The sequence below is a fragment of the Gymnogyps californianus genome, chromosome 7, assembly GCF_018139145.2.
Source record: "Gymnogyps californianus isolate 813 chromosome 7, ASM1813914v2, whole genome shotgun sequence".
Classification (NCBI taxonomy): Eukaryota; Metazoa; Chordata; class Aves; order Accipitriformes; family Cathartidae; genus Gymnogyps; species Gymnogyps californianus.
Window position 1 is genome coordinate 29386361 of NC_059477.1, and position 144179 is coordinate 29530539.

Consider the following 144179-nt stretch of genomic DNA (forward strand, 5'->3'; position numbering starts at 1 on the left):
AGTTTACCGTGTCATTCACTAGAAAGCCTAGGTTTTGGCATTTTGGTTTATTAGTTGTGTGTGTCATTGGTTAGATTTTATCTGCTGCCTGGGAATTTTTTAAGGAACCAATAGAGAATTGGAAAAAAAAAGACAAAGATTTCTTTTAAAAGCACAAATAATTGATAGTTAATATCCACTGAGTGTCAAAAGTAGATTCAGAATCCAGATTCTTAACAAGACATGGGCTCTGAACTCCTGAATTCCTTTGGAAAATTCAACTGCAAGTGTCAGAATAAAAACAGAAAAGCTCTTTTTGTGTTTTGAGTTCTGTCTGATTCCATTACTGATAAAATACACGTGGTTACTCTTGATAACATGGAAGAGATAAAGCATTGCTGAAAAGAGTGGATTAACTTCTGGTACACACATGAGCAGCAAAATGTTCTGAAACTATATTGGGAACTGAAGAATACGCCACACAGTCTGATGATAAGATACAAGTCTTGACTGCAGGTTTATCAGGTGGCTAAAGGAAAGGAGGAATTCTTGAAGGAAATGAGTAGTTACAAACTGCAAACCATTGATTTCTCTTAATATAAAACAGTAACAGCAACCATTGCAGGTTGGACATGGACAGAAATCGTTAACAATAAGCAGAATTTTGTCACAGGAGTTTCAGCATAATTTTAGTATTAATGGCAAGGTATTAAATATGTTTATAAAGAGTTAATAGGTAATTAGTAGATTTTAATTATCATAACCCATATTCCCAATAGCTTTCATACAATGACATTATCTTTGAAGAAAATGCATTTAATTGTCCATATTTTCAGTACAAACAGATTCTTGAACTGTATGAAGTCTAACAACTGATGAAACATATGCCAAAGCTGGGCTGCTAATATTTTTAAAACCACAACTTTTGGATAGAAAATGCAATTTTAGCTTTAAAAAAATTCTCACAAACACATTTCAGACAGTTGAATTTTTCCCGTTGGTAAAAGAGGAAAAAAAGACATGACAAAGGAAGTTAGAACCACTTTTTATACCACATCTTTTTATTTGTTCCTAGTGGTGAAAAGTATGATAAGTTCTGTTCTTGTATAAACTACAGTGATATTCATGCAGTTTCACACAGAAGGAAATTTTACTGGGATGTTCAAAGACATTAAAAAATCTTCCAAAATTATTGAAATCTCCTTGATTTTTTTCTCACAACTCCCTTTTTTCTCCCAGCCAATCAACTAACCTTCTAATAAAACATGGAGAAACACACCCTAACTACAAAAAAGTGAGACCACGTGGTGTTTCAAGTGAAACCGGAGATCAGTTTGCAAATGCCTTTAATTGCACATTAGTGCTTATCAAACTTCACAGCAGGGAACTAAGTACAAACCTCACAGAAAAACTGTTTTTTTCCCCTCAGAAAACCCTACTGTGCTATGCCCTGTGGGGGACACAATGACCCTATTTAATTCAGTTTCTTGTCATGTTCCATGTAAGAAAAACTTCCAGAAGTCTGCTCTTGTTTTAAGGTAAGACTAACTGGGCTTAAATATACTTAAGTAACTCCTAGGAGGTTGTGTTTTCCTTGAACTACATCTTCAACTCTTCCTAGAAATTAACCCAAAAAGCCTCAGACCTATGCCTGACTTTTCAGGGCGTAGTCCCAACCATAACATGTTTGGAGGTATTCATCTAGAGGAAGTCAAAACAAATAAAAGCCCCACTGTACACCAGTGACCAGGGAAGCCTCAAGGAGACATTTGTCATGAATAGGGTTTCAAATAAGGTCATGTTTGAATGGGTATGGCTGGAAGCACAGCCTATTTAGAGTCTCAGTGTAAATAAGGTGTTGCTGGAAAGCCAGCTCATGGATATATCTGACTGATTGAATTTTTCCCTCATAGCCTGGGGGGTGGTCATTTAGAGATTAAGAGTCTTTTCTGACTGAAATGAAAAAAATTTAAAATGTGTTTGAAGCTGACAGATAAGAAGCAGCAAGGTCTACAAACATTCCATGGACATAACTTTCTCTAAATATAAAGGATAAATAAAAGAACCTTAGAAGAACACACAAGCCATCCAGCAGCTGTGGGAGAAAGAACAATACTTCTCAAGGTTAGTCAGAGCAACAGTTTGACAAAGAAAACCTCTGTCACCAAAATGAGGGGAAAGCCTGCTTGTTGCCAGCCTGTGGCTGGTATTTTAAAGGGTAAAGTAATAAACTGCACACAAAGTGGCAAGGCCGGAGGACCATGAAGTCACATTTATGTATTTGGGTTTATTAGCCTTGAAGACTCACCAGCAAGGTAATTTCGCTTCAGCTTTCTTGTAATGAGGAACACCAATCTGGCTCGCTTCTCAAAATTTCCCCAGAGAAAATGTATGTACATACACTGTTCAGTGAGTGTACACCAATTGCAAAATTTGGGATAAAACTATGGGCAAGAATATGTCATGCAGACAGTCACCTCTACTTCCCAGAAATATCAGCCTTCATTTGATAGACATAATTTTTCTGCTTTGTCCTCAAACAAGACACTTTTACATCTTTCCTTCTGTCATGACTGGCCCAGCTGTGCTGGCTGGTGTAGGAGAGACTGAAGCCAAAACTCCAGCTGCACTGTCAACCTCATCATTGAATGAATACCAGTCATACAAGGGTCATATACTCCTGTATGCGCAATAAAAAAAAATCTGAAAAGCCACACAAAATCATTAGGAAAGGCAGGTCTTAGTGATCTTTTGTGCCCAAGAACAGCTACAAAGTCCACAAGATCTCCAAACCTCATTGTATAAGGACTCACAAAAACTTTAAATAGTTGCCTAAAAGCTGTAAGCCACACTTGGGAAACAAGTTTTGCTGCTACTCCACATGAATTATTTTGCCTTGGAAGTACACAAAGTCACATATGTTGGTGTGAATGCATGTTGTAAGCATCAGATGAAAAACACTAATAGTAATAACTTGCACAGTAAAAGCGACCAATAATGCAGATATTTCCTTTTCTTTTACCAATCTTTCCTGGCAAAAATATACAGAACTGGCTAAGTGCCTTTTCTTTGTCAGGTAGCAGTCTGGGTGTCCTAAGCCATTTTTACGTTGTACACTGTGACACCTTGCCTTTCATTCCATTTGTAGTAGGGTGACCCTGATCTTAAATGGCTACTCAACCATTAATGTTGTTTAAGAAATAGAGGCTCATACGCATCTAATTAGTTTTATAACCCAGAAAATGACCATTTGAGTAGGAAAGACAAAATAATTTTATTGTCCTTTGAACATGATAACCGCCCTGAGGAGTACTTCACGGTGTACAGCTGTAGGCTTAGGAAAGTACAGTGGCCACCTTTTCCATTAAAAGGATTTCGTACCTTATGCCCTTAATATACCTTTCAAAATTTCTGCAAAACTTCAACCTTCTGGCTGTCAGCCACTAACACCCACATATTGCTTTGCCTCTGTCCATTGTATTCTGCTAATTGTAACTAACAGCTTTGACATGACAGCAGTCCTCTTCTTCAAGCCTGATAAATATGAAACATACCTTGGACCAGACATTTCCCTTCTTGCCCCACCAAAAGGTAGGTGAGGAACACAGAAGAGCTGTTTGCCAGCCAAAGAGGACTCCTTCCCAATCATCATCCATACTGAACATTTTGCCAGTGGCCTAATTTTCCTGAATGCATGCCAGTGCCAAGCAGCACCACTGCAAGCTTAAAATGGTTTAAATCTATAAATGGTTTACATCAAAAGCACAAAAAGCAAACAAGTGATAGGACACAGCCAGGTGTATTACAGCCTCCCCTTTCTCCACTGTTTCCCACAGGATGACATGCCATGCTGCAGAGAAGGTAACAGCAGGTCCTCCCCAGAGACTACCTCTAAGACAGCCCTTGACATCTAAAAATTCTGTATTCATTAGAGGCATATTGCATATCATTTCTCCAGTCCTTCTGGTGCATATCAGTATCCCTGTCTTAACATATCTTCACCACTGGTACTCTGGTCATGTCAATGGCTGAGACACCTTCTCAGGTCATAGATGTAAACTAAACAGTTGTTATCCCTGGAAGCAGTTTTATCAACGTCCACAGAATACTTTGAACAAGTTCGTCACCCTGTCTGATACAATGCTTCCTATGGAAGGTGGCTTGCCTGGACCCACTGCAGAAAAATAGGGAGGCCTACAGACAGGACAAAGGCTGCCCAGAATGAACATGAGCAGAAACCGAAGTAGTGCAGCAGATTTGTACAGTTCAATGCAAGCAGCATGTAGTCTCAGGAAGCTCTAGGAGGCTGCATGCTTGCCTCAGACACGATTGCCCTTTCTGCAAAGTTTTCTATCATGGTGAGGTATTTTGGGCAGGTGGAATAGTTTTGAGTATGGGAATTGCTTTTTTAGGAGATGGGAGGAGGAAGAGAAGAAAATTGTTCTGATGATGTAAATTGGTCTTTATGATGCAGGCCTACACTCCAGTTGGCTCCAAGAGGCCAGTAATCAGCTCCCAGAAGGAATTAATTTAATAATGTAGATATACCCCTAATTAAGTTCATGAGGCTATCTCAGAGCCAGTAGCAGTTCTCTGGAACTCACAGAGAAGGAGTGAGGTCCAGAAGACTAAAAAACATGATACATATCTATGAGAGTGGATAAAGGCTGAGAGAGAGAATTAGCTCGGTAGTCCTAGAAAAATGAGCAAGAGCTGATATGGACCTGCTGAGAACAAGAACACAAAAAACCCAAAGAAAACATAGACCCCGACTTGGCAAATAATAGGGTTTATGCATAAGTGAGCAGCAAGAGAGGTTTCCTTCAGTAAAATGTTTGACAGTTTCATGATTCTTCCATCAGCAATCTAGAAAAAGGATGTGAAGGTATTAGATGAAGGTATAGCCACAACATATATTGTGGCTATTCTGGAAATAAATCAAAGAATAAAATCACTGTTGCAGGTTTTCTCCTACAAATATGTATTGTATTTACTCATCCTCAGCATCTGACTTTACTTTTCAGGTTTAAGGTCACTAGATGTACCTACAACTGAACTGTCAAAGGTCACGACAAGTTTTACTCTATAGGAATTCTAACTTTTCAAGGCTGTTATCAACAATTTTAACCCAAGACTGGAAGTCTGGATGTCCCAAGTTTCACATGATCTCACACTATCTCTGAAAATTTATAGTCCTAAATCTAGAAACGAATTCTGAAACAGTATTTTTCTAAGCTTAGTTATATCTGTAACTAGCAAACATCCAACTGAACTCAGTAATGATGCTGCAATGTCAGAACAGTGAGACAAGGTTGAGGTTTTTAACCTTGGTATGTCTGACTTCACTGAAGCATAAATCTTTACAAGGCACTTCATGCTGCTTCTAAAGTGCTGCATAGACACCTACTCTCCTAAGCAACAGCAAAATCAAGTGTAGGAGCTTGTAAGCTCAAAAAATAGGCATTACACTTATTTAAGGTACAGGAAATTGCCTAATCCTAGGAGAATTTCACCACTTTGTCCTGTGATTAGCAGAAGCCATTACTCGGGCTATTTGTTTTCCCACTTCAGTGAAACTACCTGTACTGTCACATATTTCTAACATAAGAATTTTAGATGGGGATCCATTGGACTAGTATGCCCTATACATACAAACCCTTCTCAAAAGATCTTACAAACTTTGGAACTGCAAACAACAGAAAGATTAAACGACAGTGAAACAATAATTTCTGATAGTCTCCCATTTTGTAGATAGGCTTCCCTGGACAACAAACGGGTCCACAGGAATTTGTCCTGCACTGCGTTACAGTGACAGGATTACATTAAGGTTGAGAAAAGAGAAAAAAACAGACCTTTGATTAGTAAAAACATGGCTTTTTAACACTTCTCTTAAATCTGTAAAAGATAACTTGAGAGCTGGAAGAGGGATATTTCTGAGCTAAGGTTATATGCTGAGGAAGACAGAATAGCTTTAGTGACTATGATTAAGTTTCTTTTTCAGAGCCAGGAAACCAATGTTCAAATTTTACAACTGTTCCATAACCACAAGGACTCTGAAAACCTCCCAATGGCAGGTTTTCCTCTTTAAAGCAGAGAAAAGGCATGGTAAGACCATAGGATACTCTCACCATAGCTAAAAATTGGACCAAGTCTGCTCAATTACAATTACAATTTAGATTTAAAAACTAGACCAGAAGCAGTCTTCTGAAGTAGAAACTCATTGCAAGTGGGAGGTTTCATTTTTTAAAATCATCACTGAAATCTTCTGGTGGCATTGAAAGGCAGATCAGCAAATGAAGCAGAGAGTCATATGATTAGAAAGACCAAAAATAGTTACTCTTGTGCATATGGAAAACTGGTTAGGAGGGTTTGAGCAATATGAGCATAACAGACCCCACATACAGGACAGAGAGTCTCTAATCCACCTCATCAACCTTGTGAGCAAGTGTCACGTTTGACAAAGTGGTTCATGTTGAGACACACTATCTGTGAAGAATATTAGAGACTCCAAGGAGATGTCATGCTTGATAAAGCTGGTAATGTCAATGCCCATCTGAAGTACTAGCTAATATTTCAGAGCTCTGAAGAGTGGGCGCAGAAAGAACCACTAGCAATGATGAGCCTTAAGAAAGCACCTGGGAATATTGTTAATGGAAATGAGCACACTGGAAGCAGTCTGTACTAAAACAGTTTTCATCAAACTTTTTTTTTTTTCATTTTGTTTGGTTTTGTTTTCTTTCTTTTTTTAAGCTCTGTTTGGGGAATGATGTCCCTTTTGTGTTACAACAATTGGTAGCCTAATGCTAATTTATTTTGCTATCATTTCACTATGGTGAATCCAATAAATTTATCTTTTTTTCATTACAGATATTAATTTAAGCTGTTCATGGAACCCAGTCTGTGCATGAAATCTTTAATCACCCTCGTTACTCCTCAGAAAACACAAAGACATTTACAGTTCACCTTTTGTTACGGTTATGAATAGAACAACCTCTTTTTCAGTCACATCATTCTGTGCTTCTTGGCCAAATCTGAGAGGGAACACAGAACTGAATTTGGTTCTGTGAAGTTGCAATTAGCACTAGTGGTATAAGGAGCAATTTCATGACTTCTTGATATTTCAGGGCTGATATTTCCTGAATCTAGAGTGGATTTACATGACTACAAAGATGGCTTTGAGTTTTGCTGGTCTGTACCCAGTACAGAATTCCCACCAATTCTTGAATTCTCCATACTGATATCAGATTTCTTTTAGCAAAGAGTCGTCCCTTAGAACATTTTTGTGCTAACACAGTGATGCAAACGAACTTTATTGGGAGCTTGAATTTTAGCTCAGATGCTAATGAGGTAGGTGCAAATTAAGCCAATATAATTTCTTGGGGTTTTTTTGACATTCAGAACAGCATTCTGATAAGGTATTTCATACCCAGTTTTTCCAAGCTACCGGCCTTTCTCCAGTATCCAGTGCCTTGGCTTTTTGTGTCATTTTAAATGTTTTTAGTGTCATCTCAATTACATGTGCAGCATTGTAGTTATCGTTAGATGAATTTCCCCTTTACTCTCACAAGGTAAACCTCACTAGACAAGGAATTTTGCACCAGAAATAAACTTGGCCCATCCTAACCTGAACAAGTTGGAAATGGACAGAGTCATTTGCAAGAGGATTAAATGTATGCCTCATGCACAATAAACCAGAACACAGCCATACAATCTGATTAACAGATTTTGATTCATCCTGTAGCCTTTTCTAATTTTCTTTCTCTTTCATATTCACTAATAACATGCCTGTGAGTTTCTGCTAATGAATTAGACTTCAGCTGTACAGTAAGTCTTAAGCTCTTCTTCAGTTTGTTCTACTGGATACAATGTTTGCTTGAAACAAACTCCTTCACAAATGAATGAATATTAGTCCTAAGCCTGTACTTATGAATGAAGGCTTATTTGTGATACCAAGTTGTAGCACAGATAGACCCTTTGATGTCATTACAGAATATTTTGCAGTGTTAAAACAAAGATGCAATGTCATCTAACACTGAATATTATGTTAGGGTAGGAGAAAAAAGAAAACATTTAATTTTGATTAGGGCTCTTACGTCTTAGATCATTATGGCAAGATTTTTCCTTAAGGAAAATAGACTTCATTAAACTGTACATGTACATGTACTTTCTCTTTTACCTCACATACATTTTAGATTAATCTCTTTCTAAAATAACACCTCATACCACAAGTTGGCTCATTTGTGATACAAGAGATTTGCTGTACCCTGACCATTTATTGTCCTCTGGCAAAAAAATCTTCAATTAATTATTTTAATCTCATTTGCCTGTGTTACAACTACAAAATATCATTTTGCATTTTTACCAAGAAAGTGGGCACAATCAGAGCTATATCCTCAGTAGAGGTAAGGTGCTTTACCCTATGAAAGGTTTAATTTGGCCACAGACTGGATTGGCCCCTTCCTCTGTAATCCATATATTGCACATGGGTTTTTCAATGTGGGAAAACAAAAAACCAAAACAAACCAAAGAATTCTACCATAGGAGTTTTCAAGATGAAATTTTCCACTAACAAAAATCTTATTCTGTTTCCACATGCACAGTCCTACCTAGAAGAGAGGCAAGAGATATGAAGTTGTAACAGGCAAGCTACATTAAAGACTTAAAACAGGCAAAGAACACTTGCCTAAATACCTAACAAATCCTTAAACTAGTTTCTGCAGCAGCCAGTAGTAGTTATGTCACTGAACTATGTAATTCTCAAGTGGAAGATGAGGGAGGAGGCTAACGATGCTTTTTGGAACCCATTTGCCCTTGTTGGAAAGTGTGCCTTCATCATCCAGGGCAAGGTCACCAGGCAAAACTTCTTTGGATCATCAATTGCCTACTCTTATTAGTGTGTTTTGAATCATTGAATTTTTCAGACACCACATGCAGTAGGACCATTTCTGGTAGAACTTGTTCTGATGAGCTCAGAATAGGCCTGTATTCACCTCCTTTCCTGGAAGTATGAAACACTTTGCAGGTCAGCACTATCAAGACTGTTCTTTTATTTAGGGAGAAGATTCATTTTCTGGTCTGTCACTGAGAAGTCTCATCTTTATTATACACTGTCTCTTGAATTTCAGCTTGATTTCAGTCCTTTTTTCTCCTGTTAAGGAAGAAAATCTTTATCATCTTTTTTTTCAGTTTTACACTACCAAGCCCATTATACTGAACAGTTTCCTTATGGCTGAAGTCCTGCAAAATCTGCAACACAAAGTGGAGTCTAACATCTGGAATAGGACATCCCTTTTTAAAGTGTAGTGTTCAATCCAGCACAGAGGCCTCGAGAAACTAGCATTCAAAAAATCACACTTCTAAGTGTTTAGCGGCAGTGAAATCAGTAAGATAGCACAGGTATGTAAGATACATATATAACCCCCTCCTCAGCTATTGCTGTTCTCAGGGAACACAAACAATAGCCAATGTCCACATAAAGGTCTGTGGTGCACCTAGCAGATTTTTAGACACATCTCCTGTAATATTCATACAATTATTATAGCTATAGCTGCAACTCAGTATCTGTTCTTGGCAGCATGTCATTAGACAATGTATACAGAACAGAGAGGCAATAAAACAACTCCTGCAGTACTCAAGAATTTTAATCCATTCTACACTTGACAGCCAAAGAAACCTGATTGACATATTACTAGAAGAGATCTTTTCATCTGTTACTCTTAGTCCTCAGTGACCTCTTTACAATAAAAAATGGATGGCACTTTTTTAACAGTCAATATAAAAGGAATTTGTTGTGCTTCATAGAAATATCCCCCAGAGAACAAATCTTTTATCCTATTATTTACTATTTCTATATATACTGAAACAATTTAAAGTTAGAAAGATTTCTAATGTGGCAGAGGCTGGAATTCAGAGGTGAAAGCCTCTCCATCACTTGGAAATGGTTCTGAGATATCAGCCAACCAGCACCTACTTGCTCAAATGCACTGCAGTCCTGATGAATGGATAGCTTAATGCTGCTATGGTACCCTGCTGATCGATTTATCACACCAACTATTTCTCCACCATGATCCCCTTAAGGAAAAGGAGGAAATAGGGAGAATAGAGCCAGGGACATAAAAAGAAGTAAAACAAAAATAATCTCCATCAAGCTAGTAGCAATTTCCCAGTGGCACCAGCAACTGACAGAGCCTTTGTACCATAAGATGATGAAACTTGCAGTAAGTGGTATGTCATCTGCTAGCTCCTCTAGTTAAAACTGCAGGGCAGTGGGTGTCAGAATGACAGAGGACAACAACAGACTTAAAAACTTCATTTCATGTATATGGAATTTTTGACTAAAAGAGGCAAAATGAGTCCTGTTTTGACTAGTAGCATGCCATTATCTTTTGTTGTTGTTTGAGCAATTCTCTTTTTATGAGCCCAGATCTCCTGGCAAAGATAAAGAGACTATTAATATGTGGGTTTTAATTTCTTGCTATATTGTCTGCTTAAAACTTCCAGTACTGATCTTTAATTAAAAAATACAAGAAGATAAAGATAGTAAGTCCTGCCATCAAAGAAGAAAGTTTTTGCTGCCCTGTTAGTTCTTGCTGAAATTACCAATAATGAAATTTGGAGTTAAAAAGTCCTTGGAACTTGTTCAATGTATTAGAACATTTAGAAAAATCCTGGCATATCAGTTTCACATAACACCATGACTTAACTTTGTAGAGTGACATACTTAAATTACTGGTCACTTGAATTGAACAAATGAATAAATGAATCATAATGTAAATTCCAAGAGCTGAGTTTGGGCAGTTTAGTTCAATGTGACAAAGTATTCCGGAGAACTTACATGAGATCTTCAGTTACTGGTAAGTGAACTGATTTTGAGTCAATGCTAAACTCCCACATTTGGAAGAGTCAGGCACAGAACTATAGATTAGGCCACTCTGGACAGGGCAAGAAAGGAAGTCTGAATAATCTTTACTTCTCCAAAGTGGAAGTGGGAAACAGGACCAATAAGAGATTTGGCTCAAAATAGTGTATATTCAATGAGGGAGTCTGGAAGCACAGACAATAATCTTCAGTAGAATGACTTCAGATAGCAAATGGAAAGCAAGAAAGTCTTGGATGACAGAATGGCTGTTTCCTTTCTCTCCCATCCCTAGCTACCAAAAAAATTTCAAGAAAAAAAATATCTACACTATTCAGTTGTTTGATTTCTGCAGAGGCAGTAGGTCTATATCTCACATTATATTTTTCATTAAAATGTTATTGAAATAGTTATTCCTCTTCTGTTTACAGTGCCTGAAAGCCAGGGACTTTATCAAATGAGATGAATATTTGAAATATGCTTAGAATCATATTTAATATTGGTGGGGGAAAAATTATTCCCCTTCCCCCCAAATTAAGAAAGGCATAAAGAAAACCATCAAAAACATTTATAGAACACTTCGCTAAGACTTTTGCTGTCTGAGGCTGGAAGAGTATTCTGAGGAAATGTGTTTGCCCCGTTCTTTTATTGTTTCTTAGACATCTGATAATGGCCTCTGTTGGAGACAGGATACTGATTTAAATGGATCTGTCATCTCACATCTCCCTGAGGACAGTAGTGCATCACTGTTCACAGACAGAAGCTGTGCCTAGTGCATCACTGGAGGTGTTCAAGACAGCCACACAAAGCCATAGCTGAGCTGATCTTCACAATTATTCAACTTCAAGTAGAACTCTGGGCTACAGACTTTTAGAGGTACCTTCTAACCAACATTTCTGTATAGAATTCCATGAATATCCTTATGTTCCTACATTATCTTTTTATAAAATACTTCTAAATTTTAAGTAAGTTGAATACAGACATGATAAATTTGTACCTATATATTTTTAAATCTCTAGAAATTGTTTATCTTTTAATAGAAAACAAATAAACCAGAAGAAAATTTTCCTTTTTTTTTTTTTAAAGTAGGAATTATCAAGTAAAACGGACTTTCCATTTCCACTATTTTCAAGCAAAATAAAACAAATAAGCCATCACACACCCTATTTACTCACACAGAAATAAGAAACACACTTAAACAGAGGTTTTAACAGACCTGGTGGTTTCCAAAACTTACAAAATTAACTGCTAAAACACTATTTTAATCCATCTTTTTAAAGCTGGGAGGAGAAACTATGGCCCCTGTTAATTGGTGGGTTAGACAGGATGGATTCAATGTGTCATGAAACAGCTTGCTAACCTATATGTGGTACCTAACAGCACTGGTAACCCAGAGTCTTTTCCACTGGAAAAGGTGACAAGCAGAGAAAACAGCTTTTATCAGACTGCAGATGAAGATCATGTCTGCAGCTGGTAATGCAGATGACAGTACATGCCCCCTGCTTACATTCAGATAAAGGGAGAGTCATTCGGCTGTGGTGCCTTAAGGACCTTAAATCAGAGTGGTAAAACAGAGACAGATACAATTGGTGGGAACCAGCTGAATTACTATTTAGCAAACTGCTTTGGATTGCAACAAAAAGAGGTTCCTACTGTGGGTGCTGTACTTCAGTGTAACAGTAGGACTCATAGACATGTGAAACCAGAGTGGTTGTCACTGATTTGCTGCCAGGTACTAAAAAGAGAATAGAGAAATCATTTCTGTGGGCTTTCAGAACACACTTTTTGCTTTTGGGTTACAAGATGCTTATTAACAAACAACCAAATATTTATTTTCCTACTTCATGGGAGGGAGAAAACATAAAAAAAACCCCAGCATCCTGCATCCAGATGTGCTGCTTTTTTATTAAAAGTGTCTTAATTGAGCAGCTGTCTTAAGCTTTATTGAATACTACACATACTGGAGTTCTTCCTAGGAGAAAGACACTTTTTCTGATGGTATTTGCTCTCATTTTCTCAGAATAATCTCTTGGTTTAATGCCTTACATTGAACATGGTTTTAACAGTTATTTGCCTAGAGATGATGAAAGAATGAGGTTTTGGTTGTTTTCTTTTTTGCTTTCTGATCCCCTAACACAGGAAAAAATGGTGATGTTTCCTATAAGGATTTATTTTAGACAAGGACTTTCACAAAGACACAAATATGAAATCCACAGCCCCTTTAGACACTTCACTTTCTTAAGTAATTGAATCTTTTGCTCTTCAAGAGCAGCCTATTACAAAGCAAATTGGTGCTTTGTTTCTCTTTAACAATCTTTCTTCTCCTCTGATATCCTAATCTTGCCAGTCAGTTAGTAGAAGCACGTTGTTCCATTTGCTTGAATAAACTACTGTAAAAAGTACGCAATGACCTACATGAACATAATGTTCAATTTACTCCCTAGGACTGAATGACAAAAGAAAGGTGACTTTTAATGATTCTAAAAGCATTGAATGAGATCAATAAACCATCAAAGATTTGATCCCAGGAGACTTCTTAGCAGCTCTCTTTGCTCATAGTTTCGTTTCAGAGAAGATTGTATGTGAAAATGAAGTTCTCTGTCTGTTAATGGATTTTTAGGCTCTTTCATATGCATTAAGTAAAGTATAATTAGCACCTGCATTCTTCAAGCTTTCAAGAATGTTACTTGTGTCTGTCTGCTATTTTCTTGTTTTGATGAAAGTTGCAACCCTTCATCCTCAAGAGCTTTGTTATAAAAAAATACATTGTGCAGGAAAACAATGCCATAAGTAGTAACTTGATTTAGTGAGAAAATTCTTTTTTTTCACAGAATAGTCTGATTTTGAAGTGACAAATAAATATATTAAAAGTTAAATACTACAGATAAATATAGAGTCTTCTAATGTGCCTCATTCAGTTCATTAGGGGTCCTTATGTTTTCTATGGCAATCTGAGTTCCTTATTAGGTCTCTATTTTCCCTGAAAAGAGAAAGCAGGATCTCTAGGTAGTCCCTGGTTTAATACATCATGGGAATGGTACCCATACGAAAGGGTATTTTGGTGGGAAAAAGGTATATCAATCAGTTCAACAGTGACCGAAATGAACTCATTTTAACAATAAATTAGGTTTACTAGATGTTCTTATTTGTATTACTGACTCGTATTAACAGTCACCTGATTGATACAACAGCAAAGAATGACTCTTTTAAAAGTCTGCATTATGGTAACCTGTATGGCTTTGTCCTTTCCTTTTCTTTCTGCTTGGGTCATGGGGGCAGCGAGAATTTCAGGGTTTTGGTAGATTAACATTTTTCAAATCAAAGTTTCTAAAATATAGTTCACCATATTTCCCTGAGTATGAGCAGTATTGTTCTATGCAGATTTATACTGCTTTCTAGTACTTGTATAAAGTCTGTTCTTAATGGAAGCAGCTTTTTATTTGAATTCAAAGATATGATCACAGGGACTGCAACACAAATGTGTCCCAGTGTTGTGCTAGCACATTAAAGACAGAAAAAGAAAGTGATCTGAACAAAAGTGTAATTGTTCTATTTTTCAAACTGAACTCTATACAGAACACACATTTTGTAAAGTGATTTTTGTCCACTTATTTTAAAATATATATAGGTATTTGTAACACAAATGAGAATGAAATACATGTGCATACATAAGAAAGTACAGTAATTGCCAAAATGAATGTAAATAGAAATCCAACTAGTCTGACATGCTATTTCTGACAGAGAGGGGCCTGATACATCAAAGAATAATCACATATATCATTAAATTGTTCAATAGAGGATTTATATTTATGTAACTGCCCTTGTTAGACTTTGCTAGAACATGGATTTTGGTGTGCTAGAGTAAGTTAATGAACACATTTTAAGAATATAATCTTATCTCCCTCTTCTTTTAAAGAACTCTAAACATCTAGTTGAATAACACAGTTACAAAGCTGTAAGCTTAAGGGACCAAATGGACCTGCTCTCTGTTGTAAGTTAAATACACATTTAAAGTAGCTGGCTGGAGTATGGCTACCTGATTTGATGGGCAGTTCTGAATTTCAAGGTATTTTCTGAATTCTATTGCTTTCTTCATTACTTCTCACAGGACAATGAGCCCATCACTGGCTGTCTCTCCCTTCATTTCCTCAGTGGAAAAATAGAAATGACAAAGCAAAGCAAAACTATCTTCTTAATTTGATCAATTCAGACTACATTCTTTGAGCCTGAGGCTGGCAGTCAGGAAGTGCACATATGTAAGTGAGAACAATGAGACTCATCTTCCCTGTGCTCTTTAAATATTATGCATGTATATGTAATATGCATACAGGGGCTCAGAAATATTTCTTATTAAGGGAAAGACACTATAAATCCTGTTCAGACAAATTGAATGCTTGGGTATGTTATAAGAGATCTCGTAATTTTACATGGAAAATTATATGCAATTTCTCATGTAGTTCCCCACGTTTCCTTAGAATAATCCCATTATACTGAAATGAAGCCACATTCCCAGAAGCATTGGTGACTTTTAGGCTAAAGTAATGTACTTGGAAAAAGGCCACAGAAGTTGTTTTAGCAGTATTTAGAATTACAACTGGTTACTGAACTGTACGCTATTTTCACATTGAAGCACAAGCCCTGCTCTCTACCATGCAATAGGTTTTTTTTTCCTTCTTCTCCCACTCTTTTCACTAACCTGCTTATCCATCCTACATTATTCAAACGTAAAATGCTTTGTGCGATGATCATTTGGCGGAAGAAATTCAAACCCAACATTTTCCATAAACTTTCTCATTTCTTATTTGTTGCTAAATTTTCAATTAAAATATAATTTGAAAAATAGACAATTTCTCCCATTTTTCTTTTATAGTAGTCATTATTTAAAAAAAAAAAAAATCATTCCCCAATTCTTGTAAGCCAAATCAATTGGATTAAACTGCAAATCTTCTCCTGACTTCAATACAGTCAGATAAATCCAAATTTCATTACACATCCAATTGCAGTTCTGAATTCAGGTATGTTATGTTTTAACTCTTTAACCCTTTGTCTCCAGTTAAAATCAGTAAAGGTAACAATTATAATATGTGAAAAATCTGAATCATGTAGAAAGCTTGTATCTCGTTATAATAGGACTTACATGATGATACAACACTTGAAAAATTAACATTGTTATTAATAAGAATCTTCCACTGAAATCTGAGCGCGTAGCTTCTTTCCCTGTTTTATCTTCCTCTGCACTTCAGATAGACTCTTTATCAGAGGAATACAATAAAACCATGTTTAGTCTGTATCTATACTCTGTAGGTTATGGACAGTAATTTTGTTTTGCATCTTTTTGGTCCCCAGCAAAATGAGACAGCAGCCTCTGGACTATTCCCAACAATGCAGCTGTAAAAAATCTGGATGTTGGAAACCTAACAAGTTTAAAAACCAATGGAATCATCCAGAGAAGTTTAAATCATAACTCTTATCTAGGCTCCTTATTAAAATAAATAAAAATCAGCAAGTTTCAAATAAACATAAAAAAAGGTATTCTCTGTTTATGATGCTAAATATCTGCATGTATGAGACCTGGCTGAACTGATTTAGCAGTAATCACATTGCTTGCTTAAACCAGAGAGGAATCCAGGTCTCCCAATTACTAGCTCACTTAACTCTATGTCAATATAATTTTCCAGTCAAAATATCGATTAAAAATGAAAATAAAAAGTAGTAGCATTGACCAAACAAATTAAACAGTGCATGTTCTGGCAATAAACACCCTTTATTCTTTTCTGTGTCTTGAAAAACAGTTATTGATTGCCAACATCTGGCTACAAAGCTACTTCCTGTCAACCCAATTTTATTGAGGACAGTGATGTGTACTGGCAAAATTAAACAAGTAAATAAAAGCAACTATATTTTTGTATAAAAACAGACAAAGACATTATGAACTAACCATTGTAAGGCAATAGAAATAAGTGGCTTTTGTAAGCCACAATGACGGAGTTTTAAGGATTTATGGATACATCTCACATGTACGTTATCTATTCTGTACCACGTTTCCAGTACGTTTTGAATGCCCCTTTAGACAGAAAAAAGACTATGTGACCAGCTAAGCACTCATCATGGCAGTATACACTTCAACTCTTCTATTTTGTGGCAAACAATTTTCTCTCTTCCATAGACCAAAAAATAGGGTAAAGCTCAACGGACAATAGCACTTCTACAGAGTTTATAATCTCACAGAAAAATCACACCTATCAGTCCTCTACATCACTCAGGAGAACCTCCAAACTATTGTCCATAACTTCTTCCTGATTTCCAGCTCGCCAAAAGAAGACCTTTAAATATACTTACATATGAGATACATGAGAGATTATTCTCTTCCAGCAGGGAAGGGAAACTTGAAAAAAATCAGACACATTTAAACTAATAATGAGAACAAAACTATGACTAATCCCATGTGGTCAGTTAATTGTTGTGGGTTTACATTTATTCTGATTTTTTTTTTTTCCTTTTTTTTTTTTCCTTATGTCATCATTCTTTCCTTGTTTCAGGGACTGCCAAAACAATCAGTGCAGGAAGCTCAACATCATGTGGGTCCTTTTGACTCTCAATGCTCAAGCTTCAACTTCACTCTGCCTGTTTCTGTCTCTCAAGGCAGAAAAAAGAAAAAATCCTTACTTTTTAATCTTTTAGAAGTACAGTAAATTTGTGTTCGTTTGTTTCCTTTAAAATTGACAAATAGAGAAAGCTTCAGTATTATTTTCTAGAATTTTTTAAAACCTATTTTCCTGGTTATATTCCCTATTAAAGCTTAACAAGATCATTCCATACTTGGACTGTAACAAGAAAGAAAAGGTGCAAAACTACCACAAATTATTTATGAGTGCACAGGGACTGCATCTTCTCAGAGATGCCTGCCAGCTCACAATTGAGGAAAGGCAAAAACTAGCCTGAACCTAGAAGTAAAAATTTCACCTGTAAATTTAGTTTTCCCTTAGTTAAGATGAAACAAAATGACACCGGTTAATTATACATGGACTGGAAAAAAGCCTCTGCACAGAATACAGCTGTGAGATCTATTTACAGAACACGTCAGGGTTTGGTGTGATCCAATACCTTAACAAACACATCATGTAACTTCACGTGCTGTTGAACAACCACAGTCAGTGTCAGCAAACAAGTTAGCTGAAAACATTCTGACAAAACATTTTTGTAATTTTAAAAAGTTCTCAGAAAACAGCTTTATTTCAATGAAATACCTTTATGTCAATGAAATTCCCCTGGAAAAAAAAAAATACAGTCAGAAAGCAGCCTTTTTCTGTAGTTTGGTCATGCCTGTGTCCTCCGCACTTCTGGCTGCAAGGCTTACAAGCCAATACTCCAAATCATTCAGACTAAGGATAAGTACTGATATTCTCAGAAAACTTCTATACCACTAAATAAAGTAGCGCCACTGATCAGGTTCAAGCCTTAATCTCTTGGCTGCTTAACTGTGAGCTCACTCTCTGATACTGTTTTGGGCTCCTCTGCTACTTCTGTACCTCTTCTCTGAAGGGAACTAGATTAAAGCCAACTGAATGAGGCAGGCAGTATCATCTCGCCAGCCTACTCTTACATAGCAATACAGTCATAGCCTGAGTTCTCTAAAGTAGCCGATGTCTAGTTTGTCACCTTATATCCATTACTGAGACAACTACAAAAGTCAACAAGAGGTAAAAAGGATTTGATTAATCTGGGACAAAAAAAAAAAAATCTCTCTTCAGAGCACTGAAAAACTCTGTTGGCTACATCCGTAATACTAAATGAAATGGGCTAGGGCACAATCCTCTGACCACGAGGGCAAACTGATCACAAAGGCAGATTTTATACGGCTACTCTCTTTCCCCTCTGCCCCCACAGGATGGTCTCATTCCCACAGTCCTTGGCACAGGCTATGCCCTGAACCGTATCCAGACTTTATGCCAACAGTGATTTCACTCTAATAAAGTCACACTAGTTTACTAGTAAACTTAACCCAGTTTCTGAGCAGTAGAGTACCATCTTGTGCTACATGCGTCAGATCTTCTTAAAGTCCTTCCTCCATCCAAGTATTTAAGCATATGTTTAATGGTGTTAAAAAACTGAAGAGTTTTTTTATTCCTTAAAATAAAGAACATATTCAAGCATTCTGCTGAGCCACAGCCTAAATCCCTAAGGACCCTGGCACTTGTTCATCCAGAAATCACTCCCTTCCCTGCTGTCACAGCTGAGATTGCAGCTGTCAGCACTGACGCTCAGCTGCCTGCCGTTGGCAGCAGAGATTTCTCAGCTGTGAGCCTTTGGCCAAATGACCATCAGAACTGGAATGGGTTGGGCTTACTGTCATTGTAGGCAATCAGAAACTCAGCAAAATGCAATACGTGTACGTGTGTGTGTATATGTATGTATGTACGTATGGGATCTTGCTTGTTTGATGGATCTGTAGCCTGTATTATTAGGTCAGATGTGCTTTTGTGAGTAAAAATATATTTTGCCTTCTTGATATCATATAAAAATATTGCTTTCTTTGGCCAAACCTAGTGTCCACTTAAAGCAATAGAAAATTTCCCATTCATTTAAATAGATCTATCCCGTTAAGTATACACATCTCTAGATTATTTTAATCACAGTTACTATATAAGACAGTAAGTTCTAGATTTTATATTTTGTCTCATTTCTCACGAAATCACATTTTAGCAAATGTTTTTTAAATTGCTGCTTTAATTATTCAGTGAATTTTGAAAATTAAAATAAAGTTAACCAATCATGTTATTCTCAGTTAGTCCTCCTGATTATACTGCTATTTGCAATGTATAGCAAAATGCATATTCATTCCAGTCTTGCTGGCCAGCTGGTGGAATTGCTAAATACCATTATTTCAGACAAGATGGAGCACCAAATTAATCCAAATATTCCGACAGCTTTGGCCTGGTAGAGGCTAATTTGTCTTTTAGCAGTAAATATCAAAAACATGTTAGCAACAAGCGTGCAAGTTGTTGTTCATAAATTTTGCAAGTGACGCTTTACTGAAAAGGATGACCACGTAATTTGAAACAAATTCCTTATTGTAATTACAAACATAATATTTTTAAAGAGATCTCTATTTAAAGTGCATTTACCCAAAGTACTGGAGACCTAGTAGAATAATTTCATAGTTTTATGCAGAGCACTCACCATTCTAGTCTTTGTGCAAATGACCCTTCATGGAGATCTTATTACTTGATGATATGATGATTCCCTGCATATGAACAAAACTCTCTTAGAAACAGCCCTGTGTTACTTACGCTCCTCAATTTCCTTCTTTCTCCCCTTTGGTCTTCTCACTTTTGTCTTGTCAGCACCATATTCCAATCTTCTGCCTTAGAAAGACTGGAATTGCCTCTGGCATCAGTTAAGTTGAGGGTTTGTACTGAAGATAGGAAAACACTTCTCCAGTTATGTAAAATAAGAAGGTTTCCTACGCATATAGGAATCTAGGGCTAATGCAGCACCATAATAATGAAGTCCCATTCCAGTCTGAAAAACTGCATAGCAGTATTGTGTTGTCCTGCATTAACCATGGAAAGTTTGGAAGAAACACACAAACACCAAAATACACACAGTTCTACCCATGATGTACTATGATTGTAGGATAGGGTATATGTCACACACATTGCATACACTTTCTCTGCTCTTATAAATTCCCATGACCATCTATTGTGGACCACTGCCACAGGACACCATGTTAGCCAGACCTCTGATTTGACTAGGTATGGCTGTTCTTATCCATTCTTATAACTGAATAAAACCAAACAAACAAATCTCTAGATATGGTGTTAGTTTTTACTAACGCTACTTGAGAAGCAGTGTGTGACTGTGCTATTCAATATGTTGTGAATGTCATTATTATAATGCAAGGTGGAAGAAATGAAGTTGTGTCTCCATGGGTAACTCAGTTGTTACCCAGTCCTAATGCAAATTCAGAAATGTTCTTTTTCTCTCATTACAGAGGACTTAATAAATAAATTGTACACCATCAAGCCTTGACTGTTCTACCATCATTACTTTTGCTGCCACAAAAGGAGTGTTCTTAATTCTCTTCATGAAAACAAGCACGGCTTCTCATGCACTTAGAAGAAAGAAATTTAATTTGATAGTCTTGAGTCTATTCAATAGCCTTGTGCCTTTCTTCAGCTATATGGATTTAAAATGAAATACAAGCTGTCAGTCAGCTCAGAGTTTATCTGTTTCAGTTATGAAGGCCATTCTGCTCAGTGAATAACAGGGCACTTCTGGTATGCAAAAGTACCCAAACTCTTTTCATCCTAGATTACTGAAGGTGCAGTAACCACCCCTGACCTTCATGTAACCATGGAAGAAGTCCCTGCTCTTCTTCAGTCTTACCATCTGCAGCAGGTGTCACATGAAACAGAGTGAAAACTCCATATATATTTAAGCTGTTGCTGATAGTTCTGACAGTCAGGGTAAATCAATCACTTGGAACTTCACTCACATTTAAGACAATGATTTAAAATATTAAATTGCTTTAGAACAGAATTTCACTTAGGTTGCAGAACAAATCACAAAATTCCCGTATTTTTTTCCCCAAATAGCTGTTGATTTTTTTTTTACTTAGTGATACTGACAACTCACATACATATCTTCATTAAGACTTACAATGCCTCTTTGATGTGTCATTTACCCATATTACAAAAACAGACACAAGCAAGAAGACATTCTCTCTATATTTTGACTTCCTTCTCAGTGCAAAGACACCATAATCTAAAGGCACAATTAGATTTCTTCCAGTGTTGTCCACTTCTTGTCTATCTGCAAAATACAAGAAGTGCATGAGACTCCAGTTTGTCAGCATCCAAGAAGTACATGGGCTGAGAAAGGGGTAAGAAAGGTTCCTTATGTTCCTCTGCTTGGCGAGGATACACATGGGCACAGTCTAGCTGTAATAAGGTTGCATCTTATTACTAATATAGCTTAATTTATAATACCATAAAACATGATAGGTAAAAATGTTCTTTTCTCATTAGGGAAGATAATGTTGCATCAGAGATGTGGAAAAATTCTGAATAAACACATTGAGCCTCTAGCAAAGACAATAATACTTATGTGTTACGTAATTACTTTAAATATCTGTATAATCAAATACATACTCATTCTTTTTAATGTATTCTGTTCTGCAGTGAAATCTGTTGCTTTCAGATGATCTCATAGAACAGAAAAGGAATGAATGTCTTCCTTCTGTTTTCACCAAGAGAGATAATAACACATCATATGTATAGTAAAGTGTTTTTCTGTAACAGTACAGGCTTAGATTTCAGAGATTTGAAAGCTTGCAAAGGTGTGTATCTATGCCATGATCATATTTCTTATTATTTTAATTTACTTATTTATTTTCACTAACCAGGACTTTGAAACATGCTTGATTAATCCAGGTTCAGGAAAAAACACAACGAGATATCTCTGTCCTTCTAGGTACTGAAATGCAAATATTTGATGAAGTAATCAAAATGTATTCAGATTGCAGGAAGGAAACAGAGCTCTACAACATATTACACCATTTTACACACCTTCCAGTCCAGGCCCTTGGCCCTTCTAGTTGTTCCAGGTTTATGTATTCAGCCTGAAGTAAATTGCTTCCTTTACAAAAAGTTATCATCACTTGCAGGATCCACTGTGGGGAAACCGTGCAGTCAGTCCAACTCAGTTCACTGGCGTCTCAAGAGGGAACTCAACTTCCAGTGCTTGAAAGGACAGACTCTACATTCATGCGATTGTTTTGAGGCACTAACACTAGCAGAGCATCTCTGAAATAAAGTGGGGAAAAAGCCCTCAATATACTCCACCTTGCCATTTTCTGTATGAAAAACAGAATGCTCTTCTATTGAAGTGTGTTCTGAGGCTCATTGCAAGATAAGGAAAAGCAGGTCTCAAAATAAGGAAAACAGGTAAGCATCACATCTGTGGGGATTAAACTTAAGCTTCCTACCCACTGTTCTGTACCTGTTTCCTATCTGTATAGTCATAATATTTGTCAGGGAAGTGAGATCCATGTCTCTAAGTGAACTCCACACAGCTACTTGTGCCTTGTAGGTCTATGCTCACTTCATTATAAGTTAAATGGTAACTGGAATGCATAATGCAGTATATAGACTTGACTCCTATACAAACCAAGCTGAAGCCACGGGCCATCATGATTGTATTAAGAAGCTGATATGACATGAATAGGCTCTAGTTGAAGACTTCTTGAAAAGTGAAGTAGGAACCAAATTCTCAACCAATTCAGCTCGACTGAGAGGACCATGGCTTGATTTTTCACAAGTATGCTGAAGTCATCAGTCATTCTTGGTTAATTGCAGCATGAATCACCAGTCTGACTAAAATACAGAAAACAACTCCCTTCACAGCCTGTGCTAGATCACATTATTCGTGGTATAGTAAATGTGCATCTCTATTGCCCACAGTGTGCCAGCCGCATGGATAGCTTTACAACATTACTTCAAAGTATTGTCATCTTCACATATATATTGTAATATCTGACAGATTAAAACTAGGAAATAGGCTGTGACTGGAAGAATAGCCAAAACTGGAATAAATTGCCTTAGACAGGTTAAGAGACCTCCATCATCAGAAGTGTATAAAAGCAGATTAGACATATATCTGTCACAAGTGGTTGCTTTTGCCTTGAGGAGGCTTCAGCAAGTCTTCCACAAACCTTTTTTAGGATTCTAAAACAGTACTACAACTCCCAAATGTATGAACATGAAAACAAAAACACAGGGTGTGAAAATGCCTGACTTTCAGTCACCAATATACAAACAAGTCTGAGAGAAATAAGAGGAAATTTTCTTTACTTCACATGTGAAGAGTAAATTCTATTTTATCAAATGGTTATAAGTAACATATATATTTTTTTCTGTTGAAAACCTGAAATCTTCTCCCCAAATTAAAATCTCCAATAATTTTTCTGATGTAAGGGATGAAGTGATGCATTTAGAAATTACACAGGATGTGACACAAGTTTGTTATATCATCCACTCAGGAACCAGATGTGATGCAACATGAATGATAACAATGTTGTTTGAAGTATAAATGTAAATTAGCAAGTTTTTGAATTCTGATATAAAAGCTGATTTTTTATTTTTTTTCAGAATAATGTTTCTGTAAGAACATCCTGGTATACTGCATGTAGAACTCAACAGCCTGTTTAAATTCAGGGAAAAACTAAACATGGAATATGTAATTGTAAAGTCAGTAAGTTCTCTACATTGAATCAGTGAAGAAACATTGTATAGCTGAGAAACGTTGTCACTGTTCCCCAGACATGCTGATCCCATCTGAGTATCAGCAGTTGAAATATCTTAGTGATATCCAACTTCAGGTAAAGATACAGATAAACCTCCAAATCTTTTAGCCTAAACCACAATGATCAGGATTATTAGTTAAACTTAGTTCTTAAACAATACTCTTAAAATACTATTCCTATTTCCCTGAATCATCTGTCTTCATATTGTGTTTTCACTACCCAGCTTACTCCCTCCTTTATACAAGTAGCTAGAAGAATAATTTTTTTATTCCAAGACCCAATCCAGAAGAACCAGACTAATATAGTAGGACTCTGGTCAGACTTTGGTTATAAATGCCAGTTCTCAATTACCTCATCTCTTTATCATGGCGTCTGAAGGATCCTTAAACTAGATGATTCTTTGTTAATTCAAGCTGCCTCATGTTACAAAGCACTGAGGAATGAAGCGTATCTCTTCATCTGAGTACATGCTTAGGTGTAAATGCCCAACTATGCCCATTTTATTTACATGCTTGCAAAGCACAAAAATATTTCCAACAACAGAGAAAAACTAAGGTGAAAACTGGCTTAAAGAAGCATGAGTCAATCCCTCAAAACACAGTGTTATTCATACAATATACTGCACTTTACTAAGAGGGAAATGATCTTTGTAAACGCTGACATAAATCAAAACAAAAAGACATTCAGAAAATAGGTAGGAAATAACTGGTAAGAACACAGAAACCTATCTTAATAATTTTCACCTACACCAGTTAAGGAAGCTTATGAACATGTTCCAGTTGGAGATAGGGTAATCAATAAGGCAGCTGACCACTCCATCTGGGATCAGAGTCCTCCTAGTGATACAGGTTTCATGCCCAAGAAAAATATGAAATTGTCTGAACTCTGAAACATGCTCTAAAAATGAGCAGTCTTCAGCTACTTCCTCAAACTGAATAATGACTTCTCTTGTACTTCAGGATCAAATCAAAGCTGTGGATAGTAAACTCTGCCTGTCAAACTCCACTGAAATTTAAATAAGACTAAGTGTTGCAGATTATATCTACATAAAATATCAAAGCTGTGAGGTCACAAGAAAAATAGCAAAAGAAATCATGACAAGCGGAACTAAAAAGATTGAGAGAGTTTTATGACTGAGTATGTGGAAACATAAAAGGTGCCACTACATAACCTTAAAGAATATGTTGCATAGTTATTACTTCTGTAAAGCTTTTTGCTGCTGCTCCAAATAATTTCATTTTCCTTGTTCTTGGTCAACTCTTGACCAGAAAACAGACAAGCTTACTAAAGAAAAAACAAAAATCTTGCAGGAGAGGGTCCACAGAGGATCCCATTTTTCTGGGACCAGAGCTTTGGCAGTGAAAAACATTAGAACCTTCTAGGCCCCTACGCAGTGAAAAGATTGAATAGAAATCAGCCACACCACTTCTATTCCTTTTCCTTCTATTCCCACCCAATCCTACTCCACAAGCAAAGTAGTTGAGAAATTCAGATTGTCTGGCAACTCTATCTGCTAGTGTGGAATGTGGTTAACAATGGGAGGAGGGGAAAATAAGCTGTTTGTGATTCAGGCACATTGCAAATGATTAATATCTTTTTCTTTCTTCCATTTCTAATCTCTACAGTCAAAAACTGACTGTTTCCCTGAATGAGTATTTTTAAGAGAGCTTTGATAGCCTTGAAACAGTTTGAGCTGGTATATAGCACAGACTGGCAGATACTATCATGCTTCCGGTCTCTCCGCACCAGAAGGCGTGAAATATAGCATGTGTGTTAGCCTTTTACTTATGTTTTTCTTATGTTTCCAACAAGAATAGAAAGAGTCACTTTAACTCCTAAATATTTTTAGAACATTCCTACTAATACAAACACTCTAGCAGAGAAAAGAACCCCTTCTTATCCTCTGATTTTTGTTCTGTTTTTAATTCAAGTACTAAAAATGTGAAATATCCCTCCAAAAGCTGTTTCCTCAAGTGACTCTCTTCAAAACCTTGATCTCATTTCTATTAATCTGACAGATCTCTCGTACAAAAGCATTGCATTCTTAGTAAAACCATAGTATTAACCGTGAATTGTTCAGTGACTTCCCTGCCTCCCACCAAAACATCCATTGTCTATTACATAACTTCTTTAAGATCTTCCCTTTTTCTGGACTGTATATTTCCAGTAACCTATAGATGACTACTGACTACTGTAGCTATAAAACTGAAATATGCAGCTAGGCAACTAAGGAGCAAGGTGTTTGTAGCCCTTCCAACCTAAAGATCTGTACAGAAAGTAACAGCAGTATCACAAACTATGGACACACAAAGCAAGAAATAACCAGATTAACATGTGTGGCAGATTGGACACAGGGTGTGTGAAGGCACATTTAGTATCAGAATAAAATTTTCCCACTCAGAAAGAAGAATGTGTGACAGATAACTAATACAAAGACATAAGATAAATGTTTAAGAAACCAGTAAAATGCATTTAAAAATAGGCCTATGACTTGTGCTTCCTTCTTCATAATGGGATCCCACTGACTTGTGGAAAAAGGATGAATACCCTACTCAGGGAAAGTAATAGGGGCAGTTACAGTAAATGTAAATGACAGAGCTACAACACCATCTCTTTAAGACGTCTGCATAGCTTTAAATTAATGTTATTATGAGTCTGCATATGCTAGGCTGTCCCACAATGTAAAAAATAATTTAGACTGGCACAACCTAATAAAAAATGACTTTAGGTCAAAGTTCTTAAAGACTCAGTCAGTTCTCTTTCTCCTTTCAGAGACACTTTTCCTCCAAGTGAGGAGGCCACGCTGAAATAAGCACAAAATGAAAAAGCATCAGAATGCCAATCAGCCAGCAAGGAGCAGCAAATACAAGTTCTAAATACTCAGGCAGTCATTTAAACGACCACCCCAATGCTGTAATTCTCAGTGCCACTACATCTTTTTCAGTGTACATTATGCTATCTAAAAGTGTGCAGAGTGGAAAAGTCATTAGGTCATGATTTGTTTAGATAACATGTTAGTTTCAGGCTTTGCTGTTTCAATATGGTGTCACTTCTCTATGGATCAACTGGACAAAAACACTTACAATGCTTTCACCTAATACCTAATATATAGAAAATCTATAGAGAATACAAGCAGTATAGAAGTGGAAATACAGGAAGCAGCAAGACATGTTTATAAGGGAAATGATCCATATGAACTCTGAGTCCAACTATTTTTCATTACTACCTAATCTGAGGGGGGCCTGAATTATTCCCAAGTGTCCCATACTCAGAGCACAAATTCAATACAGAATTATTTTCTTCTGGGTGCCTTATTTTTTTAAAAGGGCCAATCCTACCTCTCCTGTAGAAAGCAGTCATTATCTACCAACAGATTTTTGTATCCCATCGTACAGGGTGCTAACCATCTCAGGCTCTGTGTGCCAATAAAGTTATCCTTGATAACAGAGCATCAGCCCATAGTCAACCTTATAGGAAAATACTATGCTAGCCTATGCATCTGTTGGTGCAGAGAAATAAGGAGACATTTTTCAGAATCATTTTGGTGTCTCTATTACAATCAAAGAAATACTTTTAAAATCTGTCTTGCAAAAAGACCATCTCCACAGTTAACAAAGTCCACTCCTTCATTCAGACAGGAGGCAGCAAAGAGGAATAGAGGCAAACAGAAATAAATCAAAATCAAGAGGGCAAGTTCAAGCACAGAATAGAAAGCTGGAAACTGGAAAAAAAAAAAGAAAAGCTATTCTGTCTTTGGTGAAGTATACCAATGTCTTGGAAGGATCTGTAATCAAGTAAGAAGAAACGTGGAGAAAGAAAATGTTGGTCAGTACTGGTTCAAATGTGAAACAGAAGAATAAACGCACAAAGCTCTGGTTTGGAAATGTAGCATCAGGACAAGAAACAAAAAGAGAACTAGGTGAAATCAGAAGGGTTTCAGAATAGGTGAAAGGAAGTCCATTATTTTAGTAAGATGACTGATGCATTGTATTTATCTGCACAGTCCTACACAAGTACTGGAACCATTGGGTGCTTTAGGCACATATCTGCAGACAAATGTCTCCTACTGAAACTTCAACATCTCCTACAGTGAGAACAGTACCAACCTGGAAGGACTAACTTGAATGGAATAATTTAAATTAGCTCTTCACAAAGATATGGCTAACAATAGCCTATTTCTCTTCCTTCTTAAAAAACTAGTAAGGTTTTTCAGCAGAAACAATTTAGGCCAAAGATGGATACCAAGAGAGCCTAACAGTGGGAGGTGTGGCACTGACATTAGCTTATTATTGTATGATATGCACATTATCCATAACCTCATTGATAATAAGAAGGTATCCACATACTATTCCAGAAAAACATATGCTAATCTCCAATGATTAACTCTGAATAACTTTGGGAAAAGTTCTGCTTTGACTAGCATTCGGTTTTGTGTCTGAGTTTCTTAATGGCTTCGCAGATCCTCTTACTAGAAACAGATCAAGAGACATTCCTTCAATGTCACATAACAGAAATGGGGTTTTAGGTAAAGGCCAAGTTAAACTGTAGTGGAAACTATCTAGGGGTGCTTCTCAGAGTGGTTACAGCCAAAAAACCCTGAAGTTACTAAAACTAGACACAACACTTGCTAAGTGTAACACCTTATTGCTCAGTGGATGTGCTCTCTGCGTTAATTTGATGAAATATTTGTTGACTTTGACAGTTACCAAAAGTTTTCCTATTTTCAAGACCACAGAAAAAATGGTTGTCACATCCCAGCAGAATATCAGTTGATTAATTTGGATACCCTTTATAAAATAATTGTGTGTGGTAATTAGGGCTTAGTCAGAAAGAACACAATTTGGTTTCCCATTCCTAGGACAACTATGCAGATTTAAACTGGACTAGCATTTGCTGAGCCATACTTACAAAGAGGAATACTGTCCAAACTAATTCAGAAAGCTTTTATTATACAAGAAAGAATGTATTTTGGTGGGACAGCTATCTGCAATACTGCAGGTGTTTTTTGAAAGTGTCCCCAAGAAACTCAGATGAACAGACATAGTGAGTGATTGTGACAAAACCAGTCAGTATTCACCATTTCTCCACCACCACTCCTACCCTATTCTTTTATCCTAGTCTCTTCTTTCTCATTTTATTTTTCAGTGGAGTCTTTTCACTATGTGCTTGTACGCAGTATAACTCAAATGTTTCAATTTATGAACTCAGTGCAGTACATGCTTTCTTGTATCTACTACACAAGGATGCAATTTGTTACAGCCCCTTAGTATTTTATCTTAGTGCTTAATTATTGTAGCTTGTATACCTGCACCCTCTTTCAGCTGTCATGCCCATCATTTAATCATTAGCTTGTGCAATTGGTTACACTCTGTAACTGTCAAACTATATTCTCAGTGAAACACATAACCCAAGGTGGGGTTTCTTTATTCTTGTTTAACACATAAGGAAAACAAGAAACATGGGGAGTCAGTAGAAGACAGACATTTTGTTTCTGAAATTTTAGTTATATTTCTGATAAGAGTGTGAGAGACAATGAATTCAGACCACTGAACAGAAGGTCTCATCTGTGGCACACAGGAGAATGAACACTCCACCTGAGATTCAGAGCTTCATTCTCTACATTGCCTAATTTGTCTCTCTTGCTCTTGTTCCCTCCCACTATTTTTACCATGCTTGCATACAGACGCAGTAATGAACCCTTAAAAGCCATACTGAAGTACACATGGAACTGAACTCATGTCCTGTGTTTTAGGGAAGGGCCGAGTCTGCTCTTCACTTAGACAAAAGCGCATGGCTTCAATGCTAGCTTTTACTTCCAGGTTTAAAGGGCAGTAGAGAATATTAAAAACAGAATAACTGAGAACTCTCTGTGAACTTTCTATCAAGCAGAACACAAAATGGCTGCAAATGTCTGTAATAGTTCAAAACAGGCTTAAGCAATATAACTATTCCATGTGCATCAGGAAAAAATAGTTTACTGTCTCTATGTGAACTCAGGACCACCTTTGCAAAGGACTCAGGCGCCCAGAGGCAGATTTCAACAGAATTGAGCATATAAAAGTATCTTTTATGAGCTAATTATTTTGGCTCTTGCTATCATTTACACAGACAAACAGACACTCCCAGGGAGCAATTCATCCCATGACTATCTTAGAAAGGGATGACCTTGAGTTCTGGAGTGCCAAACTCTCTCTCCTTTGGCTACAAAAGGATAGATGACTACCTCAGTTAATGGTTGTCTTCCAGATGGGCACAGTTAGTTGAGATGATTCCTGTCCTGTATCTAAACCTGGAATGTCCCCAGGTTCCTGAAATTTCTATACCTGCCCAAGTCCTCAAGTATGTATTTTACAGAACTGAACACATCAGTACCCAGTTCAAAAGTAGCACTGAAAGTGGTACAAAAATGAAGCATTCATTACCTGGAGCAACTGTAAGACAGATTAGGCTTCTGTACATAACAGGGCTTCCATGACAGGATCCCTACTGCTGTGTTTTAACTGGTTTTGTGTTAAACACAGAAAGAGTCTTGGGAACAGGGACATGACCCCTGTCTTCCCCATTTCTTAACAGGTAGCCTAAACTGTACTGCACTGGATGTCACTCTGGTGACAAAAATCGCTTGTTGTTCCTTCCCCATGCAGAAATTCAACAGTGACTTTTTTTTAGAAATACTGAGGCCAGGGCAACTAAAATCTCTGTGGACCGTTTTAGCCTCAGGGGAGCTACATGACAGAAACTCGTTCACTCATAGCTAAAAACACGTCACTCGTGGCTGCTGCCTGAGCAAAATGATGGTGTGGTGCTAATCTACTTGCCTGAGGGCATGTGTCAAAATCTCTGTGCAGCTGGATCTAATTGGACAATCTGATATTGATAGTCTGAGAACAGATGCTGCAGAATTAATTAGCTGTGGGGACAGTGCTTCACCTCCACTGTCTGCAGCGTTCCCTGTGTGATGGAACTGAGCTTCTCCAGCAAAGCAGTCTATGGTAAAGTTGGTGTTCTTGTTCCAAGGGATCTCTGTATTGTCAAACCAGATAGTTTGGTAACACTGACTTAACTTTTCCAAAAGAACCCACATATAACTTCTGAAATTTCTGTAGCAACACATTTTCCTTCTAAAGGATATAACCCGAGTTTCTATGAAACACAAATGTTCGTCAACTCCCCTCCCACATCCTACTCAGGGTCCACTGGGAAATGAGATATGTATCTCCTAAGGCCATCCCAGAGAGTAATATTTTAAATAAATAAATCAGACCCATTTTTCTTTGCCAGGAGATCTCTTTTAAATAAATCTCTGCTTGTCCCCATTGACTGTCACTGTGCACATTTCCATGACATCCTATTCCACCATTGTTTTTGCCACTCAATACAGTGCACACTTCACTTCTATTGTCATCAAATACCTTTGTTGTCAATCTAAACTCTAATTTCTTTTTCTCAGTTACAGTTTTTCTCATCAGTAGATTCCTTTTGCATTAGTATTAATATTCATATCCAAACTATTAGCTGATGGTGTCTTTACTCATAAAAAATCTGCATCCAAGTTACCTCTATTATAAGATAAGAATAGCAATAAAAGCCAGACACACATAGATGATTTTTTATGCTTCATGCAGTGGCGATTGGAAAGAACAAGGCCATTCTTTAGGGATAGGCGAATTGAGCACAAATTTTAGTGTTACTCAGCTAGCTGAACACTGCTTGAATGACACTGTACACCCTACTGCAGATTACCTGAGATAGATGTGGAATGTCAGATTTCTGAGGAAGGAGAGAAGGGGCTGGGATCTATAGCCTAACAAGTAAATATTGGTGTAATATAGATAAAAGTTTTAATCTTTGAGCAGTTTCCCAAGTTTTGGACTTTACAGGACTGTGTTCTATATAGAACATCCTCCATTCACATCCCACCCAACACCCACCACAAAACAACTCCAAGTACATTAGCAGCTAATAAACTTCATGAACACATTGGCGGCTTCTGCAGAGAACAAGAACATTCAGAGGGTTTCTTTTTCTTGCAGGAAAAAAATGCATTTAGAATAAATAGACAATAGCTATATTCAATTTTTATTAGAAGACAGATTTGCCTACCTCTGCCTATTGCAGTCTTTCTGGTACCTTTCTCTAAAATGGCAGATAGTTATCAGACTCTCTAAACACCACTAAGGACCAAGGCATGGAGTTTTCTAAGGAGTATTAAAGACAGACAGTTCTAGCGTCTACCAGAAAAAAGAAAAGGTATTCCTGTGCATGCTCTAAACTGCAGGAGTCTCCAACTCCCTGCCCTCATACTCAAATGTATAATTTAGGTTGACCATAGACTTTTCCCAGAATGACCCTTATCTGCTAAAAAGGTCAGGCATCTGTGGGCTTAGAAAGTATTTACAACACAATATAGAGCTAGCTGAATCTCTGCCCTGATCCACTGAAGTTTTTCCAATGTGTTCTCCAAGGAATCATATCTTGACACTCCCTTCATTTTTCAGTTATAATCAAAAGACCTAAGGGTCTGAGTTTGTGCTCACATGCATCAATATACTGACATAATTCCACTGGATTTAAGTCATATTTATACTAACGCCTTCTTACACCATTCTGCCTTAGAGTAGATAGCAGTATACAAGAGTATTAATCAGAATTGGGCACTGCAGTCTTGACTAGAATTGCTCACTTACTTACACAAAGCCAAGAAAACAGAATCGGCAGCTGAGACTTGTTTCAAGTAAGTGCAGAGGTTGCCCTTTCTCTAAAGAAAGGACCTGTGAAGCTCTTTAGTCTGACTGAAAGCTGAAATATCTTTGTTTCTATGCTTTGCTGCTTTTATCACCATAGAACATAAAGCGAAGAGAAAGAGAAGGATGATTAAACACCCACTAGTGGAAATCCATGGATGCAAAACATTTCTCACTTAGGATCTTAGCTGTCAGGACTTTTGCTAAGCAAGGGTGGTTTGCAGCAGCATACACCTGTCAACAGTTACAGAAGTTACTTTAAAGAAGTTTATCTGCATCCATCTGGAGAAAATAACTCATAGTCACAGAAATGCACATACCCATACTCAACAAAGATGATAGCACTGAACAAGTCAGAAAACAAAATGATAGCCATAAAACTCTTTGTTTACATTTGCAGAAATATATGTTTTCTATAACAGCTTGAAGTTTGGGAGGCTGCAATGTCATATACCATCAGAGACAAGTGTGCACCTCTCTGTGGATTTCTTGAGGCACAAAATGCATCAGTTATAAGAGAATAAAGAAGCAGCAAAGAAATACAGCAAAAGGTAAAGTGGAGGAGAATAAGCCAAAGTACAGTTAAATCAGGCTTTCTGAGTATCAAATCGAGGGAGACTGTGTTTCTTAGAGTATATAGCCGTGAACTCCTAGTCAAGATTAATGAATTATATTCCTGGTTCCCATTTTGATTGTGTAGCTTTGCTCAAATTACTGAATTTCCCCATCCTTCATTTGACACAGCCACTAAAAAAAAAAAGAATAAAAGTCAGGTTTAGTTCATTGATTGGTTGCTCTGAAATCCTCAGATAAAGCCTACTGAACATGATTGTTCTTATAAATGTCAATAACTTGCACAGCTGAAGCAATTTACTTCTGTGAAAAAGAAGGGTGGTTATAAAGCTTTGCCAGCCATTGAAGAAGACTGAATGCTGTAGAGCAAAAATTTTAAATTTTCTACTTCTGTAGAAAATTAAACATTGATAATGTTGACAAGATGGGAAGAAAGCCTTAATGTGGTAAGAGGAGAAACTAGAGTTCTGTTCTGGGTTACAGCTGAATGTAGCTTTAGGAATGTGCTATTTAACAGGGGTTTTTTTTTGCTTCAGTTTCTCCATCTTAAATAGGGATAGCTGTCTACCTATATCAGGGAACAAAAGAAGGCTTAGGAACAAGGACAACTCTTCAGATTCACGCTCCCTCTGTGCAAGTGTTTTTCTGCACAATGTTTCACTGTGCTTTCTTTTATGTAAGAAGACAACATGTAGCATTGTGGTAGTGTAAAACACACAAACATATTTACTGCTGCTACATATGTGGCACTCTTGGACTTGTACCTGCGTACTTGGGCTACCTCAAAATTAAGTCTAATTTTTTTACAGCATGATCTTTCAAAGTGGCAAGTTCCTTTGTGTTCCAAGTCCAGAGTGACTACTCTGGAGGATGGGACCAATGTACTTTTTAATACTTTGTTTCTTCCCAGATCAGACCAGTCCTCACATTAACAACTTCACTATTTCGTAGACACTTCTTTGAAGTTTGATATATTGCCATTTTCATTTACTTTCTTTTTCCCACTTTTTGGACTTTTAGCAGAGTATCAGTCTGTATAAGTGTTCCCTTCAAAGCCAATTTGGAATTAATCTTTCAAGTAGGAGCTCATGTCACAGTTATCAAATGTTCTAGTCACTAACATAGTGCATCTGCTAAATTCCCATCATCCCTTAAGATTGTAATTCTGCTTTAAAAAAAGCACTGACATTTTTGCCTGTCAATATTTTCTCATTGCTCGTGACATAGTTGTTCTTAAAACACACAGTGAATCCTTTCTCTCTATATATACACCATAATTATGCAGGAATGTAAATTAGATTTAACACATATAATTGCCATAATCATGTATTTGGGCTTTTTTTTTAACTCGGAACGAATCCTTTCCCCAGTTTTCCTTTGCCCCAGCAAATACTCACACATCTTCAAGTAAATAACCTGAAGGTCTAGTATCTGCATCATTAAACCCTTCTTTGACTAAACTTTTCAATACCTTACTGGCTTTCAACCTACAGCTATCTTTAAAGCATCCTAATCTGTGTTACCAATGGGTATGCAGTCTTCCATTCTTTATGAAAGACATTCTAAAGGTTAAGTCAATTAAGACTACCAATTTTATGTGAAGCAAAATTAGTCAGTGAATCATCATTTTTCATTTGCATATAGTGCTTATTCTACCTTCTAATTTAACCAAATAGGCAATAAGGATGGCATTTACCTCACGAAAATTTAGACATTGCAGGTATATAGTTATGTCTGATCTCATCACCTTGGGCTCCCTTTCTAGCCAACTGAGAGACAGGACTGTTTGAGAACAATTAATCTGATCTATAGGATATGTCTAATTTGGGCAGTAAAATTCTATGCAGAGAGACAGAACCAAAAACTCAGTACTGTGTGCATAAGCAAGTGCAGAAGTGTGCCTCAAAGGGCTTCCTCTCAATTAAAAACAGGAAGAACTTATATAGAACAGTATTCAAAGAGGTGTCTTTGGTGGTTCCCACTTCTATTATTTGACATACAGTGAAAAAAATAGGGTGATAAAGTGAAATTGCTTTCCAGAAGCAAAGTACATACAACGATAAACTATTCAGTTTACAGAAGGATATTCATTTCTTAAGTTTTATGATGATGGATATCTTTCATTAGTAGTACTGCTGCTATTATTAATAATGATTACCAGCGACAATGATTTTTATATGGAAGGGAAATGCTGGTGATGTGGAATGAAAAATGTTGCAAAAGATCTTTCCAATCCCTGAATGATTTCCATTTGTTTTTACAGCTTGGTGAAACGCGTTCAGAGAGGAATTGCACATTATATGCTCTGGTGAAGCACCCGCCCAGCACATCTTTGCTGCAGTTCTGTCCTTCCTATAAGAAACACCAAACTGTTGCACTGCCTGAAGAAAGGGCAGGCCTAGGAAAGAAACCTTAATGTTTGTCTGATAATGATTCCCTTGTGAAAGAAATCAGTTCTTTCTGTAACAGAATATGTTCTTGCAAAACTGGAAGTCTGGGATGCTTAATTATGCCAACGCTCCATTTATCTGATGGCAACCATCAAAGACATTTGTAAGGCAGCACAAATCATCTGTCCCATCTCAGTTGTTTACTTTCAGCAGTTGCCATCCTGAGCTGTTTCCCCTCTATCGCAAGCTTTGTTTCAAATGCTGTTGATAAAGGTTTTAAAGACTTATCCAGATCTGAAGCATTCTCATTTCACTGGAGTTTTTCTGAGTTTTCAGATCTTCTCAGATCGGGGTGGGGGGAAATCATCTGCCTGTGTGAAAAGGCCAAGTTCTCTGTGAGTGAGTGAAAATTCCTGAAAGGGTGTTTTAAGCTGTTACGTTCTTGCTACTGTTCCCTGAAGGTGCACCTAATATTCCGATTTTTTTCAAATTCAATGCTAGTGTTTTCTTGATCATTCACTTCCCCTTTCTACAGGGCAGTACCAATCTGACAGGGAAAATCATGATCTGTGTTGATATAGTCTAATAGGAACCGTCAAAATAGTCACTAGCCAATCAGTCATCTGTCTCTCATTTTCCAAAACATTTTATAACCCTTTGTGGACTTGTACAGGTTCTGGACAGATATGGGACAAGATACAGTTGATTTAGACTGTCATGTACTAACAATGAAAACCTTCAAGGACTTCTTCTTTGCCTCATAATGAAACAGAAGTAGAAGTGCATGGCAGGGAGAATACCAGACATGAATAGACATGATTTTTTTTCTGAGTCCTTAATATGTCATGAAATATAAGTCTTCTTGATCTTTACGTAATGTAACACTCTGAACAGCTCGTACAGCTCACTTGTCCAGAGCTGCTAAACAGTTTTAAAATGTAATATTGTTCTGCTGTATTGCTGACCTCTCTGTTCTCTCAGGGATTGTTTCAAAATTTCTCTGCCATTCTGTCAGAGCTCCCATTGCCTAGAAGAGTGCTACCTTTCTGTCCTGAATTTCCAGATAGACACCTACTTGCATGCAGTTTGCAGCAAGAGGCAGCATCTGTCATTCTTTGCATGTGCTGCACATGTGGTTTGAGAATAAGCTGTGTGTCCAGAGGATGTGAGATATGCTCATTGTGTTAGCAGATGATACAGGAATAGCGGGGTGGTCTTGTGCATGTGCTGTGTGTGTACTCAGGGTTTCCAGATGCCCAAAGCCTTGGTTCAGAAGAATTTCTGAATACTGAATGAAGACAGTGTTTCCCAGCACTTGCATTTTTGCAGTATTGGGGAAAGAGGAATTCAGATACATTTTTCTTTGAACTGTGCTGAAGATTGTGATTGGCCAAGTCCTTTATTTCTCTTTGTGACAGATGTGACTCAAAAGCACTCTGATTATTGCTCATCTGGTCAAGGAAGTGGGAGAGAGTGCAACAAAATGTTACCAGAAAATAATGATCAGTATGACTAAGATATCCCTATTCTGTTAGTAAAAATTGTCACAGTTATGCAAAACTTCAGCAAATCACTGCAATAAGGCAACACAGACCTAAATAAGGAATCAGTTTTATAACCAGTTCATGGAAAAATCTAGCAGAATTTTCCTGTGCACAAAGAAGAGGCCTTTACTTTGAGAGCAGAATAACCTCTTGTTTATATTGAAAGATAACCTCTTGTTTATATTGAAAGAAGAAAACAGTCCTCTTTTGAAACCTTTAAAGAGTCACTTGGATACAAGGAATTGCTCTAGACTAAGGCAGTAAAATACTTTTGAACACAATAAACTCTAAAAACAGCCCATCACCACATCTGTTTTTCCAAGCTCTAGTTGCCTATGTGTACACAGCCAGAAGTCCTCTCTACAATAGTACACAACCTCTGTCTCCAAAATTTCTGATCCAAAACCTGCTCAAGTCCAAAAGTCTCCCCATTAGCTTTCAAAGGCACAAGAATATTGACAAGAGCAAAACAAGAAATATAACAATGAAGGCTCCGTGAGGAGTTAGAGAGTGCAGTTTGCCCCACAGTGTGTTGTCTCTGAACAGAACTCATATTCTGTCTGAAGTCATGGAGAGGACAGTCACAGTGAGCTAAAGGAGCAGCAGTCCTGCTTTTATGTTCTACCTGTGTTCCATAGTTTCATCTGGACGTATAATCTATGACTACTTTTAAGTCCAAGATCAAAGGTGCCCCCTCCAGCTTAGTTTGCAGAGAACATGCCTACTCTGAATAAGGATTCCTTAAGGTAAATTATTTATATTCATATAATATCATGTAAAATGATAGGATTGGGAACAGTCTCCACGACTTAAGTATTTGTTGTGCTGTTACAAGTAATGCCTGTTGTTAACTTTTTGACCCACTGCTGCTGAGGGAACTGCTGTCTTGTTCTTCTAAGGAAGAAGGAACTGGACCTTCATAGACCATTATAACTGAAACAAGACCAAATGCTAAGAGGCTGATTTCTTTGGTGTGCTAAGCAAGGAAGAAGAACAATTTTACAGACAGGCACAAGTATTGATACCTATTGATAGATCTCTTCAGTACTAGATCTGAACTTCCTTCTGAAGTCAATGGAGACACTTTGACTTCTGTAAGCTGAATTAAGTCTCTAGTTTAGCCTCATATAAAATGGACTGACTTCTCAATTTTGTGAAGAGCTGCTAGAACCAATGAAGGAAAAGCATATATCAGGTGGTGTGAATTTTGTTTAAGCTCATTCTGCTTTGAAAGCTTCTGAGAATGAAATACTGGCAAGATCACTGTAAATCACAGTTTGATTATTCAGGATACAGAGTTTTATGCATATCCAGACAGAAATTGCTCAAGATTCATGGTCACAGTACTACTGACTACACAATCTGAGATCCCGTCTGATTTTATTTTCTCCTTACCCTAACTCTCAACAAGCAGGCTGGAAAACTGCTCATGCACATTTTTGAGTTCTGCAGTGATGCTCATCACCACTACTATTATAGAATCCATTTCAGTGACTCGAATAAGGTAATTTCAAATGCTTAATTTTCACACAGATCAGAGGAAAAGAGGACAGACGTAGATGTATCTGTCATAAATTCATTATGCATAAAGACAATTTGTCTTCCTCCTTTGTTGATTTTCCATCTGTTTTTCCAAAGTACAGTAACAGAGCTAGAGTGTGAGAGAAATAAAACATCCTGTCCTACGTGTGAATACATGGTGAAATTAATTTGAGAGAACTATCAACTTACTATCAGCAACGGAGCATCCTAGACTATCTCATTCAAGGACTGTTGAAAAGTTGGATAGAATCAGCCCACAAAGTTACAAACTAAGATGACCAACCTAAGACCGAAGATTTTCCCCAAAAGAGGATGTGTATTCTTTATTAATTCATCCTGATGTGCCAATTGCTGCTGTTGCATAGTGTGCTGGTTTTGGCTGGGGTAGAGTTAATTTTCTTCATAATAGCTAGCATGGGGCTATGTTTTGGATTTGTGCTGAAAACAGTGTTGATAATACACAGATGTTTTAGTTACTGCTGAGCAGTAATTTACCTTTGGCCTTTCTTCATAATAGGGCTTTTTGTCAAACTTGTGCCTTGCTTCTTTCAGTGTTTAGGATTCTTTTCAGGATAAAGTCCTTTGGAAAGGGCATGTTTCATGGATTTATAGAATCTCAGTCCATATGTCCGAATTCAAGAAATTAGCATTAGCCACCTAAGTGAGGCAATCTGGAACTTAGCATGCTATCTTCATAAACACTGAGAGCTGGGCACCTCCATGCTGCAATCTGATGCAAACTGCTTTTTGGAACCACCTGTTTCAATTGCCTGCAAGAGGCATCCATGAGGGCTAACCTGTGTGCCTCCGTTTCCTAAGGTTATAGAGGAAAAATCTATGGCACAAGGATTATCTGAGTTGGCCAAAATTTTACACATAAGAAGGTTTGGTTTTGCTTGTTTCTGTCAGTTAGCCCATGCTCTTTCTGCTCTTCCTTATGAAAACGGGAGGAAATACATCGCCTGTGGTTTATTCCTTGACTTTCCCCTCATCTACTGCATAGCTCTAGATGAGAGATGATTGTTTAATTGCAAGTCCTTGCATAGAAATGACATTTCTTTCAATGTTTCTAGACAGACAATAATGGCTTTGAAGGAATGTTTCACTTCAGCTGTTGAGAGACACAGGAAAGGAGATTGCAACTGAATGGTATGAGAAAGGATTCTACAGTAATGCTACAATCTGAAATGTTCCTGAATAAAAATCTATAATGAAATGTTACAAATGCTACCTAGACCATGAACTGAAGAAGAAAAAACAAAACAAACAAAAAAATAGGGAGTCTGGGAAAAATAAAATACATGTTAGAAAATACATTTTAAATTAACTTTCTCAGGGAAAGTGTATTGGTTTTGTTCTGATGAAACCAAGTTTATCAAGTTGCTGTGAGAATCAATTGTATAACAGCCAGAATAAAGAGCCTGATAAAGACCTGAATAAATATCTGAAGTAATACTATTATTTCTTTCTGGATAGAAAGCAATGGACAATCCAATTTTATGATTTGTCCATCAAGACTTCTGTAGCCAGAATTCTATAATTCTGTGTCAATCTTCCCTCTTGCAAACGTAAAATCCTTTAGAAATGTTTCAATGCTGAAAGGGTTAGACAGTCATGGAATTGTTTAGCCACAGTTGTTCCTTTTAACCTTATTTTAAAACTAGAAGTCAAATGGAGATATTTGCAAGTACACAACTGGCCTGAGTGTTGCACACCTTTTTTCCACTCTTGAAATAATCGGTCAGAGCGCTATGTTTTTTTAATAGGAAACATGCCAAAATTGTATCCTCCAGTTTTGACACAAAGCTACCCTGCCAAATTGAAAAGAACCAAAGATCATTGCCTCTTACTTTCGGGGAATCACTGCCTGGGGTTTGAGCTAAGAAGTTTAGGGGACTGAATTCTCCTCTCAGTTATACCAATGCAATTGCACTGAGCTCCTTGGAACTGAAGGGAAAACAATCTGATATCTTATAGTTGTTCTTACTCAAAAGCTGATCGTTTTCACAGTAGAACTTGCTTATTGTTCTGGATTCAGAAGGCAGATGATTGCATTCAAAAATCTACATGAACCTTCCATATAATATTAGGAGTGGGTTTTTTTTCCCTAAAACAGTGTGATAGAGGTCAAACTATGAAAGCAGAGAGAGAACATAATTGAGTAAGTAGTGGGACTTTTGGCATAGCCTAAGGATATTCTTATTACCTTCCCTACAGCCTTGCTTCAGCAGCTTACAAAGGAGCAGTGTCCTAGAGACAGAGCTTGTTGCAAACTAAGGATGAAATGTTACAGACACTCTCTAATGTGATGTAAAATAGATTCATGTCATAGAGAAACCAGTGTAAAAGTTGGTATTTGTTAGAGAACTATGGAAACTGAAATTAACTAAAGATATTCTTTGAGAAACCAATGTTCCAGGCTGGTTTCAAACTGAGCTATTAAGTAGTGAGGCCTCAGTATCGAATTACAGTTAAAAAGAAAGGTGTAGGCAGACTGAAAGGGGTCAGAAAATATGTCCCGTTAAGGTTAAATGAAAGTGAGTTTGCTTAACCTAAGGAAGAAGAAGAAACATGATCAAAAGTGTTTCAGTATACATGAAGCTGTTATAATGGCAATCAATTGTTTGTGAACATTGGGCAATCTGTCAAAAAATCAACTTAAATGTTCAGTCATGAGGATTTTTATCCAATGCTAAGGGGAAATAATGTCAATAAAGTATTGCACTAGGATATCTAAGGAAAGTCTGTTTTCTTCCATTTGTCTCCAATGGTGGAAGTGCTTGATCCTGCCTAAGTGTAGGAGCATAGACAAGATGGTCTCTCAAGGTCTCTCCAGGCCTGTATTTCTATGATTCCACATTGACACAGAATTCAGCCTTTAGCATAACAAACAAGAGAAACTTAGTTTTCAGCTAGTCCTCACCAGACTCTAATCTAGTTGGTCCAACCTTTGCGTAGTAAAAGGACAAATGTTCTGGGATTAGAAGCTTGACTAAATGTTTCTTTCACAATGTGTTTTTCAGGCCAAAAAGGAGCTATTCAGCCAGAAACTCTCTAAATTCAGCAAGTGTTTCCTTGCCCCAGTGAATCATTTAATACTGATCTATATTTTAACCTTGCTATTGTTTCCATCCCTAGACCACTGAAGTTGATGGAAAGTGTTTGCACCATTGAGTGAAACTCTTGCACTCCACACATTCAGCTCATTCTCAGACAAATATACAAACCCGCAAGAATGTTATGAATGAAGAGACGGAGAAGTAGATCTTAAAGATCCATCTTGTCTTTAAGCTGCTGTAAATCCAGACCTGCTTGGCTTTTCACTGTTTCAAGTAACTTTATTTCAGCTTGAAGAATTCAGATATTGCAGCTCCTCTAAGGGGCATTTAGGAAAACTGTCATAGCTAATAGCTTTTACTATTTTCTATGTCTAATAATGTACCTCCCAAAATAGGCAGAAGATACATGGCACCTCCTTACAAATCTTATAAACAAATGTTCAGTAACACATAATGAGAAAGTAATGAGATGGGACTGAGCAGAGAAGAAAGGAAAGGTGAAATATTATTAAGATTATGTATGACTACCCAATAAAAGCTCCTACATGGGCTGATGGGCTGATGGGCTGAGAAGGGTATTTTCAGAGGAGGAGTTAAATGCATGTATTTCTGCATTCTATTTAGTGTAAATAACCAGCTGGCATTTTGCTGAATTTTAGTCATTCTTGTTATTTATAAGCTGCAGCTGAAACTATGCCTAAAATATTGTTGGTGTGTTTGTGTTTGTGGGTTTTTCTTCTTCTCTTAGTCTTTCAATATTCTAAATGATGCAATTAGTTTTTTACAGTTGCGGTTTCACTTTATATTTTATTCATAGTAAATGTATATCCATAAATACACATGCATGCACACACAGAAGGAGAAAATCCTTTTACCAAGACATTAATGACTTCTGTTTGCAAAAGATAATTTTGCTAGAGCCTTGGTACCTTCTCATATCTTATCAGGTGGACCCTAATAGTTGAATGTAAACCTTGTTATTGTATAAAATTTCTATTACCATCAGTGTACAAAAAGGTTTTAGAGAAATAAAACTGGTTAGGATGATAAGTGTATGGTTAGCTGTAATACGATTCCATTAAATCTTACTGCATTGTTTCTATATTGATGCCATTCCATTAACTTACACTGCGTGTGCACTCCTTGTGGAAGGAATGATGACAGTATATATAATCTTGGGAGGAGAAGCATGTGCTTTTTTGATGACAAACCATGAAAAGACACAACCCTGGGCTTTATTGCCAGAAATGGGAGAAGAAGGATTTGCTGCTCTATGCTCCCCCACCCCTGCAACAACTAATGAGGAAGCTTAAAAGGCAGAAAATCTCTCGTTAATTGCAATGTTGGTAATAAGAAGTGCATCACAATAAGGATCCTTTCTTCTCCTACCAATCTAATTATGAAAAGTTCAAGAAATCATCTGAATGTGCAAAATTCACAATAGAAATTAGAGAAGCAACTCAGAGCTACAGAAATGCAGTAACATATTCCTCCTGGCTAGGGCAGTCATGTTTTGCTCCCATGAAATGGAGCCTCAACTTCCAGAGCTGCTGACATCACATAAAATGTATTCTTTTCCCCTGCATTAATATGTAGGTTAACTACTCTAAATTCTGCCAAACAGGTTAATCATGCTTGCATTTTTAGTCCTGGAATTATTCTCATTTATATCAATTTTATACTCCCAGTCAGTGCAGGCAAAACTTTGAAAGTCCAGTTTTACACTTGGATATCTTCTAGCTTAATTATGTACACGGTAAATATAAAATATAAACCAAATTCATTTAGCAGTATGAGTGCCACAATTAACCTGGAGACAGATTCTCAAAATGGTCTCATCACTACAAGTAGTAAATGAGGACTAAAGGTGGCCTAACAGTGGCTAACTTACTGCCAGTTCTGGGAAGCTTGGAATACAAACAGAAAAATTCTTAGGCTGAACCAGGATGAAGAAAAAGTAAAACATTTTTCTGCCCAATATAAAAGAAAAACAAATACTTTTCCAGGAAGGCCAAGTGACTTTCTGACCCAAAACAAAAGATTTTGTCTTATGTTCAGACCATTTTCTTTTTTTAATTTAAAAATAATTATATGCAGGAAAATTTAGAACTCACTATTTTAGTTCATTTTAATGTTTTAAAAACGGAAACTTTTCATTTATTTTGAAATAGAAAAGCTCTACATGTTTCAGAAATAAAAACATTGTTTTTCAGATGACCCTACCTAATGAATTTGAAAATCACTCTTCAGTCAGTCCACACCAACCTGTATTTTGGTTAGTTAACTATTTAACTGAAAACTTCACCAGCTACACCTTACATCTGGCAAACCAATCCAATAAAGGTAAGAACCAAAAAGACACTTTTCGTAACACAGTAGCCCTAATATAAATCTTTGTTAAAGTACGTAACTTAGTGAAAAACATATTCAGAGTGCGATCTTGCTGAGACACACACTTGAGAAACAGTGAAAAGTACACATAGACAGACTCCTCTGAAGTAACCAGACATAATGTTAAATCTAACACTCACAAGTACTTCTCCTCAGCAAAGTCAAATACAGACATTGACACTGTATTTCAGTTTCATGTTTAGGGGGGGTCTTGTTTATTATTCCTGGGCGAAGGGGGTACCAACCCAAATAAGTATTAAAAATTATAACTGCATCTCCCACTAGACTCTCAAATTCAATAAGAGAACAGGTCTTGTGATTTTTCAGAACCAGCTCCCCTCAAATAGTCTTTGTTTTCTACTTGGAGAGTTTGCTCAGGCAAAACTGGAAATACATGTTCGTCTGAGATTTCCAGATGACTGTAGGACTGGGAATTCTGGACAAACTCTTCATGTGCAAATCAACCCACAGATTCACTGCACATTTTCCATTGTACATTTCATTTTTTCTTTTATGACCTCTTCCAGAAGAGGTTAAGGTTTGCAAAACTTCAATCTTTGTTGAGAGCAATACTTGTTGCACACTTTAATCACTTCACAAATGAAGCTGCCTCATAAGGTAGGACCTCTGGTTTTCTGTATTTTAGGAATAAGCATAACATTAGAGGGAGCAGAAAATATCCCAAAATGCAAACTGCTGTCTTCTCTTTCCTCTCTTCTCCCACCTTTCTTTACTAGAAGCAAACACACTCAGTGTCAAGCTAGCGTTACAGCAACATGAGTGAAAAGGCTCTGTGCTTTCACAGTAAAGTAGGAAAAAAACAACTATCTCAGTTTACCAATAATACTAGAGGAGTCATAAAAGTTTGACAATAAAACAAAGTCACGTACAAGAGCTAAGAAAATCTAGACTTCGCAATTTCAGCTCTTCTGGAAACTTGAGAGTGGGTCTTGTGTGACTTCATTAGGATGCCAGCTACCAAACCATGAAAAACACTACAGTAGTTTCACTCAAACATAAATTTAGCTCCACATTTGAAATCAAGCAGGCCGAGGAAAAAATTCTTAAAATATTCACTCTCAGTGTAGAGAGGGAGCCCAGCTTTGAGATAACCCAGGCTTGAAAAGGAAAAAGAAAATAATCACTCACTAGAGTGCCAAGATTAAGCTCTTCAGAGATAGACTTATTTAGCTTACATGCAGTGCCACGTTGATATGTCTCTATTGTTTCAGGAACCCAAATTAATATCTCTGCATGATGTTGTATCATCCAAGATATATCAGCTTATTTGGAGCTACCTCAGGGATCTCTGATCTGCTTTGCTGCTATGCCTTGCATCATATAAATGTACCTCAGGAGCTGGCTGACAGAAGAATATTGTGCTCGAAAAATCAGATCTGACAGAGTCAAAAGCTAATATGTTCATTTATCTCATGGGGTCTCAAGGATGCTTGCCTGCATCCCCACGTCCCCAGGCTGCCCATTTTCCTGTATGAGTTGTGAGGCTCCCTGTACTTTTAGATCTCAGTGACTTGTAGGTGGCCTTAGCCACTGCTTATTCCTGAAGGATTCTTGATATCTCGGTTGTAAGCTTGAGAGGTGCAAGGCTTCTTTGACTCTTTGGAAACCCAGACCAACTCTGCATGAGCTGATTAGCTCTGCAGACAGATAACTCTCCGTGCCACCTCAGCTGCCACGCTTCCCAGATTATTGACTTTCATAGCTGACTGTTCCTGAGCCTGCTGCAAAATTAGGGGTCTAGGCAGGACAGAGAATAACATCCCAAAATTATTTTTAAAAGATTTAACTCCTGCAAATCACAGCTTTCAAATTTGTACTTTGTCCCTGATTTAGGTACCTTTTTGGTTTTGGGCTTCTGTGTTTTGTTTTTTCACAAGTTTGGCATTTTCTTTTAAAGGAGCCAGTATAATCCCTCTTCTTTCTTCTCAATTTTCTGCACCACTTTCTCTTTGTTTCATGTCACCAGCTCAGACTTATTTTGAGCCAAAGTATCCTCCTGGGCTGAATCAGAGATAATAAATCAGTGCTTTTCTTCTGGACTTATGCTTCCCTACAGGGAGGGCAAAAGAGGCATAACATGTTCAAGACAATTGTGTTTCTCTCTCAGCACTGTGTTTTTCTCTTGGTACTGATTATAGAAGTGTAAAGAACAATTACAAGTCAGGCCACATTCTTCCCTAAGTATAAAACCCGTGGATGGCTTTCAGCATATTTTAATTTATCAGCTTCATGAAGGAACACAGAGTATGTAAATGTGCTCATTTTTATTAGAAGTACTGGTCTGTATTGGGATTGTACTTTGCACTAATTCTGCATCTTTGCAAGTATCTACTTACTTGTAAAGATGAGGAAACTTTGGATCCCTCATCAAAACTTCTAAAAATGTTCTAATCATAGCTATAAAACAGAGAAAGGTGGAATGGAAAGGATTTAAAAAGCATTTCTGAAGTGATCAAACCACCTTGAGAGACAAGGTTATTGAAATGCTTTGAAAGATTGCGCAACAATGATTTTGCTTTATTTTATTGCAGAATAGCTGTTTGGGTCTAATTGTCATAAATATTTACTTCCCTAAGACCTGTGGACTTGGACAGATGAGCTTACCATATACTTCTGAAGATCTGAGTTGTCTCTCATCCGATATGTCTCTCTGATGGACTGCTTCATATAGTCTTGAGGTAGTATTAGTTATCTAGCATGATACTAGCTAGATTAGATGGAAGTGGAAGTAGAAGGACACCTCAAAACTGATAAAAGCAAAAAAATGTCCCTGGGATACTAATCCCAGATCAAGCAGAGAGCCTGGCTCAGCAAAGCTGATGTCGCTGGCAATTTGTTTATGTTCAACTTTCTAAGAAAGAAGCCCGAAAAGAGGCAGTGGAATTGGAAAAAACCCAAAAAAGAACAACTCCCCATTTCTGAAACATTCTGAAATTGGATTCAGGCTTACAAACAAAAACAGGCCCAATTTTCCACTTGGCTAGAAGTAGTGGCTCTAAAAATGCTATGTGATCAGACCAAGAAAGGATTTTTTGTAAGAAAAGATTGACTGATAAGAAATACATTTCATTGGTTTTTTAGGAAATCAGGGGAGCTTTTCAACAAAAAGATTCCATTGTTCAAAAAGGTACACGCGACAATTTCATTAGTTTGCTGTATGTGAGAAGATTGAAATATGGTCATGTTCACAAAGACCAAAAATTTTCTTACAATTTTGACATATCAATAGGGTTTTTTAAGTTTGCTGATGTAAACAATACAGAAACATTCACATTAAAACACGAATCATTGAATCCTATGACAGAAACGATTTTTAGCAGGAGACTATTTCCCCATGCTTATACCTACCACATCCTTTTTACAAGTGTCACTGTTTAAGAAAGTAATTTAAATTCTATATTCAATTGGTTTATCTCTGCGGCTCTATGGAAATGTTGCTATAACACTGGAAACCATGACAACTGATTCTGGTTTCTGATTTCAATACAAGGTTATACCTTACCTACGTTCATGAACCTTTCATACAAGAGGGAGTTAATCAATAATTTCACAACTAAATCTTTCAAAAATATGTGGTTTGATAGAACAATACTGCTTCATTTGATCATTTATTTTAAAGAAGTCACCACTACGTTATTACTCGAGTCACATTGCTGTGCTTTTTTAATTGTTTCTCAATAGTCTCACTATTTTTTGACAAAAAGCCAAGCAGGAAAACCTCCAGATACAAAATACCCTCAAGAAATAAATTGTGTGGACTTCTGGCCTTAATACACATCAATAGCTAAACATGGGCCAAGTCTGTCACATAAACATATTGCTTTGAGGAGTCACTCTTCGTTAATTCACTGTTTTTAATATGCGTTTCCAACTTCCTCTAAGTCACCAGCACTTGGAAGTGAAGTGCAGCGGTCTGAAGTTCCTGCCATTCTTTAGCATGGATTTGTTTTACTTCTTGCTAAGTCTTCATAAAATGTCAATATTACCACGTGCTGGGGAAGTGCACTAAACATCAAGCTGTTACCTGGACCAGTATCACCTTTCCATTTCATTGTGCTTTTGAGAAAGTAATGCCCTGACAATTCACAGTTTAGGGACTGTTAATCCTGACAATTTAAGAGCTCCCTACAGCTAAGAACACATCCAAAACAGAGGCAGAATTTAAAGTATCATATTAGCTGGGTTAAGCAATTCTCCTCTCTTTGTGTTGGTATTTGTGATTACAGTTTTTCACTTATGAATTACATCCTTTTGGTCTGAATGGGAAGAAGCCTGGAATAGGTGACTTCCACAAGTCTCTAGTCTGAGGCACAGGCAGAACCACTCTCAGAAGAGACAGTTTTTCCTAATTCACTGCTAAATGCTGACTGCCATAATTTACTGTATCCATTATTATGTTAGTGCTTTAGCAGCAAAACAGAAATTAAAGAATTGTTATTAAACTGAGAAGAACCAAATCCCAGCAGAATAAACCTGACAATGACTTTGACTGCATTCTGACAATCTGTCCCCTCCTGGAATCCTTTGCGACTGATGGTTACCAGAAGCAAAATTTGAGAGTAGATGACCACTGACCTTGATCAGTCATGACCAATACAGCACTTCTTTTTTTTTGGCTGGGAAGAGGCTGCAGTCACCAAGAAGTTTCTGATGTTCCCAGATTGTCTAAGCCAAAGTTTTTTAGTTAGAATCACAACGTGTTATTATTAACCTTCATTTTCAGAAGGGAATGTTTGTTCTGAAAATAATATTGAAGATCGCAAGATTGATGCATACATAAATATTTGCATTCTGACATGTAATTTGAGAAAAGACCAAAAAGGTTTAGTCAGAACAGAACCATTCTTTTTATCACAGTGCAGAATTTAAAATAGCTTCATCTCTGTTGCTCCATGACTGATATATTTTACCAGCTCTCATCTCTATGTTTCTTCCTTCCTTATTTTTCTTTCAACTTTGATCTTACTCTCATTTCTAGTATTCGCAAACTTTGTTTTCAGCACTGGAGATTGCTACTTCCCTTTTTTTAAATCCCCTTCCAACTCACTTTCAGCTAATAGCAGTTTTGCAGCTGTCATTCGCTTCATCAGGAGAAAGCAGGTGAACCTGAAGTTCACCTACACTCTAGTGCCTGGGAGTTACAGAGTTTATATCTCTGCCAAATACTGGCTGAGTGAACTGGGGAAGTAGATTAAGATCAGCTCACTGAAAATAGTCCATTAATTTGGCTCACCAATTTGAGACATGTCACATTTAATTTTAAGATTTTAACAGTGTAAGTGCACCGATATCTCCAATTGAACTCAGTGGGGAATGCATGTGTTCAGTAACTCCATCAGTTATTATTATAATACATCTCTATTGTTCGTTTCTTGTTGAGATAATGAGCAGCTGCCGCCTGTGAATCGATATAGGCACTATGCATAAGTCAGAAACCAACATACGTCACTGTCAAACTATTATACACAATCCAGCACAACCTAGTGCAAAGGTAGCTTGTAAGTATTCCTGAGGAGTCTCAACTCCTGAGAGAAGTACAGACAACTGCCAGCTTCTGAAGGATACCAGTAAATTACCTCAGCAAATAGAAAGGAAAGTGGAAAGACCTTGATTATATATAAAATATATTTTTTTTAGTATCATAGACTTGGTTCATGTATCTGTGCCTTGTGGAAAGACAAGGGAAGAAAAGAAGTTTCTTGTCTGTATTTCACTTACTCTTGCTTAGGATAGAGCTATACACCTCATCCTTTGCCACTGACTTCCAAGTAAGATCGGGCTTTGTTGTCTGTGATCTTGGTACGGCAGTGAAGAAGCTCTCCTACAGGTCTCTGCCACCTCATGCCCTAAAAAGGCAAATATTATAGCGAAATTAATTAGTACCTTCAGAGAAATACAAACAGTAGGGTGAAATCCTGGTCTACTGTAAGCAAAGTTTTGCTACTGACTTTAATAGGATCAGGGCTTCTCTCAGATTCTTTATAACCTTTATCTTTTGTCCTGGTTTTGGCTGGGATAGAGTTAATTTTCTTCATAGTAGCTAGCATGGGGCTATGTTTTGGATTTGTGCTGAAAACAGTGTTGATAATACAGGGATGTTTTAGTTACTGCTGAGCAGTGCTTACACAGAGTCAAGGCCTTTTCTGCTTCTCACCCCACACCACCAGCGAGTAGGCTGGGGGTGCACAAGAAGTTGGGAGGGGACACAGCTGGGACAGCTGACCCCAACTGACCAAAGGGATATTCCATACCATAGGACGTCATGCTCAGCATATAAAGCTGGGGGAAGAAGAAGGAAAGGGGGGGATATTCAGAGTGATGGCGTTTGTCTTCCCAAGTAACCATTACATGTGATGGAGCCCTGCTTTCCTGGAGATGGCTGAACACCTGCCTGCTGATGGGAAGCAGTGAATGAATTCCTTGTTTTGCTTTGCTTGCGTGCGTGGCTTTTGCTTTACCTATTAAACTGTCTTTATCTCAACCCACGAGTTTTCTCACTTTTACTCTTCTGATTCTCTCCCTCATCCCACCGAGGGGGGAGTGAGCGAGCAGATGTGTGGTGCTTAGCTGCCAGCTGGGGTCAAACCATGACACCTTTACAGGTTAGGGATTCAGCCTGTCCACCAGAACCCAAAAGTACAAACAAGAAGAGGTGAGAATGAGTATGATACTGCCCCTCAGATAGATACATTTGGGCAGGAAGGCAAGAACTGTGTTCCTCATCTTGAAAGGCTCTCAGAAATAACTTTCAGGTGTGCATCTGTTTCTGTTATGTTACTTCATGCACTCCATAATGGATTTATGTGTTTAAAAGCAACATATTAGCCTTGCATTTAAAAATAAGCCCATGTTTTTAATTCTTTGTCTAGACACTGGTTCCAAAAAGCCCATTCTATTTTCAGTCATCCCAAAATTCAGAGGTGCATTTATTATAAAATACTAGTGGCAATGACTTCAACCCTGCTCTGGAGTATCAGTAGGGACAGCTTCTAATTACCAGGCCTGTCTGGGGTTCATCTATTGCCCAACGTTTTACCTTAAACTTCTTCCCTCTCTAGCTTTACTTCATTGATCCTCGTCTTACCATCTTCTGAGGCTTTATAATTCTATCCTTTATTTTTATGGTTACCTTGAAAGTGTTTATAGACTGTAGAAGGTATTTATCGACTTTGATCATGTCCCCCCTGAGGCTGCTCTTCTCCCGGTCGTATATTAGTTTAGCTCCCTGCGTGTGAGCTCATATATCTCATTTTCTTATCTGTGCACCATTTTTGTTGCCCTTCTTTGTATTTTCTCCTGATTGTTCTATGTGCTTCCATATTGTAACAACCAGCATAATACAGAATACGTAATACAGGAGAATTCCAGGTGTTTTTTCCTCTAGTGCTATGTAAAGCAAAACAATTACTGCATAAACCCTAAACATGGTTTTCTTTAGCATAGTATTGGTTGAGAGTTTGATTTTGCAAAGCATAGTTTTAAACAGGCCCGGCTCAGCCCTGGAATCTATTTTGGTCAAATCACAACAGCATTTTGTGGGGCTGAAACCTCTGCCTTTTCCCATACTTTCTGTGGCCAAGTAATTTTATTTCTGTATCTCGCACTCACAGAATTCAAAGCAGTTTTCATCTGGGTTCTCATACTGCTGTATTTCAAAAGCAAGGAGAAATACGAAGAAAGAGTTTCAGTTTGAACCCACACCTTTTAAATACATGTGTAGAGCACTGGCTTTTATGTTCACTAGCCTGCTGCCCTATATTATCAATATTAATGGCAGCTTTGCTTTTAATTTCAACAGAAATAAAGTCAGGCTCTGGGACTGGGTGAAATCCCCTGGGTAAAACAAGACTCCTGTGTTCTAATGACAACTGAAGTAGCATTTCTTTTACTGTCCTTATTTCTGTTAGATCTTTGCCTGCCATGTCAGTATGCTTTTCAATAACACACAACTACTGTCATTGCCTTTGTATAAAGGGGCTAACTATGAATGCTTTCTTCACTACTTTCTTACATAGATTGTGCTTATATAGACTGCTTTTATCCCCAGTTAACCTTTCATACAGTCTCCCATCTCCACTTAGGATTACAGTCTGAAAATCTCGCACCTCCTGCACAGAATTTTATCCCTTGGATAGTCCTGCTAGTTTCATGAAGTAAAGCGCTATTCAGCTAGAATGAAAAAAGCTGAATTAATATAATATTTCATATTATTTTCAATATTCTGATTAATTACAGCTGACATAAAACTTTTTCTACATTTCAAATACATTTTATTTTTGCTGCAGATACTAAAAGCTTTTTTTTATTTTTTCAAGAACAAAGTAATACCAGTGCTCTGACAACTTATGTGTACAGAATGATTACATGGTGAAGAACACCATTTAGATTTCAATGCTTTATGTAAATAATCCAATTATGCAATTAGACAAAGCCTAGTTAACTAGGGTTAAAACACATGCAATCAAACGGTGCACTCATTAGGTAGAATTTTAGTATGTTATCTCTCTCACGAGCATAATTAGGTTGCAAAATGAATCTGTATGTAAATAAGTGGAGTTCTTGTATTTGAGGATAAACAAAAATCAGAGATGAGCCATCATAACTTTAATCGTCAAAATTTATCATTTATAGAGAATAGGTTCATCAAGAGGTTTGAAAAGAGTCCATTTCCAGGCCAGAATCTAATGAGATACTCAGTTTTTCTCTACCCTGCCTCCTCATGTGCCATGTTTAGAATGACATATTGAAGACACTGATGAATCTGCTTTGATATAATTTACAAGTCATCTCCCTTTTCTTCTACCACTATATGTTTACACTAGTAAATTCTGACGTTCACTGGAGAACCTAACTCCATTAAATTTATTTGGCACATTTTTATACAGAAATTGTTCTATTTTCTTTGGGACTCACAGGGACCAGTCAGAAACTTAAAGTGAAGAAACTGAGGAAAGGAGTCTCCCCATGTGTTTTCAGCTTGCACCAGGAAAGACACGAGCCAGTTAAATCAGCTGTCAAACCCTTTAGATATTTTCTGTCTTGCAATCTACAGTCAGGAGACATGTCACAAGGATTCAAAACCCTGCAAGGCTGGTGGTTCTAGTTTTGTTTTGTTTTGTTTTGTTTTGTTTTGTTTTGGGGCTTTTTCATTTTTATGGCTGCTTTTTGTCTTTTGATTATAAAGGAAAATTAAACTGAACAGTGCACTGGCCATAACTACAGTAGTAATCCACTTCATATCAATGTCTTGCTGGTTCATCCCTCACTAACAATGGAAAACACCCACAGCACCCACTCAGGTAACTTCTGGAAACGTCTCGAGTGCTTGTCTAGAGCTGGATAGGAGCTTTTACAAGATTAAGCCTCCCACTGCTCTTTTGTACTCTACCTCTTCTGCAGAAATACATAAGTTGACTCCCGCCTATGTTTTTAATCAAACTTATGACCTTTAATTTCAGGTGGTTGATTTTTGTAAATCTCTCATTTTTTGTGGTAATAACAAACCATTTAAAATAAATATTAGCTAGGAAAGCAAACCTACTTTAGGTCATTAATATCATCTTCTAATCAGCAGTGGGTCATCAAGTTTTTTTTCAGAACTGGCGAGGTCTAAAAATCACTCCAGAATAAAAATACCACACGTAACTTGGAACAGACTGCCCAGGGAGCCTGTGCAGCACCCAGCCCTTGGGCTCATGATGAACGTTTTTGAGAAATGTTACTCAGGAATGAAACGCGTGAGGCTAGTCCCGTGCCAGGCCAGGCGTGTGACCTCAGCCTGCACCACTCAATGTCACTGGGAAAAGCCATGCCTGGGACAACTCCAGGCTCTTGCTCAAAACCGCACAGGCACACGTACCACATTTGCCTCTCTGAACACTGGTGTCCAGCCCTGCTGAAAGGACGGACTAATGGACTGGGTTTAACTGGTAGGGTGGGCTAGCGGGGAGCTGCATGGCACTCGCGCCGCCGGCGGCCCTCAACCGCCGCGGGCCGATCACGGCCCGTTCCAACCGGCTCCAGCCGGCTCCCCAGCCAGTGGAAACGGCCCGTCACGCGGCAAAGCGCCCGCGAAATCAGGGTAGGTCGCGTGGCGCTGCGCGGGCGCGGTGGGGTGGCGCTCCGGGCGGTGAGGCGCCCTGTGAGGGGCTGCGTTCCGCGGGCGACCCTCGCCGGGGCAGGGGCGCCTCCGCAGGGGCTGCGGCCCGTCCCGGAGCAGGGGAGCGGCGCGGAGCGGCGGGCGGAAACCGTTTCGGTGCGGTCGCCTTGCCGAAGAGCTGGGGAGGGGCTGAGCGTAACGTGCGGCGACGGCAAGGAGAGCCGACGGCAGGAGGAGGGGGGACAGAAGGAGAGCCGGGGGGGGGGGGGGGGGGGGGGGGGGGGGGGGGGGGGGGAAGGGCGCTTCCTGAAGCGCGTGCTCAGTTGTTTGTGTTTTTTTTCCTCTGAATACTCGCATCGGTAATTAAAAGTTCATTTAGACTCCAGAAGGAGCCTTGGTCCTGGGAACTTGTGGTGGCCCTGTGCTTGCAGAGAGGCGGGAAGCGGGGCGGGAAGCGGAGCCCGAAGGGACCCGAGAGGGCTCCCGGGTGGGAGGGCGATGGGGAAGAGCAGGGACGGGTCCAGCGCCGCGACCCGGCCTGGACCGGGCCCATCTCCTAGCGCGGGATCTGTGAGGTGCGCCCCAGGGGCTGCCGAGGCTGTGACACCCCGGGTCGCGGGTGCTGTGGGGTGCCCGGGGCTTTGTGCTCCCAGGGAGCTTGTCAGGGGCAGGCTGAGCCGTTGGGTCCTTTACTCTGACTGAAATTGAGGAAATGCGGGACACCTGAAGCCATCACCTCACGGAGGTGCTGCTGCCGCCGTGGCTGTGGCGGATCTGGGACGCGGGAGACAGTGGGATACAGCTGATGGCTTGAGAAGGCAGAGCTTAGAGGCGGGTGGGGGGTTTGGGGCCTGTGCCGCATGGAGGGACTGACCTGCACAAGGGAGGAGGTGTTTGGGAGCAGGTGTGGGAAGGATGTGTTAAGCAATTGCCTGATCTTGCTCTTCCCACAGAGGAGATACTCCCGTGGAAATATCCAAAATGTGGTATTTGTAATGGATGAATATTCAATCTGCTTTAATGTTCTCAGTGTTGTACAGGTATGAGGCTTGAAGTTTGTAGTAAGAGTTCAGGTTATGATGATGTTAAACTTGATAATTAATGTGTAGAAGTAAGGCTTGGGGTTTGTAATGGATATATGTTCAACCTGATGTGCTTCTTGGTTTGCTGTGAGTATTTTGGTGTGCGTTTTGTAGGGGCAGAAGATGAGTTTTGTAATAGACACTTGTTCAGTTTGTGAACTATGGTAAGACATTGCGAAAAATGAAGAGATATATTCTGAGTGTCAGTCAAGCATGTTTAGCAAATTGACATTCTACCCGTCCAGGTATCCTGTGATTTGCTTCACTGCTACCAGGCCATTCAGCTAATGAATCTGAGTATAATAATCTGAGATGATTCCTACTCGGCTTCCTCAATTGGAAGCTCTGGTGCCTCTGAGATACATGTTACTTTTTGCAAGCTTGTTTCAAGTGGGTAGAAAACCCCCACTAAGGATTAAAAATACAACACCTGCGAAATGAATAAACACACATTCATTTGGAATAAACTTTAAACCCAGCAGAGGTCAGCACCATAGCCTGGAGCAAGGCTAAGGAGGTCTAAAGACACTAATTATTGTAGTCATGCGATTGAAATAATGGAGACCTGACAGTATGACTGATAAACAGCTACAAAATTAATGAGCAGGATGCCTGTCTTCCGTGAAAGGACTGCCAAATGTCTGTACAAGATACTACAGAAGACACTAGCATTATGTGCAGACCAAAACACTATTTAAAGATTTGTGGCATGAACTGAACACATGGTGTTGCTAATGACTGGAGCTTGTGTGCCCACTGTGTATGGATGAAGTAATTAATCACTTTAAAATTACACAATGGGAGATTATAATTAATAAAAGAATACATGATATAGTGTATGAGGGAGGGGAAACGTAACTTGGATCCTTTGGATTTAGGATGCCAGACTGTATGAGTGCTTTTTGATTACTTACAGGGCTTTTTTTGTCACTGTACAACATTGTGCTTGTTGTCTGTACGATTAATCCAGTTTTGAGTTGCCTCAAGTTTCACTCTGATCCAGGGTGAAAGAAACAGCTTTCTGGAAGAGATACGATTATAGAAAGAGTTTGGAGCAGTGTTTGCTGTATCCCAAAGTCAGGCTCCTTGGATAACCTGCAGATCCAACAGTTACCAGCAGTCACTGCGGTCCTCATAGTGGCTAGTGGCAGATGCAGAAGAGGCAGCTTATATGAACAATTAAAATTATCATCAATTTGCATCCCGAACATTGACATAGCTTCCTGAAGAAAGCCTTCATGTACTTGCTGACATCCCTGGAGGCATTAGACAAGCTTTAGCAGAGAAAGTAAAAGAGACAGTGGTGTCATTACTAGTCCAGTGGTATGAAACCTCAGCTTCCCTTCAAAGCATTGGGACTATCATCAGGACACAAGCCTGTGTATTACATAGTCCATCAGCAGCCAGATGCTTCAGAAGAAAGTTTCAGAGACCTCCTGTTTTAGGCAGATGCTATGTAATCTTCCTTCAAGCCTTCTCCTAAACCCTAATGGTAGGAAGTGATTGAGGCCTGAGAGACCTGCGAATTACCTACTGTAGCTGTGTGATAGTCCCTTCTACCCAAACACATTTTCACATAACTTTGGTGAGCCTGTGCTCTGTTCATTGGGCCGTGATGCTGCCTCCCCCGTTCTGGACGAACCACGGACCCTGAAATGCGTCTGGCCGCATTTTTATGAGGTATCTGTGCTACAAAAATGTATAGCCTTGTGTTTCCTTTGGGGAAGAGATGATCTCTTGCTGTAGGGCAGAGTGAACATCCCTCCTCATGCTGGCAAATACTACTGGGCGTTCTCCCACAGAAACTGAGAGGATATTTGATGAAGCTTCGAAGAGTCAATCTAATCTGTGCCCAGTTGTCTGGCACTGTGTGTGGGTGTACAGTGGGAAGCTGAGTGAGGGACTGTAGGCTTTCAGTGTAGGGCCTCGGTATGTTGTTGAAATATAAATGGTAAAAATAATAAAGAAAAGGACTGGGATTTTCCCAGATAAGTAGGGGTTTTATATTGGAGTCTCCATTACCAGTAATGGGCTTTGATGATTTCAAGAGGCCTTGGATCAACTTCTATGTATACTGTCCTAAAGAGCCTTTTGAGTGATAATTTACAGTCGTATTCCTGTGCAAAGCAACAGTTTGAGCTCTTGATTTTATTTGACACACATTTATAAATGGTTATCTGAATGACCTGCTTTCAGTCTGATTAAAGTCTTACATAGCATGTTCTGGAGCTCTCAATACTTTCTTAAATGCATTAAAGGGTAAATATTTCTTTGGGGAGCATTAGTGCCATTAGCAGCAGCTTCTGCTTTTCCACTTTCCAGGAATTTAATAACCTGCAAATGCATAGACTTCCGCAAATGTCAAAACATGAGCAAAGGGAAAAGGACATTATATCTATTCAATTACAGACGTAGGATATCACAGGAAAAGTGAGTTTGTCCCTTGGACTGAACAAGAAGGTTGATGGGATTAATAAACCCTACACCGTTCATGTGAATCATTTGTATACTGTATGCCTTTACAGAACATTACCCATGTAATAGCTGCACAGAGTTTATTAGTATGTAAAGCAGTAATGTGCACAGTATCCTTATTTGTTGGTGGTTTTGTTTCATTATGCTTTCTCTTACAAACTAACCAAATCTGTTAAAGCACAACTCAGCAAGCTTTGCTATTTTTTCCATTAAGGTTTTGTATGTATGTAAATTCTAAAACCAGTAGTGCAAGGATTGTGTCTTGCTGTCACTGCATGCTGTATCTAGCAAAATAGGGTCCTACTAGTAGAGATCAAGCATCTCTTGATCTAGAGATCAAGAGACTAGCAAGAACAATAAAAAAAAAAAAAACCAACACAAATGTTATGCAATCCAAGATCACTGCCTCTGCTGGTGGATATATGTCTCCTGCTGTGTGTTCTGTAGCAAAATCAATCACCACACTAAGGAGCAACAACAAAAAATCACTTTATAAATGTGTCTTAGCAAATAAGAATATGGGCTGTAGAATTTTAAAACATTTAAAAGCAAATATCCTACCACCTGAATTATACAAAATTCTCATTTAGGGAAAAAAAAAAATCCAGTATAAAATAATAGAATGACCTCTCATACACGAAATAAGGCATTTCCAGAACATATTCTGCTCTAGAAAACTAGAACAGAAATGGTCAACGTGAAATTATAACAAGCTCTTGACCTTCCCTGGTCCCTTTATGCATTTTCATGAAATGATGTAATTCATTATTTCCACTGATGTGTGCAGAGCGGTGGGCCAGCTTACTTTGTATTCATTTATTCAGTCCTGAGTAATCTGTGTTTAATAGAGTGCTGGAGCGTGTCAGAATGAACAATTAAACCTGATTGTTATAGAAGACAACTTGCCATTATTGCCAACATTAGTGGTATGTGCTTTATTTTTTTAATAAAGAAGGCGTGTTGCAAGTTCAGTATATAAGCCTCATATTAAAATTGTACACTTTTTTTATTTAGAATGGAAATCTCTCTCACACACTTGGGACCATAGTACTTTGCATTGAGCTCTCGATTGCTGATGCAGGCTGTAATTTTTTGTCAAGTCTGTTCTGCAAGGATAAGCAGACTGGGAAGACTGAACCAAGCACTAGGAGAGGAGTGGGATGGAGAGATCAGCTATCCCATCAGCAAGGTGCAAAGTTTTGGAAGAATATATTCTACAGTGCAGAAACTGAGTGTTTTTGCTGATTTCTCAAAGGGGAAAAAAATGGCAGCCTGCTTCAGGGATAACACGTTTGATAAATCCCTCCACCTGGTGGGCAAAGAGCAAAATATCCAGGAGCATTTTAAATGAGTGGGGCAGAATGCATACAGGGAATCCCAGGGAGTGAAGAAGCCATGGAAGAAACAGTCTAGTGAGAATTACAAGAAAGTAGGATAGTGTGTATGATTTTTGATACCTTCTCCTAGATGAAATCATAACTGTTCCAGTGTGGCCCACAAAGTCCTAGAGGACTAAAATCTCCCAGAATAGCTCTTTAGTTCAGCCGGGGGGAGCCTGTGCCTTTGGGGTAGAAATACCTGAGTTTTATGCTCACTGAAACCTTCAAATTTCAGCAGCATAGTTACAACCTTGGATTATAGCGTTTGAATATACACATGAATATTATACAACTCTTGTGACAATTTGGCTTTTCTCATGAGGGAAGTGCAGAGATCGCCATGAATTCCATGAGCAGGAAGGGTCAGCAATTGAATTTTGATCAAGAAATGAGCCTGGTGAAGGGCCTGGGTGGTCCAGATTTCAGTGCAAGCTGGATATGCATGCAGGTGGCTTTGGGTGTATGTTTGTGTTACTGTTTGGTGTGATTCATCCTCCATGCCTTCTTCACTTTGATAGTTACAGCAAAGCTACATGTGCCAGTCTGTGTCACTCTCACAACAGCTACGTTAGGAGGCTTGGCTGGTTTGGGTGAGTTTTGCTGGTTTATAGCTGCTGTCAGTCCTGAGCCAGCGGAATGTCTTTGTACCCGAATGTGTGCACTGTCCTCCTCCCTCCTGAACATCAGCAACCGTGGTGCTCAACATGTGGCAAGGCAACGAAGAAGATCCTTTGAGACCTTGCATTGCATTGCACCGCTGGACAGGGGAATAGCAATAAGAGAGGAAGTGCAAGTGTTTGGGGCCAGCCTCCCACAAAGGCACTCTCAGCATCCTTTGTCCTCTCTAGTAAATGGGGCAGTGGCTTTTGGAAAACGTGGAGAGTCTCATCTTTCTTTTTTCTTAGTATAAGCTGCTGAAGTGGGTCACACTGGGTAGTGCCCTGTCACATGAATGAAGGTGAATGTGTGGAGGCAGACCAGATCAGCTAAAGATCAGCCATTAGATGATATCTCAAGTAATCGCCAACCACGCGCTGTCATTTCCATGCCCTGTAGATTATCAAGAACTAATGATGTTGCATTGCAAAGCAGGTTGGGGAGGTGGGGGAGTGTGTAAAGAACAGTGAGAATAAAATATTTGAATGTTGAAGGCACCAAATGCAGAGCTGTTTGCCAACAGTTCCCTGCCCTGGGGTGTTCAGAAGGAAGGAGAAGATATTTTGTGTCAAGAAGCAGGTGGCTGGAGGAAGTCCTAAGAGAGCCCTGTGATCCTGTGTCATCAGCTGTGCCTGTATTTGCTCCTCAGTGCAGTGTAGCCTTATGAAGTAGCAGCAGGAGTGGTGTCTGGTGTTTATGTGCTTATGCATGTAGCCAGCTATGAATTTTTAAGACTGCAGAATGAAATTCATTTTGCAATAATGAAGATTTTATCTGAGGTAACAAGGAACACCAACTCAATGTTTCAATTCAGAGGGATGACACAGATAAAGCAAGCCTGCAAGTAACAAAACAGATAAACACGAGTAGGTCAAACCTGTTCTGTTAACGCTATGAGATACAAAGGGATGAGAAAGGAAGTGAAAAAGTGCAAAGTGCTTATCAGCACAGTGCATAACATCTCATGCATAGAAAACCATAGCTCTCATTCTTTTCCATAGGCTCCAAGAAAGCTACAAAAACCAGCACTGGAGAAGAAGTTACAAAGTACATCTTACACGGTTGTGCAAACTGGGTCAAATATTGCAAAGAATTAGAAGCAGTGTGCTAGATGAGGTAATAGCCCTTCCACAATGACTCCACCTGCCATTTCTGGTTATTTATTTCATTGTTGGTTCTTGCAATGTGTTTCACCTATCAGAATCCTTCGGGACCTAGTATCTTCTCTCAGTGGAAAATACTGCTTGGTGAATTAAGTTAGTGTACCAATTAGTACAGATTGTGTTTTACAACTGACCAGTCAAACCGCAAAAGTTTCTTTCCTAAGCTAAAGATGGTTCCTTCCTCCACCCCAAAATGCACGCTTAAATCCCTAGCAGCCCATCGACCATGATGATGGCAGGAGTTGTAAGCGGATTGCTTTCAAGGTAAACAGCAACTCATTGTCTCTTATATCGTCCAGCAGAGACATATTTACAATCAGCAGACTACATACTGCCAAGGATTATATAAGATGCTCATTGGATGTGCTAGCAGATTAGCACAGTTGTTTAGAGCAGGTGTTTTGTTAATTGTGATATATTCAGAACTGCACGCTGTGTTTAAAATGACCCTTAAATGGCCACCTCACACCAGTGAGATGAGAAGACGTAGTGCACTGAGCTGTGAAATAAAGCAAGGAGGGAGGATGACAGTGGCCCAAGACCTATTCACCTATATTCGTTGCCAGTGTTGTCAGGGCAGCCTTTTTTCTTATGTCCCAAATCTTTGATTCTATTTTTAATCTTTCTTTATGGTTTATTATTTAGTATTTTGCAAAATGAGCTACGTTGCTTTTAAGGAAGCTTGTAAAATAATTTTGAACCAAACCGTATGAGCCCAAAAGGTAAAAGTTATGTGGGTTGGAGATGAGAAGCTCTTTGTTCATTTCTTTGTTTTTTCAAAAGGTAAATAATGCTACATTTGAAGCAAATATTTCCCCCCACACACCCATCACTTGTAGAAGCACTTAGACTCTGTAAAAGGCACTTTAGACTGCCGCGATACGTAGATCACAAGATTTCAGAAACACGGTGTAGCAGAAAGCATGCTGAGACAGTTACTAGCAGGGTCCATGGCTGATGGCACACGTTGACTGTAACAGTGAGAGTTACTCTTAAGGAAAAATTAAACCAGAAGGGGCTGGCGATGCACTCAGCTCCCCTTGCAGCACATGGCTGCCGGGGCAGGTGCCACTGGCTGATTTGCTCTGCCTGGGGCAGGCGCCCCACCGGCTGCCCCGGGGTGGCCAAAAGCTCAGGCCTGGGGAGGGCAAGGGGGCATCTGCCGGGTCCCAGCCCCGCAGGCAGCAATAGGAGAGCAGCCTGGGGCAGCGCTGCCCCGAGAGAGTCTCTGGGAAAGGCAGGCTGCAAGAGTGCAGAGGCAAGACTCTTGGCAATGCAAAGGCTGAGGAGCAGTAAGGCACCAAAAATCACAGGATAATTGCAGTTTAACTCATGAATTAAAACCGATTTCAACAGACTGCCTGAGAAAACTGAGTTTACAAAGGAAGAAAACCCTTTCCTTTTGTCTTTTTCCACCCAGAATACTTTGATATGTTTCTTTCTGAATTGTGTCTTCAGACAAATTTTCCTTTTAAAAATAAATAAAATGGAGACCAAAAAAAAAATTAAATGCCTGGAATTGAATATTTATTCAGTCCCCAATTTTTTTCCCATTTGTTTACTTTGTTGGCTGACAAACAAAGAAATTCATTTTTCACGCAGCTCTAGTACAATATTAATCATCATGAGTACAAACAGCAGAGTCTAAGACCATGTCTATTCATACTGTGTTATGCTGCTTCATGCTTCTGCATACTGAGTAGTACCTACTCCAGAAGTAAAGAAAATGAGGCTCTGCGTGATTGAACGTGTGAATAAGGCTGGCAGTTTCAGGTCAGTTAGCTACTCTTGGGATCTCAGATATTAACATTGTTATTTTGGCCTAAAGAGATAATAACAGGAGTTCTCTTTTAAATACATAAACCTTACTCCTTTTTTTTCCCTCTTTTTTCTTACAGGTTTTCGAAATTGACTTCATGTGGCTGAGAGCTCACTGCAAGGTAAAGGAAGAGATACAGATTATAAAAAGGCAATACACGTGGAAAATGCAAACCAGCTTTGATGTGCAGGCACAGAAAGGTTTTACAGTTCAGAGGGTTCCTGGAAGTGTGCAAAGCAAGGAGAAAGGTATATTGGCCCTTTCCTGCTAGGCTTCATTCTGAGTATCAGGAAGGCTTTTCACCACAGTGCCAAACAAGAGCATCTTCAGGGGAAGAAAACCCCGGTAGGGTTTAGCTTTTGAGCTGCAAGATCTGCTTTTCTACAAACACAGGCCACTCTGTCCTTAAGCACTAAATTGTAAGCTAACAAAGTGAAAGTGTTCAAGTTTCCTTCTGTCATGTGTTCAAACATTCAAATTTAGTAACTTTAATTACTAGTTGTCAGTAGTTCATTGCTTTTTCCCAGAAATCCCAAGAAGATGGGTAAAGGTCAGTGAAGAAAAATCTGTAGCCAAAGAAATGGCCCAACTTACCACCACATTTCTTCAGGCCATCTCAAAATTTGGGATAACTTTCATTACTGAAAGCAGAATCTAAGATCCAGACCATAAAGACCAAAATTTTAGGCCCTGAATCGCTTTTCACCTGTATGAAACTTCCTTCCAAAGTATTTCTACAGCAATGCAAGAAGAGTGGAAGCTGTTCATACAGGTTTTTTCTCAGGTCCTCTGGTGTTCATACCATTAAAATACAGAACAGTAAGAGGAGTAGAAGGGCTTCTTAAGGTATGTTATATCCAGTGCTTTGGTACGATAAGGGCTTGCGATCATGGGCAGTGATAGACAAATTGATGAATAAATGGAAGTCTGTCAGAAAAATGAATGAGAGTCACACATCCATCAAAAAAGTGCGAGTGATGTGGCCACATAGAAAGTTATCACCTCTTCTGTGGTAACTGCCAGTGTTTGCACTTGTTATGAGTAGCTAATCCAGAGAAAATCGGTCCACAAAGAAAGAAGCTTAAGCTAAGTCCTGCCTAGATCATATGTCTGAATAAAACATGCTTGCAAAACATCAAAGAAATTCTGCACCTTTCTGGGTGGATACATACCTTTTGTTGGCTTTAAATGGGCTTAGGTAAGTAGCAAATTTATGACAAACTTGCTCAAGAAAAACTCTTCAACCTTTCATACAGAAATATTCACAGTGTTGTGATAAGCTCCGGCTGAAATCAAGCAGATCAAGAGTTAAAGGAAAGGCAAGGAATATGTATCATGGTTGAGAGTCCACCTTTAAGTCTGGAGGGAAACTGAAGTAATAATAAACCAGGTATTTTGCCACATTAAAAAAATAGAAAGAGGAATTGACTCTACTGTAAAGGACAAAGAACAGTCATTTTAGACGCTGAAACAAAGCAATACTTAAGTACACTGGAATAACAAACTTTTCTGAAAATTGAGTCTCTTTTAGACCTGAGCAGCAACAATAATGTCTCTGTTGTAAAAGAGCAGAGTAAAGGTGTTAATTAGTTTATGTGATGTCTCAGAGCTACATTAGTGTAGCTGTTTATAGTTAGGGATATGTCCACCAGTAGCTAGTATGTGGAGACTGATGCTAAGAATAGATTAATACTAAGACCAGTGGTTGTTTCAGAAAGCTTTCTGCTACATAAATGTGAAACATTTCTGCTTATGTTATTTCTTTCTCTTCTAATAATCCAGAGGATTTGAGGCTCTGCCTTGGGCAATGGGGTATGCATAAGGTCCACCAGCTGATAAGCAGTCTCAAGAGGCATCGTGCCTAAGGCTGTGGTTCGATGATACAGTAAATTCAGTTTTCGATCTCCTAACATAACTTCAAAAATGTCACAGCTATGTGAACTGATATCAGCCACACTGCTAGTTCAAGTTTGTTTAAAAATACTCAGATGGGTGAACTTGTTGCATCAAACTTCACACTGCATCAGATTCTGCCTGCCTGCAGCACTCTTAACTTTAATTGCTAGAGCAGGAGCATAATCCCAAAGGCAGGTATTCTGGCTAAGGATCCACTTTCACATTACAGCGACCTCATAGTAGCAAGGGGCTGCTGCTAAAAGAATAGTTCTGCTCCTCCATCTCCTGTCAGCAGCTCACTCCCACTGCCACGTATGACATCAGTGTAGGACCACTATTTCCAGCACAAAAATGGGTGAGGGGGAATGCACAAGACTGGGGGGCAGAGCAGTAAAGCATATTCTGGCAACAGCCTGCAGTAGCTTCAGTGAAACTGTAATGTGGAACCACACCCTAAACTCAGCAGAAGGGCAATAACACATGTATGCTTGAATCAAATTTAAAATGCTGTGCTGGTGGATGCAGGATGTTCAGTATTGATGACTGCAGAACCATGGCAAAGGCACCTTGGTGAGTCAGAATTCTTTCAGTGCACCCTGCTTGCTGCTGGCAGGGAGTCTTCGTCAGTGCCTTTTCTAGCAAGTAATTACTACTGCGACTCTGCACTTTCTTCATTTCACTGGTGACAGTGACTACTGCTGTCCTTCCCGACGAACTTCTGCTGGAGAAAGAGTAAGTGAGCACCGCTGCGTAAGTCAGAATCTGCTTCAAGCACCCACCTAAGCTGCTTCAGGAAGACTTTATTAAAAACATAAACTTTTTAGCTCCCCAGTCTGTGTGTTAAAGCACAGCCCAGAAGCAGATTTTTTTGTTTCACAATTACAATAACTCCTCTTTAGCACCAAATTGCTCAAGCCTCTTCAATTCCTCCTCTCGGAGGAATTTATTATTTTCTGAAGTCATGCCATTTATTCACAAATATCATCCTGGTCTCTTGAATGCAGCTGTCAAGAGACAAAAAATAAATAAGTAGACCACACTTCCTCCAGGTTTTTCCCCCCCTTTTTTTTCCCACCTTTCTTGACATTTATAAAATGTTATAAAACTTTGTGCCAGGAGAAGTATAAAATACATTTACAGTGTAGTTGTTTTGTTGATTACAAAAACATTGTTGCAGTAGCAATAAAGCAATAGGCTTGTAAATCTCCTCTGTATACTTGGCGTTCATTAAATTTAGTAGAGTGACAGTTACCACTCTGCAAAATACAGTGTTTTCAAGGGAAGATGCAACACATACTGTTTCCAAGCCTGTTTCTTATGGCAAGTCAGTCAGTTGTCACACTAAATCTTAAGTGGAGATTGATGAGGATTGTTGGGAATATCATATTTGTCAGAGAGGTGCTGGGTCACTCAGTCTTTTATTTTTCAACAAGGGCACTTGTTAGACAGTTTCAGTTACAGTCCCTGCACCAGTGATTATTTTGGCCAGTATGCAAGCTCTATGCTCCTTTACACATATTGTGAAGATCCAAGCATCCCGCCTAAGGTTAACCAGCTGCCAAGTGATCTTAGCGTCTGTTACTGTTGATATGACATCAGCAGTTTGCCGGTGTCCTTCGCACTGGACATTATTCACTGCTGCTCACTAGCAGCAAAAGTAATTTTTTGCAAGCAAGATTTCCAAGCAGCAGATTCCAGTGAACAGTTGACTTGGTGTTTGATATTCATAGTGAGTGCTTGGTTGCTTCAGATGTACTGGTTTTGACTCCTCGTTAGAAGATGAACCATTCTAAATTACAAAGAAGAGAAATAATAAGAGATGAACTGTGATAGAGCAAGAAAGGAATCAAGAATGTTTCTACTTCTGTGCAGATACACGCACAAAGAATTAAACATTAGTATTAACATGTCACTCATATGGGAATTGCCTATTTGACTCCTATCAAGGACGAAGGAGTTTTAATTGTAGAGCTAAGAGTTTACCTCTCAAAGATTTTGAATCAAAGGGCAGAATTTGACTTCAAGACACTGGAGTTTAGTTAATTTCATTCTTCCAAAGGAAGTAGAGGTTGGCGGGGGAAGATGCTGGCGCTAGACCTTGGTCTGAAAACACTGTCTGTAAGGTTGTGGTTGCACAAGGGGACCATGGCTTTGGCTTTGCTTTAGTTGACCACCTGGTCAAAAGCCATCTCCAAAGGCTAAGCCAGAAGGCTGTGCAAAGCATATGACTATTTTGAGCACAGAGTTGAGGTAGAACTGGCTACACTGTTTATGGGTTCATAAAGCCTCCTTTGCAGCCCAGGTAGTATATGCTTGCAGCTGCCTGCAAAAGGCAGTGTCAAATGACCATTATAGCCAGTGAGTACTAGGTCCCACTGGTGTACATGCGAATTCTGGAGCATTTTCTTCATCATACAATATTACTCCATGGGCAACATCTCTAGGAACAATCTGAGCTTCTCTCAAGTGTCAGTATAGGCAGGAGGTGTGTAAAACCTCTAAAAATCAGCAAGGATCTTTGTCTGTGAAACTACAGAAAGAAGCAGGCGCTTTAGTTGTTAATGTTGCAATCATCTGGGCATGTTCTCTACCTTCAGTTTCTCTTATTTTCTCGGTTCCACAGAGACCTGTAGTATTTGTTTCTGGTTTTCGTATTAACACATCCGTTTTATTTTTAATTTGGTTTCAGAGTGACTCTTAAAATAAAGCAAATACTAGCAATAAAAATTAATTAAAAGAACAAAAATGCATCACTTAAAAAAAGGAACAGTTTATACTAAGGTTTCAAACAAATGTTCAAAAGTAGGTACAATTTTAAAGTAATTACATTTTAAAACCCTACAAGAAAATTCTTTTTCCCTTCTACCAAATGAATATTCTGCAAAGTTGTCTCCTTAGTGAAATTTCAAAGTCACCAAATGCATGGCTATTTAAGGGAACATGCTTTCAATCTGTGTCTGAGGAAGAGTGTGCTGGGAGGGTATCATTCAGATAAATAGGACGAGCCAAATCCTGAGATTAGTAAAGTGGCATTGTTAATTGTCAAGATGATGCTGAATAGACAGAGGCACTTAATTGCTGTGTTTGTGCTCCATTGAATCATTGTCTCTTTGTGTTGTTTTTAATTTGCTTTCTACTGTAACTCATGAAACTTACATTACTGCCATTAAGGTGAATTTTTTGAAGCTGCATCTGCTCATTGGTTTGCCGATTCCCTCTCTTGAAATTAGATTGATGTAGTGTTATATATTCATTCCAATCTAATGACTTTTCCAGAGCCCCAGAGTAAAGAAAATGGGTTTCATTAATTTCCCTAATAGCATCACTGAAAGACATGTAATGTGCAAAGTTAAAACTTCTTTTGTTTTTAATCTCTTAATGATCTCTTTTCCCTTTGTTCAGACTATCCTTAGTTTTACAAAAATAGAGAGGAATGAAAATGTCTCTTGGTGGATTTGTCAGGGAAGCGAGACTTCAACCATTTTGGTGGAAATGTTTCATGGCATCTTTATGTTCTCTACTGATGTTTATTCTGCTATTCAGTCCATTTATTGCTCCATAAATTGCAATGTGTATGGTTTCTTTTCTTTTTTTCCCCATCCCAAGGAAAATGAAGACCAAGTTGCTCAGCCGCATCCTATTTGGCATCCTGAATTTGTGACTTGATTCTAGATAGAAGTCTAGAAGTACCATTACAACAACAGGAATTATTTTCATTGTAGTGAAAGCAAGATCTTCACATGTTTTATTTCTCCTGACCTAACTTCACAGCTGGTGAACCCAATTATTTGACACACAAAGTTTTTACTAAATGTTCTGTTTGCTGAAAAGGGTTTCTCATTATTACAGTTATGCTCTGACTTGGACAGCATGAAAAGGGATAAATACCTTCAGAATAGGCTGTCTGAACCTAGGCTGTGAACCAACACCAGAAATGAGGTGTTTTCATGGCTTAGTTGCAGGACGAGGAATGAACAATCTGTTTTGAGGTGGCCCTAATCTTAATTCATCAGAGGACTTCATTCAGTTGAAAGGTGAGGTTAACAATTAATTATAGGCTTCATCAGTGTCAGGGCCAATAGTCTATGATCATTTCATGTGCCTTTTTTTGTACAAACTTAAACTTACATTTTGGACAATGAATGAAAACTAGGTGATAAATCACTGTCCAGTGTTGTAAATGTTTCCCATGCGTATTTGCACCACTATTGGGGTTTCATTCCAGAGAAGGAGGAACCTTCCATCATCTCTTGCAATGTAATTGTAAAGTTTTCTTGGTTTCCACTTTACATATATCTCAGGGTTTAGCTACGTCATGCCACAGAGTGAGATACAGTGATCTCCACACTGCCTCAAATCAACATATTTGGAACTACAAAATGACTGCCCTTACTTACATAGTAGGCTTGCAGACTCTGGTATGGCCTTGTACTGACATAGTTCGAATATGAATTAATATTTATTGACTCAGGAGCATTAGGGTGCCACACAGAGCCAAGTCAGGATACAAGGCAAATGCCAGGTGTTGGGGATGTTGCCAGCACTGCAGAAACTGTTCATCTTGAGCATTGTGGACAAAGGACCACTGTTTCCTCTGTGATATAATCCCCCAAGGACAAAAGACATGAAAATGCCCCTCGCCTCTTTTTTTACACCTGGACTGAAGACAATTGTCCTGGTTTCCACTGGGACAGAGTTAATTTTCTTCCTAGTAGCTGGTATAGTGCTGTGTTTTGGATTTAGTGTGAGAATGATGTTGATAACACTCCGATGTTTTAGTTGTTGCTAAGTAGCGCTTATCTTAAGCCAAGGACTTTTCAGTTTCCCATGCTCTGCCAGCAAGCAGGTGTGCAAGAAGCTGGGAGGGAGCATGGCCAGGACAGCTGACCTGAACTAGCCAAAGGGGTATTCCATACCATGGAACGTCATGCTCAGTATATAAACTGGGGGAGTTGGCCAGGCGGGGCAGATCGCTGCTCGGGCATCGGTCAGCGGGTGGTGAGCAATTGCATTGTGCATCACTGGTTTTTTTGCTTTTTTTTTCCCCTCTTTTTTTTGTTATATTCCTTTTCATTACTATTATTATTATTATTATATTTCATTATTATTATTGTTGGTATTATATTTTACTGTAGTTATTAAACCATTCTTATCTCAACCCAACAGTTTTACCTTCTTTCCCGATTCTCCTCCCTGTCCCACTGGGAGCGGGGTGGGAGTGAGGGAGCAGCTGCATAGTGCTTAGCTGCTGGCTGGGATTAAACCATGATAACAATAAATCTAGCTTAGTCAGGAGATGCAATGGGCATTTCATGTAGACAGTTCTAGTCCCAGTACTTCATTGGTAACTCTATGTCTGACCATCATCAGACTATGCTGAAGTTAAGAACGGAGTCCAGGCTTTGTCATTAAGCACTACTGTTGTGAGACAGTCACCCACCTGATAAGTATATCCTCTAGTGAGCAAAGAGGCATTAGAGGATGAATAGTGAGCCATCAGTGTTTGTGCGTTAGACATCAGATTTTCTGATGGGGAGAGGGAAAAGTGAGTGGTTAGTCACCTTTCATGAGATATTCCTGACTCTTGATTTTGGCTCTATTATTGTTTCCAAAACTATCTGAAAAGTTTCTCTCTCATCAGTTGAGCATGCTTCAATGTATTTGTCCAACTTACCTAATTTCCTAGCAAAGGAGTTTCTGATGATGTTCTACTAATTTGCAAGTTCCCAATTTTAGCACAACTTTTGTTATGCCATTTAGCCAATCCTTTTCAGTGAAAATTCACTGGTTTGGGAGAGTGGTAAACACCAATTGACCTACTTTTCCTATTATTTACTAGTTAAATTATGTACTACAGAAGCTTCTTTGACGTGCTCTCCGGTCAACTCCTGCATGTTCCAAATTTGGCTGAAGAGTCAGCTCATTAGTGCACTGTCTGTGCTTGTGTAGGAAGAATATCATCCTATTTTAGCATGATGTGTCTGACATTTTCTTTCAAATGGTATAATACAGCAAGAAAAACTAATCTTGAACTTGCTCTGCTCACCAAGTATAATGGAAAACTGTAATTATACCATCCTGAATCCGTATCTATTGTGAATTTTGTTAAAAGTCCCACAAGTCTACATTACACACTAATGAATATTTCAGTTATGACCTAAAGGAAATGAAGTTTGGGAAGGTTTCTCAACAGAAAGACAAGCAGAAACTCAATTCTGAATAGTTTGGTTCATACTTATGAATTATCATGGAAACTTGACAGTGGCAGGTAAATCTCACTGTATGAGGTCATGCATTCCTTCAACTTACCTGGTTATGTCATATTGTGATTTGTGATGATTCAGGCAATGTTTCTCTTCATGTAATGCTATGAAGTTCTCCATGTATTTCTCTGTAACAGCTTTGACCGATTTCCTTACAGCCATATGACTTTATGTGTTCAAACACTTTATAGTTATTGATTCCTATATCCATAGGAATAAATGTCATAACATCCACTTTTAGAAGGTCCCGAAAGTAAGAGACATCCACAAGAACAAAGATGTATTCAATGGGACATGAAGAAACTGGTCTTTGAGAAACAGTTTTGGACCAGGGACAAAATGTCCTTCCTTAGCAGTAGTACAACACGTCCAATACCTGCACAAATCTCAGTCAGTTCCTTCACTGTTTTGCTATGGAAATTATTTCCTACTGGTCTACAGAAGCAGTAAATGATGTTCTGTCTTACTCCAAAGCAGTGAGTCCATACTGGCCATGTTACCAAGGTACAGCAAAAGAAGGAACTTGAGCAAGAGTTCCTTCTTCCTCCTGCTTGATGAGGAGAATTAACTGCCTTATGAAGGTGAGAAGTATACTGTATTTTTAGCTATTGTAATTTTACACAAATGTGGTGCCAAAATTACAACCATGCCCAATACTTTTCATGGGAAATTCAAATAAGTACTGTCTTGTATATGTCTGGTTTTTATATGTCTGTCCTTATTCATGTGTCTGTAACCCTTTTTCTCTATTTAACCATCAAGCAGAGGCACAGATTTTACTGCTCTTCATTGCTCTGTGCCTTTATAGATCATATCTTCAGCATCTTGCCATTGTGTGAGTTGTAAGGACACTTAAAAGTAGCATAATTACCAAAAGTTCTACCACGGTCCAAGCCTTCTTAAAAACATAAAAGAGATAACAAAAGTAAAAACACAACACTTTTTTCTTCTAGTTGTTTTTTTTAACTGAAGACACACTTTAAAGTGTGTAATAGTATTTGCTTACAATTCTGTATCATCTCAGATAGTGGTCCCTCGCAGATCTGAAGGAATAAAATTCTAAAGTTTTAATGTTTTCTGTGCTTTAGCTTTATTTACCACATATGTAAGTTAACATACATAGATCACATTAGGATACACCATATTCCTATGCTTTGGCTACTGGATTAAACAGTTAATAGGGTGTTTATGATGCCTTTCATTTCTAGTAACACAAGATGGCTCAGAACTGCAGTATTCAGTCATTGTTTTGAGTGTGGATTTGGAGCATTCTCAGGGAATGAGGTATTTGTGCTTGGATATCTAGGTTGTATCAGAACTTCACAACAAAATGGAAGAGCTCTTTTCATTCCATACTTGATCACTTCTCTCACCCACTAAGATTTTGGATCTACCTCCATTGGAACTAGAGTAACAAAGATTACTCGGGAACAGGGTGGCATTGTCCTCATCCAAGCCAATTTTTTACTGGACTATTTAAAGTCTTTCTGAAAGCACAACACAAAAGGTAAGGATGTGGGTGTAGCTGTACTTCTGTCCTCTTTTCGATCGTTCCAAATGAGCTGATCTCAAAAGGTGCCTGCACCTTTTTTTCTTGCCTGTCTGAGGGTGGAATCTTGTGAGGGAGGCTTTGGCACCAGAGTAGAGTGGTTCTTCACTCTGTATTTCTGACTTCTAGGTTTTTCTTCCTTTTTTCAGAATTAAACTAGCTGTCAGGAATAGGTGTCTTAAAACAAAAGCATTTTAAGAATTGGAATAAAGCATTAGAGGGGATTATTTAAAATTGCAAGAAGCCACCAATCATATTCAGATTCACAGGAATGTATTCTTTATTAGAAGCTAAGTTTGATAACTTTCTTTTTAAGTTGCAGGGTAAGAAACAAAGCAGTTCTCAGTTGTTTGGTTCTCTCAGCTGTTGGTGAAAACCAAGGAGTATACAAGAGTTTTTCACTATAAGTATATTGGGCCACAGTTGGACTGGCTTCACTGGAGGCAACTGTTATCAAAGGATAAGTACGTTACTTGGGGGTTTCATTTTTTGCTGCCAGCCAAGGGCAGCACATTTACAATCAGTCATATCTGTAGTTACACTACTGCACCCATCTCTGCTGAAACAGAGCAAGGAAAAATTGCCATGGACATCAGCTCACTGCTAATCTTTGTCGCTGATCACATCGGCTGATAGTGCTACAAAAATACTGATATGGGCTGCAGGTTTAATATCTCAAGAAAGGATTCCCTGCAGAGATGTGTCAGCTTTATCAGCCCTAATTTAGATAGTAGCTGAACCATCTGTACTTGATTTGTGTAGACACAGAAGAATAAAAATCAGTTAGCAGGCAGTTTACTCACATCCCATTTCTCAGCTGCATTGGCTGAATCGAGTGACTGCAACCTTATAAGCAAGAAAAGACTTAATTTCTTTTATGAACCCAGATTCATATGCACTGTATTTTAATCTCAGCTCCACAATACTTAGGCTCACAAGGAGATTACTAAAATGAATAAAATTCATTGGATTATAAAAGGAGATAGAAAAGTTAAATGATCTGAAATACATTTTATATGAGACTTTCATTTTTCAATAAACATTCAGAAAACAAGTCTGTCTGTTAGAGGAAGGAATATGTTACTGCAGTGCAGGAGGTTTCAATAACTTTAGCCATTCACAAAGGATTATTGAGACATTTATGACTGAGGGAAAATGTTCCCCATCAAAATAAACTGAGATATGTTTTCCAAGATGCTAGTCCAAGCAACTGCTTGAGGGGTCAGAAAAGTTGCTTGGGAAGTGCTGTGCTTTAGCAGGGTCTCAATGGCTCTCAGTGAAGTGCAGTTATGTGAAATGTTTGGAGTTGGACCTGATGATACAAATAACTGTGTACATCACCTCTGCTTCCTGTGCTGCATTTCTGTTCCTCTTCTTCATAAATCCCATCATATCTTTGGCCTTTGGCACCCCCATCCTTTACAGACCTACTTTGGTATAAAAGACAGAACTCAAAGTTCACCTCTTAGTCCTACATGAATCAGTTTTTGAACACTGGCTGGTTTCAGCTCAGAGTGGGATATATGCTTTTCAGTCCTTGTGGTCTGGATTTTCTGTTGATTTTTTTCGTTGTCCTATGACTGTCTAATGTAAAATAATTGGTGCTCTTCAGAGCAGAACCAAAAGCCAGTGCGCTGTCTCCCAGTTATAAATGTTTCTAGCATAGGCACCCTGAGCACAAGCTGGAAGCCTTTCCCTTCTTTTTTTCCCCAAGGCTTGTGGTTTTTTTAGCTGGACTGTACTGTGAATCCAATGTAGACGGCAGCACCCCAAGAGCAGCTTTGATTCAAGGTCTTAAATTGCTGCGGGAGGGGCAGAAGTTGAGCCAGCTCCCCTTGGCTGGCTCCCAACAGACCATGTCATAGCACCTGGGCTTTCAAGGACTCCAGGAAGATCTGTGGATCAAATTGCTGGGGCCAAGAAGAGTTGAGCACCCAAAGCACCTACTCTCCATCTGGGCCTAAATGGCATTCCTAGTAAAAGAAACCTGAGATAAGGATAGAAATACACCCCAGACAAGTGCCTTAACTGAAAGCCCATTTGTCTTTGAACCTATTTCTTCCCTTTTGAAATGGATTTGAGGTAAAGAAGATGTTCAGCAGACTCTCTTTACCCTTTCCCCAAACTTTGCGTATGAGTTCAGGTCTGTTCACCACTGTATCCTGCTCTTCACACAATCAAGTTTAGGTACCTCAGCATACGTAGGTGCAAAGTTAACTAGGATCTTCTGCTATATTCATGAGTTGCAGTCTCTCAATGAAGTTCCTATTTGTGCCTGTAATTTCCATTCTTAAGTGTTACCTGTGCAAGAAAATTTGCACCAGTTTAACCTGATGTACTTCAATCAGTTCATCTCTGATTTTAATTGCTTGGATTAGTTTACAAAGGGCCACAAGCTAAATCAGTTTAAGGGAGATTTAAACTTGTTCAAATGCACTTAATGGGAGAGTTTGCACTGCTTTAACATGATTGATCTAGGTTTGAGTCACTTTTAAACTTATACAGCACTAGTGTATAGACAGGGTCTTGAGCTCTGCAAAGACATGACATTAGAAAGGTGAATGGCATTGCCTCTGATTATTTGAGGACTCAATCAATACACAGGATATGCTTAAGGATCTTGTTTGTTTTGCCAAGAATGCCCAGAGAACATCATGTATTTTACCAGAGTAGAAGGAGAAAAGAGGGAAAGTCTTAAAATTTAGCATTTGAAAAGCAGCCAGTCTGTATGTTTAGCTAACAGTTAACAAAGCTTAAATGAGCCCAACCCACTCTGTTGAATGACAGTGCAAAGCATCTCAATGGATTTTGGCAGCACAAAGGTGTGCTGCTGAGACAATATATACATTCCAGTGTGAAATAGATGCTGCAAATTAAAAATCTGAGCTTACTTCTGTAGAAATTAATGGGAATTTTGTCACTGACTTCAAAGGGAGCAGGGTCAGAAATCCCTTGCTATGTTGACTCTGCCTTCATTAGTGGCAGAGGGTGAAGGAGGGGAGCAGAGGGATGACTTTTTATTTGGATCTTACCAACTTTGCTTTTCCCTAAATAGTCTCCCTTTAATTTTTCAAATTTCTTTTACTTCTGAAACGTACCTCAAAATGAGAAGCACGTGTAGGGTGTATGACATAGTTACCTTTCTGGGTGGAGACTGAATTAGCCTGCCGTCTTGTATAATTTTTTCTTCCTCTGCTTCTTTTTAAAGAGCTATTTATAATCAGTGACAGCTAGAAGAGAATGTAGAACAGGACATCAAATGCCCATTGTGTTTACTTAAACATCACGTGTTCACTTGTTATAGAGAACTGATGGACACCTTGTCTCTGTCTTTAGTCAACTACTGTTAGAGTGTGGGACACTGACACAAAAGGAAGCTTTGAAAAAAGAAAATAGTTTTTTCTTATAAATACGACCTTACATCAGGACTAGATAGAAGGCGGGGGGGGGGGGGGGGGGCAAGAAAGATCAGATCAATGTTCTGGCTGGATTAGGAACAGCAGTTCATAATTAATTTAGCTTCTTGTTCCAGTCAGTTGTAGTGAGAATATAGGCATCTAGTTTGTAGACTTCAGGCCCACCTGAGGTCACCAGTGTGGTTTTAGCTTTCATATCATAGCCAAGAAAATGTCTATAAGCATATGTCATAGGCTTGCAGAATGACACTTGACACAATTCATTCTTTTGTGGTACTGTTTTAGAGAGTATGTATTTTCCTGGCTTAATCACTTGGCTTTGTCTCAGCTATTAGACTTAATAAAAGATTGTAACAGTGAACCAAATCCAAGTATATGCCTCCTCTGGTATTTTTTTAAAGCACTTGCCCATTCTCTTCTTGAACAATCAAAAACCCTCCTTGGCCAAATGTATACTCAACAGCTTGTCCTTTTGTTATCTCAGTGGGGTAAGATTTATCCCACAGAGGAGGCACCACAGCCTTACCATCTTACAAGACCTGGTCAAAAAGTCACAGATACAAAGAAGAAAGGGCAGCCTTATCAGAAAAATGAGATCCTGTATTTTCACTCGCTCTAGTTTTCACAGCGGAGGTTCAGCTTATAAACAAATGATGCAGCCTATTTAGACAAAAAAAAAAAATTTTAAAAATGTTACTTCATCTTCCTACTCATCAGACTGTTTTGTCTCTCTCTTCCTCCTTGTGGATTTTATAATCCTAAATGTTGGAACTCTGGAGCATGGACAATATGATATCACCCGTATGCCTGGCATAATCTAACACAAAAGTTAGACTGTCCATAGGAAATGTCAGTTTAGTGTTTTTAAGGAGGGAATGATACATTAAATAGTGACAGAGCGCCAGTTTTAGGAAAGAAAAATTACATGCAAACAGTTACCAAAACTAACACTTTTCAACAGGTTCAGAAATATCCTGTAAAGTGTGACACACTCAGGTGCTTGCTGGAATAACATCTCATGTTTCATGATGCGCTGGAAAGCACAGCCACTTGGTTTTGAAGCTCTTTATGAAAGAAAGGATCAATGCTTTTCATGAAAATTCCACCTTCTGGGACTGCAAACTGTGGTGTGTGATTAAAAATAATTCACCTAAGAGTTTCACACAGAAAGGAAAAGCTTGCAAGGGAACGTAACTGCCTTTGGCACAGACCTTGGCTGCTTTCGCCTAAACACAGACCTTCAATGACAACTGTTCTACTTCATCACACACGTGCCCTTTTTCACAGTGAAGGAACTTCTATCGTTCCCTTGAGCTAATGCAGACCCAAGGCATTTGCCCTGTGTGCTGCACTCATGAGGTCTAGTGACACACCATTAGTAACAGTGCCTAAACTCTAGTAAAATCTGTGCAGAGCACTTGTCTCAACAAAATATATTTCTGTTGAAATACTCTTTCAAAGCCAAAAAGTTTTATGGAGACAACAGTTCTGATGGAGCTTTTGAGGGGAGGAAACCTAAAATCACCTGAATTTAAAATCTGCCCACTTCCAACTGAAAGTGGAGTTTTCAACCTGATACCCTTTGGGGAATACACTGAAGAGTGGACAGAGAGCAACAAAAAACAATTTAGAAGCATCAAAGTTGTCATGTAATGAAACCTTTTTCCTCTAGCTATGCCAGGCCTTCCTGTAGCATTGATTTCATCTTGGCCTTGCTTTTTCTGTGCGTATTTACATGGGCCTAGAGTTAACAATTCTGACCTCTAATATATTTGAGAGATCGTGAATAGACCAGCTGCAACTCTGACAAGTTCTTAATTCCCTTTTTCAGCTTTCAGGGTGATATCTGTAGACTAGCACTCTTAATCTTTTTGAATATACAATTGCAAAAAAAAATTCTTTGTTATGTTTTTAGGGACTTTTCCTAAGTGGACTGCAGAACCATAGGACTCTGCACATCACAAGGTGAAAACAAGTGCTGTAGATTAATAACTTTGGGGGAAATCTGTCTTTTTTTCCCCTGAAATTACTTTGTGAATGAGGTCTTTTCAGATTATTTTCAAGATGAAGACCAAGGAAGGAATCAAAATAACAAGGGCAACACAGAGCATTTGGAGAGCATGACAGATCAAAGTTTAAAAAAAAAAAAAAAAAGTCAAAAAAAGCTCTGAAAAGAAAAGAACTTTTTTGACCTGCCCCCCAAAAATTCTATTTACCTTTGGGATCCTATGTTTGCAACCACAATTAAGAGTAGCCAGTGTCCTAAAGAATGGAAATTCATTACTGGAAATAGGAAAGTCTGTGGCCAAAGAGGTGAGTGAATGCATCTATTACATCTACACAGACCACTGGCCTCTACACCCCTGCTCAGTCCCAGTGTCTAAATATTCACAAGTGGGAAAAAAAATCTCTGGCTTTGGTGTTTTTCCTCTTCTCTATTAAAGCTCGAGTCATTTTTTTCATCACTGAATAGATTATTTCTTATCTTAAGAGCTTTTCTAGTTTAGATGATGTCCTATGAAAAATCAGTTTTGCATCCTCAAGTTCATAAACTCCTGGACCTGTCTATAATGTCTTTACTCCCCACTTTAAGAGACCACAGCTGAGTGCCCTATAGCATGACATGGGTAATATTCTTGTCAGTCAACATGCTGTCAATCAAATCCTTGTTTCATTACTTCGTCTTTGTCCTTTTGGCAGAAGACATTCATCTTCCTTACAATCAAATTTTGTGGTGCCAAAGGTCATGCTTTCTTTTTTCGGTCTTCATGGCCCTTCTTATGCAAAAGCCCTTCTCAAGTGAGGCCCATGCAGTAACTGGCACATATCTCTCAAACTTAGAATGGTACTTTTTGGTAAACGCAAGCTGAATGTTCTCATCAGCGTCACTGCTCACTGATGCTTAAAATGAAAGAATTGCATAGGATGATTGCTCTCCTCTATTGCTTTTCAATTTTATTCTGTTTCACATTTCACACCTGCAAATTGTATCCTTACTTTTCTTCCCTGAAAGGGAAAATCCCCTCATTTCTCTCAATATTGGAAACCCTTCCTTCAGCATTTCAATAGACCAATACACAGAGAGGTTGATTCTTTAGGTCTTGGAAGCACCATGTTATTTAGTGCAATCAGGTGCATCCTGAAGGCAGTATGAAATACGTTACTGATTTCTAAATTGGAGAGACCAGTAATATCTAGAGATCAGTGTGTTTTTCAGAAATAGACAAATGCCCTTCTCATCTCCTCTGGTTAGTTTAGACATTTTGTTTCCTCTTCCTCAAAAAAGTGGTATTTAACTTTTATCCTTACATCATTCTGTATGATGAACAAGTTTCTGGTACCTGAGTACTGGATCATGACTGGAATATTATCCCTTAATACACCTGTTGTTTAGCACCAGCTCCTGGATCTATGTAGACTGCATGGAAGCTTTGCAAAAGATGGGATTGCTGGAGGTGAACCTCATCACAGCAGGGTCTTTTTTCTGACCCAAAACATGTACTTTAGTTCACATCCGCAGCTACTGCTGTTGCTGCACCACCACAAGCTATGACAACGTAGCTGCTTGGCACTCCGCAGTGCTGTTGCCTGCCCAAACAGCCCAGCAGAAAAGGCATATGTTGAGGACATCTGCTTGTTTTCTGCTCTCTTGTTCCTCATCATGATATGGTAGTGAGGCCTATTATGAAGGATATCTGGTCACTAGAAAACTGGTGGAAACAACCAGTTTCATGTACTAGTACTGTTTTTCTAATAGTTCCAAGTCGGGACCAGCTTAGATTGAGACCAGAGATGCAAACATAAAAAACCTCAGAACCCCATTATTCATGCTAGAAGCCACCAGTCCTTCAGCATGTATGGGCAGTAGCAATCTGTGGATCTCATGGGCTGTTTCCATACTTCCACTGAAAGATACTCCCTTTCATATGTCTCCTTCTACCCTACCCTTCATTCTATATAGATGGTTTCTTGATTGCCTGAAGACTGTCAGGGAAGGCTCAGTGTATACCATAACCTACCAGGTGTATTTGGGAGTAAGGTTGCTGCACACACTGAAAAATCTGTTTCCTATATCACTGTCTATATTTGCATATTTGCTATCTGTCACATTTCTCAGAGTGGACCTGAGGTAGGCTTTCTGAGTCTCCATGCTCTGGATCATAGACAGACTGTCTATGATGATACAACAAAGGTTTTCCATTCACTGCACAAAATGGAAACTCATTAACCAAGGAACAGGCTCATCACAGCCAATAATAAATAACTGTGGCAAAGAAAAATGGTGTCCATATCATACAAATAATGCCAATACAAAGATAATAGGATCATCAAAGATGTTACAGATGGGAAAACTGCTTTTCCTCATCTACTATATGATGGATTTCTTCTCTGCAGTATATATGACTCATCACGATATCAATTTCAACCCTTATAGCTTCAAGTCCCCTTTGGGGGGAAGGGGCATATAGAAAAATATGCTGAGTCTTCAGCCTAAAAATTCCTATACTGTGGTCCAGTCAAATGAACTGGAAAGGACTATGATTATTGTGCTAGTGACTTTAGGCTATTCACTTTTTTCTTTGTTTTGAAGGTTTGTCTACCCAAAAAATTAGTAGAAAGATCCTTACTTAACTAAGCTCTCCTGATGAACATCACTGAATAGGGACTGTTTATCACAATTAAATGAACACATTGAATCAGAGAGAGACCCCAGCCGGGTAGCATCCCACAGAATTCTTCTCTCTCCTTAGCAGAAATGAAGAGGTAACATAAAATGATGTCATCTCCACAGCAGATGTAAAAATAAAATGAAGTCTGGAGCTTTAAAATTTCCAAAAGACCATTTGTGCTGGTTTTGGCTGGGATAGAGTTAATTTTCTTCACAGTAACTAGTATGGGGCTATGTTTTGGATTTGTGCTGAATACTGTTGATAACACAGGGATGTTTTAGTTACTGCTGAGCAGTGCTTACACAGAGTCAAGGCCTTTTCTGCTCCTCACCCCACACCACCAGCGAGTAGGCTGGGGGTGCACAAGAAGTTGGGAGGGGACACAGCTGGGACAGCTGACCCCAACTGACCAAAGGGATATTCCATACCATAGGACGTCATGCTCAGCATATAAAGCTGGGGGAAGAAGAAGGAAAGGGGGGGACATTCCGAGTGATGGCGTTTGTCTTCCCAAGTAACCATTACATGTGATGGAGCCCTGCTTTCCTGGAGATGGCTGAACACCTGCCTGCCGATGGGAAGCAGTGAATGAATTCCTTGTTTTGCTTTGCTTGCATGCGCGGCTTTTGCTTTACCTATTAAACTGTCTATCTCAACCCACGAGTTTTCTCACTTTTACTCTTCTGATTCTCTCCCTCATCCCACCGCAGGGGGAGTGAGCGAGCGGCTGTGTGGTGCTTAGTTGCCGGCTGGGGTTAAACCATGACACCATTACAATTAAAGTATGTACATTCAGTACAGGGCAATTTCCATCTGATCACAAAGAAATAATCAAAGTGCTCTTAACTTATAATGTTCTTTCCCTCCCTCTTTTCTTGTTGGTTTAATCCTCAAGGGTTATAGCATTTTGGAACCATGAGCACTTGCATATTCTGAAATAAAACTTCTATTGCACAGTGTAAATTATTCAAGACTAGAGATCTAGGGTCCATTTCCTGTTGACTGACTGTGAGCAGATCCGCATAAGCAGTCATGATTGGCTCTTTATTTTCTCATTCTAATTGCAATCCCTTTTCACATGCAATTGCTTAGTAAAAAGCATACAGCACTTTGACATAGCCATGCCTGGGAAGATGATTTAATAAAACAGGACTAAACATGCCAGAATTTAAACTGCTGGGACAACTGATATTTAAGTTGATCAAACCAAAATAATAATAATTTCATCAACATAATTACTTTGTCCACCTCAAAATTCTATATATTTTTTAGTTCTTGTCTTCCTTCTCCTTCTTATCATGTTGAATTCAAGCAGATTTTAAAACAATATTGCTTCAAAATAGAATATCAAAATATTTAATTTTGAAAATGTCAACATGAATTTTTATTGAAAAACAAACATATTTAAATGTATTTTGACTCAGACTTTTAGCCATACTTCAGCATGAATTCAAAATAACCTCAGACAACTGAAATTTCATTTTTCTGCAAGGAACAGCTGTAGTCACAAGTACAAATGTCCTGCTATGACTTTGCCAGCACTTCTTTTTTCAGTCTTGGCTGCAATAAAGTAGTGCATGAGGGCAAAGAAAAGAAACTGAACCAGTTTTGTAGTTCTCTAAAAAGAACATTTTGAAAATGTTACATGGCATAATCTAAATTTGTTTATTCAGTCTGGTGCTGTGACAGTCTATAGGTGTGATTTCTGTTTCAGATGTCCCTTCTCATATCTTGTTCATTCTCACAGTATCTTATACCTTTTTTCTTCTATGCCCGAACATTCCTCTCCTTTTCAATGAAAAAAATACTAGTACTTCTCCTTCCCCCATCAGTGTCTTAACGTGAAATATCAAATAAGAGACTGAAACATCATCACCTAGATTAAATTATCATTAGATTTGGATTATATGAGACAAGTCCCATTATCAAGATACAGAGTGAAAATAGCGGCATCATTTTAGCAGGGCGAAGCCCATATTTCATGGCTACAGTTCATCTCTGGTTCCCACAGAATTTCTTTTTTGTTCTAAAGTCTTTGCGATCTTTCTCTGTGTGTGTTTGCACACTCCTCTAAGCAAGTGTCACTGTATAAAAATACTTTTGTTTCTCACAGAGTTATGTCAAAAAGAACCACTGATATCTTATCGTCATGTCAGACTCCCAGTGTTTATGGAGAATCTTCTACTGTGCAACAGCCTTCATGTTTCTTATGTGCCAAGCAAAGAAGTTAATTCATGTTGGTTGCTATGTCCTAAGGGCAGAAAGAAATGGAGGCATTTTAGCAGTGCATCCCATGAGGTTGGCAGAGAGCAGTGGGCAGATTCCAAAATTAACCTTTAAAGAAGAGGTGGGAGACCTCATAGCTCTTCTCTAGTATATTTAATTCCAGCACTGTCCAGAAAAATTTGCTGCTTCTCCTATTGCATTCTTGTCATTGATATTACCAGAATATCCTACACGTTTTACTCCCACCTGACACTTTACATGTTGTTTTCCCTGTCTGACCCTAGGGATACACATGCTTCTGCTTTTCATCTCTGAAGTTCAATCAGATTTCTTTGTTATATTCAGATGTCAGTGTGGATAAAAATCCATTCCTTGCAAAATGCATTATTTGACTGGCAGAAGAAAATCACCTTTGATTTTGTTAAAGCTCCTGCTAACGCCAATACTACTGTTGAATTTTATCCACATTTCACATATACGCTGGGAAAGAAGACGAAATGTCATTCCTCACAAGAACATGCTTCTAGAAGCCTTTCTCCCAAGTGTTCTCCCCCCAAAACTTTTCCCTCCAGGCAACTGTGAGATAAGAGACTCTATTGCAGAAAAACACTGTACTGAATTGTAGAAAATTGTAGACATAATTATCCAAACTGTGCCCTAACACTAGTATTCAAATAACAAGTCATAAGTTATTCTTTCTACCTCATGCTATGTATTTCTCAGTTACCCACTGAAATTGTATTTACAATGCCACCAGCATAAACATTTACCATCAAACAAAGATGAACGCATAGGCCGTTTTATAGACTTATTTGTGAATTGTTGAGTCTATATTAGGGTCCTCCAATAAGCTTTGGGTTTTACAGGCGATGAACACATGATCAGAAAAAATGAGCATTTGCCTCTGCCCTGAACATATTATAGCATTTAAAAAAAAAACACAGGTAGAGAAGAATTCATTTCTCTTCACAGGGTTTGAGTGAATTCCAAACAGAATTAATAGTAAGTTTTCCATTAACTTAAATGGAGCTGGAAAAGATCAATGCATGGGCTTTGCACTTATAATGGCAATGACATTACACTTGCTTTGAACAAAATAAGGAAAAGAATTGAATCCTGAAGTCTCAATAAGGCAAGATGAGTTGTGGATTAAATTCAGATTCAAATTAAGTTTAATACACTGGCATTACATTGCTGCTATGACTTGGTACACTGAAAACATGTTAATATGTTTCAGAGAAGCTGTAATGGAGTCCTGACTCTGCCAGACAGATCAGCTGGATCCAGTTGGACTTTGTCCTTACAATAAGCCCTCTAAAGAAGACCAAAAAGATACCTGAACAGGCGCTCCTGCTACCACAGTGGGAAGGAGAGTTGTGGAGACCGACTTCTGCCAGCAGAAGCAGTTGCCCCCTAATACATCACAATGGCATCTAGCATTTATAAGGCCTATTTTGTTTCAGTTCAAAATATTGGAAATATCTTGCATTGCTATGCCTGCTGGGAGAAGGATTTTACTTATTCTGCAGGCTACTGCTGGGCCAGATGTTCATAAAGTTGGTGAGGAGACAGACGATTTCATGATATTTCAGACAAAAAAGAATGAAAAAAATTCCCACCTGGAATTTTAGAAGAGCAATTTATGGCATTTTACTGTAAGAAATGCCAAAGAAAAGCCCACCGTTTGGACTCTGGTGTAGTTTAGAGGTCTCTGAGGAAAATAGCCTTGGTGGTTAAGGCATTAAGCTGAGTGTTTAGAGTCCTAGGCTGAGCTTCTGGTGCTGCCCCATATTTCTTCTTTCTGTCACATTAGGCAGTTAATCTCTTACTGCTTGAGTTCTTCTTCTGTAGAGAGGGAATTACTACAGTCCTTTGCCTCACAAACCACTGTTAGGGTGATTTCAGGAGAGAGCTTAGGTATCCGGATCTGGTTGTGATCTAGTCCCCAGTGCAGAAGTGGAGAATTGAGGGAGTAGCATCAGTAATGCATCCACTTTAACGTTTGCTTATGACAGTTTCTACAAAGAACAGTCTTTCACCCTCTATTCTCTATCCAGGTATCCATCTTGCAAACTCAGTGTTCCTCTGTCCTTTCCTGATTTCAGATCTGACATTGCTCAGTATTAAGTTTTACCTTCTCATCAGACTCCAGAGGCAGCAACAATGCAATCCATTCTGCATTAGGGAAAGACATCAGGCATTTAGACGTTGGCTTTAATCAGCATGGCAGAATAACATTACAGAAGAGTTTTCACTCTGGGAAGTAACATCATTGGCCGAGTAGTGCAACAAGCTGTGTGCCTACTGGAGCTGGGATCTAAACCAGGGTCCTCTATGCATGAGCCAACCTCTGAGTAGCATTTTCAGACAGGGAAAGGTTTGAATGAGAGCTCGTGGCCTGTGCAGTCTTGCACAGATGTAGCCTGGGATACTTCACTGGCATGAGTAGGATTTTGCAGGTTTAGAGACAATCTTCTAAAAGAGGCGTGACAAGCCAGTTTCAATTTTCCCATCAAGTTGCTCCAAAACTTCTTTGAATCATTATGTTAATGATGTCAGATCAAGATTTGTTTCACCGTTTTATGTCCATGGAAAGTTTTATGTGTCTGTCATATTTCATTACTTTTTATTTAATTTTTAAGAATTTATCTTAAGAATTTCAATATTAAGCCTCAGGCCCATAGTTAGTATATATACTGAACCATACATACTGGGTTAATGTCTTAAAGTTGAAAGTCACAGCCTATCTTGCCGTATGTTTACACAAATGGCTGCAGACCGAATCCTTGCACTGGCTGCCTGCCAGCACTATGCTTCCTCCACTCCTTACTGAAGCCAAAGAAGTAGAAGGTGCTCAGCATTGCACTCCAGGCCAGTCTGGTGCTCTATATTATTTCTGAAATACAAGCTAATTACTTTTTGAGCTACCTTTTGCCAATATCTTGGTTTATATAAAGCATGTGGTGATAGCCGGTGGTATATGTGAGAAAGATAGCTAGAGCTGTTACCTGGACCTAGCTACTTTGTGATTTCACAGCTGAACTCACACAGCCACCCTTTACTTTTTCTCAGCTTTATGTTATATTTTCATGCCACCATCAGTGGGTTTCCTGCCATAGGTGGCATTTCTTTATACCCCGAAGAATCTTTACAACGTATCATCCATGAGATTAGGAAGTTACTGAAGTAAATACAGACAGCTGTGTGTGACAGCTTTGCAAATGAATGCTTTTGCTGGACAGTTAAGCTTGTAACCAGGGCACTCTGTATTTCATAACAGTGGGGAGAAACCTTGTTTAATGGGGTTGTTAGATTGAGGATAAAGGTATTTCGGGAGGAGATATGCATATTATTTTGGAAACTCTAAAAAATGTAGATGGTAGCTTCTAAGGAAGGCTAGCAAATTGTCAAGGTGCGACTCTAGGCATTCACTGTCGGCTGCTGTTGAGGACCGATCCTTAGGCAAGAAGTTCCCTTAGTCTGAAACAGTTTGTCCATTTTCATCTGTACTCCATCTTTTCTGTAGTAGATGAGATCCGACTTATACTTTTGGAAATAGTGTCCATAACCCCACACTGCTGTCCTGTCACTGCATTGTAAAGACTCAGCAAGACATGGTACTTTATGTATGCGTTTATTTAAAGCACGTTATATATCAAAAGATCCCTGAATTTATGGCAGTTTGGTAATCAAGCCATTTGAATTAACTTGATCAAAAGTGCAATAAAGGAGGTTTCATGCAATCCTGGCTCCTACTGTGTATATTGAGCGTGAGGAAGTCTGTCCTCATACTCTAGTCAAGTTACTCCACAAGCGAGTTAAAGATTTATTTTAATCACATATTTTACTGCTTACACACATGCTTGTGCATGTCTAAAATCACACTTATAGTTAGCCCAGTGTCTTTCAATTTTTATCAATAATAATAAAAGCTGCATATCCCCACAGAAAAGGTGTCCCTTTGCTCTCATTTCTTCATATTATTTTCAAGCCTTTTGCAATACTGATTCTCCCAGGAGTGAACACTACAAAGATCTAGCATCAGCTTTGATGTAATATATCATAAACTCAGTCCATATTTCATGCAGGAAGCCTCAGAGACTGATAGAACAACTCTGTGTTGTTCTTAAATTTCCATGGATACAATATCCTGAGGTGTGCAGTAGGCCCATCTGATATTTAGGGCTGGTTGCTTAACCTTTGAATCTAGGCATCATGCTGGTACAAAATGGAAAGGCAATAATTACCAGAATTAGAAAAAATAATGGGAATTTATTAATGAATCATCTTTCCCCTGAAGCTGTACTGTAGCAAGAAATAATCACAATAATAAGGAACAGTGTTATTATTGGACCACATTATGAACACCAGTGATTTTGTACCAAGCTTTTACTGTCAGGGGAATGGTTCATTAACCACAAAGAACACTTCACATTAGGGTTTCAGTTTATCTGGCCAATTTAGACATTGTTTAAGTAATTTTTAATTAAAATTGGGATTCTGCATTTTGGAATGGTGTACTGGTTCAAAGGCATTATAAGCACAATTACTACAATCAAGTTGTTAGTAAATGTTTTTGTTCCAGATAAAGGTTGGACACTGGTCAATCTGTTAAGCAGCCATTCTGGCCTACCCTGCAGTTTCAGTTCCAATTAGGAGGGGGGTGGATGAGAAGAGGAGGAGAAGGACAAAACCTTTTCATAACATAGAAGTTTTTTTATTTGGCAAGGGGTAAATAAAGGAAATTCCCTGGAAAGTGCATTATAGACAGGGAAGGAAGAATTTTGGTTGTAACCTTAATATCAAAAACTGAGTTCTTTTGATCAAGCCAGCTGTATGTCACATTTTTGCTGTGGTAAATATCCTTTAGGGGATGAAATTGAAGCTGGGAAAAAAATTTCACTTACATTGTTCACAGTATTTCATCCCATTACAGGATAATATAAAATTAATGAAAATTGCCTTTAGTCTGGAGAGGAGCCCTAGCCTCCCAAGCACCAGGCAAGAAAGATGCCAGTGCTGTATTTTAAGGAGGATTCGGATTAAACCCCCAGTCAGTGTAAACATCATATAATTTCATGGACTTCTATGTCTCAACACCTGCTGAGGATCTGTCACAACTGAAGTGTGGGGTTCACACCATTTTAGACCTCATTTAAAATGGGAAGCAAACGTAATCCATGACTGTAGGTACTTTTTCCTGTAAATAAACCAAACTGTACATGAAGATATGCCATCAGTATGAAATACTAATTCAAGTTCATTAAGATCAGACATCAGTGAGTTTGCTGTGAGTGTTCACACTGCTTACACTCACCTGGCAGCCAAACTGAGCTCAAAGGGCCAGCATCACTTTCAAGATGGATGCAGTCAGGGAACCTCACTGAGCTGCAACTCATGTCTTGTGGTAGGGGCACTGGAAGGATATAGGCTGTGTCTGCATGAACTGGGGATTCTGGTGCAAGCAATGCCTGTCTAACTATGATGTCGTTAGAAACTGCGAAAAGTCAGATTAAAAAAACTTTATAGGTAGAAAGAGTCTTTCTAGACTATAGACCTTCAGGCTATAACAAACTGTATGTGGGTGGAGGGTAGAATGATGGCCACTGTAATATTAAAAAACTAGACGTCAGAAAGGCGCTTCAATGTACCTAATCTGTCATCCTTCTAAGCAGTGCTGAAGCACATGCTTCAGGAAGTGGGTGCTTAAAATTAAGCATATGCTTCAATTTTCAGTCCTGAAGAGGAATAGGTTTTTAAACACGGGTTTTAGAGAGGGGGATTCATGTTGTGGCAAACTTGCCTTTCTAATTAGCCAGACAAAACTGTTGAGTTCATCAGCTGTGAAGCTGATTTACACCAAAGGTATCTAATTCATTTTCTTCCTCTTGAGATTAATCGTGATAAATCTCTTCCAAATGTGCTAAATAATGAAATGAAATGAAACATATTCTTCATGCCTAAACGGATGGTTTCTTACATCCTAATGGAATATTGTTGAAGAATTACAATAGACAGAAATGGTTCAAATATACTTGTTAAGAAGTAATAACAAACAGGTAAAGAAAGACCACAGGGACTCCACTAGGCCAGTTTCTCTTTGATTTCCTCATTTTAATTCACCTATTTTCTTCACACTATTCCCTTTGCTTTCTTCGCTAAAGAAGTAATTGAGATGTCCTTTGAAGATTCTAATGACTCCTGAAGTCATATTTTTGTTGTAGTTTATTTCACGTGTGTGTTCCTCCACAGGAAACAGCTGTGTCTTCTAAATGTGAGAGAAGACTTTTTAGAGATCTCTGATGGCAAAAGAAGGGGTAGGGATGGGGGATGAGTGTGTAGGGGAGATGTGAAGGAGAGAAAATTCTGATGGTTCTATTTACTGAATGTATTTAAAATGCCTTTCCTTTCAGGGAAGCCGAGAGGCATAGCCTGTGATGCTGTTCCCCTCAGCCTTGCTGCACTCAATGACTGTTGACTTGGATAATGGAACAGGGAAGTAAGTGCTTGTCCCACCCTAGCTTTAGTTTTGATGTCACAAAAACCTTATACACACACAAGTTAAACAGGATTTCCCCTTCCTTAGAGAGGTTTAGTGGAGTAAATACATCCAAATGTGCCCTCTCTGAGATGTTCTGTAGACCTAGTCAGCTTTCCCATTTGCTCTGACATTAGAGTTTCTTGAGGCTGTCTTCTTCATCAGGGACTCTAAAGTTACTCTTAGTGGTAGGGCTTCAAACAACACATCTCTCAGCTCCTAATTATATAAGCACATCTATCATTTCTTTCCTACAGGTAGTTTTCTCTGAGTTTTTCTGGAGTGTCCTGTTCTTCTTAACATCTCCTTCTACCCAGTGTCCATTAAATGCTCCCTATTTGCAGTACTGTTAGTGGCCTTGGAGATCAGACTCAGGTCTCCACTTGTCTCTACAGAGAGCTGCCTCTAATTCCCATTTAATCTGCATGACAGGCAGCAGACCTTGCCTCTGCTATCAAAAAGAGAGCTCTTCTATCTAAAAAACAACATATGACAAGCTCCCAAACCTGGGAGATAAAAATTGGCATCTAAAAATAAGGTGCCCATGTTTAACAGCAGGGGTAATAACAGAACAAGTTGCATAACATAGTAGTAAACAGTTATAGATAGTTATATGATGCAGACTGATACACACAAAGCAAACCAGAAATTTAAAAATCATGGTCGGTAGCCCAGAACAGAAGAGACAGTAGCATGAGATGGTGAAAGACAATCCAGAAGTCAGGAGGATAAAGTCTCCCACTGGAGCATGAGGAAAAGGTGGTAAAAAAGAAACCAAGGTGTCAAAACAGAATCAGATGTTCTGATTTCTTCAAAGTCTTTTGTGGCAGTTTTCAAACTGGTATCATGAATGCCAATCAGATGTGGGCACCTAATTCAATTTATCTTCTTTGAAAGTTCCCAGAATGCAAATCTATCCAAATTAAGAGCCAGAAAAAGAGGTGGTGGGGGCTGGAGGAAGAAACACAAAAGCTTAAAAAGATTGATATTTCTTTTCACTCATCTTCTTCTGTATGATGAATTGAATTTCTGTTAGTAACTAGGCACTTTTGCAGACGCTTATTTAATGTCATGCAGGGGAGAGGCAGTAGGTGTGGGCAAGAGAGGTGAGTCATACCTTGCTCAAGAGGGAACCTGCTGTGATGTTCATAATGCACTGAATTAAGTTCAGAAATGTGAAAGATTCTTTTTCTCTTGTTCCTACACCTTTTCTTTTCTCTGGTCTGACAGACACCCAAATTCATGACAGCTTCTTAATACTCATTTGTACCATTGATAATTAGGCCTGAATACAAGTCTAATTCTGAAACATGATAAATTGTTCCTCATTTTTACATAAATACAGTAAAAATTTATTGTCTTATGTATGTGTAGTTGCCTGGTGCAGAGGCAAGACCTCCTCTCTGCAGTGAACTGGGAACTTGGCTACCTCTCCCAGCAGCAGTCCAAACTGGCTGCAGCGTATGTTGTAACAGTCTCCAGATTTAAAGATGCGAGGGCAGTCATCTGGCTGTTTCTTTACTGGAACATCCTTTTCTGATGATCTGAATAAAAACCAGACTGTTTGGGGTTTAAATCAGGGGAGCCTGTACCACCACAGTGCTCTGTCATTATAAGACTGGAAGTTGTCTGGTATCCTACATTGCCATCTGGTATGTAGAAAATAGGAGATTTTGATGTTTGAGGGAAAAAAGCTCTGGCAAACTTATGGAAGAGGTATGATTTGTTTCCCTTGTTTCATTATAATGATTTGTAAGCAGATTCAAATGTCATTTGTAAGGTTCAAACTGAAGTTACTTAAGCAAGGAGGAAGAGAGGGTTGGTGACAGGAATGAAAGACTTCTCTCTTTCGAGACCCTACTGGGAGGCCCTTGTGAATATAAGCCATCAATTCAAATTAAAAATAAAAGCTGCAGTCTGGGATGTTTTATGGGGGCACCACCAGGCCTTAAGTTTCACTTTCTCCCTTATTTATTTATTTTCTCTGTGAGCCAGTTGTCCATGCAGAACATGACAGTTAATTACACCTCTCTGTTTCCCTCTGACAAACAAAGCACAAGTAATGCCAGCAGGGATTAAACTGTTTGCTTTTGGTTTACAAGGAATTAAAGCATGTGTGCAGTAAATTTTCCCATAAAGGTCTTTCCTAAAGCCATAGACTGGGGAAATAATATTAGCAGCTAACACTGTGGACACAGAGCTCAGTTCAACAACCTTTAAATAAACGTCCAATATGTTTTCCCCTCCAGATGGGCTTTACTCAAGGTGTGTCTACATGGGCTTCAGCAGGCTGATGTCTACCCGTGCACCCTGCCAGCCAAACACGTCCACATCCGCAGCCAGTCTGAGAGCCCCAGGCAGGTTCATGACCCAGGTCTAGTGCTGCACTGACCACAGCTTACATTGTTTCCAGGTCAGAACCTATTTACACCCACCCAGCTCTAGGTGCAAGCAGGACAGCACACACATCGCAGCAGGACTGCGAATTCAGTTCTGAATTCAGGATGTTTTGGTCATGGGCGTGCTCCCCGTAACTCTACCACTTGCTTGTCTTGGCTGAATTACCTCCTGTCCAAATGCTCTTTTCTAGTTGTTTGTAACAAGACCTGATATGTTCAAAAGAACCAGGTCTCCGTGAGAAGGCTGAGGAGCCACTAATGGGGCCGATTAATCTATCTACAGCTGGTTCAAATCTGTCCAATGCTGTCGACCAGAGGAAGTGCCGTAGATCGATCTGATGGTATCAAACAGTATCTTACCTAAACTCTTATTAAATCAGGCCCATAGGAAGTTAGTTTCCTACGATGGCCGTTTTGAAGAAAGTCTGCTCCAGTCCGTTTGTGCAAGGCTCAGGCTGTCTGAGACATGGGAGATCACTGCTGAATCAGATCTCTTGACAGCTGTAGGAAGAGGACCCCAGGTCTAACCAGGCCTGAGTGCTGGGAGCCCCTCCTTCTGAGCAAAGCAGGTTCAGTTCCAGCACAAGACTGCTCTGAACACTCAACAGTGGCCTTTTCTGCAAGCACAGCAGAAACCCATCGGCCCTGCGTGGGGTCCCTGGCAGGAACATCCCCGGAGAAAGGGGGAGCGGAGGTGCGGAGGGGAACTCAGCTGAAGTCACAAGCTTGACAGCTTAAAAATGATCAAAAATCGTGCTTTAAGTGACAGGGACCAGGAAGAGGGATGAAAGGGGATTGAGAAAGTGGGCTATGTGGTGGGTTGTCTAAATAAAGTGCTTGAGCTGTAAATGGAGTAATTCTGGCAAAAAAACTACACTCCACCTCTATAGGATTACCCACAGAAGAGCCACATGAAGGTAGCAGCATAGGGGAAGATTGCTAATGCTTTAGATTTTCTGTGGAAAACCAAGAATCAGTGCCAAAAGATATTACATGTATTTTATCAAAGAAAAATCTAGAAAGGATACACAAACACAGATTCTTGCTCAAGAAATCCATAATCCATAGATATCTGGAGCCTGGGAAAACACAGCAGGAAAAATACCATTGTATGTTTGTCCTTTTCTAGCACACTGGCTACATAATTATGCACGCTGGAAAATTCCTTTCATGCATATTTTGAAAATAAAAAGTAGTCTTTCGCTTCAGATTGTTGTCAGTAACTGTTATCGAAAACTTGAAATCATTAAGGAAAAAAAAAGAAGAGAAAAAGAAATTCCAGAGCACACTTGTTTAAGGTGCAGGGAGACTGGAAAAACCAGCAACAGATTGAAAGGAAAAGGCACTGCAGGTGTAATATTTAATGGAGTGTTAATTGTGCAGTGGCTAAAAATAAATAGGCAGCAGAGAGATTGTTTTTGGGTGAGTGGCTGATTGCAAGTGCTAAGCTCTACAATTAGCACTAAAAATGAGCTCACTTTTCTGTGCTGCAGTTTGTATAAGGAGTTAGATGGACTTCTCTGTGCAAACTCTTATCAAACACATACTGAGGAGGATAACAAGCCACAGGCTGTGGTTTCTGGTAGTCTACCTACTATTTATTCTAGTGTTTAGGAATATGAACCACCCCTTAATCTCAAAACCTCATGTCTTATATTCAACGTGAACTGAACTTCTGTTTAATGACAAACTGAATTATTTCAAGCAGAAGGGTAAGAGCACTTTAATTAATTAATTAATTAATTTAATAGCACTTTAATTGTTAACATTGGTCCCTATTCTAATGATGATCAATAGGCAGGAAAGTCTTTTTAGTGTTAGAGATTTGACAGTGTATGTTAACATACAAACTGTGAGACTCACACCTGAGGATCACCATACGGTATATTTTATCTCAAATTGTGCTTCAGGTTTAGAGCTGAACAAGCTACACCAAATTAAGCCCTTCTTCTTTATGCTTGCAAAATATTCATCATCTACAGCAATGTTCATTAATCCCAATCATTCAATGAATGTTTTTTGCAAATGCTGCAAATCCATGGATTGTTCAAAAGTTCCATTTTGTGACTATTATCCTGAATGTCTTCTGTTCTAATTCTTTATTTATAGTTTGTGTTAGCTGCCTAAAATGATAAGATAATGTTTGTGTTGCATGGCCATCTATAAACCGCACGAGGATTTGACAAGGTGACTTTTGAAATTTCCATTGCATGCACATCTGCAGTTGGATTTGCATAGATGTTCTTAACTCCTTGCCTATTACACTGCAGTGAACAAAATTTCATTGCCGTGAGTATTTTGACAGAGCAAATAAAAAGGCACAGAAGCTACAGTTACAGCAACCATATAAGTGGATGCATTAGATAAAGCAGTAAGTACCATTGAAGCAAATCCTTTAGTTTTATTTGGAGCAATGTCTCTATCTACTGTTTTTGTCAGATTTCTGCCATGATTTTGTCTCTTGCATTAATTTTGGAATCAAGCTAGCAAAGAAAACAGCTAAAGGCACAAGCAGCTTTTGTTTCTTGGACTGGTCCGTTCATTTGGAAATGAATATACATGAGTAATATGCAGACATGACACACATAAACGTACATGAATAGCCTGCTACAAAGTTTTTTCTAAATCCATCACCCCTTGTTCTTCTTTAGATTCAGGCATGTTTGGTTTGGGTTTCCCTGTACCATTATACCAACCATTCTGTTATGGATAGATAAATAATACGTACTTATGTGTATATATATACATAGATTTCTTTATAAAAGATGATGTCTGGGTAAAAATTTTGGCCAGTATGGTAGCCCTGATATAACTGTACATTAATAACAATTAGTATTGTTATTAATTAACAATTAATATTGTTATTAAGGGGCTGATCCTTGCGAAAAACACTAGTCATTTTTTAAGTTACTCCTTTAAGTAAATAATGTCACGGGTTGGTTGGGGTAAGGGAGTCAAAGGACTAGGTCTTAAACTTGTGTTGTTTATTATTTATGTTGTTACTATTGCTATTTAAAGATACTCAAGTATAACGCAACCCCTGGTTATATTTCTACGAGAAGACATTTGTATAGATTTGTTTTTTCTTCCAGGAAGAAATGCAGGATTACCTGTCTCAGCTCCATAACAAACCTCCAGTAGGTATGTGCTGCGTCCTGTTGTTGCTGTGAGAATACATTTCTGCTTGCCTGATCTTCTGTTTTCTCATCTGCTAAAGCATCAGGATGTTGATGCTGAATATCACTTGTGAAACATCATCCTGTAAGCACAACAGAGTAAATACTTTCAACTGTTTGCACTTGAACATGCCTGTCCCTTCCCCACAAATTAAGTGAAGCTGATAAAATAGACTGGAATGGCCATCTATTGGAAACACAGCCCACTGAAAAGGTCAGAAACCTAACAGCATTCTATAATTCACAGGAGGCACAAGACATTAAAAGTTACTGCCTCATTCATGTAACAAAGATTGTGTCAAGAAAATAAAATAGTACAATATTTATCTATTCTTGTGAGAGCGTTCATCAGAAGATGAGGAAACAGCTTTGAAGATTGTTCGTCTAACAGTAGGAAGACTTTTTAGCTGTACAATCCACCACAGAAGTGGCAGATTGCTGCATTTTTGAAAGCAGAGCAACAAAACACATCTAAAACCCTAAAGGATTAAACGGAATGTAACATTTCTTTATTAGCAGTCACAGAGCTCTAGGGTCCTGCTGTGTAAAGCATTGGAGAAACTCGGAATCTGCAAACCATCTCTGCTTGGGGGGGTTGTCCCAGGTTAGAGTGAGAGCCAGCAGGGAAGAAATGATGTCTCCATTTTGGCCAGGCATCTCGCAAGGGTGACTCGCCTCCTGAACAGAGTGCCCACCTCGGCCACACTTGGACCACGGTGGGGTCCACCCTATCGCAGCCCTCATGCATCTTGGTTTGCTCTGGAAGCACGCCAAGGGACACGGCAGGCTGGGAATCGTACATCTGTCCTCGCCTGGATGACCAGAGTGTCAGTCTCTTCCTCTGAGCCCTGCCAAGAAGCTGTGGCTTAGCATGACGGACAGTGTTTTCAGCACAGCCGCTGCTGCCACTTTTCATTAGAGGTCCCGGTGGAGTGTTAAGCTGACCTCTGAACAAGGTAACGAGGCCTCCTAATGAGGGGGCAGTTTGGGAAGGCAAGGTACCTTAGCTTCCTGGTGATAACTACACCACCTCAGAAAGGAAAGAAACATCTTGCCTTTAAACACACTGACCTGCACTCATTTGCATTTGCTGTGTAAATCCCTCCCGAAAGCCGCCTGCTGCTGCTGTCTGACCCTTCCAGCACTTTCCAGGTACTTTCCATCAGACAAATTACAAGTCTCACTGAAGGGATGACTGGGCATTTTTTCAGGTTCAGAGCCCAAAACATGTTCCGCTTGCCTGCCCATGCGAGCATGCTGCTTGTATGATGGCAGTGCAACACTTCTAGCAATCATAGGGGTGACTCCCTCACTATCTGTGCATGGCCCAGAGGATAACAGCAACTCTTTTGAAAGAAATCTGACCACTATCAAACTTTCTTGCTATATAAAAGTATTGGGGAAACTGTGCTTAAGTAGCTGTCCCACTACCCATATACCAGTCATATGGAATGCTGACTGTTATAGTATTGAGCAAATTCAAGAGTATGGAAAAGCACACATTGCTTATTTGCTTAAATCCTTCTTTTAACTTCAACTTTGAGAGCTTCCATAGGATGTCAGAGTTTTATGAGCCTTACTCTGGCTTGCTTTTACACTAAAGAAATTGGCTATGCCTCTACCAGGCAGACTTGGGCTTGCTGTAAGATGGCCAAGAATTCCTTATAACTGGGAGAGTGATTTGATTCCTTTTGCAATGCCCTTCACTGCTTCCTTCAGGATGTACAAAGGGGATCAACACTTCACAACTTCAGAGTCAACATTTTCCCTAATAGCCTTCCAATTTGTTTATTGACTTAATTCTAATGGCAGTAAGGTTCGTATCATCAAATTAGATTTATTAACCCTTCTCTATGGAATCCTCTGTGTGTTTTAAAATGCATTCAAATAGTCTTTGTGTGGTCAATTGTGTTATTTCAGCTGCTTTTTTTCTGATATATATGAGTTTATATCATTTTTTCCCAATGTACAATAACCTTTTTAATTGGTAATGCATAGTGCATAAAGCAAAAGTTATTTGATTTGTGAAAAAGACAATCTATCATGGCTTTTTTAATTGCCTCTGTTATTTATATCTTGAAATATTATCCATTAATCATTTGTGAGCTATTAATACCAAATTTGTATCCATTAAAACACGGAGCTGAAAAACCAAGAAGACAACATTTGAAAAAAATGCTTATTATGTTGGATAAGGTCCAAAAATTAGGCAATAGTATGGCATATATATATATAAAATAGGTATTCTTTTGACCAATTCATATATATATTTCTATATAATAATATAATATATATGCTATATATAAAAATAAATATAAGGGTATTATTTTAACCAATTTATATAAAATTGGTTAAAATATTTATATAGAAAATATAAACTGGTTAAAATAATACCTTTATATTTATTTATATGTATAGCATATATATTATTTTTCATATATATAGAAATTGGTCAAAAGAATACCTATTCTCTCTTTATAGCTGCTGTACATATTGAACACCATATATATATATATATATATATGTTCCTAAGCCGCTAAGGTTAAAGAATTTTGTTTCAGCTTTCAGGTTATAATACAATCATAAAAATATCTTGACAAACTTGAACTGAAACAGAATTTTCAACAAAATATGTTGATAATGTAAAGATATCCTGGATTTATTTTTTTTTTCCCAAAAAACAAATGTTGCCATTTTTATTTACAGATTATTTAACATTTCTGAGGGGGTTTTTTGCCGTTTCTGAATGAAAAGAACTCTGATTTTGGTGTTCCTCATGGAAGGGGATTTTTTTTCCCAAACGGTTCCAATAGTATGGAATAACAATTTAAAGTTTAGCTGAACAGTTCTTAGTTTAACTGCTTTGTCCAAAGGTTTTGTATCGTGTTATTTCCACAGATCAATAATCCACACACTACAATACACAAGGCTTCCCTTTAGGATTTTAAACCTGCCTGCATCTCTTAATCATAAAATTCTTCCCAAAGTAAGTATTTCTCTGCATCTGGCATAGTAGTCAATTGTGATAAGAAAGGAAGTTTCTCAAAGAGGATAATGAAAGATTAATACTACAAGTGGGAGTCAAAACTGCAATCGCAGATCGTGTTCTTTGGCAGCCTGTAAGATACAAATACTAACAAGTAGCAACAAAATTGTGTCTTCTTGTTGATGGGAAGTATCTAACCCGCTACCGAGGTATACTCACTGGTAGTTTTCTTTCATTTTATAATCTCTACGTGATTTCAGTATCATCTGTCCATTGCATGAGAGATTTTTATTCCATTTCTATCAACATTTCTAAAGGGAAGGTAATCAGATATAAAATACAAAGTACTGGTGGTCCATGAGATACCACAGGTTGATCAACATAATGGTTGAATATTTAAAAGCCAAAACACTTGCATGTTTTCATATACATAAATGAGGAAACGAAGAAGGTGGGATGAAATGCAAAACTTGGTGGTAGTTGCTGCATAAGGTGGTCTGTGGGGTTTATTTTACTCCTCTTATTTTGTTCTGCTAAGTTTAGAAGACTCTTTCATTAAAAAAAAGAAAAGAAAAACTGATCTAAAAGATAACAGATGACAACAAAAAAGCTGACAGATACAAAGATTTCAGCCATGTACACATTTCAAAGACTCCTGCTTAAAAATGTATAAAAAGACATCAAACAAAAGCTACACAGATAATTCAAAAAGCCTGAAACCTAACGTCATTTGAAATTTCACACTGGAAGGCCATTTCCATCGAAGACTTAAACCTACACTGCTAAAATCAGTGCAAGCCTCGCCCTCAGATTAAAGCAAGGAGGTATGCCCTATATTAAGCATATTTTAGAATATAACCTCAATTACAGATTGCACGTATCTATCACAGTATAAATAACATTTTTTTCTTATTCTAAGAACTAAAATTAGACATGCTCTATCACATGAATGAGACAATAAAATTTTAGCTGTAGCAATTAATAATACCTTTTACCAAGCTTTTCATCCTCAAAGTTAGTAATTAATCCTTCTAAGCAAAGCTAGTTGAAGGATGCGTTGTAAATAAATTATCTGAACGTGCATTATCATCTTTTTTCAGTAATTTCTTGCTAATATTTCCTAATTTAGGGAAAGGGAATGTGATTCACAAGAAAATTTCAAATTGTGTTCATTCTTAATGAGGTCTGACTCATAACATGGGATTATTTTTTCTTCCAGATGACCAGTAAGAATCTCCACTGACTCAGGTGATCTTTGGAGAACATCCTTAATTGTTGGTCTAGTTTCCAAGTGTATGAACAGAAATTAGTATTTGACTAGTCCAGTCACATTTGAAAGCTGTTATTATTTACACTCAAAAGTGGAGACATAAAGGCTGAAAATATTGACAGCTTGCCCAAATTTTCAGAGGAATGTGGTGTTTGGTCCTGCATCTCTGACTGCCGTGATTGTCAGCTTAGCTGACATAAAAGAGGTTTTGTCATTATAAAATAAATTTGTTTCACCATATTTATATTTCTTACTCTGATATTCCCTTCTCTGTGAAATTGTGAGAGTTATGTTAAATTGGGAAGCGTCTGGTCCTGAACCTCCACAAGTGTAAATCTGTTGCCTAATTGCTCATGACCACATTACGTCTTTTCCAATATGATTTTCTTTGTCTACATGAGGTTATAACAGCTGCTTAAAGGATATTAATGTGTTAGCAAACATGATTTAAATCCTTTTTGTTCCTGTAGTCTGAGAAGAAGAGCAGTAGGATCAATAAAGGCAGTTGTCCTTTTAGCATTGCCACTTACCCGATATGGTTTGGTAATGATTCATCGGTCAGATTTTGTACCAGGAACTAAGGATGCATAAATACCGTCAGGTGAAATATTTCCAACTTACTGTTTATTCATCCAAAAGAGAGCTTCAATGAAGAATACTGGAGAAGAGATGGCAAAAGCTTAAAAAAAAAAAAAAAAAAGGTTACCTAGTTCATTCTCAAAGTATACTTTGAGAGTAAGAACATACCTACAAATACATTTTAAAATAATTTCCCATGTATTCTGCCATATTTTGCTTTGTCTTTTCATTTCCAATTCTTTGTTCACCCACCAAACCTAGCCAAATCTAGTGATGTGCACACAATCCGCAGAAGGTGACTCCTTAGCCCTTGTGCTCCCACACTGTAGATGTGATGTGGCAGAGAGGTCCCCAGCTCTGCTCCATCCCCTACCTTTGCTCTTAGAGGTGGAAAGTGGGCAGATAGCAACTGCCATCCCAAAGCATGAGCTGGAAGAGCTCATGCCCGTGTTTGGGAACGGTAATGTGCTGCAGCTGATACAGAACTGGGGTGTGTTCAGGGTCCCCGTCTTGACTCCAGGTTGTTCCTTTGCCAAGAGTAGAGATTATTTATGATAATAAATAATTGTTGTCTCCATACTGGAGACAACTCCATCATAAATATTCTCTATTCTAGGAAGTTTGCACTTTTGGTTCATGTAAGTAGCTCCTCCTGTTACTTTGATACCTTTTTATCCCTCTGCTTCCCAAACCTAGCTACGCAGCAGCAGCAAGGCTGGAAAAGACTGTATAGCTGTCATTCTTTAAAACTGCAGAGAGTAAGGAGGATGGGAACCCCCTCTGCAGATACTGGTTTGTCACATTTTATTAGATCTGGTTCCTGAAGGGAAAGCCATATTAAAAAAGCATAGACTGGATTTTACTCTCCACCATAATAATGCTCCTAGTACAAAAGGTCAGTTGTGGATTTGTTTCTTTTCTTTTCTATCAAGAAACAGCTATGCTTGAATTCGGCTTCTCAGAAAAAGACTAACTTGGACAAAAATGTGCATCTATCATAGAAAACTGCAAACATGACCAGAGGCACATGGACTTGGACATGTCTGTACTGTAAAGAGATGATGGTTCTCTCTTCCAAGAACTGACTTCACAGTCCACCAAAACAGAGCAGGGATAAGCTGGGTGCTCCAGTGTAGTTTGGTGGTTCCTCACACCATTTTTAATAGCAAAAGGGAAAATTGGTAAATGCCTGCTCTCCAGCCTGCTAACAAATGTGTACTGAGACAACTCATTTAGGGCCCAATCTTCCTTGCCTCGCCGTTCCCCAAGTTTACCACTCTCTGAACCCATGAATCGAAGGCTAGAAGTGGGTTAAATGTGGTTGTAGGAGGGAATATTCAGTGCCAATTCATGCTTATTGTAAGGTCTTTGGGAGGGTGACCACTCTCCTGTCCCATGTTTGTGGGGTTTGGTAGGCTCATAGGTGCCACTGCAGTACAAACTACGGGAGGGAAGGACTTGGGGGTCACTGTGTTAGCTGTCACATACCTTGTCATTTCTGAGGAGGACTGCAAGGAAAGTGACAACTCCCCAAGCTTACAGAAAAGGACTAAGTCAATGGTGGATACTGATTTCCGCTAGTTGATGATAGAACCGTACTTAGTACTGCTCTAAAGAACAAGAACTATTGATCATGGAAAACATTTCCATGTCAAAATGGGATGTTACTACAAAAAACAGTGTTAAAAAACACTGAAAAACATTTTCATAATTAAAAGAAAAATAGGCCCAGAAATATTTTTGAAACATTCACAAACCTTTTTTCCTGAGTGTGGTCTCTGTTGGCCAGCTGCACGATAACATCTGGCTACAAACCACCCTCTGACCACTAATTCATCCATAAATTAGACCCATAGCCTATACTGTCAAGGTGTCCCTGCCCTCTGAAAGAGTCAACAAGAGCAAATCCAGTGTCATCTCCCCTTTGTGAGGCTTAGAAGATTGCTCCATTGGATCCTGGTAAATGAGTTTTAGCTACGAGGCTTCATTATTGTTTGAAAATGACTTGCAAGACAAGCAGGCTTTCTGAAGAAAAAGTCATAGATATGTAATTATAATGCAAGTTAATCCTCTCCTTATTATACAGAATAAAGTGCTTTTGTGAAACACTGTATCCATGTTCTGAAGACTATTGCGTTTACTGGATGAAAAAACAAATCTCCTGGAGAAAGAGCTGTATCTTTGACTTAAGATACATAATCAATAACCTTGCAAGGCATTCAGGCTACATATTCACTAAGGAGCTGCTTTAATCAAACACATCCATGTCTCTTTTAGGATAAATCCCCGTTGTCAGCTACACTAAAACAGTATTTTCAGCTCTTGTTTTCATAACGTTAGTCCTACATGACAGTTCTGTGTCATCTGACAACCCTAATCCATCTCAAGGTTAGAATCTATTTTGTATTTCAAATCTCCCAAATCTCTGACCACTTAATTTAAGTAGGATTAACATAAGCACCAGAAACCACAGAGAAGCAATGAAAGCCAAGATTACGCTTTGATCTGCTCAAGTAGACATTTGCTGAACTCCAGCAACACAGCAAGCAGCAGAGCAGAGCAGGACAGGAAAGCACAGGCCTCAGAGCAAAGCTTTGTGATGGAAGTGCATTGGTAGAAAATTACTAGACACATTGTGTGCTTCACTAAAATGTTTTACTCGGAAAGTCAGGAGAAAAATACCAAAACTGTTCTTATCATTGAAGCAGAAGCAGATTTTGCTTCAACACAATCGTTAGTCCACTGAACAGACTAAAATCGGTTGGGAAGATGTTCCTCATGGTACTGGAATTTGAATGAAAGTTATTCCCAGCCCTGTACATGCACTATTATGCATTTGAATGAGAAGTATTTGTCTACTTATAAGTGGAGAGATTACCTTTAGCAATTCATATTATTACCAAACTCAGTTGACAAAGTTTTGTAAGCTGTGTCTGCTGCATACGAAAACCAGAGGGCCTGATCCTGCATTTCTGATGCAGGATTGTTTTAAGATTAATTAATAAAATGATTTAATGGAATTGCTCAAATTCATTTTCTGTTTCCTGGACTTAGAATTTATTTTATAGGACAGCTTTTGTGGTTCTGTGCTCATATGGCTACAGTGCAAAAGCAACTTTGTCCACTGATAACCCAAGAAAGTAGATTAAGTGTCTTTACCATTTTTCATGAGAGAAATGTAAAAAGAAAGAAATATCTTAAATACTGAAATGAGATTTAAAATAATTTTTTAAATTATAATTTCTTTCTATTCAGTAGTAGCCTTGTATAATCAGTCACCTTTTAATAATCATTTACCATTTGCGTATTTTTTCTTTAACAGTCTGATTTTCAAATGGTAGCTTTCCACTGAAGAAGGAATGCTGATATTAATCTCATATTTAAAACCACAGTGTGAGTGTTGTACGTATTCTGAACATGAGCTTTTGCAAAGCATCTTACAGAACACTCTCGCTAGAACAGTGAGTATTTTTTTTAGTTCTGAAAAACTGTGGTTTTGCATTCATTATTCTTTTGTGTTTTTTTACACCTTCAGAATAATGGTGTCGTATTTCTTATTCCCTGAACTAACTAATATTCTTCACTTTTTTTTTTTTTTTTCCCTTCCCTGCTGCATTAATGTTGAGTGTTCTGGCTTCTGAGTTTCAAGTAATATTAATGAGAGAAAATACAAGTTTTTAAAATAAATGCAGATCCATTAAAAAAGGAGAAGAACTCTCCTCTCCTCTCCTCTCCTCTCCTCTCCTCTCCTCTCCTCTCCTCTCCTCTCCTCTCCTCTCCTCTCCTCTCCTCTCCTATCCTCTCCTCTCCTCTCCTCTCCTCTCCTCTCCTCTCCTCTCCTCTCCTCTCCTCTCTTCTCCTCTCCCCTCCCCTCCCCTCCCCTCCCCTCCCCTCCCCTCCCCTCCCCCCCCCTCCCCTCCCCTCCCCCCCCTCCCCCAGCTTTACATTGCTCCTGGTCAGTTTTGGGATGGGTGTATTGGAGTAGAACACTGGCAGGAATGATGGGGTGATACATTCAGATGGGTATAGGGACAAAAGTAAAAGGTATAGTAGAGAAATTGCAAACACTGAAGTTTTTTTTAAGTTGGCATCAAAAGGAACTTGTCTACCCTGTCTTTCACAGGCTGGCGTCATTAAGTGTTGCTGAGCTTAAGTGGCTGAACTTGAGCCAGCTCCATGCATAGCACTGTGTTAGCTCACAAACGCTCCTTTTAGGAGACAAGCCATCCCATTCTGTGACTCACAGAACAGTGTCAGGTCTAGCTGCAGAAGACCTTGTAGATACAGCAGGAAAGGAGCTCCTTGGAATTACTCAGCAAACCCATTGGATTGCAGTGATTCATGACTGAACTGCTGGCTTCTGTCCTAAGGCAATACAGGTAGCCAGAAGATGCTTTCCTATCTGTGCTGTTAGTGAACAGTGGGAGTGTTCAATGTATCTCTGAAGGGACATTAAATCTTTGGCAGTCCCTCACACCCGAGCAGGGAGTGGGTCTCAAGGCAGCTGAATCCTTCTGGCAGCCAGTTCCCATCTGTCCCTGTTCAGATATGACAGATCACCTGCAGCCAGGTCACCTGGCAAGGGCTCGTTTGGGGACACGAGGGGTTAGCAAGGATGCACCATTCTCAAGTGCCTCCTGGAACAGCTATGTGATACACTGTTGCCGACAGCCTGGGTACCACCGGTACAGCCAACAGCACTTGAAGGAGCTACACCCTCTTCCCTTGTGTTAGTCTATTGAATGTGCAGCCAACTGCATGTCATGGTACAGCAATCCTGTCCTTTTCTGGTATTCCCAGTCTTCCTAGCGTGCTACCTGGCTGCAGAGAGCCACACCAATGGTTGCCCTAGAAGCCAGTGCCCCTCCTGCCATGGAACTGGATCTGTGTGCTCCACCCTGGCATTCAGTATCCTCCCACTGGTAACCAGTCTGGTGAAATTATCATCCTAACCTCAATAAAGCAGTTCATTATTTTCAATGCTGTAATTCCACGGGAATGCTTATAAAGAGGACAAGGTAGGAAACTGTGAGGGATGATGGGATTCTGCAATACATTAAAAAGGGATTATTTTTGTTAATAAAAAGGGCTTTTCCAAGTCTTGCAAGCCCAAAGCACTCAGCTCTCCTTTCAGTACCCAAAATCCACTTTTTGTTTTTTAAGCTCATATGCAGTGAAATGATCAGCTGACTCTCCCTGTGTCTTTTCCTCTACAAAAAATCTGGTAATATGTGTCCCACAATATGATGTTATAGGAAAATCACGTTTGCTCTACAGCTCTTAGCTGACTTCTAGGGGTGAAAGCTAGATCAACTCAGATCTGGTTTAATTTAGAAACTTGTGTGCATTACAACAAGCAACTCCTTTTCCTGGTGCCATGTCAAAACCAAATCACCACTATTTTTATATGATTTATAGGTCTTTTCAGGAAAAAAAGTCTGAATAGTGGAGTCTGAGTCCATCAAATGTTCCCTTTCACTCAAACAGCTGTTTTTAAATCGACCTGTTTCACACTTGGGACAAATCTGAGCATTTTAAAGGGGAAGTAGCACCTGCTGAAGTGTTGTTTTGCTTTGTGCATGCTAGGAATTCAAAAGTGGCGTCTACACACCAGAAAAAAAGGATCCTAGCCACCAGGTTTCTGCCTTTCTCAGACTTTCCTACTGGAGAATTTCTCTCTGTGTAATTAATTTAATATTTAGTGGGAGAAAAAAAGAGAGAAAGGTGGTAGGCTTATGGTTTTCCATGTAATTGTGATTTGGCGGAGGGGGGTCAGTAAGGCAGGGAGGTTGCTATTCATTAAATTTTAATTAATAAAACTCAAGATAATATATGTCCAACTTCTTCTCTCATTTACTTTGGTGTAGAGCTAGACTAATAAGATGCAATAGCTTATGCCAGTATAACACTTCATGTCATGGTGAGCAGGATGCAGAATGTTGTCTGGAGGAACAGAGATAATTCTCCCAAAATAGCAGGAGGAAAATATCTTCTGTGCCCATTTTCACTCTTCAGTGTATGTTGTTCATACATTAATATGTGTGGTTTTCTGTTCAGTCTGGCAAATCAATACGTCTGAATCTCCCAATAAAATCTGTTTCTGCAGCTAATCTACTAATTTAATAAGACAAAATGCACGCTACAAATGCCTCTCTTTTCTTCTACACTCAGGGAGAAGAAAATGCAATAAGTAACATCTGATCTGAACAAAAACCACTTACTTATGGATGCTGCATGAAATAGAGGCTTGGAGAGAGACAAGGAAAAGAGTTCACATCACCTACCTTAGATTGCTACTATAAGACCAGTAGACTTCTTAGCTAGTCAAAGATTCCTTGTGAGGGCAAAACAAACAGGAACCTAACTCAGGTTCTGTGAATCATCATTTGAAAAAACCTAGAGAGGTCCGCTGACCCTCCAAGAGCCTCATTTCCTAGCTGGGACTTAGACTCACTAGTCTAAAAGTTAGGCAGTGTGAATATCCCTGAATATTCTGTCAGCTTTGTATATCCAGCCTTCAAGCTATAATCAATTTTTCTTTCTTTCATTCTATTTTTACTGCTCTGCTGAAATTACAGAAGCACTAACCTGGAGTGCATCCAATAGCCATTGCTTCTCATAGATAATAAAAACTGACCCACAGCCAACAGGAAAATGGAGTAATAGAAACTTGACAAAGGAACTTTTTGTGTATGGGCTTTGATAATCCTGTTTTCCTCTGCCTTTCAGGCCAGTGAGAATGGGGCTACAAAAATATCCACTGCTTGGATCAATCACCTCTGTCATGGTACCTCACATCTATGATCCCCCTTTCCATTTCATATAGCAAAAATCTTCCCATATTCACTTTCAAAGCCTATCCTTGATGTTCCTTTATTCTTTTTCCACATGAATAATCTATGAAGCTATTGATGCCCTGCACTTACACACTTCCATTAATGCTGACCTTGACATCCAACATGTATTTTCTTCCTTGCATGGGAGAAGTTCCTCAGGTCAATCCTGACAATCTTTGCTTGGGGCATATGCACTCTTTATAAACCTTTAAATCTCCTCCAAAGCTGTACCTATTCTGCATTTGAAGCCCACTTAACAGTAACTAAGGATCTATTTTGCTGTGACTTATCATAAGAGTTTCACCATCACATTTCAGCTATTGACTTCCTATTGACACTCACTTTGTATGTATGTAAGGGGCACACAGCAATTTTTTCTTACATGTAAAATGTTTTTAAAAGGTCCTGGACCACAAGTTGGGCACATTTGGTACATGTTTTTCTTCTATATAGTTTGAAGGAAGCTATGGGAATTTAAGAAAATTAAGAAACAAGATCTTATTTTGCTTGGCTAGTCAACAGCTTTCTACTTGAAGTGGTGGATAGGAGAATCTGTATCTGTATTCTCCAAAGATTGTCCAAGAAGATAACCCAGTTGGACTGGACACAATCCAAAAGTACTCTGAAGTCAGCAGCAAGTCTCTCCTTGACTTCTCTAAAAGCAAACTTTCACCCAGAGAGAGAGAGAGAACAGATATTAGAATGCTTCGCATTTCTTCATTCTGAACTAGCTGGGCTGGATATACAGAGAGGACAGACAAAACCCATTAAGTGTATTGAGGAAGATTCATGGTGTCTAGATTCTTTCTACCCATTATTATGCTGGCAGTTTCAAAAAGGTGTCAATTTTCTGTGCCAAAATATGGGACTAAAACTACAAATCCTCTCTTGGATTCATGAGAAGAGAAACTATTTATTTGTGATTCATGATGAAAATATACCTTATATACGAGTATAAAAGCAGCCAGTTTTGTGTTGCATAGAAAATAGCCTTATAAATATCTCTTATATTGAATTGCTTATAGTTCTCATGCTTTATATGCAGGATAAGCCCTGGGTTTGAAGTGTGTTTATTATTTAAAGGCTTGTTTTGATATATCAAGGTCTCTCCCATTCCTCCTGATCATCCTTTCCTTTGAAGGTTCACTACCTGATTGAAATGAGAATTTCCATCCACTGCATCAAACGAGCAATGATCTCTCCTGAAAGGTTCTGTATTTAATGGCACCGTGTGTGACGGGAGAAGGGAAGGGAGGGGAAAACTTTTTCCCCAATCTCCCTGGTCATCTCGTTCTGTGTAATGATGTTGAATCTACCATATTACAAATGGCAGAACTAACCTAACCTTGGTGTTTCTCTAATAAATAGAATTCAAGCCCAGTTAATAAATGGGCTGTATATTAAAGACAGAATGAGAAGCCCAGAGGGGAAGGCAATGCACCCAGTAAGGTCAAATACCTTTATCTCATTCATCACTATAGTTCTTCACTATACAAACTTTGAACCATAGGAGGAGACAAGAAAATACAAATGTTAAAACACATTTTGTATATTAGGATATTTAGAGATGAGTACCTTTCCAGTATTAGCTCCTGTACTCAGATGCTTTCCTGGAGGTGCTTCATTCTGGTTTCTGTTGTTACTACCATTAATTTGTGCATGTTAGCAAGCCATATGCAATAGGACTTTCTGAAAAACTAATTTAAGAATATTTTATTTTCTTGTTTTCCTGGGAGTTCTCAAATTCTAAAAGTAAACCTTGTAATAACTTTTATTTACACGGTAAATCACTGGGCAGCCATTGAACTCAATGGAGTTTGGTTGGTTTGCGGCAAGTAAGGATCTGTCTCTCCCCTTCTTGAATTTACAGTCCTTACCTTCAAGTAGCTTAGTCTTACTATAAGTTTGACAAATATACTGGGGAGACAAATCATGGTCACCATCTTAACTACTCTGGAACAACGGAGTTTTCTACAACTCAGCTAAACCTCCTTGAGAAGAGGACAAGTGCTATTGGGGCCAGTCTTATACTTTGTAATTATCTTATTTTACAGCTACAAAGCAAGTCCAAAATTCACCACCTTCTTTCTAAAAAGGTGCTTTTTTGATTTTGTCTTCTGTCACATAAAAGCATAGCAACATATAGGTACACATACATTCTTTTTATATATACATTCAGCACTGGTGAGGCCCCAGCTGGACTACTGTGCCCATTGTTCGTCCCCCTCAGTTCGTGGCAGAAATGGAGAAACTGCAGAGGATCCATCAGACAGCAACCATGGCAGTGGCGTATAGACCATATAATCTACACAGAGAGGCTGGTGGTGCTGGGCTTGATCAGTCTGGCAAAGGGAAGGCTGAGAGGTATCTCCCTGAAATCTATTAATGTTTGATTGGTGGTTACAAGGACGATGGAGCCAAGTGGTGCTAAGGAACACCAGGCAATGTAACAAGGGGCAATGGCCAAACTGTGGCTCGCAAGCTTCAGGGTGGACATTAGGAAAAAACACTTCCCCTGAAAAACCGATGCATCTCTGGCACAGGGTGTCTGGACAGCCTGTGATATCTCCATCTTTGGAGGTTTTCAAAACTCTGAGTGGACAAAACAATGATTCAGTGTTGGCAGTAGTACCACTTCAAGGAAGCTGGAGTAGGTGACCTCCAAACAAGCAAATGAATAGGATTCTATCCCTGAGGAGCAGTTAAAAGAACAGAAAAAAACAGGAAAATATTAGTCACGTTGTTTAACATATTTCAGGAATACACTCAAATATGGTGGTGATGAGGATAGGACAGAAAAGAAAATTACAGTCATTTTGTGGGTGTCAAACCTGGATGCTACAGTATACATGCATTAAAATAGTGGCTGCCAACAACATAGCACAAAATTGATATAGCTTGATCATGTACAAGTGTTAGCATTTGTGTCTGACAACCTTATTTGCTTGCTAGATCTGTGGATCAAATTGTATGCAAACCTAATTTGAAGTCCCTGTTTTACCTTCTGGTTAAACAATAAGAGAATACAAATTCAGGCAAATCTGGTACGTGCTCAGACAAAGGCCACAATAGAAACACTTCAAAACGGCAGTGTTTCAGTTGTTCTGTGTATGAAGATCCAACTGATTTATCTTCATTGATGAGGAATGAGGTTCATCGTCACAATAGTCTACATATCTGAAAAAGGTGGTTTTCTGAATTCACTGTACTGCATTCTTCTGACTTGCGTCACACAGTGTTGTTCTGGTTTTGTTGATAGGTTTTGATGACATCAGCACATATGTTCTGACCCAGAAGATTCTGTGCTTTACAACTGAAAATTTAGCTTTCACATAACCTTGTATCATCTGGTTCATTGGTCTGCCTCTCAGATATTCAGCACATTTTGTCAATAGAAAGGAGATTTGGCAGCCTGACATCTGAGATACACACCAAATGCCTGACCCAAGATTGCTGAGTCTGTAGAAGTACTGCTTTTGATGCAGAATATTTGACAAAGCCTTTGATCTAAAAATTCAATCATTTTTATGATATTGGATGACATTTCCTTGTTATCCCTAAATCCATCATGAAGCATTGTTATATAAACAACATTAAAAAAGGTTAATAGGTGGGCACAGCCCTGACTAGTATACCCAGCAATGAAAGGTTTTGACATCCTGAATTCACAAGAGATCTCTCCCACTGAAATATACTGAAATGAGCAAACAATGCTCTTAAGTTTCACTGAACAGTCAAGTTTTTGCTGTTAATATCAAAGAACTTGATTAGGTTCCTTTAAGCTCCCTCCTCTGATGTTTTTGCCACCAACTTCATAGTGATTCCACATGAGAAAAATCATTAAATCTCATGCATTGTGATTTCCAGTTTCAGCTTTAAATCTTGTAATGATTTTTCCCTAATACCTGGTGCTTTGGTATTGTATCAGCACCTATTGGCTTCAGGTAAAGCCAAGTCCTGCCTCACTTCAACAATACATATGATAAGAGGCCATCTCTGCTCCAGAGACATTGTAATGACACAAGAGAAGCAAACTGTAGGAGGGAAAATGTAGGGAGTATGAGAGGATCTCATCATTGTCAGAATGGGTCATAAAGCTAGCCATGTCCTTATTCATTAAACTACACTTCACTCATTGTGTAAAAATATCTATCCAAGAAACATAAGACAAAAATAAGACATAGAAAGTTGTAACAAAAGAGTAAAAGGACAAGCCACAGGGAGGCAAGGGAAAAAGGATCAGGTCAACAATATCTTTAAGGGTAGTCATTAAAAGAAAGTAGATCATTAACTGCTGTTTCACATTCTGTGGTGTTCTTAAAACAATGTACTGTTCTTTACTTCTTTCCCCTAACCTGGTATATTACTTCTTTGTTTGTTTAATGACACCAGACATGTACTTAAGAAAATTGCACACCAAGGATCTGATTTATTGCCTAGGACTCTATTTGCATGAAAAAACAACACCAAAGCAGTATTTGACAGGTACGTATCAATTCAACTCCTAAGGGGTGCATTTTGAGTCAATTGTGCGAGGAATTAGGCATGCAGTTACTTACAACATTTATTTAAATCTGTGAGCATTTAGTACTTCTCCTCAGGAAATAAAGTTACAAAGAGGCTGACTGGATTCAAGTACATTGCAAGTACAACTTTGGCATCCTGACCCACCTAAAGCCCTGCCATTTCAATCTACAATATCCCAAATGATTTCAATTAAACTTCATTTTGTCTTGGTTCTGCCAGTTCCAAGCCACTGACAAAAAATATTCCAGATTGCCTAGGGCTAGTCCAACCAGCATGAGTTCATTATCAAAAGAATGACACCTGCCTGTTCCTCTGCATGTCATCTTCAAAGTACATCCAGAAGTTCATCTAGAAAAAAGTTTGCAGAAGAAAAGCTTGCTTGTTACAAAGGCAGAGATACAAAACCCAGAGGATTTAGCATTCTACTGACCGTGAGATGACTTCTTTTCTGTGTTAGCATAATGGATACAAATGCATTTCATTCAGAAATCAGGTACCAGGACAAACTAATTGACTTAAAACTGTTGTAGTGCCTGCCCACTAGTTGGCAGAAACAGAAAAAAATATTTATAAAAAAACGAATAATTATTTCATACTTACAGTTACAGCTGATTGGGAATTTGCCAGCAAAACAGAGTTGCAATAAAATATAAATTTGTCATTACCATCTGCTCCTCAAAGTCCTAATACTTTATGAACATTGATGCACTAAGTCTTAAAATACGTTATGCAGATAGCTCTTTATTAGCCTGTTTTATAGGGGCATAGCTTTGTGTTGGCCATTTGCATAAACATGAATTTAAAGATATGGAAGCACCTCTGGGTCAGACTTTTAGGTGGCCAATTCCCACATACTGTCTGTGGCACTTGAGATTCTAATTTGCTGTTCAGCAGCACAGGAAACAGCCACTTTGTAGGTCAGGCTTTTAAAATAATCTTTGAACATTGGTTGGCAGAGAGACATGCTGATACAAGTGGTACACCCAGAGAAGCAAAAGAAGTGGAAAGTCCTAAGGATGCCAGCTGAGGAATCTGACCCAATATATTTCAATGTATGAGGAAACTAGCTCTTTCTTCATTAGAGAAGGGGCTGAGCAGTGAATGAAGCATGTATTCATACAGAGAATACCAGCGTGAAAGATTACAGAATAATGCACCATGGATAATTTACAAGAAGGAATGCATACAAATAGATAGAGCATCAAATTAAGGCAGGAGATCTAGGCTGTAATACCAGACCCAGCCCTCCAACCATGAGCAACACTTTGGTTAAGTTACTAAAACTGTTTGTGCCATTTCTTCCTCTCTCTTCTTTTGTCTGCCTTTTCTATCTAGACACTAAGCTTGTTAAAGCACGGACTGTATCTTTCGTGCTCACACAATGCGTGGAACAATAACGGCCCCGTGCTTAGCTGGAACTTTTAGACACTACCATAATAGAACTAATTAATGGTAATGAGGTCTATGGAGTACTGTACACTTTTAAAGATATCCACGCTGGGTCAGAGCTGTGAGATTTCTCATGCACACAGTGAATCATATACCATTTGCCAGCTTAAATTGCTACCACATAGGCCGAGCGAGAAAAGCTTGCGTAGCTAGCGGGTAGGGAGTTTGACTTCTCCAGCATTGAAGCACATTGGGAAAATCCTACCAACAACGACTAAACAAATATACTCCTTGCAGGTGGAATATATTCATGATGGAAGCCTTCTTTTTGTGCTTTTTTTTTTTGTACAGTGTTTGGCCGTACAATAATAAGACCAAATCATACTAGTAATAATTCTTGTGATAATATTAGTAATAATTCTTGTGATAATATTAGCTTATTAATGACATTGTCTACTTTTTCAGTTCAGTATAGATTGAGAGGTCCATGATTTTGTCATCTGATTTCTTCAAAGGGGGAGAAAAAGTCAACCCTTTTTCTGGGGAAGCGTATTATTTTGTCTGAATTAGTTAATCACCCTCAGTATCCAGTTCTAGCATGTCTAGTCATACATGGCTTTTCTAGGTCTTCAGAGCAGTTATGTAGAACTAAGTTTGGCTAATTTTCTGCAAAGGTCTTCCTTGGAGCAGGTTAAGGGGACTAAATGGCTCAAATCTTGGCATTTCTTATTTGTCACAAGCTTGGCTGTTCTTCCAGTTTGTCACACATTAACCAGAGTAAGGCAGGGAATAATCACGGATAACGATTCAGGTGCCATAGTGAAGAGGAAGCTGCATAGAGGGAAAGGAATTAGCATAGTTTGAGTGGGGACACATTAGTCTTTCACATGGTCTCTATCTCAAAAAAGGTGGATAGAGATTTTCCGCTTGGGGCGGATGAATCCCAGCAACGCTGACTGTGGAAACGGAGACAAAAGATTCCTTGTTGTCATTGTTCTACTGTTTGGGGGTTTCGGCTTGTCTTTTTTTTTTTTTTAAACAAGAAACAAACTTCAGCAAACCTGATACACAAACACTGCCAACCTCACTGCCACAATTGTGACAGCTTCCTGTGCATGTGCTAACTCACTGCCAAAATAGCAAATGCAGCACACGCTAAGCCTGGCATATTTTTGCATTAAGTAAAGAAGTCATAGATGAACTTGGTTCCCACTTGGGCTGACTTTTTTTAATGAGGACTTCATGCAGAGAAGGATGACTAGTCGGGCGCGTTTTCCTCGACCCAGTTTCACCCATGGGGTTATATGCTTTATTTATTTTTAAATTAATGGCAATGGATGAAACTGCAGTGTTTGGGTGTTTATATCTGTTGAAAAAATGTTGCCAATTTTTTTTTACTCTCGAGTTTTTTTCACTTTCCATGGGCAGCTATTATTTGTGTTCCATTTAGAATAAGAATATGACAGACTTTTCTCTTAGCTCTTTTATCTTTTCTCCTTTCTTAATGTATGATGAGTATGTTTGGAAGTGGTAGAAGATTTTCTTTTCTTTCTGAAAGGAGACATTGTCCTTCTGCTTGTCACTTCCTCTTGACCAGCATTCAGTGTTCCCACAACAGAGACATGGTGGTAAAACTCTTCTATGAGCAGCCTTCTGGTCTCCGTCTCATTACCCATTTGAGTTGCAGTCACCACTGAATTTCTTCTGAACTGGTACTACAGGACTTTTTGCAATTGAGAGAGGAGACAGTTACTTTTCTGATAAGACTCTGATAAGAAATTATCCTTTATTCTTTCTAACTTATATAGTTTTTAAAGAAGACTGCCTTCTCAGAAGTGATGTAATAGAAAATTGGGAAAGGTGCTTTTTAAATTACTCTTGTCAAGAACCTCCTGTCTTGCCAGAAAGTGCCACTTGTATTACTTATCATTCTGGTGACAAACAGGCTCAAAATATTAAAATGTATAAAATCGTTCTTTGTAAGTCTCACCATGTTCTTACTCTCCACACTAGCCTGCAGATATGTTGTACTATTCAGCTTTGAGTCTCAAGTTTGCTTTTATTGTGGTGGAAAACAGTGTGTCCTTCCATACTGTTTTCATAAAACTGGAAACTAGAGTAGACAAAAAGCTCAGTTTTAGCCATTGACTGTTCACACCTATGAAGAAGTTAACCGTTACCAGTAGTTCTTTAGAGTTTTTGACTCATGCCTATTTGCAAGCTCATTTGTCAGTTTGGGAAAAGAGGAAAATAATAAAATAGCCCAGTCTTGTTATGGAAAAGTAAAAAATTCAGCAATGGAAAACCTTGCTTTTGTGAGAGAATTTTGTGAACACTGGGTTCTGCAATACAAACAGTTTTGTCTGAAACAGCATTTGTTTGGAGAGAGATTTTTCATTAGACCAACTGATGCAGATGTAAAAATAGAGATCAGCTTTGGAGAAGACAAGCTTATGAAAAGTCTGTTTTGAAAAATTCAACCTCTGCTAAGGTTCAGAGATCAGAACTCATAAATTTTGTTTTGGTTTCACTTCCAGTCACGTTGAATAGACTTATTTAATTTTTTCTGTAATTGCTAGATGACTCCATTGTTCACATAAATAATGTGTGTGGGCCAAACACTCAGGAATTAAACTCTGAAAAATCGTACCAGATATGGTCTTTCTGCTAGTATATCTTCTGAATTAAAATCACATTCACTTAAAGAGCTCTACGGGAAAAAAAAGAAAAACATCAGTAATGTCTTTTTGCTGCATTAATGACAAATTGACTAATGTGCTCTACCCACTTTGTGTCATTCCAATGACATTCAATAGCTTTAAATATGGTTTTAATGGCGTTATTGAAATGCTGTTGAACAACCAGTACGCACCAGCAAATCCATCCTTTCAAGTATAATAGATTGTATAGGATCATTTCATGTTTCTTATATCCAAATGAGATTAACACATAGTTTTGTTTAAATGTAAGATGAACATAAGGTTCAGCTCTGTAGCTGTTATTCAGAAAAAGCTGTTTCCACATTTTCTGTTCAAGTGAGAACTACAGGAACAGGCCAGAAAGAATCATAAATCATAAATAAATGCATTTTTATGCATTTCAGAATTCTGCTGATCCACATTAGTTGGCCATTGCTCCACAAGAAAACAATAAAATAACCGAGTATTGTAGAGAGATGATGAGATGGACATTCTTCTGTGAGATACATTACCTGTGATCCATGATCCATATCTGTGTGCAAATTACCACAAGTTACCACAAAGTAAACTAGGACATGAATTTACCTACTTTATTTCAAAGGCCACAACACAACCTAATTCATTGAGAAGTCTCCTCTGTAGAACTGATTGAGAATAGTTTTATATATTAAGCACATTGCTTTCACACTAATGAGCCTTGCTTTACAATGAGTTGATATAAAATGTAAACAATATTTTTTACAACCACTAGTTAGTGCAATGTGTGTACAATTAGCAGCCTTTATGAATACCCTTTTATACAGTTATTAAAGAGTTCATAAAAATGCTGAGTCCAATGTATTTAGTATTTTTTTCCCCTTCTCTGCAATAAAGTACCTTAGTATGAGTAGGGAAAGAATGACAAGCTGAAATGCTTTGCATCCCAGTCTGTCATTTAAATTATGCAGGAATTACTAGAAATGAATTTCTGGTACTTTAACAGAGCTCAAGTGTTTCATAATCCATAACAACACAATGGATTTGGTGATCACTTCAGAATAATCATGACACTGCTGCTCCTTGTGTAGCTTTAAAAGACCATTGAGATTTTTTCTCTATTTTAAGCAGTTTGCAAAGCCCAAATTCTCTCTACCAGCAAGTGGTGCTCAACTGCATACCAAACTGAGAGCTGTTTCTCCATTGCTCATCAACTCCTTTATCTAGCTTAACTGAAACATCAGCACTAAACACAGGCTTGAAGGGAGTGAAAGACACATTTTTTTGAGTGAGAAAGAAATTTTTTTTTAAATAATTATATATTTTATATTATATATTATATAACACATTATAATTAAATATTAAATATGTATTTTATATATTATTATAATATAGTTGAAATTATATAAAATATATGAGTATAAATATATAATATTTTATAAAAAATATAAATCCGTATACCTCAGGTCTTTTTCTCGTTCTCCTGGAGGGTAGCTGGGGCTGATCTTAGGAAGATATGAACTACACCATTCTGTTCTCTATAGGTATTCTACACAAAGTGATTACATCTCATCTTTATACCCTAGAAGCTTTGCTCACTATTTCTCATGCTATCTATCTGCAGAAGACACAAGCCTGAAGTCCTCCTAAATAAGATATACATTATCTGTTTATCTATCAAAAAAATGGTGGGAGAATTCACCTTCCAAGTCACCATCAACATTTTTTAATTTATTTGCTTGCATATTTTCCATGTATTACTGGCAAATTATGAAGTATCTGAAATTATAGTTACGACTGAAATTCTATTATCAGGTTAAAAGGAACATCTATAATTACAGTGAAAATTTGGTGGAACTCTGACAAGCTGAAGATTTTGAAATTTGGTTAGAATTGATCAGTGATCAGTGATATGCAAGATGTTATTATCAAAGTTATTCTTCTGAGGGTTATATCTCAAACTCTAAACATATGCCATAACACTTGTCTCTGTAAGACTTCACAACTAAAATTAAAATTTCTTTAGATACTGATTTTCTAAAACCTCCCTGAAATCTAGGAAAATTTGTATATAAATTCTTACTTTAAAACTTGCTCCTATCTCTGACATGAGTACTTCCGAATGTTCTTGGCCTTTGGAGATGTTGATCTCTGGACAGGAACCTTCATAGTTCTGATTTATATTTGAAAGTTTTAAAAATCATGCTGTGGGAACCTGACAAATCACTTCACTACTTTTTGATATCTATGTCATTAGCTTTTCTTAATGGAGAATATGTACTTTGAGAAAAACTATTCTGCAGTTTGGTGATTAATCTTTCTCATAAAAGATGGGGTGTGGCCTTCAAGCCTCTTGAATACTATTGAAGAAGTGACAGTGATTCCCATCATCTGTCCAGGTTTCATGGAAGCACACTTATCAATGGTTCACTAGAACAACCCCTGGGAAATCTCTCATTCTCAAGGCTCAGGACAGGCAGCTATGCAATTCATGCATGGCTACCATAAAACGAGATTGAACAAGGGTAGCATTAGGGTTTTGGAACATTGCTATATGAGCTGGGCATCGATCATTATTCTTGAAACTACCTGTTATATCCCTCAAACTGGGATTTTAATAGGTTTGAATGTGCCTGCTAGTGTTGGCTCACCAGGCTGGTAATCTGCTATCTTTTGCCATATTATGCTGTCCATCTTTCCTGACTAGCTTTGGAGCTGAAACTGCAGTATGATGACACTGAAACACAGAACGTGATAAACCCTGACCATGTATCTTGCTAAAACAAAGGACTCATGATGCTAAATTGATAGGGCTTTGCAGTAGAACACACTAGCTATACTAGAAGGAATATGGTCAGTTGAGCAACCTAAATTAGTTCCATAAAGGGAGCAAAGTAAAATGTGGCCATTTCAGTGATCTTCTGCTGGTCAGGATCATAGATCCTTCTGTTTTAAGTCTGCCCTCCCACACTGAGTTTTCACTGAATGCAAATGCATCTCAGCCCTAGATAAACAGTAAATGAACAAGTGGCAGCTTTTAACAGTAGATGGCATCACTGTTCAGTACTAAATCAATGTCCCCACTCTAGGGGACACAGCACTGCTGTGCTCCTAATCACATAGCTGAAATGTAAACCAGCTTTTGACCACTTGTACTCCCGAAGATTTTTTAAGCATTTTTTTTCTGGATTTTTTTTTGCCAGATGGAAAATCTTTGCCAAATTTGCATATACATAATGTTATTAACACAGAATTACAAAACAGACAGTACAGTTTCAAATTTTAAAACATAGAAATGTAGAAAAAAGGCCTAGAAATGCTCTCAGATGTTGTTCAGTTCACTTCCCTGCCTCAAGATAGGATAAGCTGTACCTAGAATGCAATAAATCATTTTTTACTGTGAGCTACATAAGCAAGAAGCCTTATTTACGATTAAAAACTATTAAATTGTTGCCATATTGTATTCTGGCACTAGCTACCTGCACTATCATGGCGAAGAGAATTATTCCATAAAACAGAGAATGAACCTCAAATGAGGCAAATCAACACAGCCCCACTAATCTCAAGCAAGCTCAGCACTGGCTGAGGAACTGATTCATAATTTATAATTCAAAGTATGTAGGTCTTAGTAATCATCTAGATGGAAAGCACTATTTTAATATAAATCCCTATGAATCTATTATCTATTATTTGGCAGATACTGAATTAAGTTCAAACAGAAAAGCGTGTTTGACAAAAGAAAGGGAGAAGAGAGTTTGTGGGCAGAGGAAAGCAGACTGTTGGAAAGGCTAGAGGGAGGGAACAATGGGTTTTATTAAAATTACATTACACAGTGAACATTGGTCAAAACCAGCTTGGCTTTTCATAGAATCATAGAAAAGTTTGGGTTGGAAGGGACCTTTAAAGGTCATCTAGTCCAACCCCCCTGCAATGAGCAGGGACATCTTCAACTAGACCAGGTTGCTCAGAGCCCCATCCAACCTGACCTTGAATGTTTCCAGGGATGGGGCATCTACCACCTCTCTGGGCAACCTGTTCCAGTGTTTTACCACCCTCATCATAAAAAATTTCTTCCGTATATCTAGTCTGAATCTACCATCTTTTAGTTGAAAACCATTACCCCTTGTCCTTTGCAACAGGCTCTACTAAAAAGTCTGTCCCCATCTTTCTTATAAGCCCCTTTTAAGTACTGAAAGGCTGCAATAAGGTCTCCCCGGAGTCTTCTCTTCTCCAGGCTGAACAACCCCAACTCTCTCAGCCTTTCCTTGTAGGAAAGGTGTTCTATCCCTCTAATAATTTTTGTGGCCTTCCTCTGGACCCGCTCTAACAGGTCCATGTCTTTCCTGTGCTGAGGACTCCAGAGCTGGATGCTGTATTCCTTAAGTATTGTCGATTTTCTGATAATACCAAGGTTGTTTGGGCAGCACTTTTGGTAGAAATATTGGGAGCTGTGAAGCATTTCCCCGCTGCCTTTAGGAAGAATACCTACCACAATACCAAAGCTACATGGTGGGAAGCAGAGTCCCCAGCCCGCTCCCATTTCACACGGTGCTGTGTCCTCTGGTGGCTTTAGCAGAAGCTAATACCACTGCTATTTCCAGGTTACAGGATGAAGGACAACCACAGGGACACTTTTACACAAGCATCAGGACACAGAGCTGGAAGCTCAAGCTGCAGCCAGCACAAACTTCTTGACGCAGGGAAAACCACTCTCTGTGGTGGTAGCACCTGAACAAATTCAGCAAGGCAGCCGCAGACTTCAAGCAGACCTCAGGCTGCTTCAGTTTGCATGGGAACAGATGGATCACAAAAAAAACCCCTTTGCTGCCGCCTTCTCCTCTTTTAGGGGCTGTAGGCAAAACATCTGAATATGAGCTACCGCATGACATTCACCTAAAGAAACTTTTGATTCTTCACGCAACATTAACCCTAGCATGAGGATGCTTTTGTCCTGTCTGTGCTTTGTAGATGTTTGCCCTCCAGATCCAGAAGTGGTATCCAGGGATCCAGTCTAGAATGCCTGATTATTTCAAAGAAATTTCATCCTGTGATCCAAAGGCTGTTGTACAGCTGTGGGGTTAATCACTTAAGTGTCCATAACTGGATAAATGTTATTTGTTTGACTTTTAAATTAGAAATAGGAATCACTGTAGGACCTGGCAGACCGGCAAAAGGCTCTGGAAAATAGTTGTATGTTACTGATTATATTAATTCAGAGTCCTTCTGCAAGAGCTATAATTAAATGTTCTTACAGCTGAGTACATTCTCTTTTTCATTTTTTTAATCTGCATTTTTTTATGTGCTTAGTTTCAATATTGCCTGGGCCAATCCATTCCTCTTACTGCCTCCGATACTTAAGCGACATGCACTGCATTTGAAAAGTCTTTCTCAACTGAGAGGAGAACAAAAGCTCTTTCAGGGTCTGCACTGCACTCTTCGTTGCAGTAAGAATTGGAAGGCAGGACTCCGAACAATGTCTTTTAGAAACCTTCCATTGTCAGTTCTGATCCCATTTCACTGTTAATGTTCTGGATTTGGTGAAGTGACAGTTTCATGTGTTTCATTGCTATAGTAACACTAACAGAGAAGCCTTCCTAACTTAAAGGAATTTAGAGACACTGAAGGAGATGGTTATGCGGAAGATGAAATTGTAAGCAGATATGAGAAAATGAATCTCTCCTTGAAAAAAAGAAGCAGCTTTTAGAATTTTTATGAATTCTAAAATGTACTTCATTTTTCTTACTCTGTAGTGGTCTGATAGTCCGCATTAGAAGTGAAACGGCCATTGTCCTGGGCCCTTCATAACACAGGGAATCTTTGCTTTGAAATCCTAAGATCATAGGAAGAAGAGTAAAAGTTTTATTATCTGCTTCTTACAAATGAGGAACTGAGGCACAGACAGATTTAGACTGAACATCAATCTCTTGAGTCGCTTTATCCACAAGACTACAATTTTACTGAATAGAAGTGTGAGAAAAAGATCATAGACATTTATGCAAACAGATGTAAAAGAAAAGCTCCTCTTCAATTTTTAGCTTTCCTTGTGAACTTTTTTAAGAGCACATAGCTCTTGAAGAGTACTGTCGCTGCTACTGATAGCTTCCCCTACTGGTAATTGCTGGTAAACTCAACAATTCATTAAATAGTACTCAGAGAGGCAAAAAGTAGGAGTACAACTCTCTCCCACCAGTTCTTTAAGGGCTCTTATATGTAATTTATCTAGACTTGCTCATGTAGATGTTGTCTAACATCTCCTTCAGTTACAAATAGACTTCAAAATACTTTATCATCCTTATGTGATACAAACACAACTCTTCCTCTTTGCTCCAATACAGAATTTTGCCTTTTCTGTTCATTATTAGTACCATGACAATCTCCAACTATTAAAAATCAGCAGTTTTGTAGACTTTCAAGAATTTACTTCTCCAAAGAGCAATTCCTTCAACTTGTCTTAGACACTTGTCTTAGGATGAGGTAAATCTCTTTTTATAATTTCATTTCCTTCTCCACTGACTATAAAGGCAGCTTAGCTAGACTGGGGGAGATGTGTTTGGGTCGTTTTCTGAAGGCTGAGGTTAATAGGTCACATCTACTCACTCCATCTGCTGAGATCAGTGACTCTAATGCTTGAAGCATTAGAATTACTTGTTCTGATGAACAAGTTTTGATTTCTTCGCTTCCTACCCAAACTCCATGTACTGCTGAATGAACACCTAAAGAAAGACGTTGTTTCAATCTTCCTAAAGACAGAAAAAACTTTATTTTCCAACTCAGAGAAGAGTTTGACAAAAAGCAAGGCTGTGTACTACTTCCACTGCAAAGTTTGGGTTTTTTTGTCATTATATATTTTCTTTCTCTCTCGTTTTTTTTTTTAATTTGAAAGTGACTTGTATCCACAGCTGCAAAGGTATTTTAAAAGTTGGAAATGAGCACACTTAAAGAACTGTGAAATCTGGATAGCAAAATAAAGTATGTTCAAGATTTATAATTTTACAAAAGCCTTACTGCTCATAAACCAATCTCATGGTATTTTTAATGTGTGAAACATCAGCACAGGACACAATATTGCTTACACTAGACAAACAACAACTTACTGAGAAGAAAAGAAAACAAATGTCACACTTTCAGTGTTACAATGGTGAAATGAAGATATAACGAGCCAACAGAATAGTAAGAGTGAGAAAAGTAAGAGTCTTCCTATTTGACTTTAGGTGTAGATTTTTTCAAATAAGAGAGCAACTTTGAAATGAATCCGAAAATGAATGGGGTCAGGATAATAAGTTTATCTTACTCAGTTTCCATTTCTCAATATAATGTGCAGTGCCTTCAGCAGATAAGTAGGGTAGTATTTATCCTAAATACAACTCAGGTTTATCATGAGAACAAATTGTTTTGCCTTATATCCTTTCCAGCCAGTTTCATAGTGGTGAAGATGAATCAGCTCATAATGTCAGTGCCAAAGGATTTTCCTTGCATCTGTTTTATTGACAAATATTTTTTTTACAGGACAGAACAATGGGTGAAATCAATCCGCACACAGGACAATACCTCATGTTATGAGAGAAGGATGGGCACCAGCCATTAATCTCTCCTTGTGACAGCCAAGGACTATGCAAAATGATTTTAGAAAGGAGAAAGAAATGCCAATGGGACTGTAGAAAGAAGGAGGTCAAGTTCACCTCAAATGAAGAACAAAGCAGATAAAAGACTGGATGTTATCTCACTTGTGTGAGCTGGGTTGAAATTGTTGCAGTTAATTAGACAATTCCAATCTAGAATCCATAGCAATGCATTTTTATGACACCGTGACTGAGTTAGTATATCCTATCTCAGTCAAATACACTCACTGCAGTGAAGTCAATTCCAATTTATAAGGGTGGTGCGAAATTTGTTTCAGATGTTTCCTTCTTGAGTATTTCTTTTCTTCCTCACAAGTTCACTTTTTGTTCAATATTTGCTTCATGTTTATGTAGCTGACTAATAAACATGTCAGGGATGGACACAGGGATGGATCTTCAATTTGATGTCGAAAACAGCTTTGCCAGGAAAACTTAAAATTTTGGGAACCAAAAAGTGATTCGATTCTGCCTCGCTTTGCCTTTCTTGATGATGTTATCAACCCATGGTACATCCATATACAAACATCATTCACTTTGAGAGGTAAATCCTTTATATCATGTTGAGGACTGGGCTGATACACAATAGGGGCAGGTGAAAACTTCCACCATGAACCCCTAGGAAATTCGTGGAAATTCCCTGCACATGAGGAGCTGAGGTAGGTTCTGCAGCTTCTCACACTTGCTTTCCTACATGCAGAGTGTATACGCTTGAATGTTAGGAAGCTATTCACTATTAGCAAGAAGGGAATACACTCTTTCGAGTCAGTTGAGAACACAATCTGGGTGGTAGATATAGGAATTCTTCTCACTCTGTGGAGAAACCATAGCTCCAACTCTGTGTGAATAGAATCATTGAAGACCTGCATGTTTGTTGTGAGAAATGAGATGTTTTTGAACTGGATGCTCTGTACATACCTAATATCATGTCACGGTCCCATCTTTGATTCGTATCTCATGATTTATTTGAAGAAAGGTGCAGGTTCATGAAAAAAAAAGTCTATTACACAGCTAAATATCTAAGCGCTATTGCCCAAGAAGGGCAAGATGAACAAGAAACAGGACAGAAATGTCAAACTATTTGGCTAACAGAAATACAACTGGCTTTTCATTTACTTATTTTCCTACCAAGTCACCCAAATAAACGCTTAAAGGTAAAAGCAAGTCTCACTGCACTTTCTTGCCACTATAAAATAAGCTTTGACCCCACATTCCTTCCCTCAGAAGTGAGAGGCTTTAATCAAGATTAATCAGCCAGATGAAATGCGCCATCCACTCTCTTCTCAAAATGAGCGAACATGGATCAAATATCTGACTAGTAAGCTAAACAGTTTTGAAATGGAACATAATAGTAATGATTCTTCCCCCACCAACAGAACTGAACCAGTTAAAGGATCTGTTTCCTGTCCTCATTTAGATAGAAGTTTTAACAGATTTTAGGAGTTTGGGGGCCAAATCACAAACTGTGATTATAAGATTTTTGTGTAGGTTTGAGATTATCATAAGATTTTTTAATTGATGTAAGGTTTCAATCAAGTAAAAACATCTTCTGGATTGAAGCTTATTAATGTCTTAATTCAATAAGACCTCATTTCAAATAGAAAACTCACAGGTCACAGTACTCCAAAAGTGGTCAAACAGTGTTAAACTAGTAATAGCAGACATTGATAGAAAAATTGCAGCTGAAACCATGTCAGCAGATGACCTTACTGATGAAGTTTGACAGTAGACCCAAGATGACAGCCTTTTGCAACTACCCTCAAGACCAGATGATCAAAACAGAAGAACGTGTCAATGCAACATTGAAGAAGCAACCAGGGTAACAGGAGGTGGTGAAATCAGCAGAAATATAAATGATGAACTGTCAAGGCTAGGGCATAACTGATGGCCTCAAAAGCAGGAGGGAGATAAGAAATGTCAGGGCTGGAACAAGTTTCTCCAAGATCTGTGTAGGGAAAGATCATTCTAGATTTTCGGCTTCTTCATTTAAGTTGATGTTGTGGGCTTCACATATTTCCTTGGAGAAGTCTGCTTAGCTCAGAAGCACAGAATAAGATAAATCTAAAACAAACAGTGACGATGAGGCTAATGAAGCTATCAACAAGCTGAGACATAAATACTATGCTGCAGTGTTTGGCTACATCACATTTGTAAAAGACAAGTTGAAACTTCATCATTTACTGAAACTTTGAAAGTTTTTGATCTTTACCAGCAGAGTTTTAACGTTATTCATTTCAACTTTTTCTGTTATTTTCAGGTGCAAGGCTTTAATTTGTAGCACACTTAAAAGTAGGGAAAAAGCATATGTATATTTTTATCTTGTAAATCCCCGAAGTAGTTACAGCTTAAATTAAACAATCCAACTATTGATTAAAACATTAAGTGCCAAAATAAACACGGCTGGACTACACATAGATGTCAAGTGCCTTCAAACTGCAGCTATCAGTAACTAATAACACTTCCAAGTAAATCTCATCCACAGTTTAGAGTGTAATGGTTCTTTATAGATTTGAAAAGACTTTTCCTTTAGTAGATTGGAGTCCTTTAGATGGTCTCTGATGTTTTAGTTTGTGAATTTTTAAAATAAGGTACAGAATGTCTATTATGTTTTGTGTTGCCTTAACAAATGGAGCAAATTAGATACTAATGAAAAAGCAAATAACATAACCCCCACTGCTCTATAGAGCTTCTAAACAAACTGTGATTTTTTTCCTTTGTTTCTCACCATTCATCACCATCACTGACTCTTTAAGGGTCCAGTCCTTCAGAAGTGTAAATCAGCAAAGCTCTGCTGGCTTCAGTGCAGTTATGCAAATTTACAGCATGGTCTGTTCCCTTGCTTTATATTTCTCTGAGTGTATGAAGCACCTAGGAATGCTGGCAATACTTTGCCGTGAACTCATTATTCATCATTTATCTACACTGAACTGTCTTTTTCATCTATTAGTCTTTAAATTCTCTAAACCTTTTCTTATCTACCCACAATTTTCCTGCTATTTACCTTTCCTCTCACATCAGCAACTAACTCTGTCATCTTGTTATCCATACTCTAATTTTCCAGACCAAATCTCTACACTAGTATTACAAATGTTCCAGATGCTTAACACAAAAAATCAAATTAATTTTCTTATTAGCAAAAAATTGGATTTTTATAAGCTTAATTAGTCTGCCCTATTAATATGCCATTGCTCCAGCATCCAGGTTCCTTCTGTTAAACAAAGGTTATGTCACTACTAGGAAAAGCCAATATAGTGAGAAATGTAATCTCACTAGTCCAGTACTCCGCTTTTGATAGTGACAAGTACCTTTTCTTTCAGAGAAAAATATAATGCCTGCAAGGTAGACAAGTCTATGTCCAGCAGTAGAGCCTTCAGATCTTTTCTGACTGGATAGTCTTTTTATCTTTTTGCATTCCATTAACTGGAGATAAAGCAGTAGTGTTTGTGCAGAATCAGCAGTCCATTTCCATGTGCTGTGTCAGCCTTAAGGTACCAGCCAAGGAATACATGAAGTCCAGCCTAAAAACCACCTTGCAGGCAGAGTAGATGAGGCCTCCCAGAACAGGTAATGCAGAGGGCTGTACCCAGAGACGTAGCTGGAGATACACACTCAGGCAGACTAGAGCATCAAAAGCTGGGAAACAGGCTGCTCTGAGCAAATGGGCCAGCACTGTTTGCAGCACATACTTGCTGAAGAGCAGCTTGCGAGAGCAAGGTCAGCGCAAGAGGGACAGAAGTCACAGCTCAGGCTCCTGCCTCCTGCTGAAAGCACCAAGTCTTGACAACTTTTCCTGCCCTTCATCTGGAGTGGACTGGCTGGATTAGTAACAGCTGATCTGGCTTTCAGTCTGTCACATAAAGCCATCGTATCTAAAGCAATTGCAACACTTCTTGTTGGCAGTCTTTAGTGACACCTTGTCCTGCACTCCTCACAGTGTGGACCCATTGAGAGGAATTCAATGGTGCCTGAACAATAGTAATCTCTGTCACGTTCCTTCATGCCCAGCAACCATCTTGCAGCGTACTCTGGTACAATGGTTACCCTTTGAGCTGCAGTGCATTCTGCCTCACATTCCTCTAAGACTTGAGCCAGACGTGGTGCTTATGTCCAGGGACCTCAGTCTAAGATGCTTTTCAAAGCATGTTTCCAGTGATCTGTTGCAGCTGGATAATTTTTGTTAGTTTATCTCCTAGCTAACAGGGCTCCCTTATCTCCCAGATGACAGACTCTCTTTTTTTATTGTGAAAGTTACGTTTGCTGGACTAGAAATGATTGTACCCCTGAAATGGCAAAAGGCCAAATTTCACTCTGGTACTTCAGTTCCTGTGCAAGAAATAAAGTGAAGAATTTATTTTTTATTCTTATTTTTTAAATGAGAGGGAGCTCCACAGTTATCATTGTTATGGATAATCCTGTTAAGCTTTGGGGCAGCTGGATACACATGCAAATATTTGCTTACCCTCTCCATTTTACTTTCCACTGTAAATGTAATGCTTTTTTTCCTTCTGGGAGTGCCAGTGTAGCATGTACTATCTAAAAGCATAGAGCTTAGCAGAACAAAAATTATTGGCATTTCTTCCTGAGGAATGCAAAATAAGTTTTTCTCCATGCTTTTCTAAGAAGTAAAAAGAAAATATAGAGCTTCCTCTCCTCCATTAAGACAGAGCAGCCTCTCCAGTTAATGCTAGCTTCATGTCAAATCACTTTGTTAAGTCAGAGAAGAGAAGGAAGGCCTAGTTTTCTTAGTCCCCATGGCATACTAATTGATTGTGTTTTAAAGTGATCTAGCTGACCCAAAGGCAAATTACCACATGTGCAGTAAGGACAACTGAGGAACAAGAGTCTAGACATCTTAAGATCAAGACATGTGCCCATTTAACAGTATGCTCTGCAGTGCCTACCTTTGGGGCATCTGGCCCTCAAGTAGCGTACAACATTTCTATGCATCTATCCTTATTAGCTAATATTGTGACAATGACTTCACATGGTGAAGAATTAGGACTCCCCAGTAAGAAGGCAAATTACCGATTCACTCACTTCTCTAAATAGTCATCCTGTTGTCACAAGCAAAACTATCTGGACTGGGGGGATTTTAATTAATTTAACTTACCAATTAATGTAAACATTTAATTATCAGATTTGGTATCAAGGAGGAAAGACCGACCAACAATTAAATGCTTTGGGAAGCACCTTTCCTGGCTCAGCATGTTCATTTGTCCCTAGGGAAATCATTTCAGCAGGAAGATCAGACAATTCCTCCACTTTAAACAGCCAAAAGGAAAAGGAAACCACCTGCCATCCCTGTTTTTTGTGATGGAGCCCAGCCCACAAAGTGTGCGAGCGTGGGCTGAGAATACCTACCACACCAAAGCAATGTGCATGAGTGGTACGGGCAGCACCAGACACACTTGGGTGGTGTGGGTGGCCAGCCAAGTGTAGCTGTGAGACAGGTGCCATAGAATTGTCTTGGGCTGTGTATAGTCTTTTGCAGTTTTGCATGGAAGAAAAGGTTTTATTATCTAAGCAAAGCTTTTCAGGATAGCAATTTTAAAATTAGATGTCTAAATTCTACCTCAGTTCCACTTGGAAAATCACGGTCCTAAGGGCTGGTAGAACAAACTGTAATATTAAATTGCAGCTTGAAACTACAATGAGCTTTGCGAATAGATTTACCTTTTTCAGAGTAATAAGACTGTAGTTTTAGCACACACATAAATGCTGTAATGTAACATTATTTTAAGAGTTTCCATTTCCATAATGAGACTGAGAGTTAAATTCATCAGCACCTATTCATTGGCAAATAAAAATAAACAAAGACAATACACCTTTAGCCCATTTAGTCTCAATTTCTCCTGTCTGCCACTTATGCAGCACTAAAGGGCTGATCCAATGCCTATTAAAGTCAATGACAAAACTCCAATTGATTTTGAACAGAGCAAAACTGGGTCCAGAAGTTCCTAGAGATTTCTTCTGCCTATGTGAACAAATAAAGTGCACTTCAAGTGAAGTGCTGTCAGCACACAAGGCAGTGTTCAAACACTAACTGTTAAGCTTGTTAACGCATGTTATCCCTCTGACTGACAGCAACCAGCCATCCTCTGTGCAAGTTAGCAAATTTAAAATGACAGCATGAACAGAGCACTTCTGAGTCCTGGGAAGCCATTTTGTCCTCTTCGCTGTAGCATTTCTTCTTAATTACTTGCCTAAGTAAAAATCTCCCTCTGGTTATCCACTGAGGGGGAATATGTATCCGTCCCTCACTACTCCAATCAAAGCACTTATGCATGCATTCAGCTATAAGGAATTTCCAGGGGGGACTATTCACATCATGCTAACCAGCTATACAGATAAGATGTGGATAGTGGCTCAGATTAACACACATTGGAAATACTACTGCTAAAAATGCTTTTTTAATAATAGGGATGTTTCATTTTAGAGCACACAAGCATACCAAAAGGAAAGCATTGGAAAATCCTGAGATTGTCCCCCCTCTTGTTGTGCTAGAATTTTATTATAGTAGAAGTATTTGGAGAAAAAGAAAGCTTAATTTCTTTAAAGTCAAATGTTGCCTTTTTTTTTTTCCTATAATTATATGAGATCCTTCCATTATGCAGAGTAATCTAAACTCATGCTTGGAGTGTGTATAGAGTAGGATAACCAAGAAAATATGTACATTTAACTTTAGTACTTGAAACCTTACAGTACACCATGGAAGAGCTGGCAATGTGAGGAATACTGACCAGAAGGGTAGAGCATCAGAGACTTCAAGAGAATTTGCAGGAAAACTTAGAGCTTAGCATTGGGAAAAGAGGTATGGAACAAATAATGTCCTAAAGAAATTTCTCATGGTACTTCTGAAACCAACCGACATTTATATTTCTATTGCCAGGAAATGGCATGCTAGCCCTAGTGTCTAGAAGCCCATCTACAGGCATAGTCACCCTGCACAACCCAAATGCCAGCAACAGAACGACTTGGTGAAATCCCCCCTGTAGAACAGGATCTTTCTCCACATCAGAGGAACTTGAAGAGTTCTGTATAACCTGCTTTTAGATATTCCAGGCAGTTTCCAGCACAGCTTTTCATGTGAAGAATATAATGCACCCTAATAGGGAGGACAGCTGAAGTAGTCATCATATAGCAGCTCAAAGGCAAAGATTAGAAAGCAGGTCTGCTGGCTCCCTGCTCAACAGTGGAAATGAGGTCCATTCTTTGCCTTGTTAGTCAGGCTATAAACAATCACTGCAGCTGGCAAAACATAAGCTGGAGGAAAGAGTGCCTGTGCAATAATGATCAAGAGGACAAAAAGTGCACTAAGATAAATTCTGCACTGAATCAATGCTGGCACTGTTCATCTGTGCCAGAGGAGGGAAGAGAAGGATTTGAGAACCACCTGCTGTATACCATCCAGAGGAACCAGTACTCAAAAAGCAAGGGTGAATCAATATCAGCGCGCATCCTTATGAGAGAACACAGGTTCATGTTTTTGTTGTCAGGGAAATTCCTTGGATGGGTAAACCTGTGGAATTGGAAGTGTTACTGAGAAAAATGTGAGCTGTGAAAGACAAGATAGAATCATAAATTAAACGAGATTCTAGAAATAAATGTGCCCTCAAAACTGCCACTATGACTAATTCAGCATTATAAGTACATAATGCAAAGCCTGTCTTTATTAGATCACCAAGCTTGGCATCATAAGCCAGCAGAAATTTTAGTTGTGATATAAAAAAGCAGAGGGCATGCAATGAATTTGAAAAGCCAGCGTACAGTACAGGACTGATCTGTAGCAGAGGCTTTGGCAACATCCCCCGATCAACAACTGAAGTCGGCAGAGTAAGCATTTAATGCCTCTCAGCAGCTGTGTACAGAAAAACGTGGAGCAGGAAGGAAAAACAGGCTTTTAAACAATGATGAAGACAGGCCACGCTGGGCTCGATTTCCAGCTACAGCCTAGCGGGCTTCTCTGCTCAGTGCCATTTCCCATGGCATTGCTTCCCCATCAAAGTCCTTATTCTCTGGTCCTCTCAGGTTTTGCTGACAGTGCTTTGGAAGACACCACAGCAGAGCACTGAACTCACCTGGGCCTTCTAGGAAACTTATAAGACTATGAAGTTAGAGATTGCTTGGCTGTTTGGTTGTTGAACAGATCAACTACAAAGGCAATATATTTACCCCGTTCTTTCTGAGACACTATAGTGGAAAGAAAAATTGAATGAAGCACAAAAATGTTACGGGGTTGCTTTGTTTTCTCGTTTTCTGTGGGCTCTCTTTTTACCTTGAAATTTATAAAACAACTGGCATAATCAAATACCATAGCTACTCAGCTATTGAGCACATGCAGCAGTTACACACATTAAAGCACAGAACACTTTTCGCAGTAAAATCTCAAGAGTTGTCTGGGGTTTTTAATCTCTCTTCTCATCATGTGGTACTGGGTAAAACTCAACAAATGCAACCTGAGATCCTTATCTAAGCTGCTTGAGTCAGCAACATTTGCTAGAAATCAATGTAGATTTTCTGGTCAGTCCTGCTCTCTGATGTACTAGCAATGCTTTAAAAGTCTTTAGAGGTTTAGGGGGATGGTATGAGGATTTGGGTATTTGTTCAGGGTTTTTTTTACTAAGCTATTGAATGAGGAAAAAAAGGAGGGGGGAGTCATAATGATACTTTCCAACAGGCATTTGTGGTTTCACTGCAGGCTGTTTTTAAGTCAATTTCCATTAAACTGAGCATTCCTGTAGCAGTGTCCCTCAAACAAGACTTTGATGACAAAACACTGGATGGCACAAAGACCATGGAATTAACACAGCTGTGTATCTATGGGTTTGCTTTGTCCACTAGCAACTCATTATTTTTTTATGGGCAGAGAGATTAAGGTTTCTGCTAGCTTGTTTGGTTTATCTCTGAAGCCATTTTTAATTATTCTTACCTGCAATCCTCTATGGAATTCAAATACACAGTCTCCAGCTCCGCACCCTCCAGTGTAGTGATCTCCTCTTCCAGTTCCCTGTCCCCAGCTTCTCCGTTGAGATTTTCAACAGGACATTTCTATAGATGCTAATTATCTGAGCGGAGCTTGCAGTATTGGAAAATCTCAACTCTGAACTGTCCTTATGTCGCCTGCTAACGTATGGCTGACTAACATATTGCCAGTTCTAAAGCGGCTGATGAAACAGCTGCTATAACAGTAATCACCATTCATTTTTTAAAGTGTCTGTTAGCTCAAGAGTTTATGTACTGGCATTGTCATATTAAAGCAGAACACATTTTTGCTGGCTTTGATTAATAATTAACTTCTAGGTTTTGTTTTATGAGCTCCGTGTGGTTTACCACGGGCAATACTGTACCTGCACTTTTCAGATGCATACAAATGGCTGATTGCGGTGCGCTGGCTGTGATACCCATGTGTTAGGATGAACTGCACTCATGTCTTCAGATCTCCAAAAGGGCTCTCACTCATTGTGTTCTTCCTGACCAGTAGTCTAATTTCTTCCCATTTAACTCATGGGAGAGAGAAGCTGCACGCCTCTCAGAGAAGCAGTGCATGCTGTTTGCTCCAGGCAGGGAGCAGAGGGATTCCAGAAAGCTGCCTCATTTGCACTGGCATTTCTGCTAAACGAAGCAGTCTTTCTCCCATCCTGAAGGCTTATGCCGCTCAGACCTTGGCACTGAGCCTGAGTGACCATTGTGGCTGTTAGATAATGTGCACAAGAACAGCAAAATGGTGTGAAAACAAAGGTCTCCCAAACTCATTTTCTCCTAGGGAAATGGACTCCCTAATCTCCAAGTACCCACCATGGTAGTGACTTGGCAAGGACATTGGTTACAACTGAGAACAAAGCTTAACATATGTTCAGCAGGCTCTCAACTTAAAAAACCCCAGACATCCAATCCTGTAGAACCCTGGCACCACAAAATACTTTCCACTAGCATACAACATCATCTCTTTTTTCTCCTCCAACACCACCTTATGACCACCCAAAAGTTGTTTTCACTGTTAACAGCAGTTGATTGTGATGACTTCTGAAAATGTTCAGCCATAGGCCTCTCTGAAAAGGCAACGTTTTGAGTGCCTTTTCATGAGAAAATCTCAGCTAGCTATTCAGCATGAATGCAAATTAATTAAGCCTCTTAATATCACTACACAGAAACAAGACACAGGGATTGCTCTCCCCTCCCTGGCAATGTTCCTGTCTCTGGGTAGAAAACAACTGCTGTTTAACAGTGCTCAACACAGCACACCTCCTCCTGCAGCAAGGCTGGGATGTGAGGCGGGGTCAGAGAAGATATAACTAGGATTTTCAAAAATGCTGGTTATCAGCACCTCCACCCTTATGAAAAGGGCTCACAGCCATAGGTGTTTGCCATGTGTTTTTTGCATTTACATTCCTACAAAGCCTGGTACTTATAGGGCCTCCATGGCTCCCATATCTGTCTTTGTGAGCACAATATGCTCTTGAAGCCTGTAAAGGTGTTTTTCACAACTTGCTCTGGGCAAATAGTGCTCCATGCCTTAAAAGCATATTTTCTGATGCTGGGGTAAATAGGAATCACACTCCCTGTGCTCTCTGCAGTGCAGGTCTGTCGGGGCCCCAGGTGCATTTGCCCCTTTCTAAGAGTTCAATTGACAGAGGTAAGGATCAGTTCCTCCACTGGTAAAAGCTGTTGTGAAGTAGGCTGGAAGCGAGGACCTGCCCTCTTTCCCTTGGGAGCTACTGGTAAGCCGAGACTTTATGGTGGCCCCCATCTGTCCTTCACCTCAGCTGTGTAACAGCTATGTCTGCACCCAGTCTCTCCGAGACACTGGCTGGACCTCCCAGGCTGCCCATGGACCTGCCTTCTCACCCCAGACTTGCTGGGCGATCTCTGGACTGTGTGCGACCCCAATGAGTATCTCCAGGCCCGAACCTGACTGGCTGCTAAGCATCCTGGCTACTTGTCACGGAGGTTGCCCCTCCTGCTGGCCTCGTTACCCCACTCAGCTCCCATCTCCCCTTCCTTTGCAGCCCTTGCTGCTCCCTGGCAAGATCTGCCACCATACTGACCCAAGGTTGTATCGCAGCACAGCACAACTCCTTCCTTGCGCAGGTACCGAGGTTACCTTCTATAGGTTATGTATCTGGTGCATGCAACTAGAGAGAGGACTGGTGAGCCATCAAGTTGTTCATCCATCCTAAAGTACAGATTCAGCTGTGTCTTGGCAAAGGTGCAAGCCACAAGGCAAAAATTAGAGTCATATTACTCTACAAACTTAACTATATTTTCTAATAGAGGTTTTCTGATAAAAATGACAGCCACAAACTATTCAGCAGTGGGGTAGTCCAAAAAAATTTGCGAACTACTGACTTTTGACTGCACCCATTTCTGGTTCCTGAAGTGCAGAGGCATGCATGTTTCTTGGTGATCCTCTGCCTTTCCTCCCTTTGGGTAGGACTTTTCATCTAGAAGCACAGGTTTATTTCAAACAAACAGATTAAAATAGTGCCCATCATCTGCTGATTAGCTGTTTAGGGGCCTAGAATACACTAGAACTGAAACACACTTTCTATGAAAGGAACCAGCAATCATTTACAGACTTAAGTTGAGCATTTGTAGCATTAGGTTGGCTCCCTTCTGGGCTGAATTTCAGCTTAAGATCTTAATAATTTAAAAGAAGTAATTTTGTGGATGGTGCCATGACATTGATGCTTCAATCAAGTGGCATTGATGCTTCAATTTGCTGGTAGATATACTGTACTCAGAGGCTAGAAATATGTCACTCCTTTGGAGTTCTGGCCAAAACCTATCAGAATCCTGTATGGCAGCAAGCATTTTAAGGTATCCATGAATTAAACATTCAGTAGGCATTAATGGATCAATGTCATCTTAATCACCAATTTATCAGTAATTAGAAATTAAAATATGCAAAATAAATGGCATATAATAGAAGTATAATTGGTCATTCAGTGTAAAAAATGATGTTAGAAATGTAGATAAAATACTCTTTCTTTTTTTTAGTAGTTTCCCCATGACTAATCAGATATTCCAAATTTCATTACCACTTTGCAATATGTATTCACATTATCCATGACATGGGCATCTTTAATATCGATAACGCATAATTGTGTTTGCCATAGAATGATGGAACAAGATCACTTGGCATATAATGCCTGAACATGATTCCACTTCTGATGTCTTCTCTTTGCAGAACACTTATCATTATTAATAATGTATGGCATTAGATTTTTGAGCTTGCCTAGCAAATGTCACAGCCAATGCTCTGCTCAGTAAAGAATTCTTTGTGAGCCAAGCACCAGCCATGTGTAGAGACAAGAAACTGACCTAAGGGGACTTACGAGGTTAAAATAAACCCCTTCCACCATCTCACACTGATAATTGTGTCAAAAGATGACCACACCCACATTAGTGGGAAATTTTACTTTGTGGGGGCACACACATTTCCTAACCTCTCACTACCCCCACAGTAAACGGAAAACTTGTTCTAGGCCTTCTTATTCCTGCACGTAAGCATCACATCTACCCATTCTCTAGAGGTGGTGTCATCTTCAACACAGGCCTTACCTCTTCCCTCCTAGTTGCCAGTACCTGTTTGAGATTCAAATCATTCACCTCTTTCTCCTCTGGAACCTGTGAATACTTCGTTGCTTTATTTAATTCACCTGGAAACTTCTTTCTTTTCAAGTCTTGTGCATCAGGGAAGATAAACTTTTGTAACATTTCTCTGCAATCTCTTAAAATTCCATCACTGCTTTCCAAATTTCTCTGGAATTATTCCACTCAAGTAGCAAAAGTAAAAGCATCTGTTCTGCTTTGTCACTTCTTCCAAACAGCAAATAAACTGCTAGCACATTTCCTATCCACAAACACCATATTTCCAAGGTAGCATAAGGAGCATTTTTAAGAACATCATCTCATTCTGCAGCAAAAACCTCACATCAATCTGTTGCTTAGGGCACATATGTAGATCTTATTAACTAATGTCTTTTGCTGAGTTCTCAAGTTGGGATCTGATTGAAGATCTCTCTGGGTTTCCCAAAGCCTCTTGCGACCCTGCCAATAATTATTTGAAAGAATAACATCTAGTGACATGTTTGACTTTCCTTAATGACCACCTGCAGAGGCACCTCTACAAATATGCAATGCAGTAAAATGCAGTAGCTTTACATCACTATGCTAGTTGCATTTCTCCTGGTTTCTTCTCATTCATCCTATGTCTTTTCTCACAGTGGCCATTGTAGACACAATTATGCATCCATACTCTGCAAAGACAGTAACTTAAGCAATAACTAATGCAATTCACATGTTTTTCTCCCACACCTAATACCTTTCTGATTATGCAGAAAAGTCCCAACCCCATAACCACATCCATTCAAGCTTAATTATTCTTAGGCATGTAAACAGTCCTATTGTAATCAATCTGATTATTCATGTGTTTTTAATTAACTACATAAGTGATTGCAAGATGTGGGTCTTTGCATGTAAATCCTTCCCTCCATCTGTAAAAGTAGTGGAAATAATACAGTTGTTGAGCATCACAACTACTACATTTGACTCAACAGTTTAAACAGTAGCCTATTAGGTCAGGAAATCAGTACATACACAGAAAAACCTGTGTCAGCAAACCAACAGGACCTTGATCTACACAGAGTGCTATTGTAACAGAAAATCTGTTCCTTATAGGGTTTTTTTTGACATCATATCCTCACATTACTGTGTTTTACAATACTTTTATAGTTTAATAAACAAGACATTTTTCAGGGGTTTTGTTGTTGTTTTTTTTGTTGGGGCTTTAAAACAGTTTTTCATTAATCATTGCTATTGCTAACAGTCAATCTGTGGTGTTGTGGATGGTCCAGCAGTGGCATCCTAGTGAAGATCTACCTTCTCTGTGCTTCTGTGGATTAAATATAATATGAAAAATATAATGCAATGGTATAAATCAAAAGTACTACTATGTGTAGCATCCCAGATCAAAAGAAACATTATGGAGTTAAAGGAGGTCCAGAGAAAGTTGGTTAGAATTATGAAAACTCACCTACAAAGAAGAACGGAAAACACTGAGCTTGTTTATCTTAAGGAGATTAATAAGGCAGGCTACAAAAAAAAGCACATGCACTTATAAGTGAAGCACTGGGAACTTCTGTCCTTAAGTATAAGTCAAAAGGGCCAATCATTTAAATTCAAAGGGAGCAACTGCAAAAGAGAAAAATATTTTGTTAAAGGAAGACAGTTTGTTGTATTAGAAGAAGAGTTCTGCACCCTTACTCACTGAATAGTTAAACAGTGAAACTTACTGCTACAGGTTTTCACTGGTACCAGTTATAGCTCTGAGGAAGAAATGGGCATTTACTCTGATAAAAATATCCAGAGCCAATGGGGAAGAAAAAAAAAAAAATGCTCACCTCATGTTTCAGGGTTAAATCAATTCCAAGGCAATACCGATTAGGATGGCTACAAACTATTCCACATCTGCTAAGCATAAGATTTCTCATACCCTCCTTCGTAACACACAGGGCTGCCCACTGTCAGTCAAGCGACTGATTCAAAGTTCCCAGCTATCTTTATATCACAGATATTCTTATCACACATTTGCTCCAAACCACTGCCATCGCAGAAAACATTTGATGAAAGAAAATCTTTTCATTTTGTTGCTCGGAGAAAACAGAAGTTAAAGGAAGAAAAATCTCAGGTGAATAAACCATCTTCATTTGCTCTTTATTACTGGTTCTTCTACATCAGCTGTTAAAGGGTTTTCAGGAAGACTTAAGAGAGAAAAAGAGCATTTTGTACACAAAAAAAAAAAAATTTGAGGAATCCACTTACTAAACTCCAAGTATCACTTCACCCCTCTGACCCTTGCAATGCAACTGTCCTGTACTGAAGTGCCACACTTAAAAGTTCTCACTGAGATTTCACTTACCACCATCACCTGAGGTGAATTATAATCCAGTACTCTCACAAATTGCAATCACCTTCCAAACAGCTTTCAGCATTCTTCCTGCAAGCATGACCACAGCAGTTCAGAAGTTTTGCATTATTTTGTTTATATCTCCAGTGTTTATCTCCAATCTCACTTCACTCAGTTTCCATCTCAAGCTGTTTTGGTAGACCTTCTGTAACTTTCCCAGTGATAGAATGTATTTATGGGCATATCAGGATAATAATATCTTTATTGTTGGTTGTTCAAGTGAGAAAGAAATAAGTTAAACGATTGAAAAAGGAGCAATTAACAGAATTATTTATTTAGAACTTACATATTTTTTATTTTAAGAAAAAAACAAGCAGGAAAAAACCCTCAGTGATGAAATAATGTATCCCCCTGAGTTATTTAGGAAAACAATATACAACAGCAAGAGGTGATGTCACAATATACAACAGTAAGAGGTGATGTCATACAGGTTGAATTACGCGTATTCAGAACATTCACACACTACTCTAAAGCTTCCTGCGTAAAAGTTAAAAAGTGATGTGAATTAAGATACTGACTTTTAAATTTAAACTAGCGACTGTAACGTAAAGCATATGTCATCAGTACCTCAGGGTTTGTTTCTGCTGATAAAAATACAAAAAGGTGGAGGATGAGCAAAGGTGGAGGATGAGCAAAACTGTTACAACAGATTTGCAGGGGAAGGCTTCAGTGATGGCTCTATGTACGCTAGCCTGGACTAACACCTGATCCATGACCAGTCTATCTGAATGCCATGTTCAGAGAACAGAGACTGCATATTCACCAGAAGGGCCTTGCATACCTGTATGTAGCTGGAAGAGTCGATTATAAAAGCGGAGTAGTTTCTGCTATTTAATAGCAGGTGACCTCCTATACTGAGGATCTCGCCCAGCCTGAAATTGGGGTCAGCTAAACTAGAAGAGAGGAGGATGACACTCTGGCCCTAACAGTTTTAATACATGCAAACCTAGAGAAATGCAGCCAAAGACATGCTGAGTCTAAAAAAGAAAAATAAAAAGCCCGAAAAGCTTAAGCCCAAAATCTTTGAGAGGAATAAAATAGATCTTACTCCAAGAGCAATGGGAAATAAAATTCATCCAAACCTTCCAGAGCCTGAAATAGTCAGAGTTGAATACAGTTCAATATATGAGCAATAGTTCAAATAATGGAATGGCTAGGGTTTACTGCTAATTGCTTAATACATCCTCATTACCTGAAGCATGACCTCACACATTTTAGTGAAATGACACTCTCTAATTAATGTTCTGCAATTGTCTTTAGTTGAAGCAGAATATGCGCTTTGTATAGGCTACTTTGCTTAGGCAAAACAAAATGTTAAGGAAAAACTTTTTTTATTTTTTATCAAGGCATGAACTCTTGCTGGCCTATCTCAGGCTCCTATTCATATACAACTAATGCAAACTATCAAAATGTTAGAGAACAATACAGTCCAGAGAGGTATAAACTGAGGCATTCTGGAGCACTTTCAGTCCTAAATAAAAACAAACAATGTAGCACTGAAATTTGCTGTGGGTTCTCCAGTTAATCAGCATTTGATGCAACCATGCCACAACTATTTTAGTGTCTTCCTTTTAGGTGAAGCTACAGTGTCCTTAAAAAAGACTGAGATGATACACTTAATGGAAAACTTCCACCATTTCTTTGCAGTAACCAGAAGAGTGACAGCAGTAATAATTAGTATCTCTGTGCTTCACAAACAGTGAAATCAGATGCACAGTTTATCAAGAGTCTGTGTATGTAATTTTTCCATTAAAAATTCTGCAGACAGAGCATTGATAACTGTGTCTGTGGTGAATCCCGATGAGGTGTATTTGCCTGACATTGTTGAAGAAGGGGGAAAATGAATATATGCATTTTAAATTTTTATGATTACATTTTTACTGAAGTGTGGGGGCCTGAAGTTTCATGACTGTTTTAATGCAATTGGTTCCACTTAGGAGAGATGACATGTTGAAATGTGATGTGCTGAATGTTTCCCAGGTAATTGGAATTCAGTCAACAACAACACTGGGCATTGTCACAGGTTTTAAATAAAAAGGCTTATCTTCCTCTTTTATATTATGGGATATGATGCATCATATTATACAACATCATGATCCTAGATGACAGCCTCTCAAACAGAAATTAAAAAAGTTTACTTCACTCTGCAGACTCCTCCTGAATTTGGATCACACAGGCACATTAAAGTGTATGCATGTGCAGTCAACACTTCCCAATTCCCTTGCTCACATAAATGGCCACATTCATTCCTGATACAACTCTGATGATTTGTACAGCATTTCAGTCCCCTCAGGGGTGAATTTGAGCCACTGTTGGTGCTGTTATCCTCACTGTTTGTGCATCCTTCCCCAGAGCTGTTGGAGGGAGAAGCCGCAAGGAAAGAAGAAGGGGCACTGTGGAAAAACTTACGGCGTAATTTAAGAGTGGTGCAAAAACAGCTCAGGGGGTTGTCATGGGAAACACAGCCTGGCACTCACTGATTCTTCCACTAAATGAATTTCTTTCATATTAGAACAGGGAAACAACTAAGGGTGAGTTAGCTGGCTGGGAAGAAAGAAGAAAGACTCTGCTGCTATTGAAACCTTAAATCATGTCTCAGACAAAATTCAAATCAAACTAAAACAGATACTGAAAACTGAAGGTAAATTTTTGCATTCTCCACCATTTAGTTCCTACACAACTTGGAAGAAGATGTACTGAATTTTCTTCCAGAAAATGTGGACCTCAGTTTTTCCACCTGATTCTTTTTAGGCAGGGAACAGCTGTCTTTCTGAATATTTGTTTGCACCCCAAAGGTGAGGAGCCCAGGGTGGGGTCCCATAGTTCTGAGAATGGGGTACACTACATACTGCCGGTATTCTACAAGAGGTATTTCCCTGAATATTTTTCTTTAGCTGGACTATTCAAGGGGTAAGGTTTAATTTAAGGTTAAAACATCAGAAAGATACTTTAGGCCCATCATTGTTCCCCACCTCACACATGTTTCTTCTGAACAGAGGAAAACAAGACTTTCTGGGTATGTCATAGAAGACCAAAAATTGAGACATACATTTCAGTCAAATGCTTTAGATGTAAAACTAAACTCGTTCTGTAAACTTTTTCTGTCTAATAAGGATACTGACCCCAGCTATAAACTTTGTCCTGCAAATGTGGCAAAATACCAATAAGGCTTCACGTCTCTGCATGGTGGGGCTTTGTCTATGTTAATTTCTACACTCCAGTGTAGATGCTGAATTATCTGTAAAGTCTAACTTAAAGTCTCATAGCCACCCTCTGACCTTTAGTTAAAAAAAAAAAGTTGCTACCAGCTTAAAGTGATTTGATGGCTTGAGTAGCAAGGCTGGATTTGGGGACAAATATCTGCCTAAACCCTGCCACTAGAGATAGAAGCTTCTACAGCAACTCCCAGACTGAAAGGACCATGATAATCCAGTCATCCTTAAGGACACTGTTTCATGTATCTCTCAAGCACTAGTTGCCTCTGCAGCTATACAAGGAGACATCATTTCTGTGAGAGAATATAATGCACAGTGCAAGATGCTTGGTTTGTATTAACCATCAGAGCTCAAGTGCAGCCAGTACAGGTACTTACTTCACCTTGGCTGAATGTCTGGGTCCTGGGCATCTGGTGCTGTAGGAAATAATTTCCTTTGTATACCATATTTTAAAAAACAGATTATGCTCCTGTGTTCAGTATTTCTGTGCATTTGAAAGTAAAATAAACAGAGAGAGATTTCTAGCTGAAGCCAGTATTTTACGGGCACAATCTGTAACCTGCTAAAGCACCCAGTAACATGACAAGGGGAATGAAAATCTTCTGCCTCTGTTTGTTTGTGATACTTAGCAGACAGATGCAAAACAGCACCAATACTCACCCACCCACATCTCATCTCTCTCTCCCCCTCCCTCAAGCTTATTTTTAATACTTCAGAAGTTATTAGTAGGTTATCTCAGCTTTCTTCCTCCACCTTCACTCCTCTATATCATGATGAAAAGATCTGGAAAGAAAGACATGGCAGGGATTGAGGCAGGATGCTGACGTAAACAAAGAATTTTTTCCCTTTTCATTGAGCATATGTCATTAATCTTTGATGTTATGAGATTAATCTGTGCATGAAACAGAAAACCCACTGACTGATATTTCCCTGGAACAGATGCTCTAAATGCAAAGTACCAAAGAGAAGCACTGTGCAAAACAAAGGCAATCTGGTGCCCTTCCTGAAGGATTAAGGTAGAATTCATAGTGTCCCTGAACAGTTGGTCCAACCAGTCCACATACAAAGAATCACCTGTATGTTAGGACCATATTCTCAACATAGTCAGTCACAAGACTGCTCAGCAGAGCTTTAGTTGTTATTTTGTTGGAGTGGAGTTTAAACCTCAGCCTCCTGTATGTGAATATTGCCATAGAATTTAGTGACACAATGCTTTGAGCCTATAGGGTCATAGTATTTAGTTTGATGATTCTGATGCCCAGTATCTGTGGTTTGACCACTGAAATGAGCTTGGGGAATCTGATCTTTTGCTGTCTCACAGACCCACTGTATGATTCCAGTCAAGCCAAGCAAGGTCTCTGTGCCTTAGTTTCCCTGCATGCCAGTAGGATATAATAATTCTTTCTCTACTTGTGTATTTAGACTGGAAGAGAGTTTTTTGTTTGTTTGGTTGGTTTGGTTTGGTTTGGTTTGGTTTTCTAGAAAAGAATTGTCATGGTTTAACCCCAGCCAGCAACTAAGCACCATGCAGCCACTCGCTCACTCCCCCCTCGGTGGGATGGGGAGAGAATCAGAAGAGTAAAAGTCAGAAAAATCATAGGTTGACATAAAGACAGTTTAACAGGTAACGCAAAAGCCACGCTCGCAAGCAAAGCAAAACAAAGAATTCATTCACTACTTCCCATCTGTGAGGGACTGAAAGAGCTAACGCCTGTCAATGTCTCAAACATTGTAGCAAACCAAGGTACGGTCTACATAGCAACTAGGGACTTCAGTGAGAAGTCAGTTGGGATGGTCACAGGCGCCCTGCCGGAGGGTGCGCAGCCCGGTGTTCTGGCAGACCCTGCATGGCAACGTGGCCAGGGGTCACACGAAGTTTATTTGAGGAAGGGGCTTGCAGCTCCTGGAAAGTCCCCAAGACCACCACCCCAATAAGCCGCACATGCTCAGTAGGTAAAGAACCATCTGGAACACTACCATATATGTTGAGAACTGTCTAGAATGAACCCATATAAGTCTTCAAGAGGTGTGACTAGGGGCGGAGATTAGACTATAAAAGACACAATTGCAAAGAGCCAGATTGCGTGCCCATTGCTGGAGGATTGCCACGGTCATCATCGACACCGTGGGATCCAAGGGTGGTGACTATCTCTTTTCTTTTTCCCCTTTTTTTTCCTCTCTTTTTATAAATGTTTTGCTAGAACCCACACTGCCCACCGTTACGCATTCCAGAGTTTAGATTTTTCAAATAAAGCATTTAAAGCGATTGGTTGCTGTTGTTTCTCCTTAATTTAGCCTGGGGGGATCCCAGAACCTCTACGATCTTCTGGTCTGTCTGGCCTGGGTCGTAACACCATCGGCAGGCAGATGTTCAGCCATCTCCAGGAAAGCAGGGCTCTGTCACATGTAACGGTTACTTGGGAAGAGAAATGCCATCACTCCGAACGTCCCCCCCTTCCTTCTTCTTCCCCCAGCTTTACATGCTGAGCATGACGTCACATGGTATGGAATATCCCTTTGGTCAGTTGGGGTCAGCTGTCCCGGCTGTGTCCCCTCCCAACTTCTTGTGCACCCCCAGCCTACTTGCTGGTGGGGTGGGGTGAGAAGCAGAAAAGGCCTTGCCTCTGTGTCAGCACTGCTCAGCAGTAACTAAAACATCCCTGTATTATCAACACTGTTTTCAGCACAAATCCAAAACATAGCCCCATACTAGCTATTATGAAGAAAATTAACTCTATTCCAACCAAAACCAGCACAGGAATATAGCTTGCTATGTGTCTAAACAGCATCTCAGTCCTGGCTGGAATTCCTTGATGTCACTCTACTCAAAATAATAATGGCAAAACAAGTATAAAGATTTCTCTTTTCAAAGCATGTGTTCCCTGGGATGCGGTATGGATCAAAATT